Source organism: Amphiprion ocellaris, chromosome 8 (assembly GCF_022539595.1).
Source record: "Amphiprion ocellaris isolate individual 3 ecotype Okinawa chromosome 8, ASM2253959v1, whole genome shotgun sequence".
In the NCBI taxonomy this organism is placed as follows: Eukaryota; Metazoa; Chordata; class Actinopteri; family Pomacentridae; genus Amphiprion; species Amphiprion ocellaris.
Genome location: NC_072773.1, coordinates 33014051 through 33156959, shown reverse-complemented (window position 1 = coordinate 33156959; position 142909 = coordinate 33014051). Strand labels below are relative to the sequence as shown.

The 142909-nt window shown below is 39.5% G+C and overlaps 9 protein-coding genes and 1 long non-coding RNA gene across 15 annotated transcripts in view; 4 read left to right on the top strand and 6 right to left on the bottom strand.

Annotated features, from left to right (window-relative positions):
- Positions 1-3061, bottom strand: part of rerea (arginine-glutamic acid dipeptide (RE) repeats a) — a 132636-nt gene extending 129575 nt beyond the window's left edge. For both annotated transcript variants that reach the window (XM_023272563.3, XM_023272562.3), the window contains exon 1: positions 2817-3061. The gene's annotated coding sequence lies outside the window, so the exon portion shown is untranslated. The remainder of the gene's footprint in view (positions 1-2816) is intronic.
- Positions 3062-6259: 3198 nt separating this feature from the next.
- Positions 6260-16072, bottom strand: eno1a (enolase 1a, (alpha)). 3 transcript variants are annotated; one of them, XM_023272568.2, is made up of 12 exons: positions 15928-16072; positions 13458-13552; positions 11081-11176; positions 10866-10924; positions 10014-10083; positions 9323-9456; positions 8973-9195; positions 8395-8592; positions 7249-7450; positions 7034-7142; positions 6865-6923; positions 6260-6775 (listed from the first exon to the last, which is right to left on the bottom strand). In XM_023272568.2, the coding sequence occupies exons 2-12, from the start codon at positions 13540-13542 to the stop codon at positions 6712-6714; spliced, it is 1299 nt and encodes a 432-aa protein (XP_023128336.1). In that variant the 5' UTR covers positions 13543-13552; positions 15928-16072; the 3' UTR covers positions 6260-6711. The 3 variants fall into 3 exon arrangements, with proteins under 3 accessions (XP_023128336.1, XP_054868951.1, XP_023128338.1); XM_055012976.1 differs by lacking the exon at positions 15928-16072 and adding an exon at positions 13632-13760; XM_023272570.3 differs by lacking the exons at positions 10866-10924; positions 15928-16072 and adding an exon at positions 10532-10590.
- A 10558-nt stretch (positions 16073-26630) lies between these two features.
- ca6 (carbonic anhydrase VI) lies at positions 26631-33092 on the top strand. Its single transcript, XM_023272581.3, has 10 exons — positions 26631-26791; positions 27335-27514; positions 29095-29243; positions 29841-29936; positions 31274-31340; positions 31456-31613; positions 31709-31835; positions 31955-32038; positions 32122-32154; positions 32234-33092. The coding sequence occupies exons 1-10, from the start codon at positions 26701-26703 to the stop codon at positions 32866-32868; spliced, it is 1620 nt and encodes a 539-aa protein (XP_023128349.2). The 5' UTR covers positions 26631-26700; the 3' UTR covers positions 32869-33092.
- On the bottom strand, positions 32997-48895 carry LOC111570053 (solute carrier family 2, facilitated glucose transporter member 5-like). Of its 2 annotated transcripts, XM_023272582.3 has the most exons (14): positions 48692-48895; positions 46075-48575; positions 43624-43745; positions 43401-43499; positions 43151-43311; positions 42937-43061; positions 42698-42850; positions 42483-42608; positions 42200-42387; positions 40287-40397; positions 40079-40180; positions 35797-35872; positions 35465-35592; positions 32997-33537 (listed from the first exon to the last, which is right to left on the bottom strand). In XM_023272582.3, the coding sequence occupies exons 3-14, from the start codon at positions 43696-43698 to the stop codon at positions 33313-33315; spliced, it is 1569 nt and encodes a 522-aa protein (XP_023128350.2). In that variant the 5' UTR covers positions 43699-43745; positions 46075-48575; positions 48692-48895; the 3' UTR covers positions 32997-33312. The 2 variants fall into 2 exon arrangements, with proteins under 2 accessions (XP_023128350.2, XP_035805126.2); XM_035949233.2 differs by lacking the exon at positions 48692-48895 and having other exon boundaries at positions 46071-46363.
- Positions 48896-49014: 119 nt separating this feature from the next.
- Positions 49015-56584, bottom strand: LOC111570047 (solute carrier family 2, facilitated glucose transporter member 5-like). Its single transcript, XM_023272578.3, has 12 exons — positions 56446-56584; positions 56228-56326; positions 55978-56138; positions 55764-55888; positions 55529-55681; positions 55308-55433; positions 55025-55212; positions 52833-52943; positions 52625-52726; positions 50191-50266; positions 49852-49979; positions 49015-49621 (listed from the first exon to the last, which is right to left on the bottom strand). Exons 1-12 carry the CDS (start codon positions 56488-56490, stop codon positions 49397-49399), a joined length of 1539 nt encoding a protein of 512 aa, XP_023128346.2. The 5' UTR covers positions 56491-56584; the 3' UTR covers positions 49015-49396.
- A 5140-nt stretch (positions 56585-61724) lies between these two features.
- Positions 61725-71521, bottom strand: gpr157 (G protein-coupled receptor 157). The gene is made up of 4 exons (XM_023272579.3): positions 70992-71521; positions 65230-65443; positions 63387-63581; positions 61725-62973 (listed from the first exon to the last, which is right to left on the bottom strand). Exons 1-4 carry the CDS (start codon positions 71366-71368, stop codon positions 62749-62751), a joined length of 1011 nt encoding a protein of 336 aa, XP_023128347.2. The 5' UTR covers positions 71369-71521; the 3' UTR covers positions 61725-62748.
- A 4628-nt stretch (positions 71522-76149) lies between these two features.
- On the bottom strand, positions 76150-85560 carry LOC111570049 (uncharacterized). The gene is made up of 3 exons (XR_002746250.3): positions 85315-85560; positions 81333-81539; positions 76150-76969 (listed from the first exon to the last, which is right to left on the bottom strand). It is a non-coding gene; the product is annotated as an uncharacterized LOC111570049 (long non-coding RNA).
- Positions 85561-102658: 17098 nt separating this feature from the next.
- On the top strand, positions 102659-113892 carry spsb1 (splA/ryanodine receptor domain and SOCS box containing 1). The gene is made up of 3 exons (XM_023272588.3): positions 102659-102849; positions 109565-110438; positions 112360-113892. The coding sequence occupies exons 2-3, from the start codon at positions 109745-109747 to the stop codon at positions 112485-112487; spliced, it is 822 nt and encodes a 273-aa protein (XP_023128356.1). The 5' UTR covers positions 102659-102849; positions 109565-109744; the 3' UTR covers positions 112488-113892.
- A 4401-nt stretch (positions 113893-118293) lies between these two features.
- slc25a33 (solute carrier family 25 member 33) lies at positions 118294-126935 on the top strand. The gene is made up of 7 exons (XM_023272586.3): positions 118294-118577; positions 120912-121085; positions 122444-122521; positions 123422-123522; positions 123845-123911; positions 125693-125973; positions 126065-126935. Exons 1-7 carry the CDS (start codon positions 118537-118539, stop codon positions 126262-126264), a joined length of 942 nt encoding a protein of 313 aa, XP_023128354.1. The 5' UTR covers positions 118294-118536; the 3' UTR covers positions 126265-126935.
- A 4597-nt stretch (positions 126936-131532) lies between these two features.
- si:ch211-150o23.3 (uncharacterized) overlaps positions 131533-142909 on the top strand; it is an 11429-nt gene continuing 52 nt past the window's right edge. Inside the window, exons 1-8 of one of the 2 annotated variants that reach the window (XM_023272575.3) lie at positions 131533-132034; positions 132442-132471; positions 135860-136168; positions 137069-137377; positions 139656-139970; positions 140612-140761; positions 140865-140946; positions 142318-142909. The exon at positions 142318-142909 is cut by the window's right edge and continues 52 nt beyond it. In XM_023272575.3, coding sequence (XP_023128343.1) covers positions 132004-132034; positions 132442-132471; positions 135860-136168; positions 137069-137377; positions 139656-139970; positions 140612-140761; positions 140865-140908 — 1188 coding nt within the window. In that variant the 5' untranslated portion in view covers positions 131533-132003 and the 3' untranslated portion in view covers positions 140909-140946; positions 142318-142909. The remainder of the gene's footprint in view (positions 132035-132441; positions 132472-135859; positions 136169-137068; positions 137378-139655; positions 139971-140611; positions 140762-140864; positions 140947-142317) is intronic. The other variant, XM_023272574.3, reaches the window with a different exon arrangement.

The window sequence follows — 142909 nt, the reverse complement described above, 5'->3', positions numbered from 1 at the left end:
AAGCACTGCAAAGGCAAAAAAAGCTAAATCAGTTTATCCACTTGCTTCCTTATTGTCCACTCTCTGCTCTTTGCTGCGAGTATGCATAGTCATTAGACTTTAAATACAAGGCAACACGTTTTCCTTGATTACAAATGTGATGTCGAGATGCCTGATTACACATCGTTTCCTGTGTTGGCTCTGAAAAGCAGACACTTCACTGCTTACCTATCTCTCTTGCCAACGTAATTCCATACTGTATATGAAATCCTTGAACAAAACAGTCCTGAAAAAAACAATGAATCAGCCTAATCACCTCACTTTGAAGCACAATGGCCTCGCTGAAAGCAAAATACCTCTTTTTAAAATGCAGGCTAGTCACTACGATGACAGCTTAGAGCACCGTCCTGCACTGCAGCACAATGCCACGGCGCTTCGGCACACAGAACGAAATAGCTCCGAGGCCAGACCCAGGCATTACAATGGAGAATCATATTTCATGACGATTCATGGTGAAGGAAAGATGTACTGACAGCATCTAGGTGAAAAACAGTGAGATGCCATTTGAGCGCAGCATGTAAACATTGGATTTCAGAGCATGTGTATTGACAAATTATCCAACAAAGGTGTCAGAGCGCAGTGAAAAGGGATTTTCCTCAACATCGCCTGGCCTTTGCCACATATTACTCACTGGGAGCTGCCATTACTCAAACACATATTAGTCATTAAAAGAAAATAGCAGGGTTATTGCACTTCTCTTATCATTACTCTGCTGCTACTACAGCCACCCAGCTAGATTAACATTGGATGGACGGGGTGTGTCATTGGATATGTGACTCAAAGTAATTTTACCCACTGCTGCTCTTGAGGAGCCATTCAAATTGAAACACTATAAAACACCCGGACCACATAACAGCTCCGTGAATAACATGAAAGAAACAAACAAAAGCGGACGCCGCAAAATGTACCGTTTTAAGAAATTCTAAATTATCCTCCGGCTCAACCTAAAGAATTCTCCCTCTGCAAAAACCAAAACATGTAGGTGCTTTTCAGTCTGCTAAAGTAGTAATCAACATATAGCCTCTAATGGCAGACCTCTTTACCCTAACCTAGCAAGTTTACTGTCTAAGTGGTAGTTAAAGAAAACCTAAACAACAAGCACGAAACTACAGGCAGTACTAAAATAAAATCTGATTTCAAATGTGCAAGATGTGTGGAGCAAAAAAGGTGTATTTCTCCATTCATTTGTTTCAAAGATAGGATGATGTAATAGTCCTAAGTGTTAAAATAGTGCTGCAGTATTCCACATAAGATTTCTCTGGCCATATAGGTGTACATGTTGCATCATCTGAGCTCCTGTTTAAGAAGTTTTTCAGTTCGCTGACCTCTCTGCAGCATCATGTCATTACCTAGAAACTTACACAAGTGGCAAATGACTGAACAGGCTGTCAAAGTAGTGATGAAGTTAATGGAAAAGTACTAAAAAAAATGCTCCTCGAGGCTATTAAACACACAATGCAGTGTTGAGCAGGTTTACAATGCTGTCAGGATATCTGATAATTTACTCAAGATTTCTCTATACCAAGGATAAGAGCGCAGCACTGTGACAAGTGAGAAAAAGCAAGCTTTGTTGTCAACATTAAATTACATTCTTCATCCGACTGAAAATAGCTCGACATTTATGAAGTGAAGCAAATGTTTCTCGCTCCTTTGATCATTTAGCTCGGTGTATATTATTCATTAAATGCCGTGAAGTCCAGACAAGAAGAAAGTGAACAAGTCAGGAGTGAGTCATGAGCACTCAATAAAAATAAATCACCGGCTTTTCATGGCTCTGCTTTTTTTGAGTTATTCACACCGAAGAGGACACGCTCCATCTTTGTAATCTTATTTTGAAAGGACAGATAGTGGAGCATTACTGTCTTTTGTTTACTATTTTCAAACTTACAAGTCATAACTTAAGAGTAGCCTTATGCAGAAAAAAAACTCCACTTCACAAATGCAAGTACAAACACTATAAATATCACCACTCTTGTACCTTATGTAATCACTTCCACTCCACTATTTTGAACTACTGAGCCTAGCAGAGATGAAAAGTGTAAATGCCAGTTCTCTGCTGTTTGTATTTGTTGACAAATGTCCTCAATGAAGCTGTTACAGGCATTTCATCTTTGTTTTCACAGGTAAACACGAGTGTACCGTCATCCGGTGTTAACTTTTTATTTAAAAAAACAGCCCACACTGTGCTCGTAAATAATCACAAACTGCCAGCAAGGCAACAATAATTGAGCCACAAGCCAAACACACAAAGACAGCAAGTTAGCCTCGCTAGCTAACGTTTCCTAGAGCTAATGACAATAGCTAAATGGGCTCAGACTACTCCCTGGAAGAGAGTATACTACACTGGGTGATTCAGTGGAGGAAAACGCTTGCTGTGGTGTGTTGCAATGCTCTTTGCACGTTTACATCACGAAGCGTTTAGTAAAATAAAGTCATGTTGTGTGTTACTGCATGTGCTCTGTGCTAACCGGTGTCAGCGAGCTGTTTGCATCCAGACATTACATTGCTCCTAGCTGGCATTCCCAATCAGTGCTAGTCACTGGCGTTAGCCGCTAACGTTAGTTCATGGTAACCAGCAACAGCAAGGGGCAAGCAAGTCTATCAGCTAACTAGCTAGCTGATGCTAATAGGCAAATTAGCCAAATAGCTAGCAAGCAAGGATGTGCGTTAACAGCCCAACGTTTACAAACTGTTCGGTTAATATTTGTCATTTCTCCCTCGTTTGCTGATGAACGTCAAAGCAAAGAAGACGGCTGATTGCGGCTCACGGCACTTACCTTAAAGAGCTTGATCTACAACATCTGTGATTTGTTTGATGAGAGACTGCAACAACAAACAATAGCAGCAGCAGCAGGGGCAATTAGCCAACGTTAGTTAGCCAAGTGTCGCCACTACAGAGAGTAGCACAACAGCTGCAGTGCCACCTGTATATCTGTTCTTATGTCGCTAGCACGCAGCGGACCACGTTTGATATAATGCTGTCATAAATGATGGACTTGAGAATAAAGAGGGAGTAATCGGTGCCGGGATGCTCAGACTAGTGTGTGTGAGAGGCACTCAACATGACAGCATCCTTCTTCATCTTTGGGTGAGAACAGTTGGGGGGTTCTCAAAGTTCAACCGGTAAAATATCGTCACCCACTGGCCAAAGCTGGGAACATCCAGCGACACCGGGAGTCCTCCGGGTGGGTGTCTGTCGGTACCGACACCGGCTCTGTGTCCTTCACTACCAACCTGTGACACTAAATGTGAACTGAGACTGAGGTCAAAAAGATAAAATAGAACTTAAGTGACCCCGAGAGATGGAATCTATACTGAATATTATATTTATTTATTGTAAAGCACACTAAAATAATGGTAGAAGTGAAAGAATATAATATGACAAAATGTGACACTAATTTATCAAATGTGGAAACATAGCATAGAATAGAATAGAATAGAACAGAATAGAATAGAATAGAATAGAATAGAATAGAATAGAATAGAATAGAATAGAATAGGGACCAACTTAACAATAAAGTTAGTAATGGGGCCAGTAGTCAGTAAATATATATAGCCAGTATATGTGTGTATATATATATTATATATATATATACTATATATATATATATATATATATTATATATATAATATATATATATCTATATATATATATATATACTAGCAGTCAAAAGTTTGGACACATCTTCTCATTCAGTGGTTTTTATCTAATAATTTTCTGCATTGTAGATTAATACTGGAGACATCAAAATTAGTATACACATGGAATTATGTTGTAAACAAAAAAGTGCACATATATATGTATGCATATGTATGTACTTATATGCCCCATTTGTATGCCCCATCTATCTCCAATTATATAGTATATAAATAGTACATAATATTTAATTTGGTTTTAAAAACATATATATTATCCATATAAATACATACACACACACACACACACACACACACACACACACATATATAATCATATATCTATCTATCTATCTATCTATCTATCTATCTATCTATCTATCTATCTATCTATCGATAGATAGATAGATAGATAGATAGATAGATAGATAGATAGATAGATAGATAGATAGATAGATAGATAGATAGATAGATAGATTAAATATTTGGATCTAAGAAATACTAAGTTCCATTCATAAAAAGTGGGATTATTATTTTGAACTTTATATAGAATAGAATTGGGAAATTTGAATACAGAAAGAAAAAGAAAAAGAAGATATTCCTTTATAGAATAGAATAGAATAGAATAGAATAGAATAGAATAGAATAGAATAGAATAGAATAGAATAGAATAGAATAGAAGCAACAGTAATCATCTTAGCTGGTTACCCAGATACATTACATATTTGTACTGTCAGAGGTCAGCGTCCGGGTTTCATCTCGTTTATTTCTTTATTTAGCTTAGACCTCTAATTAGTGACAGGCACAGTTAACACAGTTATCTGTTCTTTTCATTATTTGTTAATTAGTTCTGCAATTAAACAAGCTGCAGCTGAAGCCAGCAGCACTTTTGTTCTGTACAACATTTCTTTTGTCCAAGCAAATAAGACTCTTTCTTTTGGAGAATAAGAGCATATTATCTTCCTAATTTGTGTGGCGCACGTATTTCTTGGTAGAAAAATAGAGCTAATTTATTTTTACATTGAACTTAAAGGCAAACTGTTTAAAACTGCATTCATCCGGTATGTTTACATCTCATTCATTCTGTCTATCAATAGTTTTATATGCATCTATAAAACACGTACCAAAGGTTTGATGAAGCTCTATAAAGTAAACTTTCAGATGGTTGTTAGGAACTTGTAGTTGGGCCCTCTAGCTGCTATTTTATGGTCTACAATGAACCTGTCAAGAAACTGCACTGCATTATTGTGCTCACTAGATGGTGCAGGTCTCAAAGAACAGTAAACCAGTGATGCAGTTCCACACATATCTTGAGTATTTAAGAGTTTTAAGAGTATAATCCTGCTGCAATATCAGTTTACATGTCACCCTGGTTCACTTTTTCACAGGATTAACTTTGTGTGGAAAACGTTTATTTTAAATTGTGTAAGTGAGAGAGCGATTTGTCTCAGTTACTTGTTGCTAAGTGGAATCTGCAGCAGCTGATAGGCCTTTTTATAGGCCCTGTAATGTGTGATAGGTAGCGTCTTTGTACCAGCGATTTGTAATACATCTCCTTGGTGACGGCTGAACAATGGAGGCAGGTTCAGACAGGGCTCACACAAAGTAAATTGGTGTGGCACGAACCCAGCTGGCAATCCCCTGTGGTGCCATACCACTGGTGAATAGACCCACATTTATCTTGGCAAGGCTCAGGACAAAAAGAGCTCGCATGGAGCCTCTGGATTCTTTTACCCAGGAGGACAGAAATGGCGTCCCGCAGCTCTGAGCTCATGTTTCTGCCTCTCTATGGCTCTCAGATTACATCACACACTTCACCCAGAGAGGTGGAAGATCTTTACTGTAGATACTTCATCTGCAGGAAAGCTGAACTCCTAATGAACCGTGATGACAACCTTGTTCAACTTCATGATCATTATTATGAGCCGCAGGAAGGAAACAGCAGTATTCTATTTAGGGATGTCCAATATTGGCTTTTTTGCCAAAAACTGATATTGTGCAACTCTCAATTTCCAATTCCGATATCAACTGATACTGATATCTGTGGGCTGTTTCACTAATTTTAGGTAACATCACATATCTCCTGTCGTGGAATTAACACATCATGTCTAATTTTATTGTGATGCCCCATTGGATGCATTCTCAAATGCAACAAGGCTTTCAGATGTAAACATTGTCTATGCAAAATAAGAAAACTACTTCAGCTTAAGTTATGGAAATAATGCCTTTTTAAAAAAAAATTGTCTCAAACAGTCCACACTCTCCGTCTCTCCCTCCCTCTATGAACAAATGCCGGTAAAATCCAGGAATATTCTATCAGTTTCCATGATAGGTAAAAAAAAACAAAACAAAAAAAACCAATAATGATTTTGACCGATATTCCATTTTTATGCTAATATTAGGCCGTAAATATCAGTGGGCCAATATTATTGAACATATCAATTCTGTTAGGTATTTCAAAACCTTTTCGGTCTTGGACTCTTATTTTTATTTCTTGAGTGCCCATCTATGATTTTCTGAAAGTAAAACACATAATGAAAGCCTCGGCATTCGGACACGTGACTAAAAAGAAATCACAAACTGGTTCAAACTATATTATTTATTACACATTTCTGCCAACGCTTACAGCAACACAAGACCTTGTCGGATGCGACACATTGCACATTACAGTGCTCTTACCGCTGCTTGCAGAAGAGCCTTACTAAAGTTACAGTAGCTCGAATACTCAGTAGAGGACCAGAATCACTACAACTCACGAGAAGCTGAACGAAAATCTCTCACACAGTTACACGGACACAAACACAGAGACCAACACTATTCAGGAGCTAAAGCATAGTTTGAGGATGAGCTGAACTGCGGCTGTTCGAGGACGTACTGTCGCTTCTCCACGCCACAGACCCAAGACTTAGGTCTTGGATTTCAGCAGTGTTAACTCCATCTTCTCTCCAGACGGGGCAGGCGACCTAGCGTGGCGTACATGTGTGGGGATTATTTATGAGCAATGAACACACCGAGACCCAAAGAGGAAGAATCCGCTCAGATGGGGTGCCTGAAGTTCTGGCCGGCAAAACGGGCCTTGTCGCCGAGCTCCTCCTCAATCCTGAAAGAAGAGATGACAGTTAAGGTAAAGGAAGTGACCTTTTATTAAAGAAACACTGTAGAATGTTCATGTACCTGGAGCAGACTCACCTGAGAAGCTGGTTGTACTTGGCCAGACGCTCAGATCGGCAAGGTGCACCTGTCTTGATCTGGAAAAGAAGTTCAAGGACACTTAAAACCAAGTCTATAAGGTAAAGGCATTTAAAATCTCAACATCAAAACCTAAACCAATCATAAAACCTTCAAAAAACTGCTTCACCTGTCCAGTGCAGAGGCCGACTACAAGGTCAGCGATGAAGGTGTCCTCCGTCTCTCCAGAACGATGGCTGACCATCACACCCCAGCCGTTGCTCTGAGCCATCTTGCAGCTAAAACAAAAGACACATGTAAGACCCGTTAGCAAGCTGATACTGTGTTTACTGCTTTGGATTTTGGCAACAAGCGCGACCGCTCTGCCGTGCCGTGGACACTCACGCCTGCAGGGACTCTGTGACCGAGCCGATCTGGTTGACTTTGAGCAGCAGGCAGTTGCAGGACTTCTCCGCCACACCCTTGGCAATGCGTTTGGGGTTGGTGACGGTGAGGTCATCGCCCACCACCTGGATGCTGGTGCTGGCTGTGAATTTGGTCCATGCCTCCCAGTCATCCTGGTCGAAGGGGTCCTCGATGGACACCACTGTTAGGACGGGAAGAGGAGAGAAAGCAATGTTATGACTGTTCATAAATCGAATACACAGATTCAGAAGCCAGTCAGTGATTTGTTTCATCCACAAGGGGACAGCAGAAACAAGCTTCTAAATGCTCCACTGCTGTATGCTAGCCAGCTAGCTGCTAACTTCAATAGCAGTGTACAGTGGGGTTGTTTAGAGCCTGAGGACTTGCTGCAACCAGCAACAATGAAAGCAAAACCCAGAAAATACTCAAAATATACATCTACAGCGCTATTTATATTTTTCTTGCATCATGAATGTTTTGTGTATTTAAAAGCAGAGCAATATAATTTTTTCTACATATACAAAAATCTGTATTTTTCTACTTACAGACAAATCTGTGCAATACTAGTACTTCTTGATCAGCATTTCTACTCATAAATGAATCTGTGTAATACCATTGACATGTCACATATTGTTATTCCCAAATTCAGAGGAATTTATAATTTCTATTTGCAGCTGTTACACTGTAAATTTCCCCACTGTGGAATTAATAAAGGTTCTATCTATCTATCTATGTAAGGACCAGTACTTAAGTAGATTTTTTTGTTTATTTTTATTTTCTACTAATATTTCTAAAATGTTTGCATCATTTCCTTTGCTGCTGTAACAAAGCACATTTCCCCACAGCGGGATTAATAAAGGCTTACTGTATCAAATATCTGTGTAGGCCCACATGCTGTTTGTACCTGCTCATGTACACTGAGAATGCACACAGCTGCAGCAACCCAGATGCAGAACTACAAACTTAACAGCATTTAAGATGAAGAAAAATGCACAAGACTGAGTCTGCCCTTCACGCTCTGCCTTTTTCTTACTATGCTAAATGATATGTCTATAATGCCTTGAAATCTTATGGAGCAGTCATTGCATAAAAGGGGGTATTCAGACAGTATGTGTAAAAACGCACCGGGGTAATCTTTGACAAAGCTCTTGTAGAGATCGGCCAGCTTGTCAGAGGAGATGTAGCGGCTTGGGTCATCAGGAGACTTGAAGTCCAGATCGTACTTGCCGCCCTTGTAGAACTCAGAGGCAGCCACATCCATGCCGATCACAATCTTGTCGGTGTAGCCGGCCTTGGCGATGGCATTCTTCAACAACTCCAGGGCTGAGAGAAACAAGACACGACAATAAGAATGTGGGCTGTTAAAGTCAAAACAATCTTTCTAACAAATGAGTCACCACTGAAAACTCTGCACCACTGGGGCATTTGCCATATCAGCACAGTGACCTGACACTGGAGTCAGACGTTGGCAGTTTATGCAGTTGAGGCCTTATTTTAGAAACCATATGTCAGCCCCAAGAGTGACATGATAAGTGAAGTACTTCCCTGGAGGATCTAAGAATGCACTGCTTTCAAGACACTCCCCTTGGACAGTCTATGTACACAGCAACAACTTCTGATTATCGCCCTGTAAATGTTTCCTAAAACATCAATTTACTCAACTGAACAGTGGTTACAGCTTCTTCTTCTTCTACTTTTCATACCTTCTTTGTTCTCCAGGATGTTGGGGGCGAAGCCACCCTCGTCTCCCACATTGGTAGCATCCTTGCCGTATTTCTCCTTGATGACATTCTTCAGGTTGTGGTAGACCTCAGCACCGATACGCATGGCCTCCTTGAAGGTGCTGGCTCCAACAGGCAGGATCATGAACTCCTGCATGGCCAGCTTGTTGCCTGCATGGGAGCCGCCGTTGATGACATTGAAAGCCTGAAAGGGAAACAGAAGGGATCAACTTTTAAGCCCAATGAAATCACGACAGACTGTAATGGCCCTTCTGGATCACATGTAAATAGCTAATGTCATTTAGATCCATCGACAGGAGATTTATGCTCACAGGCACTGGGAGAATGACTTCAGGGTTGCCAGCCAGGTCAGCGATGTGGCGGTAAAGGGGGACGCCCTTCTCTGCAGCACCAGCCTTGCACACAGCCAGAGAGACACCCAGGATGGCATTAGCACCAAACTTAGCTGGAGGAGGGAAGATACAAAGATTTACTATTAATGTTGCATCTTCAAACACAGAATATTTTGAGCCTCAGAGGACAAAATCAATAATGGCACTGAAATAATAAAGCTGTAACTGACTTTTCTGCTGTATTAACAAATATATTAAAATAATATCCTCCTTAACCTCTATTAAGGTTGAAAGCATTAAATAAAATAATGAGTTCAGTTGTTAATTTATTCACTACTCCCTACATACCACCAGCGTTTAAACACTCAAATAAAATGGCAGAAGATAAATACTTTTCAGCACAAATTTTAGACCCCAACGGTGTTATACGTATGCAAAACCATACTAGCTTGGACAACATCGCCATATGCTCAAAAAATCTACATATATTAAGATATAATACATCTTTAAGAAGTTTTACAGTTTACAGATAAACTGTAAAAATAGCCAGGCAGGAATTTTGTTTATGGAGACTTTCACAAAGTCAATATCTGACAAATCAGTACTCTGACTGAAAGACAGACAGAAAGCTGCGTAAATACTGTCATAAAACAGCAAAGTAGCATCTTACACTTGTTTTCTGTGCCATCCATGTCCAGCATCAGCTTGTCGATCTTCTCCTGCTCCAGAACACTCACATCCTGGATTAGAGAGAACACAAGAAATCGTATTTTACATTTGGAAATAAAAGGTTAGTTAGTTCAATTTAAAACTTGTTAACTCAGAAGAACACACGCCAATTATGTTAGCATAATCATAGCATGTCAGAATGATACCATTTTTAGATACTTTACATACGGTATATCTTTTTGCAAATGCAAAGGTCAAAAAACGCCGAGGTTAATGCAAAATTCTCACAGAAAGGAGTAACAATCAACATGCCAGCTTAATGTAAATATTGTTATTGCCATTGGTTTTGTAAGTGTACAGTTAGTCATTTAACATTTACTGCTGCCAATATCATTTGTGTCATTACTTCATTTTGAAATTCCAGCATGTAATCAGGATGAATTAAAGAAACTGATAAGTAAACTTCAGGATTTTTACATCAGCAGACAGTAATATTAGTCAAACAATAAATGGTCCTACCTTGCTAACCAGTGCAGGTGCAATAGTTTTATTGATATGATCAACTGCTTTTGAGACACCTGCAAAGGACAAGCAGACTATGACTGACCCAGAACGAAGAAGACCATGCAGAGCAGGCGACACAGATGACCACGAGTTCCAATTTTATGCCAATGTGTAAATAATTTATCATGAAATACAATTTAGCCATTGAGCATTTTTCCTCTTTGATGTTTTTTTCTTTTTTTACATCTGTGAACATCTGTTAGCGCCCGACAAGGTTAGTTTCCAAACTCATTCGTCATGCTCTTTTTGCATAGCAATATGTAATCCTGTTATTCCACACTTTATTTACCTGGTTACATAATGCAGGGGCCAAGAATTCATTTATATATTTAACTGCTCTTTTGACTCCTAACAGGATAAAGAGAGATGGAGGAATCGGAAATGAAGAAGTAAGAAATGTTGACAGACAGCAGAATGTGCAGTGGTGTTGAAATGACATTAAAGATTGCAAAAGCATGGAAGTAACCTACAAGTTTAGGGAGGGAATAAATGGCGATGCTTTACCTTTGCCCATGTAGCGTGTTTTGTCATTGTCACGGAGCTCCAGAGCCTCATAGATGCCTGTGGAAGCACCGCTGGGGACTGCAGCTCTGAAAAGACCTTGAAGACACAAAGGACATTAGTTACTTCCAAAGTGCTGTGTCATGTCCAAGAAATATAAGAGGGCTGAGTGCACTTTAATAAATGTTGTAATGTAATGTAATTTCACCAAATGAGCCATTAGCATGACAACCAACTTCCTGACTTTACAATTTGTGACTGCTATGTCGTACTGCAACAGCAAGGAATCTGCATGCAAGGACATGTTTGTTAGGACATCATGTACAAGAGGGGCTGCTGGTACACATGGAGCAACAGTGAGTGAAATGCACGAGGGAATTTCAGCCAATCAGCTGAGAGCAGCCCCTGCTACGGTCATGCTGTCCACTAGTTTTATGTGCAGACAGAGAAATACAGCATGTAGGGAGGAAACTGTACTGACTGTGCTGCAGAAGGCTGTGATGTAACAGGGGAAGACAGGTTGCCGACTGAGCATGTGCAGTGCATCCGTGGCAGGATGCCAAGCCACGCCCACACACAAGAGCATAGCCATTTTGGATTCACCCAAGAGAAGAGAGATTGGTGCCGAGATAAAAATCTATTCAGCTTGCTCGGTGGAGCGGCGGGGATGGTGCGAGTCTGAGGGGATTTAGGGCTCAAGACAAGAGGACACAGCCGCTGTCTGGGCTCTGAGTTCAGGCTCAACACATCATCTGCATCACCTGGGAGATGCTGGCAACCATCCATCAGGGCTTAAATCACACATTCTCTGCTTTATTAACATCTTCACTGACCAAACATGATCAAAAATTCATCAGAGGTACAGCTTTACTGACTTTACTAAGAAAGCTCTTCGAGAAATTTCATGTATCAGCAAATCTACAAGTAAATACAGTTAACTAAAATCCCTACTTTGTGCCAGTAGCCTACTGTTTAGATTATATAACTGGGACAGAGAGTGTAAATGTCTCTTGAGATTACCAGACCTACTGAAATTAGATATTCTACTACAAGCACAGTAGGTTTTATAATGTGTGTGAAGCTGGTTATGTAACATCAATATAACTCTGCAGTCGTGCTCTGGGTGCAGCACACTCGCTTTGGTCTGTGCTGATAATGATGTCAAAACATGTCTGGTGGACTTAAAAGGGGAATCTTGTCCAAAAAAAGAATAAAGATGCTATTTACAGTAAACTGGAGCACTTAGCAACCATTCAAAAACTGCTGAAAAGACGACAGATTTCCGGCCACTGTATTCCAGGCAGTGAAGCCGGTTTCACTCCCTTCCATGTCAGTGCTCATTCAGGTTGGTTCATTAACATTCTCGGGACATTTTACTGGGTTGAGCTATTCCTTTGTTTTAGTTCTCTGAACAGAAAACCTCCAAAAAGCTTCAAACACAGTCGGGCCATTAGTAAATTGAATAAATTGATCTCGACCTCTATGCACATGTGCAGGGTTTGGATGTTTTATCAGCGGCTTCATTATGTAAACTAGCACACAATTAGGCAAGCGAAGCAAACTGTGGATTTAATTTAGCAGACACATCCCTATTGCAAGAAATATCACAGATTCAAATGAACACATGGGTTTGCTAGAAGTCCCTACTGTATGTGCTGTCTGTGCTCATACAGGAACTGTTACAGTAACAGAGTGCTGTACAGGCAGTGTGATATTACAGGAGCTATTTTCACACTTTCATCATCTGATCTGGTCCACTCTGGGCCTGGAGCTGGCAACAGTGCAGGACAACTGAGCGGACACACTGACTTGACCACCATAGTTCACAACATGTCTAGTTGTTTTCTAGCTAACTAATTCCAAAGTAGTAATTAATAAAACTATTGTGTAAAACAGGGTGAGATAGATAGATAGATAGATAGATAGATAGATAGATAGATAGATAGATAGATAGATAGATAGATAGATAGATAGATAGATAGATAGATAGATAGATAGATAGATAGATAGATAGATAGATGCAGCACTACACAAAATTGGCATGTTTAAATTATGGATGATGTCAAATTACCTGCTAAACAATATATAAAGGTTGTTAGGAGGCCATTTGTGCTGTCATTGATTTCAAGCAAGTCAAGTCCAGTATCATAAATTTAAAAATGTTGCTCAAGGTGGCTTACAAGCTGTACAGCATACAATGTCCTCCTCTCCTTAAACCTTCAACTTGGATGAAGAAAAATTCCCCCAGAGAAGGCATTAATGTGGGGAAAAAGTGGAAGAAACTTCAAGAAGAGCAACTGAACCCTCATCCTGGATGCACAGCCATTTAAAAGATGGTGTGTGTGTCTACAGAAAAGCAGCAGTATTTGCCATACAGTACCTTTCTTGGTGTACAGGTCAACCTCCACGGTGGGGTTGCCACGGGAGTCAAAAATCTCACGAGCGTGGATCTTCAGGATGGACATGGTTCTGGATCTGCAGGTGGAACAACAAGGAACAGGTATTACTATAGACCGAGCAGTCAGGCCTCCACCCTCCCAACAACGTCACTCACTGAGTTAAAGCTTCAAGTCGACAGCTAATGCCAAAAAATTAAAATGCTCGGTGGCACACTCGCAATAAAACAAAGTAATCTAATCTAAAGATGGAGTTTGGAGGCACAGCAATAAATCCTCACATGGATTTGGTCATTAAACATATACATTAGCCGTCCACCATCTGAACCGACTGACATGGGCCGGCAAGGACGGCAGGGATATAACACAGAAAGGCGTGGCTTCTGCAGTGCAAAAGAAAAAATCTCTGTGAGTTCATTCAGTTTACTTAACACATCAGATTACAAAACCGCATTGCAAAACTGTGAAATCTACATACTCTTGATAGTACTATTGAAACGTCACAGTATGTAACAATGAGTTGCACAACACGTTTGGCTTCGTTTTGTTCGGTGATAAGGGTTGCAGGTGTGAGTAGTGGTCTAATCTCACTGAAGCCTCATTATCTCTCGAAATTTCAGCAGTGGAGGTCAGAGAGAGTTTTAAACCAGACTGTCTGGCCGTGACGCCTGCAGCCCTATTGATTTTCATTTGTTATATCCAACCTGCCCCGAATCCACGGCCTGCATACCCACTCTGACGCCCGACTGTAGAGCTCAGCTACTGTGCCGCTACAGCAGAACCAATGGAAAATCCACAGTCTCTCAAAAGCCAGTGTGGAAACTTGCCAGCGGCTGCAAACAGAACACACATACAGACCCAGTTCTTCGGCTAAAGTCGAAAGTTTTCTGGGGCTGGATGTCAAACTTGAACATCAATCAAAATGTGTCAGTAGCAGCAAGTAACGAAAGCTGTCAAGTAGGCAAATACAGCACTGCATGTCAAGACTGTAATTTTGCTGTACTGATCTGTGGTCACATATTTCCTCAATTAGCTGAGCTGTTGCCAAATTTATGGTGTTGTATCCAGATAAATTTGTTTATTTATGGGGTTTTTTGCCATCTTGTCTTTATTAGATCAGTATAGAATCTTCACAATACTGGTACAAAAATACCAACAACATAAGCCAAAATATAATATACTATGTATATATATATATATATATATATATATATATATATATATATATAGCTGGGATAAAATGATGAGTCACTTGCAACCATTTTTGTAGTCCATTAATCATGTGAGTCATTTCCAAAGCAAAAATCCATTCATTCATTCCCAACTTCCAGCAATTGTAAGTACAAACATCCTCATGCAATATTTTACCTTTTGTGATCATTATCTGAATGACTTTGCATTTCTAATAGCTGGCCACACAGAAAATATGTTCAGAAAAGACTGTAGAAAACTGTGATGCATACATTTTTACTATTTTCGGACCAAAAGATTAACCTATTCATAGAGAAAGTACTCCGCAGATTAACAGATATTATAATCCTGTCATGGATGTCACACCTTTAATCTCTTTTTAGGTTATTTTTGTGTGGTGCCAGATCATTGGGAACACTGGAGAGCAAGCTAGCAGGACAAAATGGCACCCACAGATAAATAAATTATGAAGGATGGACATTTGATACGTTTGGTAATGAGTTTAAAACCTACGTTTGGGGGTAAAAGGGAAACCAGCAAGCCATTAAAATGCACTAAGGATGAATTTAATAAACATGCATAGACACAACAGCTTTAAAACTGCACCAGTAAACTTACAATGTACCAATTTAGTGTCTTGATAACAGTATGTTAATCTAATGGGGGGTTTCTGGCTGAAAAAATGACAATGTGAGAAAAAGGAAACGTGTAAAGTCTTCATACACAGTAATTTTCCTTCCACCAGTGGACACACCTCCCTGTCTGCTGCAAGCAACTGGTAGCTCTGCACTGTCTGAGCCAGCATGAGCAGGCTGAGACAGTATCTGGCATGCAAATATGTCGTTTTTAAAAATACGAATGTAAAGAAAACGGGAACCTAACAGTGGACAAATAGGAAAAGTCTGTTTGCAGGAAGTTGGACTTGCAACTTGACGCCCTATTCCCACACTCAGTGCAGCTCTAAATGGACAGACTCGTCGCCAGCTGCCGGCCTGGTTTAAAAATAGACGGTGGGCTACAAACTACACCATCCTGGAAGCCGCTAAGCCAGAAGAAGTAGTTCCATTTAAGTAAAAAAAATGAATTAAACTATCAAAGTAGCAGCTGACACACGACTTTGAAGAGGTCGTCGAGGATGAAGACCACCGTGTACGCAACTATAAAGTAGTTTATATGAACACACGCATTCCCAGGGGAAATAAATTGGATTTTAACATGTATTTTACTGTCTAAAATGTGAAAATAAAGAGCAGAGAGCGTTACCTTCGGGCCTGACTGTGTGCAGGGGGGGACGCCGCTGTGTCTGTCTCGTGCGGGGAAGGCAGAGAAGGCGCTCGTGACGCTCCGGGCTCGATGATAAGTGACGGAATCAGGAAGTAACGGAGCCACGGAGCGACGCGATTGGCCGAGAGCGGCTCACGAGGCAGGAGGAGTGCGAGGCGAGCGAGGAGGGATGCACGTTCACGAGCATCCCGTAAAATGAGGAAGATGATGAGAGCAGCATCACCTTTAATAAAACATAATATTAATATTCACAAACGGACATAAGGGAGGCTGGTAAATGTTGGGGGGAATTGTGGGAAATGTATTTTTTTATTTATGTGTTTATTTTAAATTTGAGGATGAAAGAGGCAGAATGCGGACAGATGACGCAGAGGTGAGTACGTGCAAGGAAGCAGGCAGGGATCCCTGATGCAGTGTTCCGTTCGTAGTCACATGTTATTTCACGTTTCTTGGCATCGACTCTCTTTTCCCCCCTACATCACGAATTGCGTGAAATGAATGGCAACACGGCGGTGAATGCTTTTCAGAGATGAAACCCACACTATGAATCACTGGAAAAATGGCTGAGAGAAAATATGAAACAGCATTTCAGTGCTAAATGTCTCAAAACTTGCACTTTCAGCCAAATGTATTCCAGGTTTAGCCCTAATTTAGAAGTGCTTATCCTGGAAAAACACCTTATTTTACTCATGGATATTTGCTTAGTGTTATTATTTAGGTATATTGTACAAGAGAAGAGAAAACATCCTTGTGCAATACCATTTAAATGTGTCTTGCATCACCTCTCATTTGTTGGGTCATTATATAATTGAGGGACTTTTGATGCAGTGGATGCATAGTCCTGACAGTGAAGCACAGCAGTAGGAGTGTGATGAGTGTAAAAGGTGTTGGGGAGATGACATGTATAGATGGAGCCATGACTGTTTGTGGATATACAAAAATACTGATGACTCACAGTCTGAAGCACTTGGCAGAGGAGGAATATTCCAGCAAGATAAAGTCCAAAGCACACAGCCAAAACCATGCAAAGGTTTCTAAAGAAGAAAAAAGTGAAAACTAGGATGTGGTCAAGGATGTCACCTGATTTGAATCAAACAGGATACCTTTGAGGTATAAAGTAAATCTATTGTGCTAGTTTTTAATTTTACATAAACACACATACATCCTATTGTTCAACATAGAAGTAATTTAAATATTGAGAGGTGTCAGTTTCATAGGAAAGCTTCATTGTTTATGTTCTGACTTGTAAATGTATTTTTATCTTTTATCTATGAAGCAGAAATGACTCCAGTAGTAACCCTTTTTTATATATATGCCATCAAATGAAAGCACAATTTGTGTTTCCACCGGAGCCCTTTTTTTTCATTGTACTTTAACTGCATTTATTTTACTACAAAGCTACTTTAGGCTTTTTTTATTTGTTGTTGACATCGGTTCCACTGGTGACACACGTCAGTAAATCAATCAGTTTCAACTAGAATCCTTTTCATACAAAATTGTGCTATTTAGGGGGTAAAATATACTGTTTGTGATTTTGATATGGAAGCTTAAAATTCCTAAATTTAGTGCCCTGTTCATGCTGGACAACTCAACATTGGATTTCAATCATATCCTGTTCTTTGAAAATTGTAGTTTGGTCCATTTGGGACCTTTTCCAGAGCTTTATAATGCAGCATTTGGTATTTAATTGGTATTACACAGTGGTGTAATGTAATTTCTGATGTTTATCTTTAAAATCAAATGTTAGCACGTGGATTTTCACAGTTCTGCATTTAAAGAGGGACTGCACTGGGTGTTCATTTTAAGATTGCAGCAGTGAATCAGTACATGAGTGAGCAGCGGGTTTCCCCCACCGCTCTGACGTCTCAGTGTTACAGGATATGTGTTCATGCAGCTGCAGTGCAGCGAGTGCAGCATCCATATCAGCTCAGAGAGCAGCCACGGTGTGATGGGAGGCTGCTGCACTGACCTTGAGACTGTCACTCATTTAAATACAACTGCGCCCTCTGCTGCCCAGATGCTCAACATCACAGCAACAAGTACCTCTAGCGAATACTATGAATAGAGCTTATTATCAACACAGGGTTAGAGGTCACTACATTAAAAACATCTCTCTTAAATTCTTACAGTGTTTTTTTTTTGTGATTAACCCTGTAGTTTCCTTCAATTAATGTCCTCTCTGATTGATCTAGTCTGTGTAAAGAGCACATTTTTTTTGGAAATGCCCAAAAAAAAAATAAATTCATAAGAACAGAAAAATATAGCTTCACATTGTCTATTTTTGCACAAATGTTTATTGATAAAATAGTTTGTGCGCTGTAGTTGAAGAATTTATTCACGCCATATCGCAGTGAGCCTGTCGGTGTTATACTGTTGTCGATTATTTTCAGTGTTAAAGTTGGTTGAGGTACAGCTCATTTCAAAATGTTATTTAATATATGCAATACTTCATATTCTGATTCTTTATTTTTCCATTCTGTCAGAAAAGTATAATTCATTAAAAGTACAATATTTCATTTATCTGTGTGAGTTTGAAATATAAATTAGAATAAAACAGAAATACTCAAGTGCACATTTTGAGTAAATGCTCTTTCTTCCACCACTAATGAAGGAATTAGGTTGTTTAATTAATTAATAGAAATTCAATACATGACATTTTTAATTTTGCTTTTTATGAAGAACATTCCCCATGTTTCTCTTCATTTCATATAAAAGTTTAATTCACTTTAATCTTTGGCAGAAATTAAAATATAAATCAATAGTTAAAATAGATATCATTCCTGGAAAATAAACCTTTTTCACAGCCCACATGTTGACTTTTAATAGTAAGATGTACACAGACGTTACAAACAACATTAAAATTGTCTCTCTGAAGTGTCCCAGTAAGTCATGATGGTGTAACAGTGAACCTGTGTGCTGAAACTGAGGCAGCTAAATGGAACTCAGTCTAATGGGTCCTTATTACATCCGAGTTTTTCTCACTGCGACATGTCACAGAGTGAAAACCATCAGCCTGCAGCATTTAGGGTTATAAATCATGTGCAAAAATAAGTTGATCTATGGAACCACAACACATTTCTTTCATAATTCATGGGCACTTTTTGTTATGAGTTTCCGCTTCTGGTTCTTTGCAGCTGCAGCTCGGACAAACAGATACATGTTGAAAGTACTAGCAGAAAACTAAGCACTCGTCCTCTAGCTAAACCACAAACTAAAGCACATACTGTTACACTTTTTTTTTTTTTTTTTTTTTTTTTTTACCAAACAGCTTGTTTGAGCAGGAAACAGGTCGATGTGGAGCACTGATGATGTTATCATTATTAGACAAGGAAATGACATCATGTGGAGCAGGTCATGTGATCTGGAATTAACACACTTCCTTCAGAGGTGTTTTTGAAATGGAGAACTTAGTTTACAATTTGTTATTCTCCATCTAAAATGTGATATATTGCCAAAAAAGAAATATGTCATGATTATCTCAACTTAATACAAAGAACACAATCAAAACTATTTTTGAATAAGCTCATTTTATTATTGTTTAGCTAATTAGAAGGTGGTTGTTCTTAAATTCAGATGGTTATTTAGTTGACATTTTAATGATATCCATTCATTTTTTAATAAGAGATTGTTTCTGTAATAAATAAAGATGGAATTTGTAAAGACATAATCATAATGAACATAAAAACCCCTTTTTTTTTTAAAACTTTGAATAAAAATGTATGCAAGATATATCCCATGGACTTCAAAAGTCCTTCAATTATATATTGACACTGCTGCCGCTCTGCTAAACTGTTGGTCACCTTTAGAGAGCTGCATCCGGATGTGAGGAAACATGAAAGGAGAACTGTTGATCTGTGGCATCCATCCCTCAGTTATACCCACTTCATCCTGCAGAGGGTCGCAGTGGCAAAGAGAAAAATGTTTATTCTCACACCTACAGTCAATTTAGAATCTAGAGCTAACCGACTGTGTGTCTCTTTGGACAACATGCACACAGAAAGACTGCAGCTCACCAGCATGTTTGAACTCAGAACCTTCTTGCTGTGAGGCGACTGTAAAAACCACTGCCCTAAAAATATAGAAAACAACAGCATCTCTGATGTTACATTAGAGTGTACGATAGACAGGTTGGAGATGGTATGAAAGCTCGCTTGTGACTTTAACAGTCCCTGTTGAACATTTTTGAAGATTTAGTTTCTTCGTGTGACCTCATTATGTCCTTTAACTACAAGAAACTCCCAATTCAAGAATCACCTGCAGTGAACTCACTCTATAAAGTGGTTCAAGGCAGCTGTTCCCTCCACTTAATTAAATGCTTGCTTGCAGGATAAAATTCTATTTTAGTGATTTAGATGAGTCTTTTAAGTTGCAAACATTATTTTTGATGAGTTAGATTGGCACAGTGATGTTGGTAATTCGTCAACTTAATATTGTGTCTAATTTAAACTTAAACTTCTCCAGTAGTTGATTTAAAACTAAATTCAAGTCCTCTGCACTTCCTACTAAACAACGGAGCAACTTAGTTTTTTTTAATTTGCCAACTTAAAAACTTATGTTAATAGTTATAATTAGGAAAATAACACTTAAAAATTCATTTTAAATAACACGGGAATACTATTGGGAGCGAAACATGGGTTTATGCTACCAGTCACAGAGTACATGGTAATTAAAAACATCTTTGATCGCAGAGGAGAAGCTAATTCCTCTGCAACTCAGTGTAGTTTTCTGGTTGAACAGAATTTTATTAGAAGTTATCATAACTCAAAAAGATTAATGGAAACTGTTGCCTTATTTTTTAGAGTACAGCCACAAACATCAGCCCACAACCTTATTTTTTTTAGTAAAAGGTCTTTTAAACTGTTTAAAATGTCAGTTTTGTTGCCACTGGCATAAATGTGAGATTAATTTTCTCCAGCAGGGCTGCCAGTTGACTCAGACTGTGGTTGAACTGGGCATCTTCCAGGTGTGAATGTGTCCACGGTGGTGTGAGCAGGGCGTTGCTGGGATAAAGAATTCCTCCTCACTGGATCCTGGTTGATAAATATTTCAGACCCATCAGTTATTTCTATACTGTGGAGTTTCCTCATGCAGACATCTCTGCCAACAACCAGCTTGTTGTCATGAAAACAAAATATCTTGGGTCATCGTGATCAACCGTATCACTTTCACACATCTGTGTGGTTCCAAGAAACACAAGTTCCTCATTCCTCTGAGTTTGCATAATCTATGTGGCTGGTTGGCGTCTCGAAGGAAACTTCTTGTTATCATCAAAGACAAATAACAAAAAAAAAAGAAGTCGTCACCTGGATTTAACTAAGCAAATAGAGAGCCTTCCATTGGATAATTACTGCAGTGATTAAACAACTTATTTAACTCTAGCTGATGCAGTGAGGAGCTGCTCATTTCTCAAACAACCATGTAGGAAGACTTATTCTGTGGTCATGGAAAGGATGTTAATCTGTCTCAGAAGGGTCAAATTATTGGTCTGCATCAAGCAAAGAAAACAACTAAGGAGATTTCTGAAACTACTACAATCAGGTTAAGAACCGTTCAATGCATTATTAAAACCTGGAAGGATAGTGGGAAACCATCATCTTAGAGGAACAAGTGTGGTCGGAACAAATTCTTAGATGATTGTAGGAAATCAGTAGAACTCACGGCTATGTTTAATAGTGAAAGTCAGAGCATGTCCAAACGCACAGTGCGAAAGGAAACTCAAAGGATTGGGACTAAACAGTTGTAGCTCTAAGAAAACCACTGATCAGTGAGGCTAATCAGAAAAAAAGGCTTCAGTTTGTTAGGTAGCATAAAGATTGGACTCTGGAGCAATGGAAGAAGGTCATGTGGTCTGGTGAGTCCAGATTTGCCCTGTTCCAACGTGATGGGGGCATCAGGGTAAGAAGAGAGGCAGATGAAGTGATGCACTCATCATGTCTAGTGTCTACCAGCCTGTGGGGGTTAGGGTTATGATCTGGGGTTGGTCAGGTTCAGCAACGTTATGTTCCCAAAGAATGAGGTCAGCTGACTACCTGAATATACTGAATGACCAGGTCTTTCTATCAGTGGAGTTTTTCTTCCCTGATGTCATGGACATGTTCCAAGATGACGATGCCAGGATTCATGAAGCTCACATTGTGAATGAGTGGATCAGAGAGCATGAGACGTCATTTTCACACATGGATTGTCCTCCACAGAGTCCAGACCTCAGCCCTATTGAGAATCTTTGGGATGTTCTGGAGAAGACTTTGTGCAGCGGTCCGACTCTCCCATCATCAATATAAGATCTTGGTGAAAAATTAATGCAACTCTGGACAGAAATAAATGCTGACATTGCAGAAGCTTATCGAAATGATGCCACAGTGAATGAGTGCCATAATCAGAGCTAAAGGTGGTCCAATGACACATTAGAGTGTACCACTTTTTTTGAACAGACAGTGTTTAAGCATCAGATAGGATCTTATACCATCTAAGAAAATTGTGTTAAAGCAGCTGCAGAGTGTAAACAGGGTTGGACAAATGCAACGTACAATGTGAAACTAAAAACAGAAGTACAAAATATAATTCACATAAAGTAAATACAAGGAAATGTTGTGTAAATTCAAAACTAGTTGGGCAGGATTTGGACTTTGAAAGACATAATTCAATTCATCAAACAAGAAAAATACAAATGTTGCACTTAAGAGTAAATTGTGTTTTATGACAGTTCTAAACTCTTCTATATTGAGCTCACTGCTGAGGATTAAACAGTAGTTCCGACAGCATTACGTAGCTGTGACTTGTTCTTATGGCCTGTGAAAGCCACTGCTTATACTGGAGGAGAGGTTAAGGTGCTATTAACTGCAGACATTATCTAAACTAAGCAGTAGGTTCTCGGGCATACTTGCAGAAATGAGAAATAGCTGACCCACAGTGTTAAGCATAATATTCATGTGACTTGTCCATATACTCGGCACAAAGTCAGACAATCCTGTTCGTGGCGTTCATGGACAGGATCTCAAGGCACAGCTGGGGTGAGGAGGGTGTCCGGTTTGAGGACCTCAGGATCGCATCTCTGCTTTTTGCGGATGATGTGGTTCTGTTGGCTTCCTCAGACCGTGACCTTCAGCAGCACTGGAGCGGTTTGCAGCTGAGTGCGAAGCGGAGGGGATGCGGATCAGCACCTCCAAGTCCGAGGTCATGGTTCTCTGCAGGAAACCGGTGGACTGCTCCCTCCGGGTTGTGGGGGAGTTGCTTCCCCAAGCGAAGGAGTTCAAGTCAATCTTGGGATCTTGTTCATGAGTGATGGGAAAATGGAGCATGAGATGGACAGGCGGATTGGAGTGGCAGCAGCAGTAATGTGGGTGTTATACCGAACCATCATGGTGAAGACGGAGCTGAGCCACAAGGCAAAGCTCTCAATCTACCAGTCCATCTACTTCCAACCCTCACCTATGGTCATGAGCTCTGGGTAATGACCGAAAGAACAAGATCGTGGATACAAGCGGCTGAAATGAGCTTCCTCTGTAGGGTGGCTGGGCTCAGCCTTAGAGATAGGGTGAGGAGCTTGGACATCCAGAGGGAGCTCGGAGTAGAGTCGCTGCCCCTTGGTATAGAAAGGAGCCAGTTGAGGTGGTTTGGACATCTGATTTGGATGCCTCTGGGAAGACTTCCTTTGTAGGTTTTCCGAACATGTCCACCTGGGAGGAGATCGCAGTGTAGACCCAGAACTCGCTGGAGGGATTATGTATCTTATCTGGCCTGGGAACGCCTCAGGATCCCCCAGGAAGAGCTGGAAGGCATTGCTGGGGGGAAGAACGTCTGGAATGACCTGCTTCGTCTGCTGCCCGACTCCGGACAAGCAGAAGAAAATCAATGGGTGACTTGTAGAAATGCAAAAAGCCACTGTAAATATCAAATTTAACAACGTGCATAGTCCTGCTGTAAATTTGAGCAGCTGTATCCAACTTCTTGATCAAGAAATGGAGCTTTTGTTTTGTTCATTTGCCCTCTCCGCTGCAGCTGAATCATGTCAAACTCACCATGTGTTCAATTACTAGCTCTGCTCTGGGATGGCGTAGTCACATCATTAAACTCTACAAGACCTTTAAAAACTATTATTGTCCTCAAGGCAGAGACGAACCTGGTGATTACTGCAGGAGAAAGACGCGTCGGTTTGTTTTCTAAGTGCTGGTGTATGCGAGTGGAGCGCTGAGGGGCATCGAATCTGTGGCTCCTTAATGATCTCAGTCCTGCAGAAACTCTCTTGTCACTTCACTCGTAAAGGTTTGTTCTGTTTTCACCACCTGTGCTGGTTTAAAGCAGCTTTTTTTTTAAATATACATGTCAGCCTTTAGGTGTTGATTGCCAAACATAAAAACAACTGGTATCAACCAAGCGCAGGGCGGAGAGAGGCTGCAGGCCGGAGAGGAAGGATATGTAGAACAATGAAAGTCTTAAATCATGGCGAGTCCTTTGATCACTTTGTATTTTAGTCAGGTCTTTGCACACAGACACACAATCCCAAGCAGAGATTTATATCACCGCATGTGTGAGGACTTCCTTTGACCGACTTTCACACTTAACCCAATTCAGGCTTTGATTTTAACCCCAGTTTGGCAGGTCAGAATAAACTGTAGGGGGAGGTTACAAGTTAACACCACTTTTATGTCAACACGCTGGAAACAAAGAGAAACGGTTTCCTCAAAATCCTCCTCAGAAGTCCACTAATTAACACATAATATCTATGACTGTTTTCTATACAAGACCCAAAGTGTAAAAGCAGATTTTTGTGCAGAACGTTTCTAGCAGAGAGACTCCAATAAAGCCTCTGCAGCTGGTCAGCGCGTTGATCAAACTAAAAAAATGTGTTAATCAGTGAGATGTTTCCAGACTTTGTGCTGAGCTGCAGCTGCATGTGAAAGTTTAAGCCTTTTCCTGCTTCAGCCTCAGCCAGTTGTTTAGAGGTTGCTGGGTGTTACAACAAGGTTTAGGGAGAATTTATTTGTCAGCAGCCGACAACTCATAATGACGATTCTCAGCCCGTCCTAATGAGTCATTTAAGACGTGATAAAATCAGAGACTGGAGACATTACAAGTTGAAGGGCGTCCACAGTTTAGTGCACGACACAATTACTGTTTAGTCTCTCATGTTTAGGTACACTGTAAAAAAATAAAAATAAAAATACACACAGACATTGTAAAATAATGAATTACCATTTTAAAAACAGTGCACATTTTTGATGTGGATGTTATAAACAATTTTGGCCAACATTTTTTTTTACATTTTACATTACATTTTCTCAATTTTTTTAAAAAAAGTACTTGTATCTGTAATTTTACTAGATATTGTCTGTAATGTAACAAAACTGTAAAATAACAATTATTTACCATCTTTCAGTCTTCAAAAATGAATAATATTATTACATATTAATAATATTCAGCATTCCTCTTTTAAAAAACAGCCCAAAATGTAAAAAAAATTTTGTTGATTAAATACAGTATTATTGTAAAAATGTAAACATTTGGGATGTAGACATTTTGTACAGTTTCGGCCCTTTTCACATTTTAAGTTATTTTTTTATTGATTTTTTTTAATTGATTTTTTTCTATTATCTGTCATTTCTCAAAGCAGTGTAAATCTGTAAAATAATTAAATTGTTAAAAAAATACTCTTGAAAACTGTTAAAAATAAACAGTAATTTTACAATGTGAATAAAACAGAAACTTTCAGAGCATTAACAATTTTAGAGCGGCTCAGTATTGGTGCTTGTTTGGTGCCGGAGTTGTATTTACTCCATTTCACTTAATTAATTAATTGACCTCTATAGATGTGCAGACAGTTGTCAAACATTTCTTTGGCAGATCTTCTAATTTCCATCTGCATGGGCAAGAAAGTGAACAAATTTCCTAGAAATTTGTTCACTTTCTTGCTGAACTATTCCTGGAAATTCCTGCTATAAAAAAAAAAAAAAAAGTCCTGAACCTAAAGTACCTCGTGACCTACAAACGTTGTTTATGTCCTTTTGGGGAGATTAGATCCTCGAAGGCAAACTGTTCAAACCCTCACACACCCCTGGGTTTGACTGACAGCTCTGGTATTTGAACAGGAGGTGTTGGACGTGTTGTGACTAGAGCACATCAGCAGGTGATACACGATATAATATCATCTGGTTTTGTGTTTTCTTTGTATCTGAAGGCTTCAGCTTGTTGGATTCTTTTCAGCGTGACTTGCAGCTTTAGAAGCAGAGTGGCATGAATGTTCTTGCATAATTGCCTCTTGTGAAAACTGATATAATTCTGGTAAACTTCCCCTTAAAGATCTTAAACAACAAGATGGTTTGCAAATCAGAGAAGTCTGGAGAATGCAATGACATAGATGAGTGACTGCGATGCTGCACATTTTGTGATGTTCAAGAACTAAGCTTTCATCCTTGTTTAAAGATAATTAAGTCAAAGATAAGATTTCAAATGCTTAGAGACATTAAATGGTTATTTAACATGATTACAGGCATGGCTGAGTAGAACAACCTGCAGACAGATACACTTTTGTTTAGTTTTTTTCCACACATTGATCATATTTCTGCTTAAGCCTGAATTAAATCCAGATAAGAGTCAGTCAGAGGGCAGGAGCTGCCTCCTCTGTCACTTTAGGGCTGCTGGGAAGAGCTCTGGGCGTTTTCAGCAGAGGTTTTAACACCTCCCCTCACTTTAAACCCGAAGAGAAAACCTCTCTGAGGTGTCAGTGTCCTGCGTGACAGAAGAGAGGGCGCAGCGATGGAGAGTTTCTCCGTGTTTTTCTCCGCTGTTTTGGTGTGTGTGGTGGGCGCTGGGATCCCTCATGATGGAATACACTGGACATATACAGGTGAGTTTTGTTGCTTTTAGAATATTTATGAATTTAACCCCAAAAAAATGTATTCAAAATACACCTGGAGTCAAGCGTTTTGATGCGTAAAATGTGCGTAGCGACTTACCCAAAACGCGTTCATTTTGGTAAAAGGCAAAAAATCTGCAAATGAAATGAGCTTTTAGAATCGTGTTGACATAACATACAGATGTTACTGCTATTCCACACTTATCCGAGCCATTTAAGCGCTAAGATTCCTGGCAGACGCGTTGCATTGGCCAAATACTTTTCGGGTAACCGCTGTCACTCTGTGGTTGCATCAACCACTCATGGGGACAAATTACGTGCAGGATTCAGCACAACCACCAGAAATATCCAGGGAGAGAATCACCATCCAGTTGGACCAGTGTGCCTGCCACTATAACCAACAACCTGTGAGCTGGTAATCCCTTGTAAACGTGGCTAATGTAAACCAGCGGATCCAGCAGTGGCACTCAGGCTTGGTTTGGTGGTGTTTTCTTTACAGTCCAGTGTGTAATTATTCGTCTTTTCTCCACACAGAGGGAGCTTTGGACCAGATGCACTGGCCGACCAAGTATCCTGCGTGTGGAGGAAAGAAACAGTCTCCGATTGACATCCAGCGGCGCAACGTGAGACACAATCCAGACATGTTGCAGCTGGAGCTGAGCGGCTACGATGCTCAGTTGGGGAACTTCCTCATGTCCAACAACGGCCACTCAGGTGAGAGAAGGACAGAAATGAGGAAATTACTGGGTATCAACTTTCTGCTAAAGGAGCACTTCACTGTTTCTGTTCCTCTTCTGAAGAATTTTGTGAGTACTTATCAAGAATGTCCAGTTTTAGAAATTCCCAACCATTGATCTTCAATAATTTCTCTCACTTAGCACAGTGTCATAGATGTTATTATTATTCCAAGACGTCTGGACTCATTGGACATAGTAAAACATATATATATATATATTTAATGCTTTTTTGAATAAAATGTGAGCCCAAATTAGCGTTTTTCTTTAACTATTGTTTTACCTTTTTTCTCAATTTTGTTAAATGTAGATAATGTTTAGTAAATTTGCCCCCAAAAAATATAATTTACATGTTTAAAAAAAATAATGTTACATCAGAAATTTCTATTTCCACAAATAGATTCAATTTGTTCTTCAGCAATGTTTGACCATAAAACTACACAATTTTTGCTGTATTTATGTCAGTTAAACAGGCATTTACAATGATTTGAAAGAAAAATTATGTATATTAAGTATTAAAATACACTGTTGTTTCACAGATTTTCTTTGTTTTATTGAATTACAAACAACACGTAGTAAATTTCCAGGGAAAAATGCATTATTTTACATGTTAACTTTAACAAAAAAAGACAAAATCTGCACATGTTCACATTCAAAAGTGGTAATTTGTTCTTTTACAATGTTTAACCCTAAAATGACATTATTTTAATGTATTCATATCACCAAAAAGTATAATTATTTTTAAGGTTACTGTCAGTATTTGAAACAACAATTATGTATATTAAATACTGAAAAATGCTAAATAGTTTACAGATTTTCTCTGGTTTGTTAAACTACAGATAATAACTGCTAATAGCACAGGGAAAAGTTTTTATTTACATGTTAGCTGTAACAAAAACAGACTGGGCAAAAATGTCAATAATATCCACATGAAAAACCTGTATTTTCCCAATTTAAAAATTTTTTTTTTTTTTACAATATTTGACCATAAAATTACACTATTATATTTATTTTACAGACAATTGCTCTTATTTGAAAAACATGTATATTAAGGATTGAAAAATGGTAAATACCTTTTGAAACTGTTGTTGTACAGATTTTTTATTTACATGTTAACTGTATTTTTTTTTTAAATGTTAAAAAAAATAAAAATGGCCAAAATGGTCAAAAACATCCACATGAAAAACCTGTATTTTCACAAATGTCATTTTTAAAAATTTTTACAATATTTGACCATGAAATTGCACTATTTTTGTTGATTTATATCAGATTTTTTTTAAACAGATAATTGCTCTTATTTGGGAAAAAAATGTATATTAAGGATTGAAAAATAATAAATATTTGTGAAACTATTCTCTATTTTTTTAAATTACAGATAACTGTAAAATCTATATTTTTACAAATGGTAATTCATTCTTTTTAAAATATTTATCATTATGTTCCAGTTAATATCGCATTTTTCACATTTTGGAACTATTCCACTACTTTTTTTTACTGTATTTTTTTCTGGCACACTTGTGTCGTGTGAAACATTCATGATTTGTGACATCTTTCCGCCAGTTCAAATCGACCTACCTCCCAGCATGATGATCACCAAGGGCCTCCCGGGGAAGTACACAGCTGTCCAGATGCACCTCCACTGGGGCGGCTGGGATCTGGAGGCCAGTGGGGCCGAGCACACCTTAGACGGCATCCGCTACATGGCAGAGGTCGGCTTCAAAAAGTCTTGATTATAGACACCAACTATAGAATATATCATCTACCTACAGATATTTAAGGCTAAAGTGGACATGAGTTACTGTTTAAATGACAGCACCACATGTAGAGCATTCAATTATGATACCAGATGCTCAAAGTATACGGTGTCTGGACTGCGTTTTGTTAATAAAGAAACCAGAACTATCTGCATCTATTAAACTGAAACCCAATGCTTGCTGTCTACAAGTAAATTTATTCCTCAGAAGTTTTCTACAGAATATTTAAGCATAACAGAGTGGTCTAACCTGCAAAAAATAAGAGCTTTATATCATTTCTGCAATATTTTATGGTCTAGATTTTAGTGGCCAAGTGGTCTAACCCACAAATATAGTGTTACACTTTAAAAAATGGACCCTCTGGAGGGCCAGTTTTGGCCTGCGGACCCCATGTTTGACACCCCTGCTCTAATGTATTTCTTTGCCACTATAAACTAGTATTAAACTTACTGTGTTTTAAGTGAATGCATTTAAATAATATGAGTTTTCTCTTTAAATTGAAGGTCATATTTCGGCACCTAACCTGTTCTTCATCTCCACTTTCCCTTCCAGCTCCATGTCGTCCATTACAACTCTGATAAGTACAAGAGCTTCACTGAGGCCAGAGATAAGTCGGATGGACTGGCTGTACTCGCATTTTTCTATGATGTACGTGAGCCACAAATACCCCTTCCTCCGTGTTCAGCTTTGTCCGGGTTACACAACATCCACACAAGATCCCAGCACACTTTCAGATAGATGTGCATTAGTTCTGCTGGAGGAAGTTTATAAAATGAAAAGAAAAAGCCTTTGTAGTGAAAAGTCATCTTTCCTCCAACGGTGCAGTGGCCTTTGAAGTGTGCGATACTTTGTGTCAGTCGTCCTGCTGCGTTAAAGCCTCCATTGAGTCGTCAGTTTGAATAAGTGCCCGTTTCCATAATCAGCCACCTTCAACTATGAGATGTTTCCTTATTTTTGCTTTGCTTGTCGCTGGCTTCCGCTGTGATAGCAGCGCCGAGTCAGTCCCATTTGGAAAAACTTATTTAGAGACAAATAATTCAGATTGATTGAAAAAGGAGTTTAAAGATTAACTCAAACTAATTGCAACTTCAGTTTTACTATTCATAGTTTTTGCCTTTGTTATCTCTGAGATCTGAAAAGGAAGAAACATGACAAATGGAAGTCAAAAAAATGTAAAAACTTAGGCAAAATATGAGTTGTAAACATGCAAAACACTGGGTTTTCTCATGTAATGAAACAGTACTGGGTTATCTGTTTTGTGCTAATTTTTGGTCTCCTCCACCTAAAGACATAGCGAAACCTTTGACTTTTTAAAACTTGTGTAAGTGCCTGTCACTTAACAAACCTTAGATAATACTGCTGAAGAAGAAAATAACAACAGATGAAGCCTTTAACCCTCCTGTTGTCCTCATTTATGGGCACCAAAAAATATTGTTTCTTTGTCTGAAAAAAATCCAAAAAATTCAACAAAAAATTCCCCAAATTTCTGTAAATTTGCAAAACCTTCAGGAAGAAAATTCCAATAATTACTTAAAATTTGGCAGGAAAATTCTTGTAAATATTTTCAAAAAATGAGTAAAAATCTTCCAAAAAAATCCTAAAAATGTCTAAAGTGATTCTATATATATCAGTAAAACTTCTAATATTTTCTTTAAGAACATTCACATAAAAATCAACCAAAATCCAGCTAAATTCGCTGGATTTTGTTTGATTTTTATGTGAATGTTCTTAAGAAACATTTTTAACATTTCTTTTTTCCACCAAAAAATGTTCAAAGATTTCCCAAAAATGTTGAAAATGTGGACATCAGAAGTTTCACTGTGAAATTTTTAAATTTCCCCCACATTTTCAAACTTAAAACGGGTCAATTTTGACTCACAGGACGACACGAGGGTTAAAGCTAATTTGAGGGTTCAAGCTGGAGAAAGTTTCTTTCAAGTGAAGTTTTGAGCTTTAAATTTGACACTGCTTTGTTTGATTTCCAGGATGGCCATTTTGAGAACACCTACTACAGTGATTTTATCTCAAACCTGGACAAAATCAAGTATGCGGGTGAGTTTCATGTGCAGGGATCCACAGAAGAAGCCCCTGCTGGAGGTCAAACTCCACCAGGAAACCTTAACCGAGCTGGGGTTGATTGTTCGACTCTAATTTGTAACCCTGGCAGGTCAGTCCATGAACATATCCAGCATCAACGTGCGCTCCATGTTGCCCGAGAACCTCAACCATTTCTTCCGCTACGAGGGCTCCCTGACCACTCCGCCCTGCTACGAGAGCATCCTGTGGACCGTGTTTGATACACCCATCACTCTGTCGCATAACCAGGTACAACAAGTGCAACATTCAGCGAAGGAGATGGGCTAATTTTGAACATTTCCCAGTGCTCTGACATGAGTTTTTCTTTTCTCTGCTGTGTTCAGATCAGGAAACTGGAGAGCACTCTAATGGACATGGACAACAAGACGCTGTGGAACGACTATCGCATCGCTCAACCTCTCAATGACCGTGTGGTGGAGTCGTCCTTCCTGCCACGCCTCGGGAAAGGAAGTGTGTAGCCTGTTGTGAAAATGTGATTACACAACACAGTGGATATCATTTATTCCTCAGAAGTGACTAAGGAAATACCCAAAGTGTCATTTTTTTGTTTTCACTTTTTTTCTTTTCAGCTTTTTGCCGGCAAGATGAAATAGAATCCAAGCTCCTGAAGATTGAGGGTCTGATAACGTCTCTGGGAAAGAACATCCATTCAGGTGATGGGATAAACTGCGAAAAAATGGTTGAATGTGACATAAAAAATGTGCATATTTAGATTGCAATCTTTTTTCTTTCTTAGGTGGACTTCGCAACTCAAGACCGACCAGATACGGTGAGTGCTGTTGGGATTAAATGTGATTTCAGGTGTTTCTCGTTCTCCAGCCTGATTCTAGTTATTCTGTCCTCCTCAGAACCTCGTGCTCTGTTTCCCCTGGTGCTCAACTTCCAGGAGAAAAACGCTGGTAGTTACGCCTTGGCTCGCCTCAGCCATCCCATGGACCTGAACTCCTTCACCGTCTGCATGCACGTCCTGCCTCAGGTGGAGGGCGTCCACACCGTCATCTCCTACTCCAGCAACGGCAACGACAACGAGCTGATGATCTCCATCGGCGAGGACCAGGATGCGAGAGAAGTGGGCCTCTGGATCGGCAACGAGTACGTCAACCTGCCGCACAACTTCAAGGCCCACGACTGGGCCAACTACTGCATCACCTGGTCGTCCCACACTGGCGGTGCGGAGCTCTGGATCAACGGCATGGTGGGGGAGCAGCGGTACCTGAAAAGCGGTTACACCGTCAGCCCAGGTGGTGTGTTTATTCTGGGCAAAGACCAGGACGGATTACTTGGGATCTCCAACGCAGACGCTTTCGTGGGCAAGATGACTGATGTGAACGTGTGGGACTATGTGCTGACCACAGCAGATATCCGGGACCAGATGTCATGTGAGAGTAACAGCACCACGGTGGGAAACGTGTTCAGCTGGGGAAGCACCAAACTCAGCCTGTTCGGAGGGGTGCAGCTGGACAGTCAGTACAGATGCTCCTGAGGAGGTTCCACAGCTTCTCGTCTCTGTATGAGCTTTAAAATGCTGCAATAAACCAAAAATATTACTGCTGATGATGGGGTTTTACAATGTTTATGTCATGTGCAATGAAGAATAAAATGTCTTTCAGGCACCTTAAAGTCAATATTTAATGCAAAATGTATGTCACAGCTTCAGTCATGTATCGTATTGATATCTCTGCCTCAACAATAAAGGCTTACGGGAGACTTTTTGATTTGTTTAATGACCCATGCACTCAATTCCCAGTATTTTAAAACCTGCACTGCAAACCTCAGCAGGCACAAAGAAACTACACACAAAGAGATGAGTAACGATTACACGTAAAAAGAAAATAGAGTCTAAATTAAACCATTGTCCAGTCCATTACCCAATACCCCCTTCAAGCATTCCTGCAGCGAACACTTCTTCTCAATGCTTCATTTTTCTTTAGAAGGACGTGACCTTTGCCACATCCCACGGGTTTTCTTTGCTTTCTTTCAGAGGCAAATCGCCTGCATCCAGTTTGATCTCGACTTTGTTCCTCTTATCAAACATCTGGCTGATCTCCAGGAAGGTCTTGTTTTTGGTCTCGGGCACCACAATCCAGATGTAGACCAATGTGACCAGACAAATGAACGCAAAGATGAGAAAGCTGTAGTTGCCCAGGCCTTTCTGGAGAGAGAAAGAGGAGAGGAAGATGAAAAGTTGTGAATGTATCAGACAAAAACAGTTGAGGGTGACATAAAGAGCAGCTAGCAGGAGGTGAAATGGGATTTGTGTGCTGCTTTCATGGGAACGATCTTTTTTTGGTCTCTTTTTCTCAAACACATTCCTGCCTTGTTTGGTTGTTTGGGTTAATAAGTGAGTCATGAGAGGAGGTAAACACAGGAAGAGCAAAATGTTTACCTTGATCTCCAAGACTGTACCACTCAGTTCATTATAAAAGACACAGTTTAACCAAGGCTAAACAACTCAATGCAAGATGTCTCCGACTTTACCGAAAAGTGCATTATCATTGTTTGTGTGATGGCTTTCAAGTTTCCACATCACGTTTCTGGACCCCGACTGACTTCAAAACATGAGATTCCAAAAATAAAAAAACTGAATTAACATGAAAGCTGACATGGTACTGAAGATTTTAGACGTCTAGATGTGTTATCCATCACGTCATGTCATCAGGGAGGTATCTGATCTGCTACAAATTCATTCTGTAGCATTGCAAAGACTCAAAACAGATGGCAAGATTTAGTAATAATAACTTACATGCCTATTTGTTAAAAGTTAGAAAATATTTTTATCACTCTGAGGCTGAATTAATGGTAACAGTTTTTCTGCTGTTCTCTTACTCTCAACAAAAAAGGGTATAGTCTTTCAAAATGGGCAAGTATTGCTTGAAGATCCATAAATTATTATTAATTATTGACATATTTGTTTCAGGTATTTGTAGCTTGTCCTAAATTTTGTGTAGTATACTGAACAAAATATTAACACAGCATGGATTATTTTTGTTTAATATTATCCATTTTTTGAACATTTGTTGTTCCAACACATGGCAGCTCTACAACGGAGTGGACGTCATGAAATGACAAACTAAGCAGAACACTGGAAATGATGAATAAGCAGAATACTGGAAATGATAATGGGCAGCTTAAGCGTGGGGTCACAGACTCAGTAATGAGTCACACGTGTGAAGCACATAGAGTTGAAGCTGCTGTCGATGCTGCTTGTGGTCTGTTGTCCTAGCTTTCCTGAAGGACTCGGTCAAGTTGTTGGACATTTTAAAGGACCGAGTCACATTTTTGGACATCCAGAGGTGTTTGAAAGGATTTCTTAGACAACAAATGTTGGTGTTGTGGACATACAGGTGCCTGATGATGACACAACTGTCTTTTCAACATCCATTTCGCCAACATCTCATTCTCATCTTTGTCTTATCATCTGTGCAATTGTGTTGTTTCAACAAAACTGTATTTTAAGGTGGACTTTTATAGCCACTGGTCAAAGAAATGACTGTGTCCTGGTCACACTATCTGCTCATTGTCCTTTAATGTCACACTTGACCAGTGTGTGGATTAACTCAGTGGCCGAGGAGCTTGTTGTGCACAACTGGCTAAATTTATTCCTTTTTCAACCAAAACGCTGGTAGTTAGGTTAGTTTAAGGAGAATATTTCCATGGTGTGTTCATATTTTTGTTTAATGTACAACACTGCAGTTATCTTATATTGAATGTTTGATAAAAACCCATGACAGACAGACAGACAGACAGACAGACAGACAGACAGACAGACAGACAGACAGACAGACAGACAGACAGACAGACAGACAGACAGACAGACAGATAGACAGATAGACAGATAGATAGATAGATACTTACTTTACTAATCCCAAGGGAAATTCAAGCATTGGCATTTTAAATCAGTTTAATGCAGAAACACAAACTTTGTTTTGTTAGCGTACTTGAAATAAATTACCCCATTACACTGAGGATGTGGAGTAACTAAACTTCCCTTTAAAAAAAACATCTGCAATATATTAGATTCTGAAATAATAAACATCTGCCCCCTCAGTGTAAGAGTTTGAGGAAATTGTGTAACTAACCTCTAGGTAAGGGAAGGCGAGGCCAACAATGAAGTTGGAGAGCCAGTGGACGCCGCCTGCGATCATGAGGGCTGCAGGCCTGGCCGTCTGCCTGAACATCTCACTGGTGACCAGAAAAGGAAGGGGACCTGCAGAAGCAGTTAACCACAACCAAAACACTCCGTCGTCACTCTTCAGGGTCACAGTGAGGCTGATCATGTCTCAAGCAGCTGAGTGCTGATTCACGGAATACTTGATTACACGTCTGGTCACATCCAAACAACACTCAAGCTAATGGAGCGTCCTGTTGTAATCAGTATGTGTGTAAACAACCACAGGTGGGTCAGACTCACCGGGTCCGATGGCGTGTCCCATGATGTAAACGACCACGCAGGCGATGCTGACGTAGGGCATCCACGCCACGCTATCCTGTCAACACCAACAAGCAGCTGTTATAGTCAACTGTTGAATTGATGCGTTCCAACATGAACAAATACGTCTCCTGAGTGGAAGTCCCTGTTAAAAGCCTATCATTAATTCTCCATTCTTTTCTTTAAATTGTGCCTTTGCTGCTGTTGAAATGATGCCCGTCTCAAAATGTGGAATTCAGGTGTGATTGCAGGTTTGCAGGAGGCTAGCAGTGGTTTTGTGGTTCCGTCTAATGCTCGTACTTTAGTGGAGGTCGTCTGCTTTTATGCCTCGCTTTTCTCATAACCTCAGCAAAGAGAGATGCCAAGTCATCATTTTATTTTCCAGACCATTTAGATGTGTAATATTATTCCTGCAGGGTGAATTGTAGCACAGTGACACAGTTTCTTTTTTGGCTCTGTACACTCAGAGGTAGGTAACTCAAGGTGACGTATTCCCGCCACTTAGTAATAGATAAAAATTCTAATCTACTGCTCTAGATAAACCTTTTCTGTTGCAAACATTATTTTAATGCCTTTAGTTGACACAGTAATGTTGGTAGATGCATCAACTTTATAATGTGTGTAGTTTAAATTCTGCATTAGCTGATTTGAAACAAAATTCAAGTTGAGGTAACTTAATGAAAATGGGTTGATAACTCCCAAATGAGTTCAGTATTTGAGTTCCCTTCGTCCATCTTGGCAATTTCAGATAGTTAAGACTGGTCATTAAAATAAGTTTGTTTGCAGAGGAAAAGCTAATTCTCTTAACTTAGTGTAGTTGGTTGGTTGAACTTAATTACCTCAAAAAGATCGATGCAAACCGTTGCATTGATTTTTTGTTGTTGTTGTGGTTGAGACCCAACATTATTTTTTAAAACCCTCCTGTTGTCTTCATTTATGGGCACCAAAAAATATTGTTTCCTTGTCTGAAACAAAATGAAAAAAATTCAGCAAATAAAATTCCCCAAATTTCGGAAAATTTGCAAAACCTTCAGGAAGAAAATTCCAATAATTCCTTAAAAGTTTCCCTTAAAAGTTTTGTTTTTTTAAAAAAAAAAAATTTGGCAAGAAAATTCTTGTAAATGTTTTCAAAAAATGAGTAAAAATCTTCCAAATAAATCACAAAAATATCTAAAGTGATTTCATATATATCAGTAAAACTTCTAATATTTTCTTTAAGAACATTGACATAAAAACCAATCAAAATCCAGCAAAATTCGCTGGATTTTGGTTGATTTTTTTGTGAATGTTCTTAAGAAACATTTTTAACATTTCTTTTTTTCCACCAAAAAATGTTCAAAGATTTCCCAAAAATGTGGACATCAGAAGTTTCACTGTGAAAATATATATTTTTTCCCACATTTTCAAACAAGAGTCAATTTTGACCCACAGAACGACACGAGGGTTAAAGAAGTGTCCTGTTGCCGCTCCTCTATAGTTTAGAATTAATTCTTTTGTAAATCTGTCATCTACCTATCAGTTCTGTCATGTCAGAGCCTGCTGTTTACTCAGTCCTCATCTTGTTCTCACCTTTCACCGACATCACCTGATCTCCACACCCACCTGCACAAATGCTCCCAAATTCCTCATTCCTCAGCCGTCTATTATATATTGTGCCTCCTCTTAGTCTTTCCTGTCCTGCTCAAGGAAATAGATTCAAAAGTAGGGATCCACAGGAGGGCAGGTAAAACTTATGAAATACTGACAGGAAGTCAAGCAACGCTAGAAATCCAGGGACAGGCAAAGAGTCACAAAAGGGGAACTCACAAGAGAAAGGAATAGCGTATGTGAGGATTACACAAGATAGCTTGACTAACAGGTTGCACAAAGACAATGTGGCAAATGAAAAGGGAAAAAGCTGGACTTTACACAAAGGACTGTCAGTATAATGGGACACAGGTTGTGCAATAAAATATACTTTTAAAAAATGGCGGGAAAACAAGAAGGTAGCAGGTAAAACTAACAGACACAGGAGATATTTCTACAGAAAACAAGCACAGGAAGTCTTCGAATTACAACATCCTCGACTTATGCCGTTTCATCGCTATGTCAGAGCTGATTCAGTGGCGAGTGGAGTGGACAAATACGTCGTCACACAGTGAGCTGAGCGGATGAATACTGTATGTACAGTAGTCACGTGGCACTGTAAGACGGCTGTGACACAGAAATGTGTGACCACATGTTTTGTAATATATATTGGTTATAATGTGTTGAATTACATGTAAAAATCTGTGAATGGGAGCATTTTATTAAAATTTTTTATACAAAGCTTGTTTAGATGTAATTCTTAGATTACACCACGAGGGGGCGCAACCTTCCACAGAGACGGCTAGCAGAAGCGAGGGAAGAAGAACAGCGATTATTATCCGTCTCATTCTTTCCTCCTGGTTTTCACAGGTTGGTTATCATCATAAAGTACAAATGATGTTGAAACAACTTACATGGTCTGTCACGCCTTAAATAATTTGTAAGGACTGTATTTTTGATGCCAGTATGTGTTTTTTGTGTATTGTAATGTCCGTTTCGCCAGATGCTAACAAGTATTAGCCTAGCAGGCTACGTTGAGCTACCAGTAGCACGTTATGGCTGCGGTTTTGTTGTTTTTGCCTCTTGTTTGGCTTTTGTTAGCTTTGTGGGGCTCCCTTGACATTCCTTTAAAATATATAAAGTTCAATGTTCTTTTTTTCTCTGTTTTTGTGTTAAAATGGTTTGTGTCAACTTTGCCAGGCTTGCCAGTGCTTTTATGGGATTATGGGAGTCCCATTATCTGTGTTAGTGGCATGTTTTGTAGATGTTATTTGTACTATTGCATTGTGTACAATGTGAAAAGACATGGAAGTTTGGTGGACAAAGAGAAAAAAAGAGCTAAGATGCATCCTAAGTATCATTTATGAATTACATTTCTATGTAAAAGAAATAAACAGACTGGCAGAAGCGAGGGAAGAAGAACAACAGCCATTATTGTCCGTCTCATTCTTTCTCTTGGTTTTCACAGGACAATTTAATCTGAAAACAGGCTTCATCTACGGGGACTGTTACATGGCTTTGTTTACATTTTCCGCCACGCTCGATTATGCTGCATTCACTAAAGTCTGAAGAACAGACAGTAGGTTGTAATCCCTCTAAAACAAGGAAGAAATAAAGATTTATAAAGTACCGGCCTGGAGCCTGTTCCAGAGAGCAGCTTTAATAAACTCTGAATGCACTCCATAGCAGTCTATGTCCACAGGGTCCTATATTCCTTCACTCAAATCCCTAACACTAAATCTCAAATATTGGCCTTTTATATTAAGAGCCATATTAATCCAGTAGAGGTCAAATACGACTGTGTGTCGGCATGTTTATCTTTAAAAAAAAAAAAACAACAACACAGCAATAGTGAGAGTGTCTAAGCAGTGGAATAAAAGTCAATAAGTCAACCATTCTACTCCGAGTACACATTTATCATCTGACAGAGTTCATTTCATCAATTAAAGATGAAGTGCTGGAATCCTTCTCCAAGCCAGGTGTAGCATACTAAAGAGCAGAGTTTATTGCCAGGCGCATTTGAAAGCAACACCGACACCCTTTCTCACAGCTGTAGATTTGGTGGGAGAACATTTGAGAAGACAGCTAACCCAAAACTTTCACCCAAATGGAAAATTGAAGTTGGATGTTTACATGAAAATGACCACTCAGTGTCCACTTGGAGACAACAGGAGGTAATCCTGAAGATAACCACACCTCTGGAGAAGAGGAGCTTGCATTCCTTACTGTGACCTACTTGTAGTTATATAAGAAATCTACTTTTATATATCCTGAAAGTCCATAGTTTGTATGCATATTAACACTTTTTAAATTATCTCAGGAACTGTATGAGATAAACATAACATGCTTTTTTTGTGATTATGCACAGATTTGCAGTGATTACAGCAGTGGATGCTAAATGTTTCAGCTAATGTCTCTGTGTTTCAGAGTATAATATGCTGAGCCTTGTCCCTGCTTTGACTTATAGACTGTTTTATTCCTATCATATTCACTGTATGGATCAATATTCTATAATAGGGTTGGACTAGCCCTAACCCTACAATTAAAAAATAAATAAATCTGTGACTAAACAGCAAATCTCCTGATGTAAATTTAGCAAAATTATAACATGCTGTACTACCACTGCATATTCTTTCAATGCTGAACCACTAGAGGGCAGCATACAACATGAAGAGAGTGTAAAGCTTTCAGTTGGTACCTGGAGGTTGAGAGCGACAGTGAACAGCACACAGGCTACACAGTTGACCGCAAAACCACATACGAGGAGCAGCTTTCGACCCGAAGACTCCACAATGGAGACCTGTAACAACAAATTACCTGCTCAGAACTATTGTTTCCTGCTAATGTGATCAAACAACAGGCTGCAGATTTCAGTGTTGCAAACTATAACCTAACAGGGTACCTACAGCAGCCATGACCATGCAGACGTTCACTGCACCTGTTCCCACTGTGACGTACTGAATGTCATTCTGCCTGACTCCTGCATTGGCATATATGCTGTTTGCGTAGTAGAAGATCTGAGAGGGGACAGAGAAATGCATTATGGTTAGACAATTAGCCAGGAGTTGGAGAACACAATTTAACCCGTTCACATAAAGTGGTGGAACATCTGACCTCAAGAATTACAGGCCTGTCATTAAATTATCATGTCTTGCAAAGATGGTAGACAGGGCAGGGGGCCAGTTCATGACCCCCTCAGAGTTGCTGAGGGGGGTCATGGGAGTTTGACCAGGCAGTCCACACATGCATTGTGGTTTTAGAAAAGGATTCCTACAATCATGTCCCTTGAGGGGCCCTGTCAGGGTATACGTGGGAGTATGGTGTACCGAGGTTGTTGATACGAGCCATTCAATCCTTGTACAGCCAAAGTGAGAGTTGTGTTCGCATTCTCGGCACAAAGTCAAATAGTTTCTTGTGAGTGTTAAACTCCTCCAGGGCTGCCCTTTGCCTCTGATCCTGTTTGTGGTATTCATGTACAGAATCTCAAGGCACAGCCAGAGTGAGGAGGGCGTCTTGTTTGGGGACCTTCAATCACATCTCTGCTTTAAGTAGAATAAAAACAGGACGTGGTATTGTTGGCTTGAACAGACTTCAGTGTGCACTGGAGCAGTTTGCAGCTCAGTGCAGGATTAGAGATAGGGTAAGGAACTCTGACATCTGGAGGGAGCTCAGAGTAGAGCCAAGGCTCCTTTGAAAGAGGGGCAATTCAAGGTACTAAGACCATCTGATTCAGATGCCTCCTGGGCCACTTCCTTTGCAGGTTTTCCAAGCATGTCCACCCAGGATCAGAGCCTGGGGTAGACCCAGAACTCGCTGGAGGGATTATATATCTCCTGCTGGCCTGGGAATGTGTCTAGATCCCCCAGGAAGAACCGGAAAGCATTGCTGGGGAGAAGGACATCTGGAATGACCAGCTTCACTTGCTGCCTCCACGACCAGACCCTGGACAACAGGGAAAAAATGGAGTGTCCAAACTGGGGACTAAATTAGAACAATAAAAAGGTTTCTTTTTTTATCAGGAATAAATCTTGTTTGTAGAACATAGCTTATTGACACAATTTTTCAGCATTTTCAGTACTGGAATAGGAGGACATTTTACTAATGTATGCATAAGCAGCAACTATGAAGCCCTTGGACATTTTGATCTTTTACCACTATGCATTAAGATTTATCACTGGTGCAAGTTATAATATTCTTCACTGTAAGGGAAACCCTAAGGTTGGATGGCCTTTAGTCTCTGTTGGATGGCCTTCAATCTCTGTAAAGCATGATAGACACTGGCTTTTATTTATTTATAAGTCCCTTCCTCTTACATAACATTATTGCTGTCTTACAATGTGGGCTCTTACTAAATCCACTCCAGTGACTGCATTATGTTGCACTTGCTGGTGGTTTTCACTGAGCTTGGAAAATCTAGTTTTTCTCCCTTGCAACTTGGAGTAACCTGCAGAACGACCAGACTTGACTAATTTCTATCTTTAGACCAGTTGAGGATTTTAATTTTATCTGATTTTACTTCCAGCAGTTGCTATTTTAGTTAATTGTTTTTTTTAAAAGCTCTAATTAATGTTTTTATTATTTGACTGTCTTTTTACATTTTTGCCTTTATAACACAGTGTACTCTGTTTAAATAGAGCTTGAATATATGAATTAATGAAGACATAAAATATAGAGAGGATGCGCCAACACTGGAGCTGAAAATGAGTGAATAAAGCATTGAAAATACATCCTGTTTTGTGTCCTGATGCTTTACCCACCCGAGCAAATTGTTTTAACACTATGATTCAGTGACAAGGACAACTGGTTGGGCATGTCTCACCGCATTGACCCCCGACAGCTGCTGGCCCATGTTTATGACGATGATGGAGATCAGCTGCCAGCGAAGAGAGCGCTGGGACAGTAGGTTGAGTACAGTCAGGCGGCCCTCGGCCTTCTCTGACTGCTCCTCCAGACGCATTTCTAACAACTCTTCATCCACGTCCTCCCAGCCACGCAGACGTTGCAGTACTCAGGTTGACAAAACATACAGAATATCATTATTTTATTCACCAGCTTCCTCCTCTGTCCTTTCAGCCACACACGGCCGTTTGTGCATTTCTTACTTTTCCTTGCCCTTTTCTCATCTCCCTTCTGGATGAGCATATATCTGGGACTCTCGGGGAAGAAGGGCAGCAGCAGGAGCTCAATCACAGCAGGAATACCCGTTAAGCCAAGCAGGAGAGTCCAGCCTGGATCCAGAGGGAACATAGACCCAGTTACATTTTGTTTAAGTTCAGCATTGAACAAATGAAGGATAATCCTGCATGGCAGTGAGTACCTGTGCCGTTGCCCAGTATGTGTCTGATGCCCAACGTTTGGGCAAGGAGAATCCCACTGGTGATGAGGAGCTCTGTGACGATGCAAATGGCTCCCCTCAGGTTTTTGGGGGCGAGTTCGGACAGATACATGGGCACCACGTTGGATGCGAGACCTGCAGGCAGGGAAGGAGGATAAAATCAACCAACTCCTGCTTGCGCCTGATTCATAATAAATAATAAATAAAACACAGCATCCAACCTGCACAGATGCCCACTATAAACCTGGCCACAATGATGATCTCATAGGACTTGGCAATCTCACTGACTCCCATCATCACAGCAGGGACGATGGCAAAGATGTTGTTAAAGAGGAGGGTGCCCTTCCTATTGGAGGATCAAAGCAAATTAATTACTATGCAGTTATAACAGATCATGCTAAATATGATGTATGGGTAAAAAAAAAGGGGGTTTACCTCCCTAACTTGTTGACTAGAGGAGCCACCATGATAGAGCCAAAGAAGCCTCCAAGAGGGAACATGGACACTGACAGAGACCACAGCAGAGTGAGGAAGTCCTCCTCCATTGGGCTGTTGTAGCGCTCCATGTAGGTGGTGTTATAGAACTGCTGCATGAACTGAAAAGAGCAGGACAACATTAATAGAAACATCAACTCACTACCAACTGTGTGATACTGTTAAGCTTTTGCTTCTTTGCTCAGCTTACCGGTGATGGAGAGTTGATGACAGCCACATTATAACCATACTGGAAGGATGAACCAAATGTAGATATGAACGTTGCCAGTCCCAAGACTACAGTCAGTCTCTGTTGGAAGACATTAGTGCACTTTACAAAACCACTTTATGCAACATCATCTTTCATAGTTTGGCTACTTCACCACTGTCACAGAAAAGAGCATGGTGATAATCACACCTGGACTTGAACTCACCCCTCTCCTCTCCACAGGCTTTCCCTCTTTCTTGTACTCCGCCATGGTTGTGTTTGAAGCTGTTGTCACTTTCATCAGTAATAGCAGCACACTTTGTCATTACTGCAACACCAGATTCTGCCCTTTGGACATGAGATCAGAGAATGTATCGGTAGTTTACAGCTCAGCTGTGCCATTGCTCTCACATTGCTGACTGTGCTGACTCAGGCTGACCAAATTTTGTATACAATTCACTGGAGATATTAAAAGCTGCCCTGGACTGAATGTGGATATCTTTTATTGTGCTGTACCCTGGACTTAATTGGTTCAATTGATGAGAGCAGCAATCATTAAAGGATAAATGATAAGGATAAAGCATCTTTACTGCCTATATGTTTACAGGCTGCATTACATAAGAGGTTTAACTAATAAACTGACGGCACAATCTTGAAATCACAGACTTCTGTGCTGATTCTTGTATAGTTTGAAGGATTTATCACTCCCAATCTTTTTTTTAAAAAATGTTTGCTTTGTCTGCAATTTGTCATGTTCTGCATGGTCTCTTATCTCTAAAGCTGAGCCTGTTTGTCAAAACAGTGTCCCTGAGGCAGTTTGCTGTTATAGCTGGATGTTATTTGCTTCAGGGACGCCTCACTGCAAAAACAAGGTTAAAATACAGTGAATGCTTGTGAGTAGATGATGCTTGTGAATTCTGGAAATAATTACAATTCAGAAATAATTAGAGCAAAGTATCATAAAAGAGGTAATGTTGGTAAAGCCGGTTAAGCTGTAAAAATTTCACTACAACAAAAGTCTGAATATTTTAGAAAGGTCTCTTTTAACAATGCAGAAATGATTTTGAGACCCAGCAGATAGTTTCCAAATACGAATTGTGCTTTTATATATATATATATATATATATATATATATATATATATATATATATATATATATATATATATATATATATATATATATATATATATATATATATATATATATATAAAAGATATATATATATATATATATATATATATATATATATATATATATATATATATATATACATATATACATATACATATACATAAATGGACATGAGCAGACACCCTTTGTAACGCTGCTTTAGTTTATTTGTTGTCATTGGTATTGTGTGTGTGTGTGCATCTTTTATCTTACCTGATCTTATCTGAACAAGAAATAACAATTTATATCATTATTTATATCCTGCTGAATGCTTCATTATGAAGTTTTTCTGTAAATTTAAAGATTTAAAGGTGCAAAAAATGTATTTAATTCATTTGCATACACAGAGTGGAATCACAGTGAAATCCCATCTGATGGTGTTTTCTTGAATTTTTGACTAGTCTGATTTTAATAGATTTGGCAAATATTTGCAATAAAATTAATCTGTTTTTGTTGGTAGCATCTATTCTACATTTCCACTGCATATACGAAGTCATTGTTTAACTGCTTAGTTTAGCATGTTGGCATTTGCTAGTTGGTACTGAACACATAGTTGTGATATTGGAATTTTCCACAGAGTATGCGCAGTAGTTGCAATGTCAGCACTGAACAGCTGGTGAAGCTAATGTTGTGGATAACTCGTAAGTGAAAAGGAGCGGAAACAATATAGGCCACATGTACTGTGCAGTGCGAAGTGCAACTTCTCTGGGATAATGTATGGGAACCAACTACTCTCATACCAGTTGTCGAACAAATTTCACTCTTGGTCCTGAGAAGTTTGCTGTAGTGGTGTGTTTTATTGGTATTTCCGATAATTTGGTGGATTTACCAACACAGAGCATGGGTCTGCAAAGGTAAGTCGACCCAGAGCAATTTCAGGGTACACATTTTGTAGGAATGTCAGAAGACGGATCAAAGGGTAGGAAGGGGGCTCTATGTAAACACCAAGGTGAATAGTGGTTAATTTGCGTATGGTTGCTAATCAGAGACCGAGGGTAGACAACAGAACAGAAGGGTAATTGAATCAAGGAGTCTGGTAAACAATTGCAAATAGCAAAGGTGTGACAACAAAAGGTAAGAGACGGATCTGACAGACAGTAGTACATAATAAAAGATAGACTAATTGTGGATAACTGTGGGAAATGGAGTGATGTGATGGTAAGTATCTGTAGCAAAAGTTTTGATATTTCTTCATCACAGTGCAGAGTTGTTAGTTGACACTGCATGAGACAACAAGCTGCTGAGCAAAGACCCAGCACAAAACTTCAGTAGGTTAATGGAGAAAATAATCAGCAATTAAAATAATTAAAATAATCATTAATTGCAATCTTATTCAAAATTGTTCAAATTAAGCTCCATATTAACCAACCACAACAATAAAAACTTGCTTTTATAGTACATGAGGTATCATAGTTTAACAACATAGTATGTCTCAGGACACACTTTTCTGCATCTGGTAGCTTATTTAAATATTTGAAGTACATTTTCTCAATTATACTTACATACTTTTACAGCGTGTGTGAATGTGCATCCTTGTCGCTTATCCGTAAAAGATGCGGTGGCAATCTTGCGAGGTTGGACCAAATAACATTTCTTTATATAACTTTCAATGCAGTGCAAGTCTGAGCTGAACCATCACATTTACGGATAGACTCGCACAAGCAGTGGTACTAGGAGTTGTGTGTTACTGGTTAAGGTGATTAAGTGATTAAATTAAAGTGATTAAGGGACGGATTTTTCCACATTTCAGCATCAATATTCGTCCAAACACAACAACTTCACATTTATTACTGCCATGAAAACAGACACAAACGGCATAAAGAATGATACTCACCAAAAATAAATGTAATTCAAATGTTTGTCCCCACAAGCTGTTAGGAGCAGCAAAGGGTTGTTTGTTCCAGCTGATTGGAACTAATAGGTTTGAGTTTGTTTAATGCCTACTGCATCAGACAGCAGCAAGATCCCTATGAGTGTCTCTAAAGACAAAGAAATTAAATTCTTATAATTTTCCATTTTCCCAGAGAGAACATGGGCAATGGATCAGTCCAGGTCAGTATCTGATGGCAGCTCACATTGTGAAGGTTGTCTTCACATTAGACGGGTGAGCTTTCATACACAGACTAGCAGTTTAGTTTCCAGCTGTTTAGAACAATTTCATCATAGTTTATTACAAACCGGCAGCATCAGAGAGAGAGAATCACAAGTACTTATGCATGGGGCAACAGTAATAACTTCATTAACATGGGTGGGATGGAAGAAAGGTCAGAATCGCCGAATTTCAGTATAACAACTGGAAGGGACCCAGAATAAGATTATAGGACATCGAGGAGATGCAGATGTGGGTGGGAGAAGGTGACCACTTTCACAGCATTGTGGATCCACCAAGGAAATAGCAAGTGGAGGATTCAAAAGGCCCAGCAGTGGAGAGTAATCCCTCCAAAGGTGGCACCACAGGGGATACACACAGATCACCAACCACAGCCATTAATCAGGACTCCGGCCAGAAGGCAGAGGAGAAAGAACCTGGCCAGAGACAGTGACTCAAGTGGCCAGAAATGAAGGACTTGGCAGTTTGGCAACAGTTGGACAAAGATATAGTGCATTCAAGAACACTCTCTGCTAGGCCAGGTGGAGGCTTAAATGCATCGGACACATCCTGTATGAGGAGTGCAAAAGCAGGTTTTGAGAAATTGCTGAGAGGTAAAGTATTGGCCCAAGATAGAGAGGAAGGAGGGAGAGAGATGGAGCAGCTGGTAAGGAAGCGCTGTCAACTCCGAAAGCAGCAGAGGAAGACACCTCCTTCACCTCCTCTGGGAGGAGGTGAAGGAGAACCTTGTCTCCGTGTGGCAGGCAGAACATTTCTGCAAATGCAGAAGGAGGAAGCAGACAGAAAACAGCAACTTCTTTAGGAATTCCTACAAGAATGAGAGACAACTTCTGGAGAACAAGAGAAGTGGAAAACCAGAGATCACGAAAATTGAGCTTGAAAGTTACATCAAAAAGCAGTAGAGCAATCCAGAAAAGTCAACCCCATTTGAATCCCCAGGGTATGCTCCTCGTCCAGCTTCTCCAGTCTTCCTGTTCAAAATGCCCTCCTCAGACTCAGCAAGGTGGCAGACATAGTTCAAAAAGCAAGAGCAGCCTCCGCATTGTAGAATTCCATACAAGTTCTACAAGAACTTCCCTGGGGTTCTGAGGTTCTTGTGCAAACTCTTGAGCGTGGCTTGGAAAAAGCAAATGATCCCTTCAGGATGACAAAGAGCGGTCACAGTTTTCATCCCAAATGTGCAGAACTCAAGCACCCTCAGTCTGTTCAGGAATACTACCATTCTGAATGTCGAAGGGAAAATTTTCTTTTCCATCATGGCCAAAACGATGTCCAGTTACCTCACAAGCAATGGGTATATTCACACTAGCTCCAAATGTTCATTGTACTCTTTGTATTGTTTGTCTGTTCTCCATGAGCTATCCTTATCTGAACCCCTCCTGCTATCCCCCACCCTCACCCCAACTGGTCGAGGTAGATGGACGCCTTCCCTGAGCTTGGTTCTGTCAGAGTTTCTTTCCCCCTTGCTTGTTACAGGGTTTTTTCATTTTGTTTCCTTCCCACCATTGTAGACTGCTTGCTCATAGGGAATCTAAAGGCAACTTTGGATTATTGGGTTCTCTATTTTTTGTTTAAAAATATGGAAGTGCTATGAGATGACATATGTTGTGACTTGGAACCTCCACCAATGGTTTGGCTCTGATGAGGCATGCCCCCTTTGCAACACCTCCAATGCTAACTTATAATGCGTCTTGTCGGGTTGCAAGATGGCATTGTCACAAGGCCACTAAGGATTGCAGTAAAGCCAAGTGCTGAAGAAGTTAGCAGAGGTAGCAGAGGTATTTAGGCAGCAAGTAAACAGCTGGACTCCAGCTCCAGCTAGACGTGATCCAGTTCGCTAGGGCTGAAAAGGACACCAACATCCCCTGTCCAAAAGGCACACCAAAACTCCTTTCACCTGGAACAAAGTAGAACATGAGAGTCAATCTTGTGAGACAGGCTAGGGAGCTGGCAAGATGACTCTGCTAATGGAGTTTACTGTCCCATGGGAGGAAGGACTGAAGGCTGCATCACCTGGTCATCCCACACTGGTGGTGTGGAGCTCTGGATTAATGGTGGGGGAGCAGCGGTACTTGAAAAGGGCTAGGGTTGGGGATCTTCAGTGCAGATGTCTTCGTGGGCAAGTTGACTGATGTAAATGTGTGGGACTATGTTCTGACCACAGCAGATGTCCAGGACCGGATGTCATGTGAGAATAACAGCATTGTGGTGGGAAATTTGTTTAGTTGGGGAACCAGCTGGACAGTCAGTACAGATGCTCCTGAGGAGGTTCCACAGCTTCTCGTCTCTATGAGCTCTAAAATGCTGCAATAAACCAAAAATATCACTGCTGGTGGTGGGGTTTTAAAATGTTTATGCGATGTGCAATGAAGAATAAAATGTCTTTTTGGCACTTAAAAGGTCAGTATTTAATGCAAAACGTATGTTATAGCTTCACCCAAGTATTATATTGTAATCATATCTCTGCCTCATCAATGAAGGCTTACAGGAGACTTTTTGGTTTGTTAAATGACTCATGCACTCAATTTCCAGTATTTTAAAACGTGCACTGGAAAGATCTACATTCACAATCAAACTACACACAAAGAGATGAGCAATGATTACACACAAAATAGAAAATAGAGTTTAAATTAAACCATTCTCCAGTCCAGTATCCAACACCCCCTTCAAAATATCCCACAGGGAACACTTCCTGTCTTCTCAATGCTTCATTTTTCTTTAGAAGGCCGTGACCTTTACTGCATCCTCTAGGCTTTCTTTGCTCTCTTTCAGGGGCAGATCGCCTGCATCCAGTTTGATCTCAACTTTGTTCCTCTTAGCAAACATCTGGCAGATCTCCAAGAAGGTCTTGTTTTTGGTCTCAGGCACCACAATCCAGATGTAGATCAATGTGACCAGACAGATGAATGAAAAGATGATAAAGCTGTAGGGACCCAGACCTCTCTGGAGGGGCAAAGAGGAGAGGAAGATGAAAAGTTGTGAATATATCAAGCAAAAACAGTTTAGGGTGACATAAACAGCAGCCCACGTGATGTGAAATGGGATTTGTTTGCCCCTTTCATGGGAATTATTTTACTTAAACAAATTCCTGCCTTGTTTGTTTGTTTGAGTTAAAAATTGAGTCTTGAGAGGAGATAAACACAAGACAAGCAAAAAGAAACTGTGTAACTAACCTCTAGGAAAGGGAAGACAAGGCCAACAGTGAAATTGGAGAGCCAGTGGACGGATCCTGCAACCATGAAGGCTGCAGGCCTGGCCGTCTGCCTGAACATTTCAGTGGCAACCACATAAGGAATGGGACCTGAAGACCACAGAAGCAGTTAGCCACAACCAAAACACACCATCATCACTCTTTTGGGTCACAGCGAGGCTGTCCATGTCTTAAACAACTAAGTGCTGATTCATAGAATACTTGATTACATGTCTGTTTGTATCCAAACAACACTCAAGCTAATGGAGCATAATGTTGTAATCAGTATGTGTATAAACAACCACAGGTGGGTCAGACTCACTGGGTCCAATGGCGTGTCCTATAACGTAGATGATGACGCAGGCGATGCTGACGTAGGGCATCCACGTCACGGTATCCTGTCAACACAAACAAGCGGCTGTTGTCAATCTTGAACTATTTGTGGGTTCCAATATGAACAAATAGATCTCCTTAGTGGCTGCACGGAGTGGGAATCCCGTCTTTTAATTGTGCCTTTGCAGTTGTTGAAATGACACCTTTTTAAAATGTGCAATCCAAGTGCGATTGTAGGTTTGCAGCACTGGTTTTGTAGTTGTGTCTTGAGGGGGGTCAGAGCGCAGGGTCAGCCATGGTACAGCAGCCCTGGAACAGGAAGGGGTAAGGGCCTTGCGGGGTAAGGGCCTTGTTCAAGAGCCCGACAGTGGCCACATCGGGGTTTGAACCTCTGACCTTCAGATCAGTAGTCCAGAACTTGAGCGTTGCACACCCACTAAACCTTAACAACCTTAACAAACAGTGACACCAAGTCATCATTTTATTTTCCAAACCATTTACCATTAGCTAGAAAATGGTCTGGCTATGTGAGACTGCTGTTGAGCTGATTGGGGAACTGGGAGCAGGTGATGTGGGTGTGACAGGAAGGAAATGGGGCATAAAGAGGGACACTGAGGACCTCTGGTGGGTGGAAGAAGTGCACAGCAAACTTCCGATCGAATAAAGAACTGGAAAAACCCAAAACTACAACATCTGGATCTTGCTCAACATATCAGTAGATGATCTGAAGACCAGACTGAAAGCTAAGACCATTCAAAACAAGGCAGAAATTAAGACCTCTAAAGTGCAGGTCTGGATCCTCTACCAGAGAGCAGATTTAGCAAACTCTAAATCCAGCCCTGAACAGAAGTTTAGCTATGGCCGCAGGGTCCTAAATTCCTTCACTCTAACACAAAATCACAAATGTAAGAATTTTATATTTATACCCATATGGCAGTGCTGGGAAACAGAACACCCCTTTTACAAGTCCCCACAATAGTCATATTAAGCAAACATGGAGCTGAGGATCATGTTTTACAGGATTCCTGTAATGTTTTTGGTTCCAGTGTTCCTGAGATTTGTCAATAAACCTGAATGTATATTCCCCAGAGGTCAGTGATGGATGAAGAAAAGGTTCTGACACTATGATTCACTCTGACAGTAAATAAACAGCACGGTCTCCAGTTTAATCCAGTAGAGGTAGAAATATGACTGTGTGACAGCATGTTTATCTTTAACAGTGAAAGAGCTCAGCAGTGAAATAAGAGTCAACAAGTTAACCGTGTTACTCGTACTCATTCATCATCTGACGGTAAATTTTTTCCACTGGCCACACTATAGTCACCCCCACTCAGAAATATTCACATACTGTCCAATATGAAATGGTATCTATGATAAAAGAAACAACTGCTCATAGATGTTCTGTTTCTAAAGCACAGATTTACAATAATTTAGGTGACCAATCATCCTGTTTTCCCAGGATATGTCCTGTTTTCACGTCCTGTCCTGGTTGTTTTTTTATAAAGTGATGAAAATGTCCTGGTTTTCATTGTTTTTCATTGGGCCACTAAATTGACTGGCACTGGGGCTCACTCTGCACCTGCTCTCTGTTGACTCATTGAAAGGGATCCTATTTGCGCAATACAACTTTAAAGACTTCTTACAAAGACTTTCGTGCTATTTGTTAAGCAACAAAAAACTTCTGGTAAAGATCAGCTCTCCAGCAACATATAGATGGGCAATCAAGGAGGATGAGGAAGAAAACAGAATGAAGAGGAAAATGAGGATGAAGAAGAAAACTAAAGATATAGATATTTTTTGTTAGATTTTTGTAAGTTTGTGAGAGCTGTTTTTGTTAAAGTTGGATTGTTAATATTGCAGAGGTATTTTTTGTTGTTTTTTTTTTAATACAGAAGAGACATTATTTCTATCATTATTTAATTCGTTATTTCTGAATCTTGTCATATTAAAACATGTTCAGTAACCTCTGGGCAGCCTATCTGAATTTGTGTCTTTGGTTATAGATAGTATTTGGTAGTATTTGGTAATATAACAATTTTCTATCCATACAGAGGACTTTAAATGTATTGAAATTATAAGGCATCTTTGAGTAAACTTCAAATATCATTTGAGTATGTCATTGCCGGGCCGAGTGTCCTGATTTTCGATAATGAAAATATGGTCATCCTTCAATAATTCCAGCAGTGGATGCTAAATGTTTCATATTCTGAGCTATATCTTATAGACTGCACATTGTATTCCCACCATACTTACCATAGTGATCAATATTCTATACTTAAAAATAAATGTCCACAGCAAATCTCCTGATGTGAAGGTTGAGAAACCCATAACATGTTGTACTATCCACTGCATATTCTTTGAATGCTGACCCACCAGAGGGCAGCAGTGTAACATGAACTGGGTGTAAATCTTTCACACGGTACCTGGAAGTTGAGAGCGATGGTGAGCACCACACAGGCTACACAACAGATCCCAAAACCACAGAGGAGGAGCAGCCGTCGACCCGAGGCCTCCACGATGAAAACCTGCAATAAAAAAAATCCCTGCTCAGAACTATTGTCTCCTGCTGATATGATCAAACAACAGACCGTAGATTTCAGAGTGCAAACTGTAACTTTACATGGTACCTACAGCAGCTATGGTCATGAAGACGTTCACTGCACCTGTTCCCACTGTGACGTACTGGATGTCATTCTCTCTGACTCCTGCACTGCCGTAAATGCTGTCTGCATAGTAGTAGATCTGAGAGGGGAGAACCAAACGTATTGTGGTTAGAAAATTAGAAGTTGGAAAACACAACGTAACCTGTTTACTTAAAGGTGGTGGAACATCTGACCTCAAGAATTACAGGCCTGGCATGAAATGATCGTGTCTTGCAAAAGATCATAGAATTCCTGTGTGTATTTGAAGCACAGAAAAGCAGAGCACACTGCTGTCACTCTTGTTTTAAGTGATATTATTACACCTTTACTCATCTTTCGAATGAATTTGATATAATACATTTTGTATTGCTGATAAAAACACTTTATAGCACTGGTTTTAATGAGAATAAGTTTGAGTTGTTTGAAGAGTTGCAGAGTAAGAATAAATATTGAATTTTAAATCAAAACAATTAATGTCATCACCTTCTTACAATTTCTACTCTACATTAACAATTTATACATTAAAATGCAGGCATTTTTGTCCTCTTTCTCCTAGTGTGACTCTCATTGCTGTAGGACTTGTTTTTGTTTCATATATCACCTCAGAGCACAGAGTGCCGACCGAAACGCTTGTCTCGTATTATATATGTGCTCATTTCTTGAAATCAGAAACGGTGAGTCTCTCTAACCTGCCAGCAAATCTATATAATACACAGTATGTATATTAAAATACATCGGCTTATTCAAAACAAGATTGTGCTTCATACGGTGAAAGAATCTTTTCAATACGACTTGTAGTTTTTGAGCTGTGATGGTTTGTTCAAGGGGCTAATCCTTTGTCTCTCTCTGCACCCAAATTGTGTCTTCCCACCCTTCCACTGTTTGGAGGGAATCACCATAGCAACCAGTAACTGACAGATGATTGGTTGATTGACACAAGAAGGACTACAAACATGGCTGCCTCCATCAGCAGTGTATAATGTTGTGTCTAACAGCAGCTTCAAGTCAGATCTGTTTGGTTAATCTTCTAGATGAGAGTCAGACAGTGGTTTAAGTATTAATTGCAGCTGCATGTTGGTTTCTCTTTGTGACTCTAACAAGGTTAACTGGAGGAAGTTCATGTATGTGGGCTTTTCAAAGTAAAAGCCTCTACTCAGCTAAAAGAAGTTAACAAGATGCATTGAGCAACACTATCCTATCAAAAAAAAAGTCTGTCATGTCAGAAAAGACTTGCCAGGGACTCTGAGATATACTGGCTTTTCAAAATAAACACACCACTCTTTTACTTCTCCCTCTACTAGACTGTCAAAACTAAATCAGCCCGATGTTCAAAGGAGCTTACCAAACAGTACTTCCTTCTGTCTCTTTCTCACATTGATAGATAAGCCACCTGTATGTTTAGGTTCACTTTCAATTTAAGAGACCCAGTAACAGAGCTTGGTGAGCAGCTCTGTTGTAATCTGGATTTAAATATATATAAAAAAAAAATCTAAATTTCAAAGCCCACAAAAAACACATGCATTTACAAGGAGTCATCAGAATTATTCTGTGAAACGAGCTACACCCTCAAAAGTAAATGCTCAGAGATAAGATAAGGAACTGATCAGGGCTTGTGATATATTCTGGCTTTTCAAAGTAAAATGTACTTATGTAAATTATATCTTATGTATAATTATAGCAAAACATATCACATGGCAAAAGCTGCACTGGTGCACTCAAAATTTCTTCAGAACTTTTCTAGTTGTGTTTGATTTACTTCCAGCAGTTGCTGTTTTAGCTGACTTGAATTTGTTTTCAGAGTTTAAAAGTTCCAATTAATGCTTTTGCTGTTTTCTTGTCTTTCCCTTTTCTTATGTTTTTATTGATATTGCTATCTAAGTTTGTTTGCCTAAATCTTTTATTTCCTTCCAGCTGCATTTGAATTGAGGCCTTCATATCTCAGTGTACACACAGTTTAAATAAAGGTTAATTAAATCATTAATTGATGCATAAAACATAAACAACATGTACTAAAACTGTAGCTAAAAATGACTGAATATAATGGAAGAGACAAAAATAGAATCTGTTTAGTGTCCTGATGATTTACCCTTCAGAACAAGTTGTTTTAACACTCTGATCTGGTGCTACATCTCAAACAGAGTCAGTGTCAGCGACAAGGACAACTGGTCGAGCATTTCTTACCGCGTTGACCCCCGACAGCTGCTGGCCCATGTTCATGACGATGATGGAGATCAGCTGCCAGCGAAGAGAGCGCTGGGACAGTAGGTTGAGTACAGTCAGGCGGCCCTCGGCCTTCTCTGACTGCTCCTCCAGACGCATTTCTAACAACTCTGTATCCACGTCCTCCCAGCCACGCAGACGTTGCAGTGCTCGGGTTGACAAAACATACAGAATATCATTATTTTATTCACCAGCCTATCGCTATGTAGCTGTAGCTTCCTGAAGCAGTTTGTGCATTTCCTACCTTTCTTTGCTGTTTTCTCATCTCCCTTCTGGATGAGCATATATCTGGGACTCTCGGGGAAGAAGGGCAGCAGCAGGAGCTCAATCACAGCAGGAATACCCGTTAAGCCAAGCAGGAGAGTCCAGCCTGGATCCAGAGGGAACACAGACCCATTTTTATTTCTTTAAGGATGAGTTCAGCATCAAACCATTAAAAGGATAATCCTGCATGGCAGTGAGTACCTGTGCTGTTGCCCAGTATGTGTCTGATGCCCAACACTTGGGCACTGAGGATGCCAATGGTGATGAAGAGCTGTGGTACAATGCCAAGGGCTCCTCTCAGGTTTTTGGGAGCGAGTTCACCCAGATACATGGGCACCACGTTGGATGAGAGACCTGCAGACGGGGAAGAATGATGAAACTCTTGCTTGTGCCTGATCCATGGCAAAAAATAAATAAATAAAACACAGCATCCAACCTGCACAGATGCCCACTATAAACCTGGCCACAATGATGATCTCATAGGTCTTGGCAATCTCACTGACTCCCATCATCACAGCAGGGACGATGGCAAAGATGTTGTTAAAGAGGAGGGTGCCCTTCCTATTGGAGGATCAAAGCAAATTAATTGCTATGCAGTTATAACAGATCATGCTAAATATGATGTATGGGTAAAAAAAAAAGGGGTTTACCTCCCTAACTTGTTGACCAGAGGAGCCACCATGATAGAGCCAAAGAAGCCTCCAAGAGGGAACATGGACACCGACAGAGACCACAGCAGAGTGAGGAAGTCCTCCTCCATTGGGCTGTTGTAGCGCTCCATGTAGGTGGTGTTATAGAACTGCTGCATGAACTGAAAAGAGCAGGACAACACTAATAGAAACACAAATTCACTACCAACTGTGTGTTATTATTAAACCTTTGTTTCTTTGCTCAGCTTACCTCTGATGGAGAGTTGATGACAGCCACATTATAACCATACTGGAAGGATGAACCAAATGTAGATATGAACGTTGCCAGTCCCAAGACTACAGTCAGTCTCTGTTGGAAGACATTAGTGCACTTTACGAAACCGTACAACATCATGAATCATAGTTTGGCTACTTCACCACTGTCACAGAAAAGAGCATGGTGATAATCACACCTGGACTTGAACTCACCCCTCTCCTCTCCACAGGCTTTCCCTCTTTCTTGTACTCCACCATGGTTGTGTTTGAAGCTGTTGTCACTTTCAGCAATAATAACAGCACGCTTTGCTATTACTGCAACACCAGATTCTGCCCTTTGGACATGAGATCAGAGAGCACGGCGGTGGTTTACGGCTCAGCTGTGCCATTGCTCTCACGTTGCTGGTTGTGTTTTTTATGTAATTCACTGGAGATATTAAATGCCGCCCTGGACTGAATGTGGATATCTTTTATTGCTCCACACCCTGGAAGAAATTGTTTTAGTTGAAGAGAGCAGCTGTCATTGATAGGTAAATGATAAGGATAAAGCATCTCTATTGGTTATGTCTCTGCAAGCTGCATTACAAAAGAGGTTTAACCTATAAAATGATGACATAATGTTGAAATCTCAGACTTCAGTATTGCATCTTGTACAATTTGAAGGATTTATCTGCTCCCATACTGAAGGCAATTCATCTCACACTGATGATACTGGAGGCAAATGTCCTGCAGAAAAACCAGCTGCGAATCCTCTTTGTTTTTGTTAATGTTTGCTTTGTCTGCAATTTGACATGTGCTGCATTGCTTCTTATCTCTAAAGCTGAGCCTGTTTGTCAAAACAATGTCCCTGAGGTGGTTTACTCTTAAAGCTGGATGTTATTTGCTTCAGGGACGCCTCACTACACAAACAAGGCTAAAATAGAGGAAATGTTTGTGAATAGATGATGCTGCTGGGAACAAGGAATAATTACAATTCAGAAATAATTGGCTTAAAGTGTCATAAAAGAGGTAGTGTTAGTTAAGCCTGGTAAATGGCAACAATTTCACTAAAACAAAATTTCAGTGTTAGGACTTTTTAAACAATACTGTGATTTATTTGATAATTTTAAGGCCTTTTGAAATCGTAAGAGGACTGTAATTATATAAAGTCACAGCCTATTATAGGAGAAATATTTCTAGCAACATGATAAATAACATTATTTATATCATGCTAAATGTTTAATAAACGCTTATTTTAAATTTAAAAAGATGCAAGTATTTAATATACAGACTGGAATCACAATGAAATCCCATCTGGCAGTCTTCGTTTAATTTGTGGTTTTAATAGAATTGCATTTTCAATAAAATTAATCTCCACAATTCACACGAGAGAAGCATGAGGTCTGATCCATGATAGAATTAATTTTCAGTATTCACTTTCCTGAATTCACATTGAGCTGATGATATTTTGCGCTTTTGCTGCAAAAAGCTACAGCACTTTACAAAACTTGGTGGAGTGGTACTGGATATATATATATATATATATATATATATATATATATATATATATATATATATATATATATATATATATATATATATATATATATATATATATATATGTATATATACATATATATACATATACATATATATATATATATATATATATATATATATATATATATATATATATATATATATGTATATGTATATATATATGTATATATATATGTATATATATGTATATATACATATATATATATATATATATAACACTGGTGGAGTCTTTAGTCCCAATCGTACATTTCATAGGCATCCAACAGTTTCTGAAATATTGTAGTTTAGCCGACTGACTGACATCCTTCGAAAAATAAGAAGAGACGGTTTAGTGCCCCAATGAATTTAAAATGTGATTGCAAATGGAAACTTTTCCCATTACAGGAAGAATGTGGAAAACTTAATTATACAATCCTGACATTTAACACACAGATATTAAAGTGAGAATTTAAAATTACCAGTGGATTTTAAGGTAAAAAAGTGCTTTTCTGTTTCATTCAGCTCATGCGATATTGGAACTTTACACAGAAAATGTGCAGCAGTAGCAATGTCAGCAGTGAACAGCTGGTGGAGCTAATGTTATGGTGGACAACATTAGCTGAAAAGGAGCGGAAACATATGCCACATGGACAGTGCAGTTCAAAGTGCAGCTTCTCTGGGACTTTGGTAGCTTACTGCCTAATTATTCACTCACTTGACAAATCTGAGAACCAAGCAGAAAGCTCTCTGTTGTACACGTTTCTGATGCTTTCTGTCTCACAAGTGAAAGCTGCTCTGTCTGTGGTACTCAAAAATTCTGCTGAAACTCCGACCTCCTCCATATGGTGAAGAAATGTGTTTGAGAATTGGCTGCTAGAACCACTGACGCAGCCAAATGAGCAGCCTGTGTTGTGAAAAAAATTGCTGCCATTAACTTTACTGGTGAATGGTCACCCCTGGTAGTACGCCATAACACAGGCCTGAGCTACTCTTTAACTTAATGAATTAAATGGGCAGAGAGCCAGCAGAGGAACGAGCGGAAACGTCTTCCTTAAGTGTTTCCATCGGCCGGCTCGAGTTCTTTCAATGTCAGCCAAATATCAGAAGTGACACAATGGATTAATTCCTGTAGGAAATACAGCAAGAGCGGGTCCTCTGTGTGTCCTCTGCCCTTCACAAGGACAAAAAAAAAAAAACCAAACTGTCCGCTTGCTGTTTTAGATTTCATCAGGTTAAGCAACATTCACTTCCTCCCTTTTCCCAGACATGGTGACCAGTGTGGTGTCACTGTTACTGCTGGTCTGAGAGGATGAACTCTGCACTGTGTCCCATTACTTTAGAGCAAAAGATAAAATTAGGCACAAGGAAAACTTTTTCATCACTAAGAAAACTGTGTGTTTATGCTTTTAATACATTTACTATAAGCAATGGGGCCTAACTGCTCTCATATGAGTGCAGATTTGTTCATGTACACTCGGGACGAAAAGAGACGCAAAGCAACCACAAATCAGTGGTGGGAATACATTTACTGCACTAAAGGACACATTTATGGTACTTACTTGAGTCTTTTCTTGTCATGACACTTCGTCCTCCCCTACATCTCAAAGGGAAAGTGATGCTTTGTTAAGACAAACAGTTCATGAAAGTACAGCTAAAACAATCAAATAATCGATTCATTTACTGATGGAAAAACTATTCGACTAATTGCTGAAGTCAGTATTTTGTGGTTCCAGCTTCAAAAACTGATTTTCTTTGTAATTATTTTAGTAATTTTTCAGTATTTTTTTAATCATTTAAGGGTTTGTAACATTGGTTGTACAGAACAAGCATCGAAAAAGTGTTTAAGAATATTTACAAACCAAACAATCAATCAACTCCAAATAGAGACAAACAACCAAACACTATAATGAAAATATGCATAGAAATAATCTAATATTGTAGTATAACAGTCTCACGACATATTTGTCTGCATCAAGTACTTTCATTTTTAGCACTTTAAGTACATTTTCCTGATTATGCTCAACTATTTTTAATTGAGTAGCTTTTTAAATGAAGGAGTTCCAAGTTTAAGTAAAAGGACTGTTACGATCCAAATCTCTAGGGTCAGCTGTATGTAACAAAATAACCAGATGTTATCGGTTCAGGTAAAGAAAATTATTGCTCAGTAGCAAATTCAACATAAAAGTGATCAAACAAGGAAAACAAGACTGGTGGGTTTTGCCAAATCAAAGAACAAAATAAAACCAAAGAAAGGCTAACGGAGTATCTAATCTAGCTAAACACAAACAACTATACTCCTTAGCCAAACCGAATCACAATAGCAACACCCACCACAAACACACAAACAGAAACTAATACAAATAGTGCACAGAACTAACTAAACAAAACCAGTGCCTCAGAACACACACATTTAACACACAATATGCAGACTGATGTCACGAATAGCTTCCTTCTGAAGTTGGGGGAATTTTTTTGCTGAATTTTTGGATTGTTTTCAGACAAGGAAACAATATATTTGTTGCCCGTAAATGAGGACAACAGGAGGGTTAAATAAAGGTTCTAAATACTTTGTCCAAAATGGCACCGAATGATGGCCCAAAAAGCATCACTGTAATAACTCAACGGATCTCGAGACAACATTTAAATGAGCTGAAGGAACTACAAGAGGTGATGTTATGGTTGTAAAGGAGGTCAGTGACATGAGCCCTGTGATGTTCGGTGGCTTCTCCTACTTCTCTGTGGTTTGGTCTGCAGCTCCGTCAGGTGAATTGGAGCAAAAGGCAGCAGCAGCATCAGCTAAAGAACAGAAGGGAGGCTCACGAGTGAAGCTCTGGTTTCAAGAAGGAAGAATGGCATGTGATGATAGTTCACACATCTCCTGACCACAGTGACAGTGATAATTTCATGTTAATTTTGGTGACACATCAGACACTGATGGTCTTTTGCAACTTCTGCCTAAATATGTAGCAACTTCCAAGTTAGGCAACAGCGACTTTGTTTTTAAAAATACACAAGACAACAGGGGAAGTAATGCCAGATATGACCATGGAAGGAGAATGGTTTCTATTTTCTTGCAACTATGACAGAAACACTGACAGAAAACTGGAACATTATTTCAAAACTAAACTTACATTTCAGATAATATGATAGTAAAAGCCTACACAAAAATATATGTATTTTTTAATATCTTTTGTGAAAGATATACACGACTGTTCAAAGGTTTGGGGTCACCCAGACAATTTCATGTTTTCCATGAAAACTCACACTTTTATTCATGTACTAACATAACTGCATAAAGGTTTTCTAATCATCAATGAGCCTTTCAACACCATTAGCTAACACAATGTAGCATTAGAACACAGGAGTGATGGTTGCTGGAAATGTTCCTCTGTACCTCTATGGAGATATTCCATTAAAAATCAGCTGTTTCCAGCTACAATAGTCATTTACCACATGAACAATGTCTAGACTGGATTTATCATTCATTTAATGTCATCTTCACTGAAAAAAATTATTTTCTTTCAAAAATAAGGACATTTCTAAGTGACCCCAAACTTTTGAACGATAGTGTACATTAACAGAAAAAATTTAGAATGATGCCATAGCTTAAATTTGGAAAATAAATTGTCCCAATAACTTCTTCAGTAAAACTTTAAGGATAATTTTCTTCACTATTTTTGTTTTCTGCATTACAACATAGGACTCATTGTGTCATCAGATCAATGCTCTGCTTCTCAAACTTTCAAGCTCTGTCTGGTTCTGTATATATTAATATAATTTGAATATCAGTACAATACTGATGAATATGGTGCTGGACTGGAGTCAGACATTTGTACAGATGTTAAAATTTGAATTTTTTTCTCCTGTGAATCGATTCAAACTCAAGCAGTCCACATCTGAAGAAACGTTTTTGCAGCCACTTTCCACATAATCTTTCTGTATCAGTGGTGACAAAAAAAGGTCAAACAAACACGCAGCTTTAAAGCTTTAAAGTGTTTTTTTTACTTATCTTAACACTGAACATTTTCCCACAAATACAAATGAAACTAGAACATTATTTCACAGTGATAACCTCACAACAGTACATGGTAAACAGTTCTTCATGGAGTGTAACGTTTTTCAAAAAAGAGAACAGAAAATGAAGAGCAACTGAAAGTGAAACCTCCATTTTAAACCTCTGAACTCCAAGCAGTTTCTGGGTGTTTTTCTTTGCTCCTGTGACATTTTTACTCACTGTGGGCTCATTTATTTACTGTAATAAACAGCACAACTATGGCCTAAATGTAGAGAGAGCTCATGCGGTATGACGTATTTATACAGCCACAAATCATAAAAACTGAAAAAAATGTTCATTTCTCCTATTATATTACCAAAAAAAATGAAAAACAATAATTTTAAGTTAAAAATAATTATTCTACTACTTATATTTTTGCTGTGTAAACACAGCCTGCAGTTCAGTCTAAAAGGTTTTGAATTTTTGTTGAGTTACTTCTAAGTTGTGGCGAGAAGCGCAGAATTTGTCTACTTAAAGTAATTTATTAATTTATTTAATTTTGGGTGAAACTGTAAATGAAAGCAATGTGATTTTGATGAAATATTGTTGTTTTAAGGTTAGATTTGCTTAATTTCCCCGCTGGAACGGCACATGATTCTTTAATGAATTGTTGAAAATCCAACTATTTCATCTCTGGCTCTGATAAATGGGTGTAGTTTCTGTAATCCCGTCTTTTAAACCCACTGGCAGGTTTGAGAGTTCAGAGGGTTAAAGTGCGAGATGCAGCACATTGAATGCGACAAAATGCTTCCCTGAATGCTGGCCAACAGTCAGGCAGCATCATCCCATCACCCAAAGTGCTGTTGTGCGACACAGATGTCACCTGCAGAATCCATGACCCTCCCGGCAGGCACTCGCTGTAATGAGGCTTAATGTGAAGTGGAGACCTCTGCTGCTCCCTTCACGTCGACCTTCGTCCACCTCCTCCTCTGCAGGATGAAGTATCATCTGTCGGTGCGGACCCGGCTGCTGCTGTCTTCTTCTCTCTGGTTGGAGGCGTCCTGTCCAGGCAGCAGACTGTGAGGGGCTTCGTGAGAGCGGCGTACCTCAGCTCCACGCTTGGCGCAGCAGCAGCAGCAGAGCGCGGTGCAGAGACGTGTTCGGATGGGCCGAGTAAACAACACAAACATGGTGCAGTTGGCCGCTCCCTGCAAGGTGTTGCCGATACCCTGTTGGGTCAAAACAAAAGGCTTTCAGTGGAGTGGAGCAGCAGTTGATTCTTAAACTGGAGGAAAATGGGTTAAAAATATTTATATATTTATAATCATGAAATAACACAGTTTCACACAATATGATGGCAATATGATGTTGGAAAAGTGTCTAAGAAATAACAGCCTCGTAAAGACTTCATTACATTTTCAGCCTATTTAGGGGGCCACTTTATTTTATTACAACAAAGTTCTGTTACGGATTTGATACAGGATGCATGATGACTGCGTAAATATTCATGCAGTCACAAGTTTACCAGCACACACAACTCTCTCACACAGTCTACGGATGAAGCAATGTTCAGAGGAGAAGTAAACTGCAGATGACAAAAATCTTCTGCACTGGACACGACTGGTTTGAACGTTACACTCACATGTAGGGTGACCAGCACTGGGTTCTGTCTGGCCGGCGAGCCAGCTAGCAGCAGGATGAAGCGCACGGTGCTCCAGATGCGCAGGGCGATGAAGATGATGGGAATGAGTGTGAGCTTCATGTCAGCCATGGAGGAGAAGGAGTGTGATGGAGGCCTGTTGGCCAGGATGGGACGGTACTCTGACAGGGCAGCATGCTGTGCACAGAGTGAGGTCATGTTTAAAAATAGCAAAAAACAAAGAAGAAGAATGAATGTGTCATATAGGCCAGGAGCCCAGAGGGCCTACCATGCTATAAGGTTGTTTTTTTTACACTGTAAAAAAACAACTGAAATTTTATGGATTTTTGTCTTTTTATTCTATGGATTTTTTTTCCGTATTTTTGAAATACAAAAAACTATCAATAATATCATAGAAATAGTTTACATAGCTGATATAAAATACTTTTAAAATCCTGTAACTCTGAGAAACCCCAAAATGTTCCTTTTCTTTAAAGAAAATGTTTTTTTCGTTGTTGTTTTAGTTTTCGTAAACTAATCTGTTTCCACAAATAATTCCTTTATATCTAGAAGATGAAACTGTAAAAATCCAGTTCAATCGTGTAAACACACATTTCTAAAATGAGGTACTAATGGTGGCATTTTAAAGAAGAAGTATCAGTTCTGTTACTTTACATAGACTTGTTTGTTAAATAACCGATATCTTGCATATTTACAGAAAATATTTATGGTATTAGCTAAGACTTTTACTACTGGAAACACTGGGGTTATTTTCAGCCTCATGCGACTGAATAAAAGAGATAATGCAGAATTAAATAATTACTGGGAGTCCTCCTCTTCCTATCAACAATATGATTCAAGATTTGGATAAAAAATAGAAATAAAGAAAGAGATAATTTCTTTCTTCATTCTTGTCAATCAGACCTACAGACATTTGAACTTAAATAAAACCTGAATCTTGGTGAGTCAGTTCTGTTTTTTGTCTAAAACTGCAGTGACGTAGAGATACAGTTTCAGATCAGTGACTGATTACAGATTAATCCACTGAAACTGTCAGGAAAAAGTCAAGAGAAACAAGACGAAATGGAGACATTAATGGCATGTTTACTCTCCAATAACTGATTATTATAACCACCTTTTCATTTTAAGGAACAATAGTTTACAATCTATTATTTCACACTCGACAGCAGAGTGGCGGTTTGTGTGTTTGTAATTTAGAAATGTGTTGGTTCACCATTACACCTCTCTACCTCTGTGTGGTTGTTGTCACTAGCAGAGGGGCGACAGAATATCAACACTATTTTGTATCACTTCTTCTTGTGACACATTTCGATACAGCAGCAAATATTGATCTTTTATTACAACATCAGACGCTCTGAATGGACTTCCAGAATGATTTAACTTACAACGATCACTACTTAATGGCTCCTCGTGGTGTATTTTATGAAACGAATGAGGATAAAAGTGAGCCGGTGTTAACTAATTCACAGTGAAGAGGAAGAAAACTCACAGAGGGACAATGGTGGACAACAATAGATGGCGAAGACAAGCAAACAATAACAACACACACGCGTACTGACTCCACAGTGCAGAGAATAAATACATAATTTCTGCTCTTTGATTGTAGATTAATGTCCTTCAATGAATCACAATTACGATACCATCATTATTGTGATTAGCCTGTGATTCCCACCTCTCGTTAGGAGTGTAACGAAATCTGAACCCATTTTCAAGCAGAAGAAGAAAACGATAAATCAAAACTGGAGCACCGTTTATACACGAAACTGTACTCTGGTTTTGATTTATATTAATACTGTGTACACATGGCTGATAAATGAGGCCTCACCGCTATGTGGATGTGCCTCTTGATCAAAATGTAGAAGACGGGGAGGGTGAGGTAAGCCAGAAACTCCCAGATCTTTCCGGTCAGCAGCATCCACAGGACCCGGTCCGGAGCATGGATCCTGACCCAGCACCAGCCCACCGACACCTCGGATGCATCGTAACCGATCTTGTTGAGGCACACGGCTGCGATGGTGATGGCCAGAGGAACGCCCCAGCTAGAACACGAAACAAAGGGTTAGGAGATGAAGTAAAGCAGTGTAGCATACTGAGGAGAAGAACATTCCAGAGCAACACACAAAGATCCAAAGACTTTCCCAAAGCTGTAAATTTGGTAAGACATAATTTCAGAAGACAGTGGACCCAAAATTCTCCTTCAAATGTAACATCTGCTGATCGGATGTTTCAATTCAATTCAATTTCAGTTCAATTTTATTTATATAGCGCCAATTACATTTTAATTGTCTCAAGACGCTTTACAGAACCCATATGTCTGAACATATTGTTAGATGTTTACTACTAATCGACAACTTACGGCTCTCTTGGAGACAACAGAATGCCTTCTACCTCTACCAGAATCTAGTAAGGGTCATAAAGTGTTGACTGTGAGGAAAACCACACCTCTGCAGAAACAGATTGGCATTCTGACCCCTCTGATCCCCTTAATGTTTGTTCGTAGTATTTGTTCATAAATATTTGTGTATAATTATCATCAGTTCTACCGTGTATTTCTTCGTTTTCGGAACCGGAGGTCAATGAAATCAGAGTTTGTGACTTTCATAGCGAGACTGATCAGTTTCTTTTTCATCAAAGTCCCTTTGAGACTAATGGCGCTCATCCATTAGCACCTACTCAGCTTGACTCGGCTTGACTCGGTTTAGGTCGTTTTCCATTACAATTGATTATCACCTTATCGCGGGTGGAGTCGTCATAGCATGGCAGCAAAACGTAAGAAACAGCAAGCACAAAAATGCACTTTTGAGCTTTTTCAGCTTCTCCCAACACTGCTTCATTGTCCTGCTGTATCCATGGGCAGCCATCCACTCAGAGACCTCCTGATAAACTTTCTCGTTACGAGTCGCACCGTCCAGCTCCCTCTGTGTTCTTTGGTCTGCCACCAAAGACAGAAAAGTCTCGACCTCTTCATTCGCCCACGGTACAGGTCTGGTTGCCATATTCAAATTTTGTAAAGTTCCGTGAGGAGAAATGCGCACCGTCGCTGTTGCCAGTTTTTTTTTTTTTTTTTTTAAATGCCGGGTTTGGTTTTCATGAAGGAGTCGTTCTCGTGCATCGTCGCTTCCTGTCCAATCAGTGGCCTGCACTCTGTAGGCGTCACATTATCGTCTCGACTCAGCTCGCTTGGAACCTCGGCTGAGTAGGTACCAAAATAGTAGCTGGCACCAGGTACTAGGTCCTAATGGAAAACCTCACAAACCGAGCAGAGTCAAGCCGAGTAGGTGCTAATGGAAAAGCACCATCAGTCTAAATTGATAATTTTCTCAGGCAAACTGAGAATAGTTCCCCTAAATTAACAAGTGCAACTTTTATCAAAAAGTGTAGTTTCTACCATTAGGTGTGTTGCAGCCTACACTTTTATCTACACTGTTTGGTGCAGCTGTATGAGGCTAATTTCTGCAACATTTTTGCTACAGCAGCTTCAACTTCAGTTCGCTAAACATCTCCAGTGATCTTTTACATAAATGTTTGGTGGGTGCAGGACCAACAAACACTGCAAAGACATGTGAGACCTTGTGATAGATTATCTTGTACTTAAGGCTTGTGTGCATTAAATAGTGCAAACCGCAGAGTCTGGCAAGTGTTGTTGCTTTATACATCACAAAGCCACATTCTCATAGTGTAAGAGACCACGCTCACTACTTTCCCCATAAAGCACTGCCCCTTCTATTAAAACACCAAGAAGACTACAGTTTAAAGGCAACACATGTCAGATTTGAAATCATTCTAAATGTCAAAGTGCTTAAGGCCTAGCTGTGTGTGTGTACTTTAAATACAAGCCTCAATGAATGGCTCTGTTGTGTGATCTTTAATTCAATGGAAACAAAATTAGAATGACACACACAAGCACTCCAGCGAGGCGTACCTAGGGGTCAAAATGTTGTGTCCAAAAATAGATGGACCACACAGAGCCACAACACAGCGAACCGACTCTCTCCAAACATCTTCGAAATCAACACGGACAGCTCATTAATGTTCAGAAGGAAAACTGAAACAAAAGGATGAAACGTACGTGCTGAAGTCAAAGTAGCTTGTTAAACCTGTTAATAACTTTCATAATGGACACATATTGAACAGTGACACATCATTTAATGAGGTTTTTATCCTAACGAAGACTTCTAAAGCTATGATTTTGATTATTTTGTAGTTGAGGGGCTTCATAAGGAACAAACGAAAAGACATGCATAAAATAATCAGTCTCTGTGTCATGAGTTTGGGACCAATAACATCCTTTAGCCTGTTATGTGGTAAATCAAGCATAATATCAGAGAGAAAATCTTATCATTTTTGCCAATCTAATCAGTTCAAATGTGGCAAATACAGTTCTTGGTCTGTTTTTTTCATTTTGTAATTTAGAAAACAAGTTTACCCCTTCAGGCAAAAGATACAGGGGAAACACACGAGAAAGCAAGATAATGTGAGTTTACGCTTGTTTCCAGAAGGAATTAAAAATAAATGAAAACAGAGGTTGTATGGACCTCATATCTGGAACAAAGTCCAGATCCAGAAAAAGAATTGGACTATTCATTTATCTTTTGCAGTGTTATTGCATTGCACCTCTCGTTTTCCCATTACTCCTCCTCATGAATTTTTCCCTTGAGTTATCCGACAAGGACAAAGCACATTAATAAATATTGTTGTAAACACAGCAGAGTTAACCAAGAGGCTATTTTTCATCTGGACAGATGTTAGGATGTCAGCCTAAAAACAGATTACAGTATTGGCATTAAAACGTTATTAAGATAATGTTTAATCATGAAGAATAATTATAAAATGCTAATAAAGACATCATTCAGGATATCCTTATACTACATTTTAATCTTAGTCTTTTAAATTTTATTAGTTTTTAAGTTATATTTATCTTTTATTTTATATTATTTTGCTCTGTGTATGTTTAATATCATAACACTTTGTCTTTATGAAGTCACAACAAGATGCCCTTTTCAGTTTTCGTAAGTTTCTTTGTTGCTCAGAAATCTTGCTTCTCGTTAGGCAAAAAAACCCTCCAAAACAAAATAAAAGAGTCCCAGCTATTTAAAAAGACAATTCAGCTCAAACAGGCTTATTCATGACACATATAAAGAACAATTACAGGACCAAAGTAGATGCAGTTAAAAAAAAAAAAAAAAAAAAGCTTGCGTGTATGAATTCTTTGCTAGGGAGGAAAGTTTCTAAACTTTCGAACAGTGAAATAATCTAACTTTATTTGCTTAAAATGCATATTGAGGTGAGGCATCTCCTAAAAGTAAGTGGGTTTTTGGTAGAATTAATAACAATAATAATAGAGTAAGAGGTGAAATACAGAAGGAACCAGATGGAGCAAATACTAAGCTAAACTGAGACAGCAGGTTAAGGTAAATCAAATAAAATGTAAACTAATTAAGGAAATGTATACAGCATGTTCTAAAACAAGCTGAGTGCTGTGCAACAATATGTGCAAAGAGCATGACGGCAATAAGATGAAAAAAATACAATTCAAAAAGAAAGCAAAACAGGACAGCAGCTTCATTTCAAAATAAAATGAACATAGAATAAAAGAATATTAAGACCACTCAGAGCAGCCAAAAGCCACTGAAAACATGTATATCTTTTAGATCTTTCTTAAATGTGTCAATGAAGGAGGAACATGTGATTGAAAGAGGAAGACTGCTACTGCAAAGGCGTGATCTGTATAAACCACCAGCATCAATCGTAGAAAATTAGATTCGAGAGCACAGAAGTTCTGAAATCTACAGTGTTGAGACATGCATGCTTACAAACAAATGCAAGAAACTCAAAATCAGTTCTGTATTTAAGCAGACAGCCACTGCAGGGATGTTGGTCAAGAAAGTCATAGACTGCATAGTAAAAATAATATAATTTTATATACAGTCTATGGTAAAAGTGTAAAGATTTCCATGATTTTTTGTTGTTTTTTTGCCTGTTTTAGGAGTCTTGCAGCAGCCTTCTGCACCAGCTGCAGACCAGACAGAGAGTTACAGTGATCTAGCATTGAGGAAGTGAATGCAGTGGTCACAGTCTTTATTTCATTCAACTGTGCAATGTTCCTCATCTGAAAGCAACAACAGTTAATGTGTTTGTCGCAGATGACACCCAGATTCATGACTGTTAGTGGTCCTAAGTAGCTGGAGATGTACTTTGTGGTCCTTAGTTTGTTCATTAGCTATCTGATACACACATTAAAACAGGCTTTATCTTAATTGCATTTAACGTAACCCAGTATCTCCCTTCACATTAGAGTAAAAATCACTAAAATCCTCGTTATAATCCCATCTCTGTTTAAAACTCCCGACACTGTTACCATAGAAACGGTGGGTTTAGCTCTGGGGCAGCTAAAAAGCTAACTTTTTCCTCTTAAAAACACTTCATTTTTGCCTTCGACGAAACTACAGCAGTTCAATAAATACATCCAGCTAAAACCAACTGTTTTAGTCTTTAAAATGTGTTTTTAAATCTTACTAACAAACTTTAACAGAGTAAACAAACTAAACCTGCTCCTGTGCTGTGTTTAAAGAAGCTAGTTACGATGTTGTAGATGCTAACTTTTTTTGATTTTTGCAATGTAAAATTACAGGAAAAATACGATGTAAATTCAGTTCCGGGGTATTTTTCTTTTAGTTTTTGGGCATAGTGAGGTCACCGGGTAAATACCCCAAGGTTCCTCGGGGTATAGGTCACCTCCAACCAGCGAAGCTACTTTAATGAACAGCTAATTGTTAGCTTAGCAGCCAAACAGCTACCAATGTTACGTTCAGCCTAGTAATCTTATACACACACTAAAACAGGATTTCTCTTAATTGCATTTAAATTAACCATGTATCTCCCTTAATATTAGAGTGAAAATCACTAAAATCCTCGTTATAATCCCATCTTACTCCCCTTAAAACTCTCGGCACTGTTACCATAGAAACAGTGGGCTTAGCTCTGGGGCAGCTAAAAAGCTAACTTTTTATTCTTAAAAACACTCTTTATTTTTGTCTTCGACGAAACTACAGCAGTTCAATAATACATCCCACTAAAACCAACTGTTTTAGTCTTTAAATAATTAAAAAAAAAATCTTACTAGCAAACTTTAACAGAGTAAACTGTGCTTCAGGAAACTATGTTATAGATGCTAACTTTTTTATTTTTATTTTTGCGGTGTAAAGTTACAGGAAAAATACGTTGTAAATTAACTTTTGGGGTGTTTTTTTCATTTTGGGGCACGGAGAGGTCACCAGATAAATATCCCAGGGTTCCTCGGGGTATAGGTCACCACCAACCGGCAATGTTACCATAGAAACAGTGGGTTTAGGTCTGTGGCAGCTAAAAACTTAACTTTTTATTCTTAAAAATACTCTTTATTTTTGTCTTCGACGAAAATACAGCAGTTCAATAAATGAATACAGCTAAAACCAGCTGTTTTAGTCCTAGCTTTAGTGCCTCGGGATATAGGTCACCACCAACCGGCGAAGCTACTTTAATAAACAGCTAATTGTTAGCTAAGCAGCCAAACAGCTGCCAAAGTTTACGTGCAGCGCAGTTTCATACCTGACGAAATGGAAGGACAACACCAGGCTGTCAGCGACTCTCTGACTGGACCTGACGATGAAAATGTACAGGTAAACAGCGATGGCCACGGTCCAGAAAAAAGAGCTGGTGTTGGCGAAAGTGGATATTGCTCCTTGGACGACGCAGTCGACCGAGTCGCTGCGGAAAACTCTCCAGACCCCGAAGGCGTAGGAGACGGCGGAGAGCCAGTCAGCCACGGAGAGGTAAACCAGCAGCCTCCTCGGTGTTGTCCTCAAATCCGACCAAATAATGTAGGTGAGGATGATCAGAGAGGAGCCCAGGAAAGACAGGGCGCACGAAAACAGCACGATCACCTGCTCGGATAAATACACCTCCGTCTGATTCCCGTTTGCCATCGTCTGGTGCGAAACTCTCGGTCCAGTCGATCCATATGACTTTTAGCGAACTTCGCTCATTGCTTATGAGGAGGGCAGCCGAGCGAAAAGTTTTCCTCTCCCCGCGTTTAAGCCCTCCCTCTCCGTCTCCCGTCCTCTCTCTCCCTCGCTGCACCAACCAAAGCAGAAGTCAGTCAGCTGGTAGTGGGCAGACATGGCGCTATTTTGGGACGCAATTGTGTTTGCTTGTGTGACCCAAACACACCAGAGGAGGACACATTTATGACACATGACAGCACGGTCAAAAAATTGCTCCCTTCCCAGTCAGAGTTTATATAAAAATGCAAGATCCACAGCCCGAGTTACTCCAGTATAGAATAATACATCTAAATGTATTATATTAATGTGACTTTCAAGGGTAAAATGCAAAATCTAATCAAATTAAACTTGATTTAAACTTGGGAATTTATCAATAGCTTCATATTATTATTGTCATCAATATGTTGTGATTGTTTTTGACTAAATTCTTTTATTAAACCAATACGCCTTCTTCATATAGCCCTTTTCAAACAGTGTGAGATGCATTCCTCTTAAAACCTCAAGCAATAAATTATTTTTGTGACGTGAAAAAATGTAAATAATTTTTAAAAAGTCATTTAATTTCCCCAAATTTCCGAGAAATAATCTCTTGCGTCACCCCTAACTGTCTGGCTACATTCAGAAGATAATGAAAGCTGACGAATATTAATAGAAAAACAAGAGCTTAAAGCTGAACGTAGTTTCCTTATTTGAGAAATGAAACAACTGAGGGCAGGCCTGTTTACATTTGTTAATCTAAATTGTGGCTATCTAAATACACCAAATGTTCCAAAATGTATCATATTAATGTGACTATCAAGGGTAAAATGCAAAATCTAATCTAATTAAACCTGGCCCACTCCTTATTTAAACTTGGGAATTTATCAATAGCTTCATATTGTTGTTGTCATTAATATATTGTGATTGTTTTTGACTAAGTTCTTTTAGTAACCCAATACATCTTCTTCATATAGCACTTTTCAAACTGTGTGAGATGCATTCCTCTTAAAACCTCTTCATTTTTTTAAAAGATCCAAGCAAGAAATCGTTTTTGTGGCAGGGCCTGTAAGCAAAAAAAAGTCATTCAATTTCCCCAAATTTCCCAGAAACAATCTCTTGCGTCACCCGTAAGTACCTGGCTACATTCAGAAGATAATGAAAGATGATGAATATTAATAGAAAAACAGTCTCAAGTGTCACAGTTGAACGTAGTTTCCTTTTTTGAGAAATGAAAACAACTGAGGGCAGTTAGAAAACCTTACATTAAATCTAACACTTTCATTTCATGGCAGGTGGCCTGTTTATATTCATTAATCTGAAGTGTGGCTGTCTAAACACACTAAATTTTCCAAATCACATAGAAGACAGTACACTCAAAAATCAAGCGGAGAAAGGCATCAAAGTAAGACATTAAATTCCCTAGTTTCCAGAAATTGCTCCAAAAATGCAGCCAGCCGAAACATGACAAGTTTTTTCAAGGTTACCTATCAGATTTCCAGGCAAATTGGAGGAGACTTATCTAGAAAAACAGTTTCTTAGTGTCTGACGTCTGTCGACCAGGAGTCCTACATGAGCCATTCACATCCTCAATAATAATTGTTCTGAACATGAAAAAACAAACCTACTCAACACAAATGGGACTAAGCTGCTTACATGACAATGCTGACTGCTACAAATTGTTGGAGAAAGAACGAATGTTTCTAATTTCCACTAAAACTAAGTCATAGAACACACTATATATTTTTTAAGTTGCAGAAGTTTAACAGTAACATCTCACCTGTGTGACAGAAATGGGAAAATTAGAAATGCAGATATTTTATATATAACCTGGCACTGCTCAGTGATTGAAGCGTTTTGGAATAATATGACTAAAATCACTTTAAAGTTATATAGAAAACAATCTTCCACAGGATCCTTAACCCTCCTATTACCTTCAAATTTACGAACATCTTTTATCCTCCAGCAAGTTAGACCTCCAGAAAATTATTAGAATTAAAATTCTTCCCCTAATGTATGTGTCGGGTACTTTGTCTTTTTGTTGACTACCTAAATAGCCCTTTCAATAAAACAGATCTTTTTGGGTTTTTTTTAATGGCTTTATATTATTTCAAAGTACATATTTTTGTTATCTATAACATTTGGAATGAAAAACTATTTATGTTTCAAGAACAGTAACACGTATTATGTTCCAGGTCTGTTTGACCCCAGGAAAAACAACCACAATTTCAAAAGTTTAGGGCTCTAAAACTTTCTGAAGGTTTTAAAATTGCATGTTTTAGTGACCTCAATACCAGCCAACACAACCAAAACAAAACTGTGTAAAATGTTGATATTTCTTGTATGTTTTCTACAGATAAAAGCCTGGGGTCTGATGCGTTTAACGTGTGTACAGGACACTGCAAACACATCATCACATTAATTTTATGTTTACCCAATTGTCCCCATTAAATTAGGAAAAGTGATTAAATATGAAGAAGAAGAAAAAAAGTTAATCATTTATTTAGAGACGTTAAACATCAAATGGGGTCAAATTGACCCCAAAGATAATAGGAGGGTTAAGTGTCTGTCACAGCAGACTTAAAGCCTTTGAAAATGCAGAATTCTGTTAAGCACTGTATTGTCCACCTCTTATTTTTTTTTGAGAAAGACGCTGAGTAGATGAATTAGCATCAAACAGCCCTCCAGAAAAGATCCTCTATGAGGTAAGAAAAGACCAACAATTTTTAGGAAGATTTGCAGAACCCTCGTAGACGCCTATTCTCAACTAAAAATGCAGTAACCTAATTTTACTTTACACACTTCCAAACCATTTTTTAATGACTTTATTTATGATGTTGCAGTGTAAAGCGTCTGTCTGTGCTGTCATTGTTACTTGAAAGGAAGAAAAGAGTGAACATCGCATGTTTTTCTCTTCCTTTTTGAGGAATGCTTTTTTTTACTCCTCGTTTTTACTCCAAATCTTTTTGTTTATCTTGCTTGTAATATCAATACATTTCAAAAATGTCTCATACAGCACAGTGTGTTCTGCCTGTCCTTTTCCCAGATAAAAAAAACAAACAATAATTATAAAGCATGCAAGATTCTAATATAGTTAGATAAAACAAATAACTAAAAATGCTTCAGTAACAACTGTGTTCTATGTGCATCTTCAAGGAAAATGCTGCCGAATTAGGTGCTTCTCAGCTCAAGGACAGAAAACTTTCAGGGACTGAAGCACATTAATTCATTTATAACCTTTAATTGTGCAAACAGACGAATATTTCAACACTGAAATGTCGTCTGTTTGCCGACTTGAAGATTAACAGGCTCCAGTTGCTTTTTTTCCTGTTGTAAAAATGGTTCAAACAGTAAAGGGTCAACACACAAACACACATCAGGTAAAGTAAAAAGATTAAAAAAAAAAAATTGATAAATTAAAAATTGATAAAATGTGCATTTGAACCAATCAGAGCTGGAAGTCATCATTCCACTTTTAAGTCTGAAGGAAAGTGGAAGCCAGTAGGAGTTCTAAAGTTCTAGCAGCAAAAAGACTTTTTAAAAAAGTATTGTTAATGCTGTAATTGAGATCCTTCTTCAGAATATAAAAATATAAATTTTTATGATTTCCTTTCATTCTTTTTGAGTAATTAAATAAATTTTGCTCAGTAAATGTCAGAAAAAAATTTTAAAAATAGCCCTCAGAATCCAAATTAACATCTGCTTGTTTTTTTGTTTTTAATTTCCAAAAAAAACTATTAAATATATAAATTCACATTACATGAAATAGAAAATATCTCCATCAATCGGTGAATGAGTGTAATTTTTGCCTTCTAAATGATTCAAATGATAGATCCATTATCAAAATTTTTGCCAATTCATATCTGATAAAAGAAAAATTTTCAAACCTAAATAATGTGTGTTATGAATGTTACAGTCTTCAGCAAAATGTGTGTGGATTTAAATCACTAAAACATTGCAGATGAAGACACAGTTCACAATAACACACTGATAGCGTGCACAGAGACCGTCTCATCATTCTTGGGGGACAATAAAGGCATTTTTAAATTAAAATATAACACAAATTGATTAAATATGTTCTGCTCACGGTCACCTTGTGCCTGAGAGCAAATTTCCTTCTTATCAAACATTTCATTGGACTCTCAGTTCCCCTATAATAGAGAAAACATTAGTGACATATTTGAGTAATGAGTAACTGCTGCGCTTTTTGTCCGGCCGTTAATTCTTTGCTGGCCTTGTAATTGCAGTTTGCCAAAGAGCTGAGCTGCAGGAAGGTTTGAAGCTGGTAGAGCAGTGACCTTGTGTGAGAGCAGGACTTCTTTACTGCTTCTGCATTGCTGCAGCCCAGAAAAAAACTGCAACTCCCTTTCTGTGTTTGCAGCAATGCAGTGGAACATTTTTTTTCCTGCAGACTGCAGCAAACATCTGCATTATCATCAGAATCAGCAATCAGTTCTGAAAGACACACAAGTTTTCCTCCCATGAGGCGTTAACATTAAGTCAAGTGAAGATTGCGTAGATCAGAGGAACACAATACGTTCAGCTGCAGTTTGCTGAGTGAATGTGCACCTGGCTCATCTGCTCTCATTAGGTCTTCTTGTATTCACATGGCAATGTTGTTTTTGAGAGTCTCAAAGTGCTTTTTACGCAGCGCAAAGTGGTTTATACAACACACATAATTACAAAAAGCATGTGTGATGTGAAAACAAACAAGGCAAACTGATAAATCCGTCTTTATGCAACTTTTATTTACCCTCCTTCTTCTTTACAGTTATAAATTCTGACATGAAGAAATGACTAAAGCAGCTGATGTAAGAATCGATCGAGAAAATTCTTGAAGCAAAATTAAATTTGGTGACGAAGAAAACATGCGCTTGCAACATAAAAATAAGGGATCTGAAGTCACAGTTAGCCAAGCCATCTTTTCTGAATGAAAGGGATTAGAAACTGTCTCAATGAAAACAAAGCAAAAAAAAAAAAATACAATGTAGGTTTTACAAATTGGTGCAGTGCTGGATGAACAAAAGCATGCTGGGAGGTTTGCTTTCAGTCACAAGATGGCAGCAGAGGATCACAAAAGTGCAACACAGTGCAGAAGTTTGCTCCAATTGTACATGAAAAAAGGCCATGCTTGCGGTCGATCTGTCTTCTATTAAATCTGTATCAGGTAAAAACTTACAGGATCCGCGTTTTGCTGAACTGCAAAAATGCACTTTTCCTTGATTTTTTTTCCCCCGTGTGACGCCGATGATCCCAGGGCCTCTTATTGCGAAGAATTTCTGCGGCAGTATACTTGCTGATTGCTTCGTTCTCACTCCTCACAACAACCAGCTAAGACACTGCCAGAGAAACACCCACAGCAGCCGCGTCCGACCATCCTTTTTTTCTGCCTCAGCGGGATCCCGGCTGGTCTTTGCTGCACATTTCCACCTGCGAGTCTGGCACTACGGACTCCTTTTTTAATGCCCAGCTTTGCGGTGTTGTTGGAAGGCCTCGCACTAAAAAGCCCCCGAGGGTGGTGTGGTGCGTTGCCAACACGAGGAAGCTCTAAAAGAGAAGCAAAAAAAAAAAAAAAAAAGATTGAAGAGCAAATATTTCATGGGATCAAACTAATTGGGCCACATGTAAATGCATGCAAACTTCCAAATGATTTAATTCGCATATAGGCGATTTCTACTGAATTAGGCAGCTTTCAGGAATCTACGCTCCGCCGCCCAAAGTGACCCAGAGTTTCTTCCCAAACTGATCTTCGACTAGCCTTTTGTGCAGCATCACTTTAAGTGCACATAACTTGGGCAAACACAAACACCCCCGAACTAAGAATAGACTTGCCATGACTCATGATTTTGCAACAAAAAGCTCCGTTTGATTTAGCTCTCGTCTATTTGTGTGTGCGTCTGTTAGCTTGAGTGCCATACGCTGCTGGACCCTGTGTGTTTATGCACCTCAGGGACAACAGCTAAAATCCCCTTCGCTATCAGTTGCGTTTGCTCGCTGCAGTGCTATTTTTGGGCCCGGCTGACCATTCCATACTGTCCTCCCCCTGTGGACTCTGCTTTGCTGACAGGACAACACGGATACTAGAGACCAGTGGGCAAGATGCTGGCAAATGAAGGAAGAGAGGGAATTAGGAAGGACAGAGGGATGCTGGATGAGCACCCTTTATCTGCTGCTGCGTCTTTGCTGTTCAGATCTGCAGGGAGGCCATTTCTGGTGTATCTTATGACGCATTTTTTTAGGTTGTATAACTGGAAATACCAGAGCTAGATTTGTGGTTGAAGGATTTTGACCTTATTTGATGTCAGATTTGTGACGCTCTGATACAACACTCTTCCGCACCGAATATTTATCCGTCCGTCCACGTCTCACAGACACATGTGATGTCCACAGACAAACACACTGACACCTCTTGACCTGCTTTCAGTTGCCAAACAGCCGCATCCCTTTTGTGTCTTTGTGGCGAGTCAGATGCTGCCTTCGCTGAGCACATGATGACAGGAATGCCTTCCTGCTCGGGCCTTGATGTAATCCCTAATATAGGATTGAGGAATGCCAGTGAAAACAAAAGCCTGCCTGCTGAGTGAATGACTGGCTACCTCACCGCTTCACACAGCAAACAGCAGTAGCCGGCTCGACTCACACGCCTCCCAACAAACATGCTTCAGGCCCCAGGCTGAGTCCACCTCTACCGACAGAGTTTCTTCTTTTCTGCTCTATTGACCAAACAAAGGAATGCTGTAGAAAATCTGTGCACAAATATTAGTGGTAGGTGTGGATGGGTGTTTGTGGAGTTTGTCAGGTTAAATACGTCTTAAATTAGAGTTGACTTTAGGCCCAAAACTGGTACAAATATCAGACAAATACACAACATGAATAGAGACATATCTACTGACTACCTAATTATTTTCTCAATTGACTGATCTGGTTCAAAATTATTCAGTTCGCTTTCACACAATGCAAAAGAAAACACTGCCAATCAAAAAATGAAATAAGGAAATATATGTGTGGTGTTTTTTTCTCCCTAAAAAAAGTCTTTTTTATGTGGTTATCTAAAGTGATAGAAATATATTTTCTCATTGACTGACGATCAAATATCGATCGGCTTGAAATTCTATAATATTCTATAATATCTATTTTTTTTCTTTGCTTTTTTGGTCAGATACTAAAATGTCACTAAATATTCTTTGATTATTGACCAAAAATTATTTATTTTCCTCCTTTAAAATATACTTTAACCTCCTAAAACCTGAGCTTTGGTTGGGCTGCATTTTAGATTTCTTGTAGTTATTTGGGATAAGGAGTAACCAATAAATTAATAATTGGATAATATCTAATATGCGACTGTCATATTTATTATATTTTATTACATTTGTACTATATTAATATTATATTTATATTGTTATTATTATTGTTTTTATTTTATTATTATAGTTATTATTATTATTTTTATTATTATCATTATTATGAAAAATATGCTCTTTTTGAAAAAAATGTTGTTTTAGGAGGTTGAATATAAATTTTTAAAAAATATATTAAATATTGTGATATTTTGATAATATTAGAAAAAGTTCTTGCATTAAAGTGACCCGAACGTCTGATTTAATTAAAAAGCTCGGCTTAATTTGTTAGATGAAAAATTAAGTATAAGAGAGCACAGCAAAGTATTTGGTTTAGTTGATGATATGAGTCCTCGGTCAAAACCCCGTGAAGCAACTAAAAGCTTAAAATGTGTCATAAAAATCATCTCACTTGAAAAAATATTTGCAGAGAAGGCCTTGACCGATAAATCATCAGCTGATATTGGCTTGTCTCTGATATAATAGCATCATTGTCTGGTATGGAAACTTTCTTTTACAGAGCATAATACAGAAAAATATGCCTGATATAATTTAGAAATGACGTAATAACATAGTTTACACCGGAGAGCACCCCATTATTTACAGTACTAGAAGCAATGTCTGCAGTACATGTAGCAGAGTATACATTATAGCTGAGCAGATTGTGGTGCGGAGTCGAACTTTGTCTTCATATATAGATGAATATAAGTGGAAAAATGTCATTAAAAATTAAATATAAATAGAAAAAACATAAATTGTAAAATGTGTTCTCAGAAAGTAAAAATGTAAGTAGACAGTGTTAATAAATTGCAATATTGTATTTGTAAACGTAGTTCTTGAACATTATTAACTGAAGAAGTAAAGTGAAGTTTGTGAAATATGCTGCTAGACTGCTATACATATAATTGATGAGAAATGTCACAATTTGCCACCCCGTATAATTTGTTTCGGCAACAAAAACTCCACTGTTACATGTCAAACACAATGCATGCAGTGTTTGTCTTGTAAAGACGTTTGTTTAAGATACTGTAGGGCTTAATAAATCCACAGTTTGTGACGTATATTTAACATATAGCATCACAGATTCTGAAGGTTTTGTCTTGCCGCTGTCGTCTTAGGGATTTGCTCTGGGGATTCAGGCCTTATGGGTTCTGTAAAGCGTCTTGAGACAACTGGAATTGTAGTTGGCGCTATAGAAATGAAACTAAATTGAACACATAGCCTTTCTGCTGTCAGGTCTCAGACTGTGGAATGCTGAGCCCCACATTCACCCAACCAGCCATCACCATCCCTGCACACTTCCCTTTACATCGCTGCCCCTCCTCGTTCCTCATTTCTCAGTTGTTCCAGTGTCAGCTAACAGCTCCAACAGTCATGCTTCTCTGCTCCACTCCCATTCCACAAACCTAATCATCTTATAGCTAACAATGACATTAGTATTTACTGTAGAGCTACGTTCCTGTGCGCTGTTACACATGACGTGCATGCTGATGGCCGCCTGTCGCTGGAGCTTAGCCTCTCCCAAGGTTTATGTAGTAGAAACATGCGTATTTATTGTGCTTTTTAGTCTCAAATTAACATGAATTATAAGAAATAATGACTTTGATTTGTAAACTTCTTTAAAAAACTGAGTGGGTTGTGATCCGACTGAATCTGTGTTATCAGTGTTGTGTGTCAAACCTCAGTGGTTTTGAGTCCACACCAGCGCTGGTTACCAGAAAACCCATTTGCCCCAGTAACTATCTGCTTGCTTGACCACACACAAGTAAAATACACAGATCATAGTACACTGGACACTAAACGATTATCATCTGAGTCACTGAGTGATTAATGTGTTTGAGGTTTCACAAGCCCACATGAGTTTTTGCTGTAGAGCTTATCAGTAGCATGTGATTATGTGTGACAACATGGACAGTCTGGCCCTGTTTATCTGCTTTTCAGTGTTCGCTGTACGTAATCATGTTTCGCTTCCAGACTGAAACCCTGGTGACGCTTTTCCTTTGAGACTGAGAGCTGCTTCAAACTTCTGTCAGTCCCGAACAGAGACTTGAATCAGATACAAATCGGAGAGCTGTTCCTGAGAGGCGGCCTGCTGGGTCTCCTGATGGAAATGTCTCTTTATTCTCAACACGGGGAGAAAACAATAACAAAAACAGCTGTCCTTCACTGTGAGGATCAATCTGTGGTCATACAGTGATGGCGGATGCCCCGGAGGGTAGAGGAAGGGTCACTGGTGCTGCTCTGTCTGAGCCGAGGTTACTGTACCACTGTGTAATTGGTAACTGTGTTTGGGTGTATCTCAGTTCTCAGCGCTGACTAACCTTTTGTATAGTTACCATGGCGTCATGTTAGCATCAAGACTCGGCTTGGACGCTTTCACAACGCTGAGAGCTGTAACATTTTCACATTTACACTTGAGTTAACTTACAGGCCTCAATATGCTGATCCGAAGGCCTCAGTTTGGCATCTTTTGATTCCCTCAAAGTGGAAATGTGTGAAAACAATTTACCTAGACAATCGAAGAAGCTGCAGTAATATCTGTGAGAGGCATTTAGTAACACACAGACACTCACCAGACAGCAGCAGCAGCAGCAGCTCCTCCATCCACCCTCAGAGACATTAACGGGACTCTGTCCATGGGTTGCTGCAGGGTTCCTCCAACACACTGGAAAACTGTTGACCACCAGCCTCTTCTCTCTCTGCTTCACTCAGGCAGCACAACAAGTCAAGGCATGTTCCAACACGCCACCAGCAGCCGGATGGGGTGTATGAGCCTGCTCCTAGACCACAAGAGGGAGGAGCAGAGGATCAGAGAAGGGGGGAAACCCAGAAAAGACCAAGCATGACTCAGCCTGCTTCAGTAAGTTAGCATAGCATTCACTTGATAACACAAGAAGGAGCCGCCGCTTGATGGTACGTTAAGCTGGTTAAGGAGATTTCTTTACAGAGATGTTGTGAGGGTTGGTGGCAGCTGAGTGAAAAAGTGTTAAATTGACCTGTCATAGCATCTGTTTAGTCCTAGATGTGGAAAAAAAGCCTCAGATCAGTGTCTTGTTCCTGGTTAAAACTAAAATCTCAGTCTTTCCTGGCCAAAGCTGAAGGGATTCTAGTAATATTTTGTATTCAGTTTAGCTGTTCTCGCTCTGCTCTTATTAATAAGTGTTCCTGCTTAATCTTTTAACACAGCCCATACTTTATAGAAGCTGTAACCAGGCACCAGCGCGGCATACTAATGAAAGCTGCTGATTCATCAAATCATATTATAGACTAACCCTCAGTAGGTCACATCAATTACAGATGAAGCCCATCAGTATGAATTATAAAAATGTGAAAAATCATATGGAATGCATTGGCAAAGATGTGAAAAACTTATGAAATATATTTTTTTCTTCCTGGAGCGGTGACACTTTATGTTAAATCTAATTTTAAAAAGTGATTTCTAAATGCAGTATGGAAAGAATTGTCAATCTGATGGATCACAGATATACAAGTGTACACTGCATGCTTTTTAGCCACAGACACGTTCGGCTGCATCAGATGTGCAGAATCATCACCATCCTTGAGCGTTAATTATTCGGAGCTGCACTGATGTTTTGTTTTTTTTTTCTTTTTACTAGAGGCGGGGTAATGCCAGTTCATCATTGCTGTAGTGGAAGTTGATCACTAGGCAGATTCTGGGTACAGTGGCAGGAGCCAGCTCAGCAAAACTCACCTGCTACAATATGGTCTGAGTTTGGCTGCCTGAGCATCTCTGAAGCACCACACTGTACATCACTGGTGCTGCTCTCCACTGCAGCCTGTCAACAGACTGATGACCTTATCAATGAAAGAGCAAAGTCACTATGATGTTACGCCCAGAAAGAACTCGGAGCACTTTATGGCTCCGCTCGGAGGTTTGTCTTTGCCCCATAGACGGCGGAGCAACTTTGTGAAAGAGCAAGCGACTGCTCACTTGATTGCAGACAGTTGCTTTAATTTATTGGAAGTGGTGATGCGGCACTGCACTGCACTGTAGCACTCTGACGAAGTGCCAGCAGTAGTTTCACCAGCTGACTTAATTAATGGAGGCTCGAACTGTATGTTTACACAAGAGAGAAATGTGGACGACCACTGAGCTCGCCCCACTCACAGGAAATTATTTTCTGCACTTTAATAGCTAAATCGTCACATAAAACTGTAATTTATTCGTCTTCCACCTGGGACACAGACTGCAGCTGAGGCCTCACATTTGCATCTGTCAGTCAGGGGGGAGTCGAGAGGGGGGGAGAAGGAGCCCCCAGCCCGGCAAGTTCAAAGCTTGCTGCATTGATTACATCATCGGAACTGGAGTGCTGGAACGGGACAATGCACCATCAGAAGGGGGGGGCAATCAGCTAATCTCACCAGTGCCTCCCCGTGGCGCTCCATGGGCAGAGAGTGTGTCTTTTTCTTTCTCTTCTGCCTCTAAACTCAGCTCCGTGAGACAGAGTGAGACGGCCTGCTCTGCCTCACTCCGTCCACCATGGCGTCACGTGACCGAAGGACTGTCTCTGTCTGAGAGAGAATCATAGTGTCGATGTGCATCCTCCTGTTCCCTTGCATTTGCATCTATGTGTGTGCATCTGTATGTGTGTGTGAGGCTGTGTATGTGTGTGTGTGTGTGTGTGTGTGTGTGTGTGTGTGTGTGTGTGTGTGTGTGTGTGTGTGTGTGTGTGTGTGTGTGTGTGTGTGTGTGTGTGTGTGTGTGTGTGTGTGTGTGTGTGTGTGTGTGTGTGTGTGTGTGTGTGCGCGTGTGTGCTATTAGAGGCCGACACTGCAGGAACTCAGCTGCTGCAGGACACTGCAGGATTGCTGTTCTGCTGCCGGCTCACTGGCTCTTGCTTTTTTCTTTTTTTTCCCTCCTCCTCTCTCTCTCTCCTCACTCTGTTCACTCAGGCAAATTGCTCAAGGAGGATGGTGAGAGCATGTGCTGCATACTTTTTCAGCAAGGGGGGTGGAGGTGGGGAGGAGTCGAGCAGAGGAGAAAGGAGGAGGAAGAGGAAGGAGGAGGAGGAGGAGGGGGCACAGAGGTGCAAAGCATGCCGGTGAGGCGCTGTGCTGGGCAACTGTACCTCAGAGAGAGACTACAATAGAGAAATTGGAGACGAGGAAAGAGGAGGAGGAGGGAAGAAGAGGAGCGAGAGAGAGGGTGGGAGGTGGGGGGAGGGCAGAAGTGAGGTGCAAGGAACATCAGGTGAGTGCGGCAGTTTCCTCTGCTGGCGGTGCAGCACCCACCCTCAGTGAAAGTGTGAGCAGGAGAACTGCAGATGTTCCGAGATGATGTCAGGCTCCGGATGTAGTGTGGACCTTTAGTGCAGTTCGCTACCACCATCATCATCATCATCACTTGCCTGCCTGCAGTGGGGGGAAATCTGAAGGCCAGAGAGATGCTCTGGACTCACACAGAACCAGCTGACGGTGCAGGACCAGCAGCTTTTTCAAGGTCTTAGCACAGTTACCTGAGGTGAACTCACATCTGACTGAACCTTCAAACTGACCTGGCTGGACTCCCCATCCTCACCTTCCACACTGGTTTTTAGAGCACCCACTCACTTTTATACGAAGCTTTACCTCCTTAAACTATTTTTACGTCGCTTTATGAAAGGCTTGGAGTTGAGCTTAGACGCTGCAATAAGACAAAAGAAGCAGCACTGACTTTTGGAGCAGAGAGTAGCTGAGGTACTGCTGCAGCGATATTACTGAGTGTCAGAGCGGTTGTCCTCTGAGAAATCGTTTTCTATCTGCTTTTACCCGAGAGACACATAAATCTAAATGTCTGAATGCACAAACACCTTAATGCACTTTGTCTCACACAGTTTGTGCCAAACTCTTCATAAAATTCCTCACAGAGCCGCACTCTGCGCCCTTATCCACTTACAGGATGGTACAAAAGTCCTACTAGCTACAGCACAACTTCATGACTGCACCACAGCTCCCCTGTCCCATGCAGGCCACTGTAGCCTCATTCTCTTCCCCCTGATTCAGCACTCAGACAGCAGCATCCCAGAATCACAGACACAGTAGATCATTATTACCAGTTTCCAGCATCATTTTCACAAATATGTCAAATAGAAACCTAAAACTGACGAAGAAAAGTAGAGAGCTAGGGATGTCTGCGCTCTTCTAACAGCTAGGTCAACAAAGATAAAAGTCTCCTCTAGTGGAGGGAACTCTGCATCCCTGTGAGTTTTTTTGTCCTTGTGTCAAATGACGAGTCCCCTCAGCCGCTATCTGACACGCCGGCTGCTATTTCCAGCCTGTACCATGTGTTAAACATGGATGAGGGAGCAGTGGAGCCTGACTGCTAACTGACTGGCTGTCTGGCTGGCCGCTGCTCGCTTATTACTGGTGCAGAGGAGGCTGAAACTGATGAGACAGTAGCAGCCAGGAGCTCCAACACTGCAGGCATGCACACCGACAAATCAACTCCCGTAAGGCTGATTAAAGAAGTGCACCGTCCGTTGTGAAAAGGAAGACATGTAAGAAGATAGCATACAAGGTAAATAAGACCAGAGAGGAAAGGAAACGTATACCTACAGACGAGTCTCGGGACCGTAGCACCGGCAGGGAGGAAAACTTCTCTGCACTCACTCTGAGCCTCTTGGTTGCTGGTGATGTTCTTTCATGGCGCGGCAAAGTTGACTGCAGCATTGCCTCCTGAACAGAATGACATTGTTTGCACTCTCTCTCTCCCTCTCTCTGCCTCACTCCTCCTCCTCCTCCTCCTCCTGTACGCGCTCGCTCCCCCTCCTCTTCTTTGCACGCTTGCTGGCAGCACAAACTGCACAGCTCAGCAGTGTTCCCCCACTGCCGCAGCAGATCCTGCATGAGCTCTGCGTATCTGAGTGGGATGGGACTTTTAAAGGGGAACGCAACCTCCAGGGTCAGTGTGTGTGCACATCCTCAGTCCGCCCTCCTCTCCTCCCTATCCTCCTCGGCAACCCCTCCTCCCACATCCTCAGCAACCCCCCCACCCCAGAGAATCATCAGTGTAAAGGACTCCTCACCAGAGAGACCCCCTCCACGCACCCATAACTCTCCATCCCGCTTTTTATTCATTTTCACACCACAGCAAAAAGCTGTTTTGAGATATGAGGGTGCTCAAACCTCAGTGAGGAACTGCTCGCTCCACAGGAAGGCCGTCGTCTGCCCGGGTGTGCTTTGAAACTTGTCACAATATCTGAAATCACTGAAACCTAATTTGCTCGGAAAGATGCCTGGAAGGATGTCTCCAGGTGTAAGTCACAGAAAGACTATTTAAAAGCGTTTGATTCGTCTAAGATCGGAAAACTGTTGAGATAAATGAGAAAAATCAGCGTTTGTAAATCACAATTTGGCACCTGGTTATGTAGTAAAAAAAAAAAAAGAAAAAAGATTTATTATAGCTACTCTGAGAAATCACTATGAATCATATTTCAAGCCAGTACGTCAACAGAGCACAAAATTCAAGACACACCACAGGATTATTGCACACAGTGGCACCAGACACTGTGACAAATGAGTAATAATCATGCAAGCAGTAAGCGAATGTGGAATCTCAAAAGCTCACTCCAATTTTTACAACTCTACTAAAGGTACAAAATCCCCTTCAGTGAATTAAACGTCCTTAATCTGCAATCCCTGTTTTTTACCTTCCACTACCCAAGATGCACTGCTCTACTGGTGCTATTCTGCAGTGCGCTAAAATATAGAAATATCTTGACCAACTGAATTTGTCTTTTGTGCGTTGCACAGCTCTGTGAGAGTGAGATCATCCATCATTTAGTCAGACATTAAGGTTGAACTTCTCTTTATGCAGTGTCTTTCTTCATAGAGGCACACATGGCGGTAAACTTCCCAGCATTCCCTCATGACATTTGTACCACGCTGCACTGGGTATTGTAGAGATAATGGTGCTTCCATTAGAAATTCTGTGTGTTTGAGGCATCAGCGTCTTGGCCATTCTCTGCAGCAGTGCAGCTCTCTCTGCTTCTCACTGCAGGAGTGAGGCTCTTTTTTCTTTCTTTTTTTTTTCTAACATGACTTTGTTCTGCCTGGGCCCCCGGTTGAACCCTGTGATCCTTCGTCTTCTGGAGCAGAATGAGGTGCTGCATGCATCTCACATTAACCCCCGAAATCTGCCTGACAAGGGCATTGCTACCTGTTTTTAAGCACGGCGGTGTTTGCATATTATATGATACGGAGGCTTTTCTCCACAATTACCTCACATCTTATAAGAGACGCCGGCTCAGATTGCTGAATCAGCGATACTCACATCATGGACTATTGGGAATCAGCTACACGTGGATGTCCATATCAGTCAGCATCTGTGTGAATCATGAGTGTGTGTCATGCAGAAGCGGTTGTCCATCAGCTGAGAGCGAAGCATCGTTTGCCTGCATGTGTGATCTGCATTCGGTGCTGCTACTGCATCAGCCTGCCGAGCCTCGCAGCATCTGTCCTCTCCTCTGTACTCTGTGACACCGGGGAAAATGCCCCCGCCAGCATATCCCTCACATAGCCCTTCGCCGTTCTCAGTAATGGCATCCCCTATAATGAATAAGCCATGAGGAGGGGCCCTTTTACATGTCCTATTAGATTACCTCGCTGTGCTTTACCTGGCTACTGTCACTTCATCGCCTCTGCGTCTGCACTTGACTTAATATTCTCTCCTGTTATCCCAGCCAAGGGCACAATTTGTAAATGTGCGCAAAGGCTCATATATCATACGTGTGTATAAATATACAGTTGAGTCGTCTGCATTCACTTCAGTGGAAATGTGCTCACACGGCTCTCACTTAGGATTTGCATTTAGGTCTGAGTAAACTGCAGTTGGCATTGATAGGAAATGTGGCGCTAAATAGGTGATTGTTTTTTGGTGAGGCTCATCTTATCAGACATGAGCTGTCCCCAAACTGAGGTCATGCTCATTTGAGGCCATAAAGGTTATCTGTCAAATACGGACAGTCTTAACATACGCCGATAATGAGTCCAACCTGGCCGGTGAGTTTGCATGTGTCTGCTTTTTTTTTTTTTTTTCCTTTTTTGCCATTCACAGCTCATTCCTCGGCTTCATTGATCTGTCCGGAAAAGATAATAGACACATTGATCCACAAGCTCAGCAGCTTGCTTGGTTTACACATCAGTTCAGACTAATTCTCAGTAGTCCTCAGTCAAGCAGGAGAACTGGCTTGATTGGTTACTGACCCGTGTTTTTGTTTTTGAAGCAGTACATTTAAAATCAGCTCTGTGAAGATTTTCGGTGTCTTTGGGTGCTCTGTGTAGCAGAATTTATTTCTGAAAATCTGACAAGATGTAACAAAATGTGTTTGGGTGAGTGTAAATGATTCGGTGGTTAGAAGGCAAAGCCTCGGGGGAAACTTGACACTGCTGATGAAAAATAGAGTCAGAAAGGAGGTAATTGAGGCTAGCTAGCAATAAATTGACTCCGTAAAAGTCTTTCTTCGCTCACTTCAGTCATTCTGGCATAAAGATAGACTGAATGATAGCATAGTGAGTGATAGGCGAAGGTGTGTGGTGTGTTTCACTGCACCAGTTCTTCTTCGCTGACCTCATTAAAGCTGAGTAGATTCCTCCTCCGGCCAAGTGGAGTGAAAAAGACACTGTCAACGACAAAGCAGGGCAAATGTGGTTGTACAGGAGCCGGACTGAGAGCTGCAGGAACAGTTTCTGGATTGTGAATTCATAACAGGTGAACCTGTCCAGATAGGTTTTATTTCACTGACATGGAAATACAGTGTTTTTTTCTCTGTGTGAATAAAGAATCACACAGAACATTACTCACCGTGATATTAAAGATCCCGTTTGGAGGGCAGAGCTCGATGTGTGAGAACATATGAAATGCAGGAAGTCGTCAGTTCCTCCCTTCAGTTTGAGGGAGCCGCTAGTAAAAACGTCTATGATGGATTGACGTTCTAGAGAGCGGCTGAACTTCTGACAGCTGGCTGCTCGGCTGTGGTGAATGAGCAGCAGCTCAGTCAGCTGTCAGTGTCAGCAGCAGCAGCAGCAGCAGCAGCAGCCAGTCTGCTCAGTGCAGAAAAACACAAGCATAAACACACAGATCAGCCTTAAATGAAGGAGACTACAGCTGCGAGGTCTTGATAAAGCCCTCACAGGACTATAAAACCCATTTCAATCACACCTATGTCATATTTTTACGAGAAACAATGAATTATGGATGTGTATGTTACATTTTTTCTGGATTTCTCATCAGAATTTTAGATATTATCTTTCAATGGCAAGAAAAGTAAATATTTCTTTGTATAGAAGTCTGGATTTTTAGTTTTTTCTTATTTGTAGCAGTTGTATTTATATTTCCATTAAGCTGTATGCCTGTAAATACTACTTTCACAATAAATTCAAGGCAGTGCCACTAAAAACACAAACGATCATGTTGAAAGCCCTCGCTTTGGCTCTGTTTTATGAAGCATAAATATGTGTGGTAGTAGGTTAGAAAAGAACTGTGTGTTAAATCGAAAATGTCAATATCATTTGTTGATTCTAAAAGAAGCTGCGCTCTGCTGAATATAGTCTCCGGTGTTGTCTGTGTGCCCTTTTCTTCTGCAGAGATGGCGAGCTGCTTGTTATTTCAGGCCTTTTCCCTGCTGCATTGTGTTGTGTGTTCCGGGTTCTTGGTGGAGTGTTGCAGATCCTCCACAGCAGCTCGTATCATCTGGAGATGTGTGATGACTCCTGGCCTACATTCACTGCAGCCATTTGTTACCATCAAAACAGGCATAGCTCACAGGGACAAAGACAGATAATGTATGGGCTCCTCCAGAGTGGCCTGCCGATGTCTGTATCTGCCTGTGAAACATTTTAGCAGCAGCAGCTTGGGGGTGATTCCTGACACATGTATTGTCTTCACCAGAGAAGTCTGCAGCTTAGTGAGGGAAACTGGAGGAACTGGATCATATTCAGAGGTGGTGTGAAAGAATGAAGAATCCGTCCCTTTATCAGGCAAGTGATCATATTTGGTAACTTCCACACACATTAAATATGACATTGCTCTCACCTCGCAGCCAATCAGTGAAGGTCACTCTACATTACAGCACACTGCATCGTGGCATTTGACCAATCAGCAGAGGCCTGGAACAGATCAAACTTTCTCTTTTCTCCAAACTTGGAAAAAGACGGACTTCTGGCTCGGTCCTCTTCTATATTTACGGTCAAAACGTCAAAACTAACTATGGTTAGTTGACGAAACTCACGCATTTTATGGTTGAGTAGTTGTGCTAAGTGATGACATACATTTCTTGGAATGTTTTTTTAGGGTCAATATATAATGGGATACATCTTGCATTTATATATATAATCAAAGTAAAACTAATGTTTTTTATGTTCATTATGATCATGTCTTTAGAAATTCCATAATTATTTATTATAGAAACAATCACTTATTAATAAAAAAAATGACTGGATATCACTAAAATGTCAACTAGATAGATAGATAGATAGATAGATAGATAGATAGATAGATAGATAGATAGATAGATAGATGATAGATAGATAGATAGATAGATAGATAGATAGATAGATAGATAGATAGATAGATAGATAGATAGATAGATAGATACTTTATTAAAAGGGAAAAGGGAAATTTAAGTGTTCAGCAGCTTACATACAACAACATAAAATAACAAAAAAAGCAGGTTAGTAACATTAACAATAGAAGTTAGTATATAAAACTGAAATTAAAATTCAATATACAGTATTTACACATTTCAAGGCACAGAACCGTCCCAATTTAATAACAACCACCTTCTAATTAGCTAAACAATAATAAAATGAGCTCATTCAAAAATAGTTTTGATTGTGTTCTTTTTATTAAGTTGAGATAATCATGACAGATGTTTCTTCTTTAATATGTCAAATTTTATAGGGAAAATAGCAAATTGTTTCTGTGTCCGAGAAATCACTTTCAGCTGAGTTCTCCATTACAAAAACACCTCTCAAGAAAGTGTGTTAATTCCAGATCACATGACCTGCTCCACATGATGTCATTTCCTCCTGAAGAAAAGACTGGCCAGACTCCAAGGCTTTCTGAGTTATTTAATATAAAGTAGTGTGTGAGTCAAGTGTGGATTTATGGCATGTCAACAGGTTTACTACAATATCTTTAGAAATAACTTTCAATCTCAATTTTACTCAATTGTGTATATAATATTTAGAAGAATCTTTGTGTAAAAATGCCATGTGGTGTTTGGTTATAGGCGGTCAAGTTGATTTTAGGTCCGAAAACACCAAAAATGTCAACTATGTTACAAAAAGTCCCACAGCTATATACTGACCCTTTACCACTAACAGGCAAGGAACCATATATGGTAACTTCACTGACCTTGAATTTGAACGTGACAATTAAAAATTTTGAAAAATGTCACAAAAGTAAAAAAGTCCTATGTCCTCCAATAACACTCTAGGGTTGAAATTTTGAATTTCAATGAACTTCAATGAGTGTCCTTTAAAGGGTTTTAACTGATGTAGATTTTCAATTTTACATCAATGTAACATTTCTCTTTTGTTTTTGTTTTTTGTTGTAAAATTTTAACAGCGCCTATAGCATTATATATTATTATTAACCCTCTCTACCCCACAACCTGCCAGCTAAAAATATCCCAAAATACACCATTTGTCAGTGTAAGAAACTGTAAAAACAAGCAAAATCATCAAACTTCAGCACTCATTGAACTAACAAAATGTGACAAACCATTCTTATTTCTAAAAAAAAATGGTGCTTAAAATCAGGGGTTTTATCAAAATCATTTTATTCTACGTCTCATTAAAATAAAATGGCAAAAATAAATAATTTGCACCAGATTCTGTGAAAAAGAAACACTTTGGTGCAACTGTGAAGCAATGATTGACTCAGTTGTGACCAACAAAAATTCTGAAACTTTTATGATGAACTGCAGGCTGTGTTTAGGATGATAAGAGAGATTGAGAGGAGAAAAAAACACAGTTGGTCAATAAAATAAATGCAGCATTACTAGAAAACGCTATACAGAGGAGCAAGTTGTTGGAGGATACATTCAGCATGGTGAAACATCTTTCTAGAGGTGATGTGCAGAGTTTAATTTGTCATGGTTGTAAAAATGTAAGGAGTGAAATATGTCCAGTGCATGAAGCCATCATTTTTTCAGTATTCTGAACACATGTGGCCGCTTGAAAAATTTGTTTCCCAAACTGATTCCATTTTTAACAAATTGAATACTAAAAGGAATTCATCTTTTTTCTCTTTTTTATGATTTATAGCAGTATAACAGTGCCATACTGATTAAACCATGGTCGTTCTGGTTCCATAGAGGTGCAGGACTTTATATCGCAGTGAAAAATGAGTCCACAGTGAGTGAAAAAGTTACAGGAGCAAAAACACCCTAAAGGATGAGTCTGCAGTATTTTATGTGTCTCGGTATTTTCGACTTTCAGGTCCGTCTGTAGCACTCACCCTCATAAATTGCTAGTGAGGATGTAAATCTTTAAAATGGATCATAGACCTATACTGAAATTAAAAAAAAAAAAAGAACCAGTAATTTTCTAAAAGTGCGTGGACCATGGTTTTTACCAACGCTAACAGGAGTAAACAGAGCATTTATGTGGTGCCACTTTCACCCATGGATTGGCAGCAGAACACTGTACAAATGACTGAAACAAAATAAACAACATTTGCTGTGTTCATTATAATGAAGGGAAAAATGTAGCTTATTATGTGTTTAGAATAACAATAGATGTCTGTGGCACAGAGGAATTCTGGCTGTTGACACACAGACAGGAGCTGGATTAACTCGCTGTTGTTTTTAGTGTTTTCATGGGATTTGTTAACTAAAAGAAATATGTATAAAATCACCAGACTTTGAATGTAACTGCGGAGGAACAGAAGGATATATTTCACTATTTAGCCATGCGTTTTCTAACATATGCTGGTAAATGCTTTGTTATTTATAGAAGCTTCTGCATTCTGTTTGTGTGAGAACAGTCTGTTTATTATCGTCTTAACTTTTCATATGAGCCATTATGAAGCCAAACAGTGGATATAGCTTTGATATTATTATCAGTATGGTGATTTTTTTTAGGTAATTACCCCCAATCTAACCAATACATCTTGCACTATTAGTTTTAAGGGTTTTTTTCCCCCCAATCAGATTGTTTGGTGAGATAATATTGTCCCTATTAAGAGGATCAGTTGCAATGCCTTATGGCATTTTGTCATAAAAATGCAGTATTCCCACTATCTGTACACATATTTTCAGTCATGATAGGCCAAGAAATTCAGATTTTAATGCCAGGAGAGTCTCTGACTTCATGTTAGCTTCTATAAAATAAAGTATCAGTAGGGTCAATAAATAATTGAGGGGCTTTTGAAGTCCATGAGATTTATCTTGCTTACATTTTTATTAAAAGTAAGAAAACTAATGTTTTTTATTTTCATTATGATCATGTCTTTACAAATTCCAGAATTATTTATTATGGAAACAGTTACTTTTTAATGAAAAATGATTGGATATCACTAAAATGTCAACTAAATATCCATCTGAATTTAATAACCACTTTCTAATTATCTAAACAATACTAAAAAGAGCTCATTCAAAAGTAGTTTGGATTGTGTTCTTTTTATTAAGTTGAGATAATCATGACAGATATTTCTCTTTTTTTGGGCAGTATATCAAAATGTATATGGAAAACCACAAATAAACTTTCCACTAAGTTCTCCATTACAAAAACACCTCTCAAGGAAGTGTGTTAATTCCAGATCACATGACCTGCTCCACATGATGTCATTTCCTCCTGAAGAAAAGACTGGCCAGACTCCAAGGCTTTCTGAGTTATTTAATATAAAGTAGTGTGTGAGTCAAGTGTGGATTTATGGCTTGTCAACAGGTTTACTACAATATCTACTGCAGGCTACAATAACTTTCAATTTTACTCAATTGCATATACAGTCAGTGTGTAATGTATACACACACCAGACAAAGCAAAACTTGCATAAATATATCAATACCAAATTTATTCAGACATCACGAGATTAATACAAGTTACCTTTGGCCTCTACAATTACAAGAGGGCCTCAAAGTGGTGGCCATTGGCTTTCAGACATTTATGTGTATGGCAAACTACCGCTGGGATTGCTGAACATGCATTTTCAGTTTCTTGTCTAAGGGTCACCAATGTAGCCGTAATTTGATCAAACTTCGAAAGAGTTCTCTATCTGTATAGAAGGACTAAATATTTATTCTTTTCCTGATGTGTGTATACATTATTTTTAGAAGAATTTTTTTCTGAAAATGCCATGTGGTGTTTGGTTATAGGCGGCCGTGTTGATTTTAGGCCTGAAAACAGCAAAAATGTCAACTATGATACCTGTCAACTATGTATATATTGACCCAGTAATGATAGGCAGCCCTTTAATATTTCTGAACTGGGAGAAATAAATCTGCATCATTGCTTTCCTCGTCACAATGATTAATTAGATCTAATTGATGTCATGTGTTTGAAAACTACCAAGCTCATACTGTCATTTTATAAAAGAACCCCTTGGTTTAAATCAGAGAATATAACATTTTAATCACTACAGATTAAAGAGCTGGCAAGAGTGAGTTCTTTTATGTATTCATGACCTCAGTTCAGTACACCTCCATTTATTCAATTCAGTTTTATTTATTCAGCATCATTTCACAACTTAAGAAATCTCAGAGCGCTTCACACAGAAAGGTCACAACCTCACTGTCTTATATTAAAGAGAGAAGCACAACTAATTCAACAATTCCCTTTGAGCGAGCACTTGGCCGCATTAATCTTTACAACTGATGAGTCAGATTAGTGAAGATGGTTTACATTTCATTGATTCTTGTGTTCGTATTCTTTCTCTGCCTACCAGGAAAGCGTTGCGGCTGCCAACTTTTCGCTCTGGATGAGTCCCACGCCGAGCTCGTGGATGAACGCTGGTTTCGAGGAGGCAGCTGGTAGAGCCTGGAGCGCATGAGAGTCTGTACCTGCCATCTGCCAGACCGCTGGGTAATGGATGAAACCTGGATGTTTTCTGACGGAGCTGGTGCGAGCCGAGGACGACCTCCACCCGACCAGAGTGCAGACGGACCGGTCGCCTCTTGGCTTCGCTTCGTTCTCTGATCTGCAGGACGAGCTCTGTGGATCGTCTGCTGCAGAAATAGGCCCAGTGTTACTTACCGTCTGATGATTGGAACGGCGGTGTAATGTGTGAAATGTCTTATTGTAGAAGCTCATCTTTCTGCCTCCCTACAGTACTCAGGGGAAGACTGTAATCTGCAGGTAAAAATAGTTCCCAGCATTTTTAAACAGCTTCCACAGCAAACTGCAAGTAGAACAACGTCAAAACAACATTTTCTGAGGGTTTTAGATTGAATTGGATGGAGATTTTAGCGTCTCTCTGAGAACAATACCAACGTGTCTGCAGTTTAACCCTCTGGCTTGAGCGCATTATGCTGGGGAAAGAAAAAATAGAGGCCCTTTTTAATCTGCAGATCACCCAAGGAGGCTCTCATCCACCTGGGACCCCTCCCTGGAGGTGTGCTGTTCCACTGCTGATTGCCTCGCTGTATTTTAGCAGCAATGCACCATTCAAGTCTGCAGGCAACTTGACAAATGAGCAGGGATCTGAGCAGAGGGGATGCTCGTACTGCACCACACAGCCTGTCCCATCCACATCCCCCCTGTCCTGCAGTGGTTCACCTCCTAACTGACGCCCTTCCTGCACTGAAACCAGCAGGAGCTCCACTCAAAGTCACACGAGCAGAGCACACGCCAAGTACACGCCTGCTGACTCATGTGCAGGAGAGCGAGCTTGTGTATTAATACCATTGCGTATGTAGAGAAAAAGTTGTAGATTTCAGCCCTGTAGCACAAGTTATCATGTTATGTACAGCGGCGAAAAACTAATGGACATTATTTGGATAATCAGTTAATCACTGAAGTCACTTTTGATGCAAAATAAGGAGACATTTGCTTGTTTTTGCCTCTGAAATGTGAGAATTTTTATTCTTAAAGCCTGATGACTTAAATGTCTTGGGCCCTTTATTATGACAAAACAAGAAATTTGACTTAGTTGGGATTTTTCATGATTTTTTTGCAATTTAAAAACAAAATAATTCATCGATTACCTTAGAGGATAATAGGAGGATAATCTGTATACTGGAAGTCTCTCCAAAAAAAGAGATGATCATGGTTGAAATTTTCAAAGAAGCTGTGATGGTGTAAAATGTTTTCTTAGCGGGCCTCTTGAACGCCGTTCTAACTAACGAGAGGTCAGCACTCCCAGACTCAATGATTTTCCAATCCTCCCTGTCAGTGCACGCTACTCTAATAACTTGTAAAGGTTTTTTTTTTATTATTTTTTATTGCTGTGTAAGGATTTGTGTAGCACAAAGCTGCACTGTGCAGCTCTTATATTGCAAGCTATTCCCCTGAAACACGAGATGCCTTCTCACCTACAGCACGGATCTATTTGAGTGCTCAACCTCCAGTCCAGTCAGAGAGGTGTAGGACGACTCTGACGAGGCATCGGAGGGGATTTATGCAGCTGCAGGTCTCTGCTCGTCTCGGCGCAGCGTTTGTGAGTCGCCTTGGAACATGAAGTACCTGAAACTAGTTCACCAGCATCATCAGTATGTCGTCTGCAGCTGCATCCGCCACTTGAGGACGGCATCCACCCACTGGTCCTCCTCAGAAACTGCATGTCGGAGCGAGATGAGGAGCAGAGTGTCTGACGCAGCATGCAATCATTCACCTTGACTGCGTGCGTTGCTCAGACTTGCCTTGCTGCAGCTGTCCACACATCCTCCTCCTCCCCCCACCACCACCACCCTCCACCCCGTATAGAGGCAGTGCACTCTGCCAGCCATGGAGTGGGACGTACTATCGATCCTGCTGAAATGATGGTTTCTAAAAGGGAGGCAGTAAGCATGTCTGCGCGCCCCTCCTCCACCGTGGAGGGGCCCTGAGATATCACCAAGCTCAGCACATTGCACCATCACCGCATGGGAAAATGGGATTTTCACCGGGAGACGAGCTGAGGGGAAGGTAATTCAAGTCGCCGAGCTATGTTCCTCCACCGAGGATGTAAAATGAGCCACATTACCATCAGACACTTCGCACAGTGGACAAATAAGGTCATTTTAAAAAGTGATATTAATTCCAGCCCTTGTCACAGAGAAATCAGATTCCCAAAGTGAAAATATGCACAATCAAGTGAGGTTCATTCAGCTCTCAGGCACTCATTCATGCACTTCAGCTGGATGACAGCGCTTGTATTTTGAGATTCTTCAAAGAATTAACCCTCATGTCCCGCAGGTCAAAATTGACCTGTTTTAAAGTTTGAAAATGTAGGGAAAAAAAGATTTTCACAGTGAAACTTCTGATGTCCACATTTTCAACATTTTTGGGAAATCCTTAAACATTTTTTCAGTGGAAAAAAAATATTTCTGAAGAACATTCACAAAAAATCAACCAAAATCCAGTGAATTTCACTGGATTTTGGTTGATTGTTATGTGAATGTTCTGAAAGAAAATATTACAAGTTTTACTGATATATATGGAATCACTTTAGATATTTTTAGGATTTTTTTGGAAGATTTTTACTAATTTTTTGAAAATATTTACAAGAATTTTCTTGCTAAATTTGGGGGATTTTTTTTTTAGATAAAACTTTAAAGATAAACTTTTAAGGAATTATTGGAATTTTCTTGTTGAAGGTTTTGCCAATTGTCAGAAATTTGGAGATTTTATTTGCTGAATTTTTGGATTTTTTTTCAGACAAGGAAACAGTATTTTTTTGGAGCCCGTAAATGAGGACAACATGAGGGTTAAATGCAAATGCTGAAGAACTTCCAAATGAATGAAGTAGTTTTGTGCAAGCAGGAGATGTGTATCCTAGAGGAACCACAAGATGGCATCAGTGCACTTGAATCTCCCAACATTTGCTGAAGTTTGGTGCATATGTTTGCTGTGACTCACACAGGCCTGCAGCTATGAGACACTTCTGAGCAGGCTGTTACAGAAAACAGGCTTTGTTACACAATAACAAACTAATCATGAGTTGGTGTGATTATTTGGAAGGATAAAAAAAAGGCTGTTTTTGTTTCTGTATCCTTTAAAAATGGATGCTGTGTTAAAGATTTGCTCTGACTGCAGAAGTGATGCACACATGAAGGCCGTATGCAGGATGCATCATCCCCTATCGGTCCAAATCAGCCGTCGGTCGACATACTTGACATTCCCTGTGGGTCAGTGTGTCAGTCGGTGGAAGGTGATTGTGATTTAGTGAGCAGCAGTGAGTGACGTCGAGGATCTCCACTGATCTTAGCATCATTGGCTGCTTTTAAAAAACGTGCCAGTAAAAGACTGAGCAGCCTGAAGGTCAAGTCGGACCACAGAATGTGTCAGTGTTTTAGTGTGTGGGTCATGACTCACTGGTGCTCTGGATGATGTTTTTCCTTTCTGCTGAAGTTGGACATTTGAGGCATGTGTGCACTTTACTGATCAGCTTTTGTGATCATGCATCAGTCATTCTCTCAAGACAGCAAAGCGGTGGACAGCGGTGGTAGTATGACGTTGTATGGTCAGCTGGAGAGGTTTAACCCTCCTGTTGTCCTCATTTACAGGCACCAAAAAATATTGTTTCCTTGTCTGAAAAAAAATCCAAAAATTCAGCAAATAAATTCCACAAATTTCTGAAAATCTGCAAAACTTTCAGGAATAAAATTCCAATAATTCCTTAAAAGTTTCCCTTAAAAGTTTTATTTTTTTAAAAAAATCCCCCAAATTTGGCAAGAAAATTCTTGTAAATATTTTCAAAAAATGAGTAAAAACCTTCCAAAAATCCTAAAAATATCTAAAATGATTACATATATATCAGTAAAACTTCTAATATTTTCTTTAAGAACATTCATATAAAAATCAACCAAAATCCAGTGAAATTTGCTGGATTTTGGTTGATTTTTTTTTGTGTGAAAGTTCTTAAGAAACATTTTTAACATTTCTTTTTTTTTCACCAAAAAATGTTTAAAGATTTCCCAAAAATGTTGAAAATGCTTTAAAATGGGTCAATTTTGACCCGCAGGACAACACAAGGGTTAATTCACTCCTTCAGCAGTTATCCAACATGACAAATATGAACCGAACCTAATCTGTAGTTTTCTCTCTCTTCAGAATGGACAGAGCCAGTCGGTTATTTGTTTGTGACACATATTGTCTCCATACTTTCATCTGCAGAACTAACAGTTACTGTGTATGTTGTTGTGTATTTGAAAGTTATATTTACATGTCTGTTTGTATGTTTTCTCATTGTACAGAATTTTGATACTGTATATCATCGACAAGTGTGAATTTTCTTTACACAAATACATAGAAAAAAGATATATCTTTTTTTATGGCCTCGCTTTACTAGAAAATACCAAGTAGATGCCCATCAGATAGCAGGACACATCAGGAGTTACTAGTTTTGTTTAAGAAATATTCTCACTACAAATGATTGAAAAGTGCAGCTTACAAAAGAAATGAAAGGGAAAGGGAATGTTTGTGTGACCTGATCAAGATGTGGGCCACAGTAACCTGATGTTAGGTGAGATACCAACAGCATCCTGTGGAGGAGGTGATGCGCTGAAGTTAGTTTTATATTGGCAGTGGATTTTAGTAAGCATTTATTCTGCAGTAGTTTTACATATTTTTAGATCATAGTGTACTGAAAACAGTCCCAATCATATGCGCTGGAAAAAAATGCCCCTCTATAAACAAGAAAAAAAACCTTATTTCAAGGAACTTTTACCTTGAAATAAGTGAAAAAATCTGCCAATAGACCAAGTGAAAAATGGCTTCGTAAGATTTCTTGAACTAAGATATGATATTTAGAATCTTGATATCTTAAAATTAGCTGGGAAAACTTATTTTAAGCTATATTTTACCAGGATTGTCAAGCTTAGGTGTCTTAAATAAGCCACACAGGCTTAAAAAAAAAAAAAAACAACAGTTTTTCACTCAAAAATCTATTTTTGCTTTCATGTAACCTCCTAATTTGTGATGTATTAAAATTATTTTGAGTTTTCTTGTAAAATTCAACTCAAAACAAGATAATTTCAAGATTGTTTGACTTAACAAGAAATTTAAGATGCATTGTCTTGAAACAAGTCCCTCCATCTGCTGAAATGTCACTTGTTAATTTATCTTAAATGGAGTGGGATGAGACATTTTGACTATAAATAAGACAAATAGACTTGGTAAGATTTTGAGTTTTTGCAGTATGCACTTTCTTGTTTTTATTTTCTTTCAGTCTCGAACTGGCTGTTTTGTATCTGTTTCTGTCAGATACAATCTAATATTTCTAATGTAACCTCAGCCACATTTTTGAGATGTGGAAAACAAATATTCTGGATTTGCAAAGTCTTTTTTTTCAGGTTTTTCACACTATTTTATCTTTAAAATGTAAACATATGCATCTTCTCCAGGATTGTGTTGAACAATGGTGGCTGGATATAAGGCCTCATAATGAAAAAATATTTTGAAAACGCTGTTTAACATGTTCAACATTCATTGTTTTCAACATTTAAAAATACAAAAGAGGATTTGCTAAGTTAAAGTAACAGGATGATATCTGAAAAGGAAAAGAAAGGAGACAACACTGGCAAGCAGCACTACACTGTAAGTCCTGTGTTCTATAAAAATCAAACAAATAAGATGCAATGATCTTAATATATTTGCAAACTTCAGGCTCTTCTAGCTACTTAATCACACTTTCTATTTTATAGTGTTATGGTCACATCCATTAGTATGGTCTATCTGCCACTGTAATGCTCTGTTCTTTTGTTAGATGCTTCTATTTGCATATTTTTTGTACACTTTTTTAATGTAAAGATTTCTATTTACATATTTCACTCCACCATTTAGTTATTTTTTTATTTTATTGTCTTAACTTATTTATCATGTGTATTTAAAAGGGAGAAAGTCCTTAATCCTAAAAATATCTAAAGTGATTACATATACATCAGTAAAACTTCTAATATTTTCTTTAAGAACATTCACATAAAAATCAACCAAAATCCAGTGAAATTCGTTGGATTTTGGTTGATTTTTTGTGTGAATGTTCTTAAGAAACATTTTTAACATTTCTTTTTTTCCACCAAAAAATGTTCAACGATTTCCCTAAAATGTTGAAAATGTGGACATCAGAAGTTTCACTGTGAAAATATATATTTTTCCACATTTTCAAACTTTAAAACGGGTCAATTTTGACCCACAGGATGACATGAGGGTTAAAATAGCTCAGTATGACAGACAATTTGCCACACGATGCTCTGGATGTCCAGCAATGTGATCCTGTCCTGCTAAATGTCCACCAGCTTCACCAAAACCTTCAGGAAGAACAACAGTTCACAAAAACGTCAATAAGCTCATCAACTGTATGTGTGAAACAAATAGTCGACATACTGATTTTTACGTTTTTGCAGTTGTTACTGACTTTGTGTCTTCTCTCTTCATGAATTTCTGATTCTTAAGCTGCACATGTCTGATCTGTAGCTTCTGTTCTTGCCAATCTGTCCACTGTTCTCTTTGTTTTTTTGTCCGTTTCTCTTTGCTTTCTTTTTCTCTCTTCCAACTGGTCGAGGCAGATGGCCGCCCTTCTTGAACCTGCTGGAAGTTTCTTCCTCTCCACCGCCGCAAATGTGCTCGCTCGTAGGAAATCTTAGGATTAATTGTCATGTTTCCGTGCCCCTGTTATAGTTTTGTAAGATCTGATTTTTCAATTAGTCAGGTAATTATTTAATGCCACTGTAGTGTCTGGATCATACTTTCTAAGTGTCAGATCAGATACTACATAAGTCAGGTAAATTAGAAAATTTTTTTGTTGTTGTTTTTATTTTGTATGGTTTGAACTGTACAAAATATTTTTACTATTGTTTAGCTAATTAGAAGGTGGTTGTTGTTAAATTTGGACAGTTATTTAGTTGGCATTTTAGTGATATCCAGTCATTTTTTATTAATAAGTGATTATTTTCATAATAATTATGGCATTTATGAAGACATGATCATAATGAACATAAAAAAACATTATTTTTTAACTTTTAATATGTACGCAAGATATATTTCATGGACCTCAAAAGTCCCTCAATTATATATTGACCCGGACAATTTTTGAGTCATTTTGGACAATTTTCTTGTCGTTTTCAACAAGCTTTATACCAGCTTGGATTGTTTCTCGTCATTTTTGGATCATTTTTGTGTGTTTGGGATAATCTTCAAGTCATTTTGGACAAATTTCATGTCATTCTGGACTAATTTTCTGTAACGATGGATAATTTTCAAGTCATTTTGGACAATTTTTGAATCATTTTGGACATGTTTTGAATTATTTTGGACATGTTTTGAGTCATTTTGGACAAGTTTTGAGTCATTTTGGACAAGTTTTGAGTCATTTTGGACAATTTTCTTGTCAGTTTCTGCAAGTTTTATGTTAGCTTGAATCGTTTCTCATCATTTTGGATCATTTTTGTGTGTTTCATGTAATTTAAGACAAATTTCATGTCATTCTGGACTAGTTTTCTGTAATTATGGATCATTGTCATGTAATTTTGGACAATTGTCATTTTGGACAAGTTTTGAGTAATTTTAGACAATTTTCTTGTCATTTTCAACAAGTTTATTGTAAGCTTGAATCGTTTCTCATCATTTTGGATCATTTTTGTGTCTTTGGGATAATTTTCGGGTCATTTAGTTTGAATAATACTGTATGCAAGATATTTCCCATGGACTTTAGACGTCCCTCAATATCGACCCCAGAGTTCAGAAAATCCGCATGAGCTGCACCACCAACCTGAGTCCATCTTCGCTGCAGCGTCAGCAGGGAGGTCCTAATCTGTCGGAGCAGCTGGGAGCACTTTACCACGTGATGCGGGAGATGTTAGAGAGCAGCCATCACCATTTCACCTAATTCATGTCCAGCCTGAAATGCAAAAAGGTGAGACGACAGGGGAGCTGAGAAACTACGATGGAGTAGAGTCCTCCGCCTCTGCCCGGGTCCCGTCCTCCTCCTCCACCGCCTCTCAGCTCCAGCAGGTCTGTTAGCTATGTCGCTTTTCTCCCCCTGTTTTCTGCTCATATGGTGGCTGCCGAAGCGCCTGTTTCGGTTTCGGCGTTCCACTTTACATCATATTTGCATATTTGCGCATCGCAAACAGCGACTGGAAGCGGCTGTCGGTCCGCAAACGTCCAGTTTGTTAGCGGCGTTAGCGACACCTCGCTTTCCGCGTTAGCCGCTTGTTAGCCGTGTTTTTGTAGCCGTTCGTGCTAACGCCAGCGGATTGTGGCCGTTGTGTAAGCGATGTTTGTCAGGTAAACACAAACAGAACACCATTCAGTGAGGCTCGGTTCGGTCGTGGAAGCTCCCAGAGTCCCAGAGACACACGGCTACCGGGCCCACCGGAGCTAATTTAGAGATTAGGCTGCTTTTACGTTTAGCTAGCTCCAGGTTAGAGAAGGCCTGAATACTAACACAACAGCCGGTTAACTTCACTGAAATACAGCTTACACCGACTTTGTGTGTTTAACCCGTTTTAGAGAGCTGTTAATATAACTTTATGGGCAGTCTGGGCCTACAGCTAGTGGTACTTCTGTTAGTTAGCTAGCTAGCTTATTCTGTCCTTGTTGATATAACTGGGGTGTACAAAGAGCTGTTTCTAGTGTTTTTTTCACCCTACTAGAGTCAGCGAGTGTAAGCAAGCACAAAATGTCGATAAATTTGAGTCAAGACAAGGAAAAACTGCAGTACGAAAGTCCAGTATCTCTATGGAGACAGCACAGTCATGGCTAGACATAAAGAGAACTCAAATCTGTAGTTTGACTTAGAGGTATCATAAGAAGAGAAAGAAATATAGGTGGATTTCTTTATTTGTTTTCAATGTTTTCCAAATGCCATTTGAATGTGTTGCTAGTATTGGAGAAAAAACAATACCAGTGCTTTACCTAGCAGAGATAGCACACAAGTATGGAGGTAAATGAAACATGTATGTAATAAATAATCTATAGTAGGTAGAGCTGCATTTTTTTCCTGTATTAGTAACAGCGGGTCTGCCCAGATCAGTTGAATAGTCTCTGAGTTTTTACCACCTGACAGTCACAGTTGAGTCACTACTGGCTTCTTGATTACGCTGTGGGCAAAGTTTTGTTTCTGTTTTGTTTTCATGTTTTTCCACAGAATCAGATTAGATTAAATGGGTGACTTTTAGCAAACGTGAGACGTGTAGAATAATGTGTTTTCGATGCAATATCTTGATTTTTCAGCTTAGATCTGATCAGTTTTTCCCAACTGACTTTTATGTTACACATGTTTAGTTCAAAGCCGTTGCTAGCCTGAAAGTCAGATGATTCTTTATGTTTTTACAGTCTCTGGTTCTGATAAATAGCCAGGTTTACAGACCAGTCAGTGGTTCTTGGGGTTGAAAAGGTTTTAACTGTGATAAAGGTGAAATTTAATGAATGCTCTTTGTATTATATGACATTAGTCACAGATAGGTGTGTCTGAAGGAAGTACAGGTATATTCCAATACCCACGAAGATGTTGCATGACTCATACATCAAAGTGTGCAAGCTAGCATGATTTCTGGCTATCCTGACCCACAATCCTCTGTGCAGTTGCGTTATATATGTCACAGTGTCTCGTTCAACTATAAACGAGCTCAAGCTGCCAAGAAAACACTGAAAGACGACACTTAATTCTGCAACTGTTTAAGGTGCAATGTTATGATCAAGTACTTCAATTTTATGCATTCTGCGTGAAATGGTGCTCTTTTGTAGGGGCAAAGTTGGAGCCTAAACTTTTTAAACAAGAAAATAAATAAAAACATTGTAAAGGGGGTGACCCAATAGCCCACAAACTGTATATCTAAGTTTGACGTAATGAGTGTAAGATAAGATAACCTGTTATTGCTCCCCACGCCAGGGGAGTTTACATTGTTACAGCAACAATAAACATATACGTCCATCCATTATCTATATCCTCATTAGGGTCCATTAGATTCGGCAATTTCCCGCATCCCATTCATAGTCTGTGAAACACACCGTGCTGCATGCTGGCCCAGTTGCGGTGCATTTCGAGCTGCAATCCAGTGCGTCTCCCTGCACCTCATTTGCATAAAGTAGACTCGACTTCTACTTCTACTACGTTCGCATCGTTAAACTTTCGTCAAACTTCTAAACTAGCCGTTGGTGAACTAAAATGAGGATAGATTCAGCTACTGCACAGCTTATTCCTCGCCTCAAATGCTTTCAGAAATACTTTTCGCTGAACTGTTTTTGTAATTAAAGAGAAAGTTTGCAACCGAGCCGCTATGAAAAACTGCCATGAAATCCAGGAGCAGACAGCTCCGATCATAGGCAGGATAGTTGGAGAAGGAGGTCGGCAGGAATTGAACACTTCTACTGGCCTCAAGTACATGCTCACCAAATGGGCAAATTTCAGATGTGGACACCCTGGACAGGTCACCAGTCTATTACAGGGCTAAATATACAGACAATCACACTCACATTCACACCTACGGACAATTTAGAATCACCATTTAACCTCAGCATATTTTTGGACTGTGGGAGGAAGCCGGAGAACCTGGAGAAAACCCACACATGCACAGGGAGAACATGCAAACTCCATGCCGAAAGATCACGGGAAGGCCGGGACGTGAACCGGGGATCTTCTAGCTGCAAGGCGAAAGTGCTAACCACCACTGCACTGTGCAGCCAACAATAAACATATGTATAATAATAACATGTACAAGGATGAAAAATGAACATCAGTAAATACAGAATTAATACACTGTCAACAACAGCAATAAAAAGTGGCTTGCAAAATAAATGTAAAACTGCAAGATGCAGCAGTGCAAAGATAGCTGTGCAAATTTCATTCTGGTTTGAGATGATGCTGATGATATAGTCCGGTTTATGTTGACATCAGCCAGTGATGGTGATGTTGTCCAGTCTTACAGCAGATGATATGAATGACCTCCGATAGCGCTCCTTCTTGCAGGGTGGATGTGTCAGTCTGCTGCTGAAGGAGCTGCTTAAAGCCTCCACGGTCACATGCAGTGGGTGAGAGGGATTGTCCATGATGGATGTGAGCTTTGCCAACATCCTCCTCTCACCCACCTCCTCTGGAGTCCAGGACAGAACTGGCCCTCCTGACCAGTCTGTTCACCATCTATCTGCTCCCCAGCAGATCAATATATAGAAAATAGACGCCACCACAGAGTCCTGCACACTCCACAGGACCTCAGTCTTCTCAGCAGGTGGAGACGACTTTGGCCCTTCTTGTACAGGACCTCTGTATTATCTTAATTATTGTATTATCCATTAGCTTGTGGATGACTGCTGTGAAATTTTTAGTTCGGCCATCGCCATCTTGCTTTTTCAAAACCAAGCGTGACGATCAAGGGGTGTCTTCGACTGAGAACTCGAGTCCCAAAACCAAGATAGCCCTTTCCTAAAACACGCCTACTTTGTCTATTTTCCTCTCAATGCAGCTGTTATTTACAAAATTAACATTTTGCTGTATTGAATTAGACTTAAAACCAGCAATTGAAACCATAAAGTAGTTATTAAAATGTTTACTGATGTGACAAATTAAGTTGAGAAATAGTCATTTTTAAATAGACTTCTGTGCTATACAATCTGGCTAAATTCTGAATCGGAGGAGTTACCCCCTGCTGGTTGTTACAGAGAATGCAGGTCTAAGTCACTTCACTTTTTAGACCCAGAGGCTACATCCATCTTTTGATATACAGTCTTTTTGATATACTACGTAGGTGCTAGCGCTCAGTCCTCGATTCGATTCCCATTTCGCCACACGTTATTCTTCGAGTCTTACCCCACATTTCCTGTTCCTCTCCACTGTATCTATTGAATAGAAAATCCAGCGAGCCCTTCCTCTTGCATTTTAATCAGCTCCAAACCGACCCAGGGGCCCAGGAACCCCAAGCGGCCCAGGCCCAGATCCCAACCCAGATACATCCCACCACAAGCCACCTTTTTATATCGCTAACCGCTATGTTTGCTCAGGAGTCCGAGGTAAATGTGCGAAGACCTTCCATTGTTGGGTTAGTTCTGATTTACTTGTGCGTTGTGAGGTGGCCCTTTGCCATGGGGAGAGCTAATGGTAAAGTCTTGGCTCAGAGAGTGTGCAAATTAACATGTTTCACTCTCTCTGAATGCTGGACAGGCATCGAAAAAGAGATTGTTTACATTCAGATGCTGGCCACCCGCTGCTTGCTTTTTCTTCCCTCCTGATTTCCAATCACTGAGGAGACATGACCCATTTAAATGGTTGTTTACTTGCATTAGAAGAAGAGCCAAAGCACTTCTGAATGAACTCTTGTCTACAATTCAATTAGAGTGGCCTTCCCAGCAGCACAATTTTCCACAGTACACAACGCTCTCTACGGCCTCGCAGCAACACGGGCAGAAACAGGAAGACCAAAGAGCCGCAGCGGTGACACCTGCACACAAAAAGTCACTTTATATCTCTTTGGGATATCAATCCTTCATTTGTGATGTGGGATATCAGACCTAATGAGGTTTTTGTTGTTAAAGAACAGCCTTATGTTTATACTAGAGTAGAGTGCTGTTGTGTATAGAGTTTCAAGTTAAATTTAGCTATATTGTGTTTTTTAGCATTTAGATTCAGGCCTCTTGGTAGTATAACTAAGTGCCCTGTCACAACTGTGATCTATTGTAATGGAGTTGGTGAATTAAGTATCAGGCTGTTATTCTCAAGTTTCTGTGGTGCTGAAACAGTTTCTGCCTCAAAAGAGCCGTGGTCCAGCAGCATCTCCCCCAAACATGACCAAATGTTTCTTTATTTCTTCCAAGCCAGACGTTTTATTGCTGCTTTTCCTGTTGCTCTCTGACTAGACGGCTATATAGTAGGAAATGGCTGGAGTTTTTCCGCTCTTTTTTCTTTTTTTTTTACCCTATTTTTGGAGATTGTGTGATAACATTTCACTTTCACAGAAACTGAATAACCTTATTCTTCTAGTTGTTGCTGCCTAGTACTGCTTTTCGTGTTCATCAGCTTTTTTCAATACCACAGCTATTAGATGATTTAATAACTGTTCATTTTTACCTTTGCTTTTGTGGTTAATTTGGTTGATATTGTTGGTTACATTATGAGTCAGTCTAAGTCCTCTGTTGGCATGTCAGACACTTTCTGTTGTAGCCATTTTATAAGAAGATGAAATTGACATCATGTTCTCATAAATTCTTGGATTGACTCTGCTTTCCCAAGAAACGCTGGGAATGTAATAAATAACAGTGAGGGCAACTAATCATAAGATTTTTTTAAATGCTGTTGTTTGTATGTTATCTTAAATGAAATTACTTCACAAAGAGAACATAAGAATAATCGGATGTTTACCAGCTACACATGTAGAGCTTTGAACACTACATGGCTCTGAAAGGTTGTAGATGTGTTTGTAAATAATACATATGTGTGTTTTGTCAAGCTTCTGCATAGCTTCATTTAATTAAATGTCTGAACGTATCACTGGCATGGTCTGTAGGTTCTTTCTCTACAGTTGTCAAGATAAGACGGAGTCACACAGGTGACGCATGTCTGTTTTTTGCAGAGTGCACTTCTGTGAACTTGTAACCATGCAAATTGAATTTGTGAAGCACAGTCACATCTTGTGGTTGTTTGTGTTTTTCTTTTGGTGCAAAGTATTTTATAAGCACAAAAAAACAAACCCAAAATTAATTCAGATAGTGGATTAAATTAAAAGCTTCATATCAAAATTTTAAAGTCATCACAACAACGTAACTGTTTAAAACATTTAGCTGGCATCTCCCTAATGGTTTATTTTTAGGTGTATAGATGGATAATAGTGTCTGGATCATGGATATCTTTTTGGCTAATCTACAGTACATGTTGTCCTATAAACACAGATGTTCGGTACACAGTATATGGTTCCATGGTATACTGCCATGTTGCCTAACCCTTGTTAGTCACTTGTTTACTTTGCACACAGCAGTTTAATCTGTCAGTTATTAAATGTTGAACTGTAAACGTTTAGTTTGCCGTCACAACTAGGTCAGTCTATTCACTGCTACGGGGCCAGTCCATTATACATAGTATATTCAATCTGGCAAATGTGTGTGACTGTTGATTGACAGAAACTTGTTAGTCTTGTCTTTCTTGGTTGACTTGACATTATAGTGAACTGGTAGGAAGGAAAAACAAGGCCATTCAGCCCTGATCTATTGTATGGCAGCTCCAGACTTCAGATCAAGTTGAGGTGATAAAAACGTGCTCGTACATCTTTACCAACTTCACTAAAGCTGTAGGAAATGAGGTCGTAGTCAGCAGATGCCGCTGTGTTTGTTGTGTAATGGTAATGTTATCAGTGTAAAAATGTATTTAGGTTAATGTCTCAGACTTCTTAGGTCATAGGACACTGCCTTCTTTATGTTTTATACACTAAGAATCACATGAGAACAAAAGCACTTTAGAGGCTGCTTAACAGCCCTGCAGCTTAGCAGTTGTTGTTAACCACATATTTCCAGATAAACTGCGTTAAAACACTGAGTGAATTTTCTTTTAAATGTAAACATGTACTGTACTGTTGATGTAATTACCGCTGATATCCCATCAAAAGACATGAAGATGCAGTGATGGCCTTAAAATGTTTATCTTCTGTGACTTTGTAGGATCTGATGCTATTATTTCTTGGTCCAAACAAAGAAGTTGTGATTAAAGCAGTTAATAATTAACTAATTTGTCCTCTCCATATAGGCTTCAATCACCACTTGGTCTCACCTCAGCTGTCTGCACCTGACAGAGGAGCACAAACCAGCTGCTTGGGCTGCAGGAGCACAGTGGAGGAGAAGGTCTGAGGCTGATCACTCCCCCCATTAGTCTTTGAGGAGGGGGGAGGAAGAGGAGGAAGAAGGAGCCGCTATAACCACCTGGAGCATGGGGCAAAAGGTCCCAGTTGGCATTAAAACCATTGATATGCGGGACCCGGCGTTCAGCCCCCTGAAGTTGGAGCTCCAGGCCCTGAGTCACACCAAGCCGTCTCGACTGGATCTGCTGCTGGACATGCCACCCGCCAGCATGGACGTCCAGGTCCAGAACTCGTGGAACAACGACGACCGCTCCCTCAACATCTTCGTTAAGGACGACAACAAGCTGGTGTTCCACAGGCACCCCGTGGCGCAGAGCACGGACGCCATCCGGGGCCGCATCGGCTACACGAGGGGACTGCATGTGTGGGAGATCAGCTGGGCCATGCGTCAGAGGGGGACGCACGCCGTGGTCGGAGTGGCTACGAGCGACGCCCCGCTGCACTCGGTGGGCTACACGGCTTTGGTAGGAAGCAACGCCGAGTCCTGGGGCTGGGACCTGTGCAGGAGTAAACTCTACCACGACGGCAAGAACCACCCAGGAAAAACCTACCCAGCCTTCCTGGAACCAGACGACACCTTCATAATCCCAGACTCCCTATTAGTGGTCTTGGACATGGATGAGGGGACTCTGGGCTATATAGTTGATGGACATTATTTAGGGGTGGCGTTCAGAGGACTTAAGGGCAGGAAGCTGTACCCAGTGGTCAGTGCCGTGTGGGGACACTGTGAAATACGAATCCGGTACATAAATGGACTTGATCGTAAGTATAAACTTTAAATATTTAAAAATGCTGTTATTGTTTGCTGCCATGAGCGACTGTGTCATCATCCTGTCTTGTGTACAGTGCTTACGTAACCAGTGGGAGGATTTATTGATGCAGTAAACAAACGTGAAACAGTTACAGGATTTGTCCTAACGTCTAAATAGGATACATTTTACTGCCGACGGGGTTACTGTAGGGCAACAGCGTCGTATGTATGTCTGTCTTTACAGGTATTATCTGAAACAGTGCATGTCAAAACATCGTTTGTGTTGTTGCCTTACAGTACAGATCAAAGATATGATCTCCCTGTAAACTGCCTAGCTTGTCATTACCTGTACCGTAGTTTTAAAAACTAGACCGCAGTGTTTCCTTCATAGATGTTAATAAAAACACACAGTGGACCTTAATGTGTGTGTTAAAAAAACACAAGCTGCTGTTTTCCCCCAGACAAATGTAAAAGGATTCTAATTGGATTAATCCCAATTATTCCTTGGTGAACAGCTCATGAGCTTTCAATGAGGAAACACAGGTGATTATCAAAACATGTTGTACTTCCCACATGTCCCCAGCGCTCTGTGCTTATTAGATTTTTATGTTCGGCTCAGATCCCTCGACCTAGTTTAGGCCTGTGTAAAAGAAGCGCTACAGATGCACTAATATGCTTGAAAGCCAGTTTAAATTGGATATGACATTCCTCACACTGCTGGATGAGAAGCAGGGAAATTCATGATTTTATATATTGATGTAAAAGGCACTTAATCTTTTAATATGGAGCTAATCTTGTGGCACTGCAGCCTGGGACTACAGATAAAATTTAGTATTTTTTCTTTCTGGGTCAGTTGCTACATCTACAAAAAGTCCAAACTAATGGCCAAAACACCTAGGGGTATGTAATAAATGTTAATTTATTTTTTTTAAATGTCCAAATCTGTCAGTAGAGCATATGGAAAGAATGGGGAAAAAAAGTTTTTTAAATATATATATATATATATATATATATATATATATATATATATATATATATATATATATATATATATATATATATATATATATGAACCAAATAAAATAAAATAAAGCTAAACTAAATAAGTGTGTGTCTGCATATGTGTATATATATATAAATATAAAAAAATAAATAAAATTAGACATATATATATATATTTTTTTTTTTTAAAACATAGCAAAAAATGACGAAAATAAAACTGATGTATTTTTGCAACATTGGGTTTTACAGGATTAAGATGTATTTCCTTATTGAAATCACAATTGTTAGACAACAGTTGTTCTACAGCTGTTTAAAATAAAGATTTTTTTAAACATAGGGTCCAGAAAAACCCAGCTCCATATGGGCTTCACATTAGTAGACTTCAGATAAAGTGTCAATGGTTGATGGATTATCAAAATTCTCATCTGTCCCTCCCTACTCTTTGTAAACTATCAGCAGACGATTGATGTCCTGTTGCCCCACAGGGGGTAGAAGTCCACTGCAGTACCCTCATGTGTTAATACCATCAGAGGATGCAGGAGTATTCCTTTAATATCTTTCCTCTGATAAAACCTTCATACACTGAGGCCAGCATCGTGATTTAAAATTTATGTTTTCTATTTTTAAAAGCCCAAAGCTGCTTAGATTTTGAATATAATGTCAGCCAACGTTCTCTTTTTGGTAAACACAAAAAAATACCACAACACTTTCTCCAGACCAATAGAACATAAGGTTTATAACGCTGTTCCATTCTCATTTTTATGTTTATACGTCTTCGCTTTGTTCTCTGTTGGCTGTTTAACAGACGTGATACATTATGCAGTCTGAGTTATGCTTTGACATTTACACCCTCCTCAAATGAGTTCCTGTTTTTTGCCAACACACAGCATGCACTTCCTCACCCCCTCTCCCTGTCTTTTCTTCCCCCAGCTGAGCCCCTCTCTCTGATGGACCTGTGTAGGCGTTCAGTGAGGGTTGCGTTAGGAAGAGACCGTCTGAATGAAATCCATAGACTGCCCCTGCCGGCCTCGCTCAAGAACTACCTGCTGTACCAATGACGGCGCTGACAGCCACAGCGCGCTCAGCACACCCTCGTTTCTTTCTCGTGTTTCTCTGGGATCATTCTTGGGTCAAACCCGTTTGACAGCATTGCTCAAGCCTCCAGGACTGACTCAGCCTCATGGATGATTCAACAAGTACGCTTCTGTGTCAGTGGCTGGACTCTTTTGAGGTTCTTATCCTGTTTTTTTATGACTCTTTGCAATTGTATTCTCTAACTTTATAAAATCAGCAATCACTGAGCACTATGCACATGCTGATCCAGTCGATGCTCTGATAATCACCACGTTGGTGGACCTCCAGTTTTAGGTCGATGTGGCGTCAGTGGTCAGTACCTCTGCTGTGACTTCCAGACCTTTTGATTTATTAAACTGTAGTCTTTGAAATTTAAACGCTGTTGTGCTAAATCAACTGAGTGATGAGCATTAAACTTTTTAATGTTGGTGCGGTGGTGCACTGCCACTTTCGGGCCACAAGGTGGCAGCACACACTTGTAAACCATTTATAAACCTCATCTCAAATTGAGCATTATAACTTGAAATCCTAATCGTTTTTAAGAAATCATGATGATTGTTTTTTTAAAATAGATATTAAATACAATTTGCTGTGGACTTAACACAGATAAGAGATGCTGACCACTCCTTAGAGAGTCTGTGGTGCAGTGTGGATGAATGCACTGTGAGGCGGCTGAACAGCAGCTCTGACCACTCACTGCACTATCAGGTTTCTCTGCCCCACCGCTAGCCATCAGGCATCCGACAGGAACACCATCAGCAGAAACTTTAACGGAAAGAAAGATAATGTCACTGTGATTATTCGTTGCATGCATCTGCAGGAAACTCTTCTCAATACAGTCACGTCTTTCTCATTTGTCACTCCTGCTTTTTGTAGTGCGGTAGTTTTCAGCCACGTTCGGTCGACGCCCAGTAGAGTTTTTACAGGTTCTCCATCAGCTGATTCCACTGGTTTGAAATGAACCAGTGAAACAGCGACGCTAGTGTAATGGTCGGCTGGACACGTGGCTGAGAACAACTGATGTAGTGTTCGTGTTTATGACATCTAAAAGGGGTAAAAAGGTGGTTTTTGGGAGCTGGCTGTGTAGGTACTTCCATCAGCAAACTTCATTTTTAAGACACCATTAATCTCAGAAAACGACAATCTATCTAAGTGCTGCACAAATGTAATAAAATATGGTCAGATTGCCAACATATTGTCAAATGCCATATCATAGACCTGTTGACTCTAGTATTTTTAAAATGTGCAGACGTGCTGCATGTTCAGCATCCAGCTGGATGTCGACACGCTGCGCTACACCTTCCTTTTCCTTGCTTGCAGCTTCCACTTTATTTGTATTCCTTGTTGTAGATTTGTTTTCAAGTATTAAATAAAGATTATTTCAAATTATCTGATGTGTGTTGTGCATGGTTCTCCTTTTTAACCCTCCTGTCGTCCTGCAGGTCAAAATTGACCCAGTTTAAAGTTTGATGCATCAATCTCATATGTTGACACCCCTTTTGTGGAGTTAATCAATGAGAATAAATGCAGACAAAAAAAGAAAACAACAAAAGTTTGAAAATGTGGAAAAAATATATTTTCACAGTGAAACTTCTGATGTCCACATTTTCAACATTTTTGGGAAATCTTTGAACATTTTTGGTGGAAAAAAATGTTAAAAATGTTTCTTAAGAACATTCACATAAAAATCAACCAAAATCCAGCAAAATTCGCTGGATTTTGGGTGATTTTTTATGTGAATGTTCTTAAAGAAAATATTAGAAGTTTTACTGATATATATGGAATCACTTTAGATATTTTTAGGATTTTTTTGGAAGATTTTTGCTCATTTTTTGAAAATATTTACAAGAATTTTCTTGCCAAATTTGGGGGATTTTTTAAAAATAAAACTTTCAAGGGAAACTTTTAAGGAATTATTGGAATATTCTTCCTGAAGGTTTTGCAAATTTTCAGAAATTTGGGGAATTTCATTTGCTGAATTTTTACATTTTTTCAGACAAGGAAACAATATTTTTAGTGCCCGTAAATGAGGACAACAGGAGGGTTAAAATACTTTATTAATCCTTAAGACAACCCACAAACCCGACAGAACACTAATAGTCCTCAGTTTGACCATATGCATAGTGTATGAGTTAGAAAAAATATGAAACTCAAGTTCTAATATTAATGTTAATTGCTGTGAATTGAAAAGCCTGATTGGTAGAAAGGACTCAGACCTACACTGAGGAGGAATGAGTCTGAAGGTGCCTTCAGCCACAGACTCATTCCTCCTCAGTGTAGGTCTGAGTCCTTTCTACCAATCAGGCTTTTGCTGAAACACCTCCAGACTGTGTAGTGGGTGAGAAGCACTGTTGATAATAGAGTTCAGTTTCCTGAGCGTTCTCACCCCAGCCACCTGCTGGACTGATTCTAGCTCAGCACAAGTTGTGGAGCTTCTTAATCGGCTTTTTCAGCTCCTCTCAACACAAAACCCCAAAGAATAAAACATCTCCTGATTAACTTATTTAAGATAATTCAGTGTTATATAAACTGGATCAAATTGTTTGAGAGTTCACAGGTTTTTACTGTCATGGTTTGGCAGTTTTTCACCCAAAAATTTCTGAACATTTTTGACAGTGTACAATACAGTAAAAGATAAACATAAATGTAATTAATATAAAATGCAGTGGTAAATAGGCTGTAAGGTCTGTTAGGTCCATAGCAGATAATCTGATCAGAAAAGTACTTTATACACAAACAGTATTATTTTAAAGCCACATTTTTAACAAAGCTGGACTGAAGTGATCCACTTTCCTGTTCGAAGTTTTGACTCTGGAGAAACCAGCAGTGAGGATGATGGAGATTTAACCCTTCTCTCACAGACTCCAACTCCTCTAGCAGGCAATATTACTGAAGTATCTGAATTTGTAGATATTTACACCGTTTCCGTGGTTAGTTGTACTTTATGCCTCTTTAGAAATGTGCACTAAAAGCCAGACAACTGAGCCAAATTACACTGAATTCATCAAAAACAAGCAAACTTGCCTCATCTGTCCACACTATAATGAGACTATGGGGAACATTTAGAATCTGATTCCTTTGACCTCCATCTTTCTGGCCAGAAATAGCGCAGAGCCTCCTGAAAGTCAGTGAGATGTGAGGCTACACTTTATAGCTGCTGGGAGATGTCCTGCAGGGCCATAAAATACATCCCACCAAGATTTAACTCTCTGTGACTCACTTACAATTTGGTTGAATGTAGAAACTGTGAGCCTTTCTGTGTTTTTAATGCATACATGTTAATTATTTCACAGTATTTCCTGGGTCTTGACTCCCAAATTGAACATTCTTTCATTTCATTTAAATATGACTTCTTTAAAAATACATCCAGATTTAGGTTCGCAGTTAAACTCTACTGAAGGTGAGACAAGTTCTGAGCTCTTGAAATGGGCAGGGAGGGGGGTGTTTGACTTTTACTGCTGCATCAGTCTCTGGCTCCTGTGACAGTTTCAGTGATACAGAAACACTTTAATCCCTGCAGCGGTTCAGCTTTTTACATAAGGATAAAAGATTATACACAGAAACCACACATGTACTGTGCTCACCAGCTGGTTCCTAAAAAGTCCAGAAAGATTTATGAAACAACTTAGCATGACAAAATGTACAAAAACAGAAATATTATGATCGACAATGAAGGGGGTTGGGGGTAAAAATGAATTGGCATGGATGATAATCAATCCTGCAGCTGCATGTTTCCTGTTTGGTCACTTGATGTCAGCATTTCCAACACCTATATAACCAGACACTTATCAACTAACCAAAAGTAGACACAGAGTGATGCAAACAGACACTAAAATAACACAAAAATGTCACGAAATGATGTCAAATTTAACAGGAAAATTACAAAATGATGCTAAAATAAGTTACAAAATGACACAAAAAGACACAAAAAGACTTAAAATGACACAAACGGATGAGGAATTTAACCCAAAAATAATACCAAACTTACACAAAAATGACCAACAGATGCTTAAATAACTTTAAAAAATGACACAAAAGACACAAAATGATGCTTAAAAACCAAAATAACATAAAAATGGCACAAAAGAATGCCATATTTAACACAAAAATTACACAAAGGGACACAAAAATGACAAACCACTGTTAAAATAAGTTTAAAAAAAATACACAAAAGACACAAAAATGACAAAAAAATTATGCCAGATTTAATGCAAAAATGACAGACATAAAAAGATGCTTAAATAAACAAAAAAATATGGCGAAAGACACAAAAATAACACAAAAAGACACAAAAAGATGCCAAATTTAACAGAAAAATTATGAAAAAGATGGTTAAAGTATCAAAATAAAATAAAATTAAAAATTATGATTCATTTAATGTTAAAAAAGCTGCTTTTCTTTCAAAAATAAGGACATTTCTAATTGACTCCAAACTTTTGAACAGTAGCGTCTCCTTGATGAAACAACTAGCATCTGACATGTTGAAAGGAAATCCCCCCAGAAACTGCAGATATCAAATGCATTTAAATCTGCGTCTGAAATGTGCACGTTAGAAGTATGAAGAGGCAGAAATCCAAAGTACAGTGATGGTATCCCATTTCAGAGTTGGCTGACGCATTTGCACAAGCTTAAAATAGATCACTCATTCTGGCGCGATGAAACAGACACCCAGGCTTTGTTACATAATCAGAGGAACCACATTTCTAACTTGATTAAAAGAACAAACTCAAACAACAAATTAATTACAAAACCATCAAACTTCACCAGTGATTAAAATTAGCCCAGTCTCAGTGTTTACGATGTCAGGACCAGAATTAATGTAGACAGTGAGTGCAGAAGGACAAAAACAAAAAAGACAAACGAGTACATCTGGTTTTAAGAGGTTGTTTTGGCACAATGGAACTACTATAATTGCACAGACTTACAGACAAACAAAGTGCTATCAGTGTGATTGAGTAACTTGTTTTTCTCTGGCTTCGATATCCTCAGGGTGACAGCAGGAATGAATTCCAAGTTTAATTGCATGCTGTGTTTTAGTGTGTGGTTCACTCCATAGCAGTGCATGTAAATAGTGGCACAGTTCATAGTCACGGAGGCCTGTTTTATCTCCAGGTGACATTAACGTGTTTGTTTTTACACCGTGTCCCTGTTGGAAAAGACAAGGTTGTTTTCACTTTTTATCTCCCTGCATCCCAGCTAATTATAGGCAGACGAACAGTTTGATGGAAGATCAGAGGGGGCTGTAATAAAAGTTATGTAACTGCTTTGAGATAAGCATATAGATTAAGATATAGCATAGTGTCCTGCAGCTTTATTTTTATCTTAACCCTTGTGTTGTACTGCGGGTCAAAATTGACCCCTTTTAAAGTTTGAAAATGTGGAAAAAAATACATATTTTCACAGTGAAACTTCTGATGTCCACATTTTCAATATTTTGGGAACATTTTTTGGTGGAAAAAAAGAAATGTTAAAAATGTTTCTTAAGAACATTCACACAAAAAAAACAACCAAAATCCAGTGAATTTCTCTCCATTGAGTTATTTTGTTTTTGTCATGATATAGCTGTATAATTATCATGGGTCATTCATAACGAAACCACGCAAACTTCCTTTTGGAACTGCGGGCCATGACGAGAATGCCGCTGTTAATTCTGCGCATGATGCACAGGATCGGTTTCATTGCGTACTGAAAGTGGTCAAGGTCAGTGATGATCTGCTGTTGTGTGTTTTTTTTCTGCCGACAGTAATTGTGCAACGACGTGAAAAAGGCCAAGAGGACCGAGCACAGGGTTCCACGTCACAGACAACACCCCCGGCCGGCCCTCTGACGCAACGAGAGTCGCTCTTCAGGTCACCCTGCAGCCCGGCCCTGTCTGCGCTGACAGCTCCCGAGAGCCGGTACACACGAACGGAGGCGCACCGGGATCGTAACAAAAACCGCTTCTGACCTCTCTCTCTTTTTTTTCTTTTAACGCTAACGCCATTCTACCGAGACTGTGATAAGAAGATGGTGGCTGTTTGAGAAACGGACAACATGGCACAGAGAGACACGCTGTTGCATCTCTTCGCCGGGGGGTAAGTCACTTTAAATGCCCCCAATCGGGTATTAATAACTCCCCATGTTCATGTAACACGAAGAGGAAGCATGAGCTTAGTGTTCTTTGCCGTGGTGCTAATTTTGAAAGGATTTACTCTTAAATCGGAGGCAGACTCCAACCAGTCCAGCATGCTAAGCTAGCTCGTGTTAGCACGGAGCGATCTTTCGTTTCTTTATTCGTTTACCGATATTTATTGTTTATTAAATACAGCTGGTGTGCAATTAACGTTCGTGTTACACCCTTAACTAACAACCTAGCTAACGTTGTGATGAATAAAGTACCACTTGGTACGGTTATTTTTCAATTCTTTCTCGCAGCTAGCCGTTAAGTTGTACCCGTGCGGAAGTTTGCTAGCAGCTACCGTTAGCTAGCAAGAAGTCGCTGTCAGCTGTTTCGGAAGGTTGTGTTAGTGCTTGTGGGAGTATTTTATGTTAAGAGCCGATATTTTTAACGTGTAACTGAAAACTGTGAGTTAGCGGAGAGACCGTCTTCCAACCCCTTGTGACCGCTTTGGATGTCGCGCAGCGACAGCCTCTGCTAGCTTTTAGCCGCAGGTTGCCCTTCAGTGTTGCATAACAGCGGAGGTCTTCTTAGCAAACAGCCTCACATCCAACACAGAGAGCTGAGGAAAAACTGTCAACCACAGCCCGTTACATAACTCTGATGTTCTTCCTTGCCATCACTCTGTCTCACATGTATGTTGTAGTAGTCAACACATGGCTCCAGTGTGTTATTCATAAAGCCCTTATGATGATATTCAATACTGTGATATAACGTGGAGGTGGTGGAGGGCAGCCTGGTAACGTTAAGGTCACATTTAGGCAACACTGGATTTTATGTTGCCCTTGAAATTTTATGGCCAACATAAGAGGATAGCCAAGAAACGTGTCGTCTTGAATCAAGCAGAACTTGCCCAGCACACACAGCCTCTTGTTTTCACACTCTGCCCTGATTCACTTTTATAAAGTGATGAAAATGTCCTGGTTATCTTTGTTGTTTTTCATTGGGCCACTTGTTCGTTCTTTGTAAGCTATTTTTGTTAAAGTTGGGTTTTTAATATAGCCGAGGTACTTTTTTAGTTAAACATTTTTTTTCTAATACAGAAGAGATACCATTTCTATCATCATTTCATTCGTTATTTTTGAAACTTGTCATCATAAAACATGTTGAGTAGCCTCTCAGAAGCCCATCTGAATTTGTGTTTTTGGTTATAGATAGTATTTGGTAATGTAACAATTTTCTATCCATGCAGAGGACTTTAAATGTGTTGAATATATAAGGCATGTTTGAGTAAACTTTGAGTACCATTTGAGTATCTCGTTGCCGGTCATCCTAATTGCTTGTTATCTTTAGCAATAATAAAAAAGTCTATATAGAGAGGGCTATGGGGGGTATTCAAGGAGCCTTCACATGAATTAAAAACGGCACAGAAAACTTTACAATCAAACATACTGTACACAACATTACTCAGACATGCCCAGCAGTGAAACAACAAACTAGGTCTTCTAGTACGACAGCCATAGATTCACATCTAAACGATGTCTCGAGCAAAACCAGTAATTAGTGCGCACCATGTAGGTTTACAAGTACATTTGTTTCCTTAAAGGGCCAGCAGTGTTGCATCTATTTCCCCTAGTTTCTTATCTTTGTGTTCAGTGGTCATGGTCACATTATTTCATCATGTGTTTGTTTGTTAGATTGGTCTTGCAATGTGCAGAAACCTAATCAAGAGTTCAGCTGGAGGGATGACTGGTGATGAGTGAACTGACAGGTCAGGTGTTGCTTTTGCTAAGATGTTTGACTCTGTCCTTCAGACCGTACATGAGGCTTAGTTTAATCTGTTCCAGACTTCTAAGCTTATCACTGACAAGGTTACACGGTTAATAAAGGATGTACCGGGGATAGTTGCAAAGCACTAAATGAATTAATTGTGCGGAAATTGGTGAGAGCGCGGTCTAAAAGTAGTCTTTCCTCAGGCAAACAACCCGTTCCAAGTGCAGTTAAAACGTCTGAGCTGGAAAACCCTGTAAACCAGATGTGTCGGGTTAACTCTGCTGCAGAGCATGAGACCAGGCTTTGACCATAATTGTTCATTGCACTTGGCCAGTAGCGCTTTAGCTGTGTTATGATGGAAAAACACTTTCCTCGGTAGAAGCTATAATGAGTAACCTTGTAAATAATCACACCACACCACTTTAACAAGTTGTACATTTGTCAAACAATACATCTGTTGACCGAGGACACATCACCTGCAAGATTTTAAACCTCTTAAGACCTAAAGTTCTAGTTTTCTGTGTGATTAATTTTGCAGATGTAGTGGTACGGTGGGAGCCATCGTGACCTGCCCCCTGGAGGTGCTGAAGACACGGTTGCAGTCCTCCGGCCTCACCCTCCGGCCAGTCTTCCAGGTTCAGCTGGGGACCCTGAGTGGCACCGGGGTTATCCGACCGGGGGCTGTGACACCTGGGCTGCTGCAAGTCCTACGGTAAGCTGCTTGTTTGTATTGTTGCAAGACAAACAGCGCTGCAGCGTGCCGCATTGCCTACCCCATGAGACATCTGTATTTCCCTAAATGCAAACACGGGGACAAAGTGTTCCTTCCTGACAGCTGGAGCACTTCGATGTTTTTCAAGGCTGCCATGTAGGGACTGGAATAATTGTTAGCAGATGACTTGTCTTTTGGCATAAAAAAAAATCCTAACTTTAAAATGCAAATGTGTTTTTTTAGTTTGAAATTGTTGCATTAGATTCTGTTCTTATTAGTCTGTGAAAATATGAAACATTTGGCAAAACCTGCGATTTATATTCTGCTTTCGTAGTCTTAAATGAAGACCTCTAATCCTCTCCTACATTAGGTGAGGATTAAGTACACAGTGTTCTGCTCACATTTAAAGTATTAACCCAGCTGTTTGGGCTGACACAAACCATGCTTTTCCATCCGACCTGATATGGAGATATGGATAAAATCCAGTTTTATGGTGTCCACAACAGTAGGCCTTTAATTAGAGTTTGCTTAGATTGTTAAAGACTAGAAGCCCCAGTGGGCCAACAAAGAAGTACAAAAGGTTTGAACTCTGGTGCTGCGTCAGTGTTATATTACACTTAGAGCAAGGAGGTGTCAAATTGAACTGGTCTAGACTGGTGTAAGCTGCAGCTGTAGGCCATAAAAGCTGCACATGCCTAAAGACAACTCTCTTTTTTTCTGTCATTTCACAAATATATTTTATTAGTTAAGGTCTTATGTGAGTTTTGCAGCTTAATTTAGTTGATACAAACAAGTTCTTCAGAGATGTTAGAGAGTTGAAAAGAAATTTATAATAAACCGGAAACTCTTTGTCTATATATTGAAACCTCAAGACTACTCCAACTTAAAAAGAGGTTGTTATTATGTCTTTAAGCTCATCATTGTTTGAAAAGAGGTGCTGGGCATCAGAGGGAGATGGGAAATATGTGAACCCTGCTGGATTGATGAGGTGTGCATTATAGAAACCAGTCCAAATACCAGTTTTGCCTGCCCCCTGGGAAAGCAGACTTTAATTTGGAGAATGAATTTGGCATCCTACAAAGAGTTAAACAGCTCTGTGTGGATGTGGCTGATGTGACAAACCCAGCAGTACCTTGGTGACTGAGTTCAGTGGATGAACTGCAAAACCAGCTGAAGTGATCCGGACTGGTGCAAGACTTGGGATGATTGCTTGAGTGGGCTATCATGTTCATTCCCCTAATATAGCCTTGGATAATCCTACACAGGCTTTTGCTGCAACAAATATAGAGACAGTTTAATAAAAGTGTGTCGGATTGAAACGGTGTTTAATGGTTCACGGCTCTTTGCTTTTATTTCAGATCAATTCTTGAAAAAGAGGGACCGAGATCTCTTTTCCGAGGACTGGGGCCTAACCTTGTTGGTGTTGCACCTTCAAGGTACAGTGAATTCAGTGTTTACCCATCACAATGTGCATCTAGGTTGTCCATCTGCCCGTCACCTGTTGGCATACAAGTTCACGATAACACACACCTAGGTACCAAACATTAAACAAAGCAGAGGCAAATAAGACCATGAAATAAAGCAGAGTGCTGAGTTCTCCCTAGAGTCAGTTATTTTTATGAACCTCAACCAAAAAAAACAAAAAGGATGACACTGTGCCTTTTATTTTTCATTTTCAGTGTTAGAAAGCATGAACTCACTGTTTAAACAGTCACAGAAATACAGGGAAAAACTAGATGTTTCTGGATCTGCAACAGAAGTTCAATCTGACGTGGGTACACCTTCTGACGTTTTAGTTTCACCTTTGTTCTGCTTTCAGTGTCAACACAAACTCAGTACTTTGCCCCATTTTTTTTTCTCTCGGGTGATAGTCATGGGTGTAAACTCCACTATATAGCTGTAATATAACCATTCCTAAATGTTGATTCGACTTTCTGTTTTAATGAAAGTGGTTATAGGTTACTTATAATTCCCCCCTGTGGTTAATTAGTATTCGCTGGATTATCCTTTGCTCAGTAGTTCCACTCTTCCTCTGTTCCACTGGCCAACTTGGACAGGTTTAGACTGAAAGCAGCTCTGTGGTTCCCAGTGCTTATTCAGCCCATTCTGGTGCAGTGACAGTCTGTTCCAGAAGCCAAGCAGAGAGAGCAGCACTGGGGAACAGATTGCTCTGCATACACACTGTCAAACACTCACACCAGCCCAAATGGACTCATTACAGAACTCCAGCTATTATCAAACCACATTTTGAAATTGCATTCATATTTCAGCTGAAATGTGCTAATCTACAGCTGAGTCTGTGTCCACTTCTGAACTGTCTGTTCTGTGTGTTTCAGAGCCATTTACTTTGCTGCATACTCAAAGTCTAAAGAGATGTTCAACGGGCTGTTTGTCCCCAATAGTGGACTGGTGCACATGTCCTCTGCAGGTGCTGCAGGTGAGCTGTCTGTTTATTAGCCTGTGTTGTATACATGTGATAAACGGCAGTAAAATGGAACGCTATATTATCTGAAAAGCCTTTGTTCGGCACTCCATGTAATTTTGTTTGCCACGTGGGCACTTTCAGAGTCTATAAAACGGACATCATTTCCTTCAGGAATGTCATATTATCTTGCATGGTCGGTATATCCGAGTCTGTGTGCTCATAACTTCCTTCACTGTGTTTTTACAACTTTTTTATAAGCTATATGTAGAGGATGATTATCTTATTGAACACCAAGTATGAAACTGAATGTGCTTGTTTTGTTCCTTGTTCTCAGCTTTTGTTACCAACTCTCTGATGAACCCCATCTGGATGGTCAAGACCAGAATGCAGCTAGAGAAAAAGTATGCACACTGTACTTTCATTTTTTTTTTTAGCTCTTGGCAAACTGTGGCATCCTGGTTGTGATGTGTGTGAAACAGTGTGACTTATTTCCGGATCTTGGCTGTCGGGAAGCCTCTCAATAGAATGTGACCTTTGAGAGAAACCTTTACGCTGAGCCTACCTTCATGGGGCTGTCCTTGGGTTCTGCTGCATGTGAGCCCGAGCGTATGACCCAACTCCATAAATACACAGCGTGACGCACTGTCCTGCCTGCAGAAGACGGGTCTATATTTACATTTCCAATTACAGGGCAGTAGTATCATGTGAGGTCACAGGAGGAAGTTTGTTCACCCACACTTGAAGAACAACCCCTTTGTCCTGTAGCACAAAATGGTGGCTTTATGATTGAGAAAGAAAAACAGTGAATAATTTGAAACCACCTTCAGTTACGGTTAGACGAGTTGCTTGTATAACCCAATAAGGAAACACGAGGATACTTTAAAAAGCTTCCTTATGGAGCTGAAATGTGACTAAGTGTTTAAACAATAAAACTGGTTGTTTCCTTAACATTTACACGAGGACTTCAGCTGTTTGTTGTCCACCGCAGTCTCGTGATACTGAGGAATAAATTAGGACAGATGGTCATGAACAGTTGTGACAGGTGCTAGTTTAACCTCCACAAGTCTCACTCCATTGGCTCCCAGTTCATGTTAGAGCTGATTTTAACCCTCCTGTTGTCCTCATTTACGGGCACAAAAAATATTGTTTCCTTGTCTGAAAAACAAAAAAAGCAAAAAAAAAAATTCCCCAAATTTCTGAAAATTTGCAAAACCTTCAGGAAGAAAATTCCAATGATTCCTTAAAAGTTTCCCTGAAAAGTTTTATTTAAAAAAAAAATCCCCCAAATTTGGCAAGAAAATTCTTGTAAATATTTTCAAAAAATGAGCAAAAATCTTCCAAAAAATTCCTAAAAATATCTAAAGTGATTTTTATTTTTATTTTTATATATATATATATATATATATATATATATATATATATATATATATATATATATATATATATATATATATATATATATATATATATAGTAAAGTAAAACTTCTAATATTTTCTTTAAGAACATTCACAAAAAAATCAACCAAAATCCAGCAAATTTTGCTGGATTTTGGTTGATTTTTTTTTTTTTTTTGTGTCAATGTTCTTAAGAAACATTTTCAACATTTCTTTTTTTCCACCAAAAAATGATTTCCCAAAAATGTTGAAAATGTGAACATCAGAAGTTTCACTGTGAAAACATATATATTTTTTCCCACATTTTCAAACTTTAAAATGGGTCAATTTTGACCCGCAGGACGACATGAGGGTTAAGATACTTCTATGAACATAAAGCTGTAAATGGCACTGGGCCGTCGTATTTAAAGGGGCTGGTAGTCCCTAGAGTTAAAAGAAGACAGTCAGTGTGTGGGCTTTTTATTTCCGTGCACCGTCTCTATGGAGCGCTCTTTCGTCTGACATTAGGCAAGCTTCCTCAGTAGAGGTGTTCAAAGCAGCGTTAAAGACCCACTTGTTCTCTGCTGCATATGAATACTAGCTTCTGAGGTACTGTGTCTTCTTAGATATTGTGTTTATCAGTTTTGTTATTGTTATCGTGTCTTCTCAATCATTGTCTTTTATCAGTTATCATTTTATTGTAATTTACCTGCTTGGCCTGTAAAGCACTTGTACCTGAAAGTGCTATATAAATAAAAGTTATTATTATGTCACTCATGGACCATTTTGACTTTCTGTCACCTTTCAGAGCCAGGGGAGAGAAGAAGATGAACGCGCTGCAGTGTGCTCGCTATGTTTACAAAATGGAGGGAGTCCGGGGCTTCTACCGCGGCCTGACTGCATCGTACGCTGGTATCTCGGAGACCATGATCTGCTTCCTCATCTATGAGACGCTGAAGAAGCAGCTCGCCCAGAGCCAGTTCAACTCACCGAAGAGCGAAAACGAGAAAGGAGCGTCGGACTTCCTGGGCCTGATGATGGCAGCTGCTTTCTCAAAAGGCTGTGCATCCTGCATAGCCTACCCACACGGTAAACGCTCAGATCCATTGTTTGTCCCTTGCAGCTAAACAGCCAAATGTCTGGGAGCTGGTTTTTAAATTCTCCTTGTGTGTCTCCACAGAGGTCATTCGGACGAGGCTGCGTGAGGAGGGCAGCAAGTACAAGTATTTCTTCCAGACGGGGAGGTTAATAGCGGTGGAGGAAGGCTACGCAGCCTTTTATAGAGGACTCATTCCACAGCTAATCAGACAAATCCCCAACACAGCCATCGTCCTCTCCTCATATGAACTCATTGTCCACCTGCTGGGAGATTCCAAGTGAAGACCTGTTTGAAAGTTGTTTTTTTCTTGACAAACGATGAATGCCACATGAAACCCAAAAGACTGGGCAGGAGACTTGTGAAAATGCAGCACATACATGTTTTTGATGTGGTGCTGCAGACTGTTATGGTGGAACTGAAGCAGGTTATACTGTTATCCAAAGAGCTAAGCCTATTATTTTATCGAACGCTTGTTAGGAGTTTATTTAAATAACGCAAGCAGTCAACGGTACTTACTGAAACTCCAAAAACCTGTGAAAAAAGGTCATCTTCTTAGAGGACTACTTTTAAGTTAACTAAATTATTTTTGTTTTGTTATTTCACAACAGTGTTTGTTCCTTTTATCAGTGGTAAATGTTCCACCACACGGCTGGGCGGGTCGGCTCGATCAGTAAATGAAGGGATGTGTTTCAGAAGCAGCGGTAGCAGTTGTTGTTCTTTATGTTATAATGACGGCACAGACTATTTTGAGATTACTGTTATGCTCGAACAAACACAATCTGCTGGATTTGAAGTTTTGAGTTACAGAGGAATTTATCATATTTTTCTTTAATATATATGAATACAGGCATATCTGTATGTTTTTCTTTGTTGAAAAGATGGTCACCTTTTGCAATATGACAACTTGGATGCGTATTTGACCAGTGGCTCAATAAAATGCATCGAAAAACTACATCAGTTGTTGTTTAACACTGAAATAATAATCCTGTGGATGTATGAATGTGCCTTTTTTGTTCAGCAAAGATAAATAACTTACAAATTGGCCCATGTGAGGGTAATTTGCGGGTTCTGGCCAAATATTCCGATGAAGTGATTTAATTAGGAGTCTATAACTGATGATGGCATCTAGGCTTGGCTGAAAATACATTTGGAGGAAGCTGGAAAAGAGCGTCTTCAGTCACAGCTTTTTGAATATATTTTTCAGTGTCCGACAGTCCAATGTGCAGTAATTACTCTGCTTTCTCCTTTCACCTACTTAAAGCTGCTGAAAACATGTTAGTCTTTACAGTAAACAGACCAGGAAAAGTTTTCCTCTGTCTCCATGTGTCATTCCCAAAAAATGGATCTTTTATGGTGTAATATTATTAACTCATAGTTGGTATATTTGGAATTTAATGAAGCCCAACAAAATTGTTCACACTGACTGCAATTTAGTACAAATAAAACACATGTAATTAATCAGTAACCACATTTTTCAAGTATAATTGTAAATGGATGGCAATTACAGTCTTGAGACCGCATGTAATTTTGATCAAAGCTCTGTTGCATAGCACAAGTTCCTCATTGGATGAAGTCTCACACTTCAATCTGGGCTTTTGCAGCACATTTAGATTTATGAGCCTCTTTGGCTTCGTGCTTTGGGGGGGAGGGGATCTCCTCGCTCACATGCAAGAATAAAGAAAGAAGGAATAGCGTGGTCATCTAAGATGGGAAATCAATAGGAAATGGGCAAAAAAAAAGCCACAGGCCGTTTGTTTCTTGGTCACTTGGTGTGTGAAACTCTGAGCACAGACATGAGTCAGTGAAAACATCATCTTCCCCCTGAGCTTTTGGCTGATTCATCCACATTGTCCTGTTACTGGTAAGAATGGACTCGTGACCGCAGTGTTTGAAGTGGGAGGATTGCAGCAGCAGCAGTCATGTGGAACTGGATGTTCTCCCTGAAATGTACACCAGGTACCACTTCTGACCAATCAGGAGTTTAGACACAGTACAAGTATATAGTTTTACAGACATTAGTCATAAGCTTTTTCAAAGAACAAACTGTGTTCCATTCTAAGAACCTCTTTTGATGCAGTTTCTGTTCCTCATTAGGAAAGGCTACGCAGTAACTTCGGTGGAAGGCTGAGTGTTGTGTTAAGAGACTTCACTCTTGTCAGCATTGGTTGGGCTTGAAGAGTCTGAAAATGCTGAAAAACCTGGTGGTGTGGAGTCAGAAAGACATCTGGCTGCTCTACCTGCTACCAGAAAGACACACCTGAGTCTCTGACACAACGAATGCTGGATGTGTTGCAATGTGGGAAATACAAGAAAGAAGAATGTGTGGGACAAGGTGATAATATATCCACCTGTACAGACATTTTTCATGGCAGATAAGATGACTGAGTACAAATGTAGCTTTCTATTTGGCTCAGTTATTTGAATTAGACATGCCAACACACACAATACCAGCAGCCGAAAACCAGCTGGCTGAACAGGAATGTATTTCATTTTGATCTGTTATTCTTGTACATTTCCTGCTGTGACAAGGCAACACGTCTGGGGAATTTCTGTGGAACAAGTCTTGTTATTTACTTAGGACGACTATTCAAATAACCTGCTGAAGTATTCTTTTAAATAGGCCGTAAGTTCTGCAATCACAAATGTTCAGTAGGTCAATTGCATCCGATGGAACCGGTAAGATGAATAAAGCTCTTCATCAAGCTCCCTCTGTCCAGCATTGCAGTCACAAGTTCTTTGCCTTCCAGACCAGCATCTTCTTCTAGGACCTTCCTTAGTGTTGGGCTCGGCCTGCCAGCCCTTCTGTTAGTATCAGGTTTCCATAATAGTACTCAACCAGCTGCTTTGTTGTGTCTCACCACTCGTCCATCCAGAGCTAGTCTACGTTGTCTAATGATGATTGACAAGCATGCATGTGGACCATGTAGCAACTTGTTGGTGAGGTGTGATTTCCAGGAGATGTTTTGTACCATCAGTAGCATTCTGGTATCAGTCCCATCAATTCTTTTTGAGAGAGTCTTTGATAGTGACCAGGAATCAGATCCATAGAGCAAGATGGATTCCACTATCAGGACAAAAGATGCAGAAAAAAATGTTCCCATAAAGTCCCATAAGACAATATCACAAACAAATAACTACTAATAATAATTAGATAATTCTCCTGTTTATGTTGCTGACAAACAAAAAACAAGAAAATAAACATTGAAAATTCTATCTCTGTTTAGCCTAATAATAACTAACTAGAGCAACTTAGAATAAAAGGATAAATGTGTTATCCTGACTACTTGGCTGTTACTATTAACTTTACTAATAAAGAAGCCAAGTTCTATAATACATCCATGCACACAATAATTTCACTGCAGCAAATATCTTGCCAGTTCTGATGTGTGCAATTTTTTGAGCTTGCCTCAAAAATGTGCTTCTTGTGGGTGAAAAATAATTCCTTGCATTGCAGTAGGGCCCTACCTACTGTCAGTGCTCAGGCCCTAATGATCCCTTAAATGCAAGGTTATTAACAAAACATTCAGGGCTCTGATCTTGGCCACCCAGGAATCACAAAGCCACAGTGTCCACAGTAACAGATGTGTTGTGTGGATGTAATCTGCAGGGGAGGCAGGATAAAAGTACATTTTTGTTGTTCTGGTTAGAAAATGTTTCATTGCACCAAACTGTGCACAAAAAGTTTTTGAGCTGTTCAGCTGGTGACAGATTCTCAACCGCTGAGTTAATGCACACTCTGGTCAGTTGAGGCTTTAAAGGACGATGCTCAGATCGCGTGACTCCTTTGACCAGTGACTATAAATGTCCACTTTAAAATGCAGCTTTATTCAAATGACACAAGGTCGCAGGTGACAAGAGAAAGATGAGAACAAACTGATGACATGATGGATGCTGGTGTGTCCGTTAGGGTCATAGTCGAACTCTTTAATGTCCACAACTTCACCATTTGTTGTCTAAGCGATTATTCCAGACATGATATGACCGACAATCAGCCACATGATGCTCTGGATGCCTGGAAACATGATCCTGGTTCCCAAAATGTCCCACAACTTTATGGAGTCCTCTAGGAAAAGTAGGACAACAATCCACAAGCAGCATCAATCTTGTTGACTCGATGTGCCGTAGATAAGTTGTTCCTGTGATTTCTGCCTATTGTCATTTCCAGCATACTGCATACCGGGTTGTTTTACTAGGGGCTGTATTTCTTGTGTAATGTAATTGTTAATTATTTAGTTTATACTTTAATATCATTTCTGTTTTGTTTGTTAGTCATGTTATTTTCAAAGGCTTTAGTGTGTGATCAGAATGACAAATTACTAGATCCAGAGACATTTTTAAAATTATTCTTACTTAAAAAATAAAAATAAAAATAAAAATAAACAAACAATAAAAATATTATTTTCTAAGGCTTTAGTGCCCACAAAGCTTTAATGTCATTTTTCTTTTGTTATTTAGTCATGTTATTTTCAAAATGATCAGAATGACGAATTAATAGAGCCAGACATATTTTGAAAAATATTCTTACTTTTGTAAAAACAACAACAGCAAATAAACAAACAAAAAAAAAACCCCAAAAAACCCAATAAGAATATTATTTTCATAGGTGTTAGTGTCCACAGAGCTTTAATGTTATTTTTATTTAGTTTAGTCATATTATTTTCTAAGGTTTTAGTGCATGATGGGGATGACAAATTAATAGATAGATATATTTTTAAATTATTCATATTTTTAAGACAATATTAATAATAACTGTTATTGTTTATTCAGAGAAATATCTGGCAAAAAGCATTTCCTTGGGGATAAATTAGTTCTTTTCTCCATATCTTATAAATGTAGTGGCCATCAAGGTCATTGTGCAAACAAAAACTATATTTTACATTGTTTAATAATACAAAACACATATGGTTCAGAGATGTGAGTTGTATTTCTTTAGACGTTTCACCCTGTAAAACCCAAATATCAAAAAAATGAGGAAAAATAGCATATATTTATATATAATAAAATTATTAAGTTTATATATATATATATATAAAATCTGTAAAACCAAATATAGAAAAAAATAGCAAAAACAATATTTATTTAGATATAAAAAACTAATAATTTGAAAATATTTTTTAAAAAGTCATATATATATATATATATATATATAAAAAAAAAATTTGCAAAAATAATGCAAATAATAAAAACTAATAATTTAAAAAATATATATGCATATAGTCATATAATCTGTAAAACCAAATATAGAAAAAAATAGTAAAAATAATATGTATTTAATTAGATATCAATAATAAAAACTAATAGAGCTAAACAAAAAATAATAAATATTCTATATATATAATCTGTAAAACTCAAATATAAAAAAAATTGCTAAAATAATATAGAGATATAGTGATATAGATTTATTTAGATATAGATAATATAAACTAATAATAATAAAAAGAAATAAAACTGATGTTGTATTTTTGCAACAGTGGGTTTTACAGGGTTAGTCTCATGCATGGTGACTCTGGGGGCCCCGGGCTGTGGAGCTACGCCCCTGTCCCAGCTGTGATCCTCCGTAAAGCGGCAGCTAATGGGTTTAAATGCGGCGCTGCGGCTTCTGGTGACCTCTGTCTGCCGCAAGGGAGAAGGGCTCGGCACCGGACTGAAGCCACTGACGGCATGCAGCCATCCCGACAACCTCGTGGACACCGTGTTACCGTGACAGCCGCCCGGGATACATCGTGAAGCAGCTTCTCTCCACCGGGAACCAACCGTCTATCGGCAGCGCTCCGTCCCGGACGATGCCTTCCAGCCGCACCCTGACCGTCCGCTGCTCACCGCTGCTTTAGCCGTTAGCTCGTCCTGCCGCCGTGTTGTTGTTGTTGTTAGCGTCGGCTAGCCGACTCTTTTATTTATTTATTTAGTTTTTTATTAGCACACAAGCTAGCAGCTAATGTCTTTAAGCGGCTGCGAGAGTCTCCACCACCGCCACGACCACGGGCTCCCTTCGGTCGTGTGATGGAAGGACGCGGGGAACGATGCTGAGAATCCTCCAGATCCTCCTGACAGGTAAGCTAATTAGCCTTAGCTTAACCTAGCTAGCTGCGGAGCGGCTAGGTAGCTTAGTTATGCAATGGAATAAGCAGCAGTCGCCTTAGTTTAAGTTAGCACAACTGTAGCGGTCACTGAAACATCTTTAACGTGTATTTTACAGGCTTTGAGGTCGTGGGAATATAAATTTGCGTTAATTTTGGAGGCTGCTATTAAATTAACTGATTTAATAGTGAGTCCAAACCATGACAGTAACTAAGTGGGATGAACACGCTTATTAAATGCTTCAAAGGAAGTTTCATTCACAAGTAAACAACCTCATAAAGAAGTCTGCTCATTGTGGAGCTAATGAGCTGCTACTGCTGGCATTTTAAACGGATTTAAATCTATAGTTGCCTGATCACAATTTCCTTTCTGTCTTCCAGGGGCTCTGTGGGATGGAGTCACTGCCTTAGGTAAGCCTGGGATTGACATAAAACCAGAGGTGTTATTGGGATTATGACACATTGGCGGATCATCCCTCAATGTTAAGATTTTTATCTGATAATCACTGTACTGTGTGAAGCTTGGACACAAGAAAAACTCAATGGTCTTTTGTTTAATTGTAAAAAGATCTGACTTAGTCGTGTCTTTGTGAGTCTGAGCATGACATTCTACAGTACACACTTTTCAAGTTATTTCAGAGTAAAATGAATCTAAAATGTGACACACTGTCCTTGGCAAAGTATGTTTAGTCCACCTTAATAACGCAGAATCAAAATCAGCTTCATTTACCAAATATGGGATCACCTACAAGGAATTTAACTAAGGCTTTTCTCTCAAAGTATTTATACAAAATCAAACACACCTGCCTTTAAACAACGGCAACAAGCTACAGAAAGACAATTAGATGTGCAAGGCTCCAGTCTAACTGTCACTGGTAGCACCGATGCGACCAGCTTTCTATTTATATAAGGAAATAGTTATTTAATGCCAAAAAGCATCAGTTTTGTCCCCTTTGTGGCTGTATTTTGAGTTGGTTTGTACCTGAAGTGAAGGAGAAGCTGCTTGATGAGAGATAGTTGCCTTTTCTGTTTAGTTTCAGAGCGATGACAGATGTATTTTGGGTAATGAGAACATTTAAAACGATCACCTCAAGCCGTGTAAGTTGCTATACCTCAGACAGACTTTCATTATCAGATTATCCATAAAACTGCACCTTGAATTACTTTTCAACCCTCCAAAGTCCTTCACCTGTGCGATTTATTTTGTACAAATATCGAGATATTACAGAACTTTAAACTGCTGTATTGTCACAGGCAAAACTCATCACTTGCTAAACATCTTATGAATAGACCCCACACTCACTGATGTTTCCTAAAGGCCCCACATTACAGGTAGCTGCTGCTGTGAGCTCAGACAGGTGTGTGACCAAAAAGGACCTTGAAAAGAGTAAGCTAGAGCGATCTAACGTTAGATTTGTCCCAGATGAAACCAAGTAATATTTTTCTATATGCGTTCTTTTCTATGAGCGGAAAAATAGCACGTGTAAGTGCTCTTTTTATGAGAATACCGCATTTTTCTGCGTAAATAAAGAGTAGATGGTGTTCATGTAACGGTGCAAAGCTAAAGTCATTATTGTGATTAATGTTCAGTTAATTTTGCGGCCCTTCTTCTGCCATTTTACGTGAGTGAACTGCTTTTTTTCTTTCACCGGTTCAGCGTCCTTTGATCACCAGGTGTCTGAGTTAGAATACTCTCTGTCTACCTCTTTCCTCATTTTCTTTTTAAATAATCAGCTACAGATCACTGTGAAGGAAAAATTACTCTTCTCCTTAGTTGAAGACATTTGTCAACTGCAGTCACCTTAAATCAAGTTGTAGGTCCTATAGATCACCTCATATTATTTTACAGGTTATCACTTTTGACTCTTGTTCCTATTTGCTTCTCCCAAACTGAGGCTGTGAACATGTTTATGCACTGTGTGTCCTTAGTATGGCCCTGAGAAAAGCAGATGCTGTGAAGACAAATGCTGTACTAAAAACATGACTTGGTTATGATTAGACATTGTCTAGTTGACGTTCATGAGCAGACAAATTGTTTCCATACTGAGCTGTACTCTAAATATGGCATTCCTCCCAACTCCTTATATCCCCACAGTCGAAGAGAATCCTCAGAATTGATGCTTTCAATGCTCACATGAACGTGTTGCTTTGTTGCGTCATTTCTCCTGACGTCAGTAAACCTCAGCCTAAGCCATCTGAGTCTCTGAATCTGCCTCCTCACTCTTCTCTCGACATTGCAGAATTTCCATAACAATCACTTTATGTTTTTAACACACATCAACTACACCATTTGTTCGGACACTCTAAAAAAAGGTCGCAAATGCAACCATTTTGGTCGCAGTCTGGAGCCCTGCTGTGTGTAAAAAATAAGTAAAAGGACAATGTTTAAAGTATTTAGTGCAAAATTCCAGCTACCCAAAGTTTAGTTCAAGTTATTAATACAGTTATTAATGACTTATATACTTGATGTGTGATATATGGAGAGAAACATGTGCTATACAGTGGTTCAGGGTTGGGATTCAGAATGAATTGTTCCTGTTTTACATCTGAGGGAGTGCACAGTGAGGTTTACATATCTACATATGTAAAGATTTGCCTTGAAAGTCCTTGTTTTCATAAATGTAATAGTAATGTGGGTGACCAACCCTTTAAATAGTCCAGAAGAAGAGATGGAGGTGGTTCTGAGAGTAAAAAGTTAACCCATAAAGTTGCATAACACAAAACCCCATAGAACTAATAATAATCAGACCTAATCTGCTGCTAAAAATACTGAACATTCTGTCCACATGGTGATGATAGATTATCTACCTACAACAACATATAATAAAACACTAAAAGTTGTTTTTATTTATACCAGGCTACCTGTTGCCACAGTTTGATCAGAAAGAGCATGTTAGATAGATAGTTTTAAGAAGCATCTAAACACGCAATATTCATCACTGATGCAGATGTCCTGCAGTGAGATCTCTGTAATAATAAAGCACTGCACATGGCATGTAAATGCATGAATACATGGAAATATTTTGACTTTAGTAACACATCGGATGCTTCCGAACAGTAAAATAACATCCCAACATTTTTGATCAACAGCGTCATAATAATCTTGAGGGCTTTACCGTGGGATTGGAATGACACGACTGAACCCAGAGCTGTTTTTTTCATTTAAATTTTGCTTTTGTTCAAGAAAAGCAAGGAGGATTAGATCTAGGGCTTTTCATAATACATCTAGGTCTAGAGCTTTAGATGCCCGGCCCTCACAGCGCGTCGTTATACACGGAATGCATCCACAGTCTTTTCTGTGCTTTGTGTGTCTAAGCATGGGTGTAGGATTTGTTTAAATATTGGAGGGGAGGTACATTAATCATGCAGTCGGGACTTCCTTCCCCATAAACATCAAACACTTTATTTCCTGCATTCCTGTAAAATTTTATGCACCAAATTGTGCCTTTACTACATCCATTTAGGATGGGAATGTCTTTATTTATTTAAAAGAAAACTTCAAAATACAGGCACTAGGTAATAATTCAAAATATTCCAGATGTTTTCCTGTAGATCATCTTTCCTAGTTTGGTATCTGCTGAGTCAAAACGCATCAGTCACAGATTACAACATTGTCTGTGATAATTATGTTTGCCACAGAAGATTCAGTGTTCATATGAGCTTGTGATTCATATTTTGGGATTGAAAAAACACCCAATGCTCGAGAAACTGTGAAAGTAATGGTATAGTGTTTCTTTTCTAAACTACTCCCTCTTAAATCTACGCCAGTGTCTCTGAGTACATTTCCTCTGATCCACAGGGGCGGTCAGACTAGCAGATGGGGATAACAAGTGTTCGGGCAGAGTGGAGGTTCTCCGCCACGACCAGTGGGGGACTGTCTGCGACCAAGCCTGGGACCTCCGGGAGGCCGACGTGGTGTGCCTGGAGCTGGGCTGCGGTTTAGCTGAATCTGCCCTTCACGGCGCAGCTTTCGGCCCAGGCAAAGGGGAGATCTGGCTGCGTCACGTCCAGTGCTCCGGACACGAGTCCAGTTTGACCCGATGCGCCGTCGTCCTCCAGACAAACTCCTACTGCACCCACGAGGATGATGCAGGCGTGAAATGCTCAGGTGAGACTCCTCCACTCTGGTAAAGCATTTAGTCTCCTCAAGGAGCAGTACCAGATATTTTAAATAACAAATTAAACAAACGAGAATCCCTCAGGATGTAGAAGACGTGGAAGCTGGAGGAGATGTTTGCTCCATTTTAATTGACACTTATAAAAAAAAAAACAAAAAAAAAAAAAACAGGAAATCAGGAAGTTTTACAACTTGGACAAGAAGATCTGAATGCACACATTATCTGGGAAACTGAGAAAAGTACATTTATTTTTTTAACCAAATTTTTATCTAAACTACATGTTTTTATACATATTTATATGCAGCTCAAAAATGGACAAATGAAAACATGCACATGATAAACATGTAATGTACAATTCCGCAACACAACTAACTCGTGGCGTCATCTAAACCCACATAAAGGAGGAGAATTTCAAATTAAGTTTAAAGATAAATTATATTAAAGAGCAGCAAGGGGTTATGAAACGTAAAAATACACAATCCAGACACAAATATCATTACATCTCCAAAAACATCTCCCCCAGCCTGTCAAATATGTATAATCAAATTAAAGTAAAATAAAGTAGCAGGAGCCCATAAATTCATAAAGGAACCTAATTTCAAATGGAGTTTTGCTGTTATTTCTTTCATTGAATACACTTTCTTTAATCTCTCTCTCCATTGGTGGAGGCTGAACCAAGACACAGTTATCATTTTCTTTGCCACCAGTAGTAGGATATGTAATAGTTATGCCTTTTTTTTAATCCATTACTCCTTTAGAAAAGTAAGTTTATTATCCAGTAATGGTGCATGTGTCAGATACACGGTACAGGTTGCATGTCAGAGTGATATCAAGAAGAGTACATTTGATGGATCATCCACGTTTTTTAATTGCCCTGTCTTTACCTTCAGGTACTCTCCTAACACCCACCCTCACCCTGCTGTCACCTCACACTGTGTTCTCTCCCGGGGAGGCTGTTCGCTTCGGCTGCAGCGCTCTGCTGGGCCACCACCTCAGCGACTTCCACCTGTACAAGCACGGAGTGTCCACACCGCTGGTCACACAGCGGGCGGACCAGGCCCAGACCAGAGTGGAGCTCACGCTGTCCGACATCGAGACTTTCCACCAGGGCAGCTACAGCTGTCGCTACAGGATCAAGGGCGGCTTTCCGTCTCAGCTGCTCAGCTCTCCGCCCAGCAACTCCATCAACATCACTGTGGGTGAGTTTGTTTACCTCACATTAACTCCACCGCCACATTGTATGCACATTATTTTGTTGTGCAACCTGTATTAGGCTATCTATGTTAGCATGCGGTGTTTGAGCCCCACCTTATCCGTCGCTAACCTCCCTGACAGCAGACTGATGACTGTGGAAATGCAGACGATTGCTCAGTTCTACCTAATCCAGTTAATAATTGGAGGAAATTTTAATACAAATGGGTGAAATCTTATTTTTGAATGTTTTGTAATGAATAGAGATTGACTGATATGTATTGTGTTTTGTTTTTTGTTTTCAGAGCCGATAGAGATGATTGGTAATTGAGAAAGATTGATAAGATAAGATAATCCTTTATTGTTCCCCATGCCAGTGGAAATTTCCATTGTTACAGCAGCAACATCTTTCACAGCAGCACTAAACATATGTATAGTAATGATAATAATAACAATAATATGTACAATATATACACGATTGAAAAATGAAAATGAATAGATACAGTATTGCTGCCTCGTCTCTGTTCGGTTAATTTGCCGGAGCTGCTCATCTGTTCCTGTCTTTCAATTTATTCGTGAGGTCTAGCCAGTCAGATAGAGCTGATGCATTGTCATGTTGCTTGAGACCACAGAGTGACTGCAGAGAAAGAGACGGCTACATCACAACCAAAATAGCACATTTAATTTAGTTTAATTTAATTTAATTTAATCCCCTAATAAAAACTAGCAATGCCAGTAATGGGAAAAATGCTTAATATCTGCCTCGATAATTGGTGGATCCTTAGTAATGATGTATAGTGGTCCCTCGTCTATCATGGGGGTTACATTCCAGACCTCCCGCGATAGACGAAAATCCATATTTATTTTATTATTTATATACATTTTAAGGCTTTATAAATCCTCCTCACATACCACACAACACTGTTAACACTATGTGCAGCGATCAGACGTCCAACGCTGTACACTACGCTTTTTATTTCCATTAAATATTCTTTTAATATGTCTTATTATTTTTTTATATTTTTTTTATATTGTTTTATTTTTTTTAGGCTTGAAAATGCTTATTTTACCGCAAAAATAATTAAAATAATGTAGCGATCGCAGAGCTGGTCACTATGACTGAACTGCTGTGTTGTGCTGTGTTACGTGTGGCTGGCTGCTGCTTCTCTCCTTGCTCTCTCTGGTCTCCCTCCTCCCTTTACCTGTGCAACTGCAGCACACCTGAGTGCTGTTAGCACTTAGGGAGGAGGAGGGTATTGAGGGAGGCAGGAGAGAGCAGCAGTCAGAGCAGAGATTTGAGCACCACAAAGCCACACATCCTCCCTGGACAAACGCATGAGGGGTTTTGTTTGTAAACTTTTCTTTTGTGATTAACATTGAGTTCTTCCTTTTCAGGTACCTGGTTCATTCCCTCCCCATGCATGTTTAGATTGCTGGGTTTTGTTGTTTTAGTTTGGCTGTGGTTGCTTGTCGTCCTACTTTTGCTGTTTTTCTTTTGTAGTACTTATTTGTGGTTAGGAAGTTTAGTATGGGGTGGTGACTGGTCCGAGAGCCCATTGCTGGGTCAGCCACGTTCACCACCCCTCTTTTGTTTCTTTTGGCCAGCAGCTACTGCCCCTTTACTTTCACCATTATTCCTACCTTGGCTAGTTGAGTTATTTGTAAATAAAGTTGGGTTTTCCCCTTTCTCACCTTACCCGCTGTGTCCGTCCAGTTCATATGTTGCCGGTCTCTTTCTTTGTTTGAGCCTTGTTCATTTTAAAGAGGCCGTAACATGCTGCAATGCACCATGGGAGTTTAGGGTGTTGGGGGTTTAAATGTCATTATTGTGGTTTATCTTAATGTTCCAGTGTTATTACTGTTTGTCTTTTATTGTGTTTTTATGGTTTAGGACAGCCTAGTTAGTTTGGTTATGTGTTATGTTGTCAGTGTGTATTTGATGACTTCCTGTCACATTTTCTATAGTGGTGCTAACTGTGTGTGTCAAAATAAAAGCATCTGCCAGTTGCTGGGTGCATAAAAGGCAGATATCCTTTCTCCAGTAGCTAGCCATAATAATAAATGTATAAAAGTACCTTTATACTGTAAAATCAAGCGATATGACGAAGAATTGGCGATACCAAATGCAATTTAAAAATCGACGATACGGTGAGACCGCAAAGGACCACTGTATACAAAATAAGGTGGCCAGATTTTTATTTCTGTGTTTCTTCAGTTCTTTTTTTATTCCATTTTAAAGTATAACCTTGACTAACCCATTTCATTCCTTGTCTGGCTGCTTGACAGTTGAGCTCTTAACTCCCCAACACTGGTACAACACATCCACTGAGGCCCCGGCTGGTTCCGTCATTAAAGGCCACAGTTTTAACATCACCTGCTCCACCCCTCAGCAGTATCCGGGAGGTTCTTTCCAGCTGCGTCTGATTCGCTCCAACGGCACCGTGCGCCAGTCTCTGCCCGCCCTGACGCCGTCTGTCACCTTCACCTTCCCCAGCGCCCAGAGCTCCAACGAGGGCTACTACTACTGCCTGTACCGGGTCCAGCTGGGCGGACGCACCTTCGTCTCCAGAGAGAGCCAGCCCCTGCCTATAGCCATCAGAGGTGAGACTGGGAAAGAAAATTAAATGTTTAACCTTCCTGTTGTCCTCATTTACAGGCACCAAAAATATTGTTTCATTATCCGGAAAAAATGCAAAAATTCTGCAAAAAAATTCCCCAAATTTCAAAAAATTTGCAAAGCCTTCAGGAAGAAAATTCCAATAATTCCTTAAAAGTTTCCCTTAAAGATTTTATTTAAACAAAATCCCCTAAATTTGGCAAGAAAATTCTTGTAAATATATTCAAAAAGGAGTAAAAATCTTCCAAAAAAATCCTAAAAATATCTAAAATGATTACATATATATCAGTAAAACTTCTAATATTTTCCTTTAAAAACATTCACAAAAAAGTTGACTTTTTTTTGTGAATGTTCTTCAGAAACATTTTTACCAAAAAGTGTTCAAAGATTTCCCAAAAATGTTGAAAATGTGGACATCAGAAGTTTCACTGTGAAAATATATATTTTTTCCACATTTTCAAACTTTAAAACGGGTCAGTTTTGAGACACAGGACGACACGAGGGTTAAGGTCTAACATTTTGTGATTTTTATTTTTTTTTTGTTTGGAATTGTATATGTCAAATTAAAAACCACTTAGCAGAAACCCATCCTGAAGGAAACTTAGAGATCCCTCTTCCCTCTCAGACCCTGATCCAGTACTCAGTCCGATGGTGATCAGCTGGCTTGTGTCCGGCCTGACGTTTGTTGTAGCCGTCGTCATTATAATCGTTGTGGCCAAGGTGCTGTGTAACAAGGAGAAGAAACCCTCTGAACTGGAGCGAGAGACCAGAACCTGTAAGTTCCTGTTTCCATCAGAAGCCTTTAAGCTTTAGACAGAGATGTCTTTTGTAGTTTTATCTGTGTGTACCTACAGTAATAAATGTGCTTCTGTTCACAGGTGTGGACAACACTTATGTCGCCTTATCGATTAACAAGCTATGATGGGGGACGCAGGCAACACATACATAGAAGTATTGCAGGTTAGTGCCGCAGTAGTTTTCATGTTTTGTTGTTTTGCAACAATAAATTAATGGCGATACAATATTTTAAAAAATATCCCTGACTTATGCTGCTCAATCATCATTTCTTTTGCTGTGACACAGACTCTCTAAAAGTTGCACCGTCGACAAACATGCATTTACACTATAATCATCTGACTAGACACAGGTGATCTCCAGCTGACTACAGTAATTAAGTGACCTCTAAAAGCAGTTGGTTGCACTAGTGAGGATTTAGTGGTGTCCTGTTATAAGGGGGTAAAGACTGATCTGAACGTGTTTTATTTTTCCACTTACAGGAGGTCCTCGGTTTACAACGTCCTCGACTTATGTCGTTTCGCAGTTACATCGGAACTGATTACGGGCTGTTCCTCGGTTTCATGTACAGCGTTTCATTGTTGCGTCAGAACTGGTTTAGTGGAACTAGTTGGCGAGCGGCGCTGATGATTACTGTATGTACAGTAGTCATGCGGCACTATAAGACAGCTTTGTTTATATTTTCGGCGATATTTTCCTACAAATTTGTGTTTCAGTGTGAGCTAATGACTGTTTTCGTTACTGTAGCTGTACAAATATGTAAACTGATTGATATCGTGATGCACGTAACGGCTTTGTTTACATTTTCACCAGAGTTCTGACTTACAGCGAAAATCAACTTGCATCACACCATAGGGATGGAACTTTGACATAAGTCGAGGACCCCCTGTGCTGTACATCACTTGGATCAATATAAAATTGCGGGACTTTTCGTACCATAGCTGACATTTTTGCTGTTTTCAGGCCTAAAATTAACACATAACTGCCTATAACCAAACACCACATGGTATTTTTACACAAAGATTCTTTTAAATATTATATATACAATTGAGTAAAACTGAAATTGAAAGTTATTTATAGGATATTGTGGTAAACCTGTTGACATGACAAGCGAAGGATGCCCAGATAGCTCAACAGGTTGAGTGTGAGACCCATAAACGGGGGCTATAGTCCCCCACAGTGGCCTGGGTTTGATTCCAGCTCACGGCCCTTTGCTGTACGTCTTACTCCCGTTCTTCTCCCTATTTTCTTGTCTGCCTCTCTACTAATCTGTTTAATAAAGCCAACAAAAGGCCAGAAAAATAACTTTAAAAGAAATGCATAGCGAAAGTAGCATGTTCATATTTAAAGACTTGCAAAAATTTCAGAAATCATGTTTTCATAGGAGCTCCTACTGGTTGTTTGTAAACTGCTCATAAAATCCACTTTGATACTGGTTCTAAAACAAGAAAAAGTCTACAGGAGGGCCTGTTAAAGCTTTAACTAATTGTGTGTATCCATGTTCTAAATTGAGCTATTTTGTGTTTTCCTATTAAGCAGAATCACAAGTGAGTGGACAGTCAGACAGTCTGGTGTGTGTCCTTCATGGATCCAGATGGCAGGAGCTGTAACAGAACCAGACGGTCGGGTTCATCGTCCACCTCGCCGCTGGAACCGCTTCAGGACAGCCTCGATGAGTCGACGCCACCACAGACTAAGACTGCATTGCAATATTCTTTCATACCAAACTTCAGGCTAGTTCCTGCTGGAGAACAGTGGACATCGTCGGCTGACTAGCCCTGTATCGAGGTGAGACGTAAACAGCCACAGACTGACAGACGGTAGAAGCTGTCGTTAGCTTCTGGTGGTCAATGGTCAAAGCTAGACGTCACTCACACCGGGCTACTGCTGCGACCAGTGGAAGCTCTAATGGGGAAACTGTGACATGGGTTCCTCAGGTCTCTGTGTAAACGCAGTTTAATAACATTGTTTTGTATTTATTAACAAGCAACACTAATAACAAGCTCCACTAGCTACTTATATACTCGCCCACAGATCAACCATCCTTAAAGGATTAGAGGACATTTTTATATTTCCAGTCGAACACTGCTATGCATCGTACTTCATTAACAGTATGTCCATTAATGCA

What these genes read in the sequence shown, in the direction of transcription:
- gpr157 (XM_023272579.3), bottom strand. Translation starts at nt 71,368, where the DNA reads ATGGCAAACGGGAATCAGACGGAGGTGTATTTATCCGAGCAGGTGATC. An exon ending in AGAGGCACATCCACATAGCG is followed by an intron (nt 63,582 to 65,229) that starts GTGAGGCCTCAT and finishes CTCTGTGCACAG; the next exon opens with CATGCTGCCCTGTCAGAGTA. An exon ending in CAGTGCTGGTCACCCTACAT is followed by an intron (nt 62,974 to 63,386) that starts GTGAGTGTAACG and finishes TTGACCCAACAG; the next exon opens with GGTATCGGCAACACCTTGCA.
- LOC111570047 (XM_023272578.3), bottom strand. Translation starts at nt 56,490, where the DNA reads ATGGTGGAGTACAAGAAAGAGGGAAAGCCTGTGGAGAGGAGAGGG. An exon ending in TATAGTGGGCATCTGTGCAG is followed by an intron (nt 55,682 to 55,763) that starts GTTGGATGCTGT and finishes CCCCGTCTGCAG; the next exon opens with GTCTCTCATCCAACGTGGTG. An exon ending in CCATCGCTCTCAACTTCCAG is followed by an intron (nt 50,267 to 52,624) that starts GTACCGTGTGAA and finishes TTGTGTTGACAG; the next exon opens with GATACCGTGACGTGGATGCC.
- spsb1 (XM_023272588.3), top strand. Translation starts at nt 109,745, where the DNA reads ATGGGGCAAAAGGTCCCAGTTGGCATTAAAACCATTGATATGCGGGAC. An exon ending in GTACATAAATGGACTTGATC is followed by an intron (nt 110,439 to 112,359) that starts GTAAGTATAAAC and finishes TTCTTCCCCCAG; the next exon opens with CTGAGCCCCTCTCTCTGATG.
- slc25a33 (XM_023272586.3), top strand. Translation starts at nt 118,537, where the DNA reads ATGGCACAGAGAGACACGCTGTTGCATCTCTTCGCCGGGGG. An exon ending in TTGCATCTCTTCGCCGGGGG is followed by an intron (nt 118,578 to 120,911) that starts GTAAGTCACTTT and finishes TTAATTTTGCAG; the next exon opens with ATGTAGTGGTACGGTGGGAG. An exon ending in GTCCTCTGCAGGTGCTGCAG is followed by an intron (nt 123,523 to 123,844) that starts GTGAGCTGTCTG and finishes CCTTGTTCTCAG; the next exon opens with CTTTTGTTACCAACTCTCTG.
- ca6 (XM_023272581.3), top strand. Translation starts at nt 26,701, where the DNA reads ATGGAGAGTTTCTCCGTGTTTTTCTCCGCTGTTTTGGTGTGTGTGGTG. An exon ending in TACTCGCATTTTTCTATGAT is followed by an intron (nt 29,937 to 31,273) that starts GTACGTGAGCCA and finishes TTTGATTTCCAG; the next exon opens with GATGGCCATTTTGAGAACAC. An exon ending in TCACTCTGTCGCATAACCAG is followed by an intron (nt 31,614 to 31,708) that starts GTACAACAAGTG and finishes TGCTGTGTTCAG; the next exon opens with ATCAGGAAACTGGAGAGCAC.
- LOC111570053 (XM_023272582.3), bottom strand. Translation starts at nt 43,698, where the DNA reads ATGAAAGTGACAACAGCTTCAAACACAACCATGGCGGAGTACAAGAAA. An exon ending in TCATCAACTCTCCATCACCG is followed by an intron (nt 43,312 to 43,400) that starts GTAAGCTGAGCA and finishes TGCTCTTTTCAG; the next exon opens with TTCATGCAGCAGTTCTATAA. An exon ending in CATACTGGGCAACGGCACAG is followed by an intron (nt 42,609 to 42,697) that starts GTACTCACTGCC and finishes CTCTGGATCCAG; the next exon opens with GCTGGACTCTCCTGCTTGGC.
- eno1a (XM_023272568.2), bottom strand. Translation starts at nt 13,542, where the DNA reads ATGTCCATCCTGAAGATCCACGCTCGTGAGATTTTTGACTCCCGTGGC. An exon ending in CTTTGTCAAAGATTACCCCG is followed by an intron (nt 7,451 to 8,394) that starts GTGCGTTTTTAC and finishes CCGTCCTAACAG; the next exon opens with TGGTGTCCATCGAGGACCCC. An exon ending in TCGGCCTCTGCACTGGACAG is followed by an intron (nt 6,924 to 7,033) that starts GTGAAGCAGTTT and finishes CTTCTTTTCCAG; the next exon opens with ATCAAGACAGGTGCACCTTG.